General features: G+C 52.9%; 1 protein-coding gene across 1 annotated transcript; it reads left to right on the forward strand.

The window, feature by feature from the left end:
- The first annotated feature begins 42,745 nt into the window (after nucleotides 1-42,745).
- On the forward strand, nucleotides 42,746-97,186 carry HS3ST4 (heparan sulfate-glucosamine 3-sulfotransferase 4). Its single transcript, XM_053957950.1, has 2 exons — nucleotides 42,746-43,419; nucleotides 93,645-97,186. The coding sequence occupies exons 1-2, from the start codon at nucleotides 42,776-42,778 to the stop codon at nucleotides 94,279-94,281; spliced, it is 1,281 nt and encodes a 426-aa protein (XP_053813925.1). The 5' UTR covers nucleotides 42,746-42,775; the 3' UTR covers nucleotides 94,282-97,186.
- Nucleotides 97,187-142,212: the final 45,026 nt, after the last annotated feature.

Below are 142,212 nucleotides of genomic sequence, written 5' to 3' on the forward strand. Positions count from 1 at the left end.
AAATGCATATAATGCTGTGTCTGGATCAGATATGATGCTTAACAGAGAGGTAACAGTGGCCTATGGGGCACGGCGGCGTGGCCAGGCCAGCCTGCAGCTCCCTGCCGGCTGTAGCTGGGCAGAGCCTGTGCTGGTTCCTGGGGCTGGTGGCCCTGCCTGGGCCACAGGGGCCAGGTCCCACCGTGGCTGCCTCTGCCAACCTCTGCAGGGTGGACCATTGGCTCTAAAGACCTTCACGAGTGTCGAGCAGTGAACTGGCAGGTACAAGTGCCAAGGAGTGGGTTCTCTGCCACAACCCATGCTGTTCTGTGCTGTGCTGATGCCTGGAGGGTCCTACCGGCTCCCTCGGGCTCCCAGCACAGGAGCACCCACGGCTGGGACAGCGCCTGGCAACAGCCGGGGCCAAGCGCGGTGTCCCAGCTGGCAGCAGTTTGCCCTGGACCCTCCCAGCACCCGTGGGACCCACTGTGGCCACCCCAGTGGCAGATGCCAGCGCAGGGACTGGCCCCTGCTCCCCAGGAGGCACAGTCAGGTCTGCAGGGTTTGGGGGATGTATGGTGGAGGAGACACCGGCAGTCATGGCTTTTACTGGCAGCTACACATCCGATTATTCATCTTTTTTTCCCCTCCCTCCAGAAACTTGCAGCTGAAATTAATTCATAAATTACAGCCCAGAGTGAGGTATTATAAATAACAGCAGAAGGGCTTTGATTATTTACATTTTTATGGAATCTGAACTGATCAAATACACAGAAGTCACCAGGCACATGGGAGAATTATAACGTGTTCAGACATGATTTAAGGCTGTGCAGGAGGGACCCTTCCAGAAGAAGTGATCAGGCAGGGCCGGTCACTCTGCATCATCTGAGTGATGTACAGACACCACTAAATAAACCTCAGCCCTCTGGAACTTCAGGGAGAGAAGAGAAAGCCAGGACTTGCCTATGGCATCAGCCCTACAGACACCCCTGTGTCTCCCAGTCTCCCGCTGTTTGTTGGGTACAATAATGAATGTTTTGGCAATAGCCTTGCTCAAAATCTAATAAAATTATTCAGGATTCTGTGAGAAGCCTTGGAAATGGAGGCTGTCCTACAGCAGCCCCGCGTGGCTCTGGCAGCAGAGCTCTGCGTTTGGGCTTGATTTAAAACCTCATTCGTTTTTCATTAGCTCAGAATTGCTGCAGACGAAGGTTCATTTTTACTACGTGCGTGGAACACGAACGAAAATCGGGATTTTGTTTCTTCCATTTACCTCGTGTATGAAGTCATCCGGTTTTAGGATGAAAGGAGTTATTTACTTCCAATTACCTAAACATGACTGAGAGCAGAAATATCTTTCCCTTGCTATCAAATGACTTCCATATTCCTCATCCCAGCAGGCTGCTCTCCCCTGCAGCAGCTGGAGCTCACCCTGTCATCCCTCTGCCTGCACCCTGGCTCTGGGCACAGGCACGCCAGCCCCTGGCTGCCCCCTCCCCGCTGGGACCCTGTGGCACGGCTCAGCACTGCCGGGGAAAGGCAGCGGTTCTACCCCAGAGGGATGTGATCCGCCTGCTTCGGGGGATGTAATCCGCCTGTCTCAGAGGGGGCGTGATCTGCCTGCCCCAGGGGCACGGGATTCATCAGTGCTTGGGGAATGTGACCCACTCGAGTGCAGCCAGCATCCACCCAGGGCACCCACGTGGCAGCTCAGGGATAACGGGCCTGCAGTGCATCGTGCCTATTGCACAGGTCCTGCAGTGAGGAGTGGGCGCAGTGCCCCGCTGCCCTGCCAGCACCCCCCGCCCACGGGAGAGGTGTACATGCCACCAGCCTCCAGGGACAGCAGCAGGCAGAGCTGCCCACACCAAGTGGCAGAGCTGGCAGACCTCCCTGAAAAGGAGGTGGGGGCCAATGCCCACCTGCCAGCCCAGCAACTGGCCAGCACCAGTGCACTGTCCCCACTGCAACCCCAGCCTCCTCCTCTCTCCTGCCCCCCCTTCCCTCCCCAGAGCCTGGAGCCTCTTTCAGCTGGGCTGCTCCTCTCCCGACTTTGTAATTTACACCACAAGCAAACTCCGTTCTTATTTCCAATTACTTCACTGTTCAGGGCATAATAAACTATTCCACTGATTAAAATGGCAATAATTAAAATCGAGGCTTTGTGTTGCTTCTGCCTTTTAAACACTTCACAAACTCTCCCTAAATTCCCTATTTCAAAGCTCCCATCATGTCCCGATTTCCTGGCTAATTTGTAGAGCCACTGTGAGTGCTGGGCAGGCAGGGGCTAGCAGTCACTTGGCCAGGCATTCCCACTCCTTGCCTCCTCCCAGTATATGTTTATTTACTTTTACAGTATCATTCTGCAAGTTCTGGGTGTTTGTCTACACGATATGTGGGAAGAGGGGGGTTAAGGGCCCTCCTCACCTGCAATCCACCTGCTCCCAGACAGACAAACCTCCTGTTCCTCCTGTCCCATGATCACAGCCCTGCCTGTTCCCTGCCATGCATCCTGCACGGTCTTCTCTTCCTCCCCTCACCTCTGGCTGAGCCCATCCCTGCCTGGCAGGCACCTGGGGCTGCTCTTAATTCCTGATCTGTTGCAAATCGGTTGAGTTGTGACCACAGAAGGCTCCTTTCCAGCTACCTCCCTAAGGCTGTAATGCATCTTTATTCTGATTTCCCTTCCCAGTCTGGCATTGCTCACCTATTTCTCCCCAGAAAGTGGGGTGCACCCTGGGCCTGGACATGCTGTTGGCTTCTCATGGGAAGAGAGGAGTGGAAAGGCAGTATGTATTTTGCATGCAGGAATAAATCAGAATGGATTTTAATTCCTTCTAATTGAGTCTCCAAAACTCAGACAACTTCCCAATTAACACTAATTAACATGGTATACTTGACATCCCATAACATTCCATTAAATTTCCTAAAACAAGACATGTAAGACTTCACAGAGATGATCCCATCAAATGCTGCACCTCAAAGGTATTTAAATAAACCCTTGCACCAGCTGCAGAGTCGAAGCCCTCTGTGGAGAGGCGCACCTGCCCAGCAGCAGTATCTGCGGGTGCCACTGGTACCCAACTGGGCCAGTGGCTCAGCACATGGCCAAGGCTGTCGGCTGCTCCTGGGCAGGACGTGAGCACCCAGGCCCAGATAAACATCCCCTCCAGCTACTCATTTATTCTATGGCACGGCTTGAACACTTTCCATCCTCATGCCATGAGCTGATTATGCAAGACCAACAAACAAGACACAGCTTTGGAAGTAAACATCTGGTTGGGAGTCAGCTGAATAACTCCTAAAAATTGGTATTTTTCTGCTTGTTGCCATCACGGATCACAGCCCTTATAATTTGCTACCCACAGCTCTCTGCTGGATGTGCATTTCTTGTCCCTAACCTGCATCTAAGACAGAATCCAGCTGTGCAAAACCATATTTCACTTTATTGAGTGTCATGGAAACCTTTGCCTAGACAACAGAGGCACAATGCCAGCTGGCACAAGGAACTCAGCCCTGGAGCGGGCTCGAGCTGCGAAAAGAGTGAGGTGAGTCACTGCCCGTGGCCCCCGCATCACCCTCAGCACCTTGCCAAGCCCCTGGCCACACCACGATCCCCACCCTGCCCCTGGCCACAGCACGATCCCACCACCCAGGGGCTGCTGGCTGAGACCAGGGTGCCTCCAGCTGCAGGGACGCATCCCCCTGGGTACTAAGTTGTCACTGGGGGGTTCTTAAAGTGCTGCATCACTCTTGCTCCCAGGTCTTCCCCCACATTCCCTAGCCTCCATCTCCCCCTGGGTCTCCCTTCTCCTCGCCTCAGCATCTGTTCAGGAGGTTTGTGGGGTCCCAGCCCCCTCAGGTGGGTCCCATCAGTGAGCCTGCCAAACCCAGGGTACTGGGGAGGGGAGGGAAAGAGAAGCCTATAAATAACACGTAAGGGAAGAAGCCAAGAGTTCTGGGAAAGGCCTGGTGACGCATCCATAACAAATAAATCATAAAAACCTGATGAACTAATACACAGCCTCCCCCCACTGCTGACCTCCAGCTTTCAACTGCGGCAAAGTGCCAGGAGACCAAAATAGCAAAAAAACACCAATTAAATATTAAAACTCACAAATGTAACACAGAGCAGGAGAGGGGAGGGGGCCTGTGCCAGCCCCAAAAGCCCTGTGAGATCAGGTTCCCACCTTCTGCAAGCAAAAAGGACAATTTGTATTGGAGACTAGACTTTCCAAGCTCATTTCTACAGAAAACATTCAATGCTGATGACACGTTAGGAGTGTGATGGAAGCCCGTCCACGGCTGGGACTTCTGGCACACTTATCCCTGACATTTGGCTGTTTTGCAGTTACTCTATGCCTGAATTTGCTCCTTGCTGGGCTCTGCCTGCCTGATACTGCTCTGGAGCCCTGGCAGGAGCATTCCTGGGGGTCTGGGCCTGGAGCTGTGACTGTGGCTAGGGCCTGTCCCCTCCTGTCCAGCCCCCCCAGAGGCCAGGGATATCAGGAAGGTCAGACAGGGCAAAGAGAGGTTCTCCATGCTAAACGGTGGGCAAGTGCAATGCAAACCACAGGCAGATCAGTTTTGCACAGCCTTTAAAGTGTTATCACACCTCAGGAATAGGCATAAAGGTCAAAATCATTAGTGTTTGAGTTCTGAATTAAATCCCCTGCAATTAGCCCTGAGAAGCCAACTGGAGATGCTGTTGAGATAACAGAGCAGGTATCTCAGTAATTGATAATTACGAGGTGTAAAGACGTGCGCTTGCTTTGAAAAACATAATTGTTTCTCATCTGAAAAGATAACTTTATTGTAATGGCCTGCAATTATTTTTATTTTAGACAGACTGGTGCAAACATCTGTAGCCTCAAAACAGGCCATTTCACGGAAAATTGCTGCAATTTGCCCATTTCCCCCATATAAGAGGATGTTTGTTGTTCAAAGGGACATAACTAGGGCTGTTCTCTAAACCTCACAAGGAATTCTATGATTCTGTGAAATCACAAACTGCAAGCACCTCTTGGGGCATTTTTATCCTGTTCCAGTTCTGCATAAGCTCCAAGCATGCCCAAGGTATTTGCTGCTCCTGCATTTGCTGATGCCAGCGGAGAACCAGGAGGGCAGGAGGGAGCAGGGCTGGTGCCTGGGGAGGGGGCAGAGGCAGTGCCAGGTCCTGCCCCTGTGTGCACAGTGCTGGGCTCAGCTGCCCCTCGAGCCTCCCTCGGGAGGCAGGCCCTGGGGCTGCCAGCTGCCCAAAGCCATGCCAGAGGTCTGCACTAGAGCCTGACCCACCTCGAGTAGCCGAGGTGTCCAAGTGGAGAATCCCTATGTTCTTCAAAGCAAAGATACTCCTTTTAAGTGATCTCCCAAATGACTCCTGCTCCTCTGCACACCTCTGGCCGGGAGGGAGCGTGGCCCCACTCAGGCAGCAGCCACGGGGGGCAGCAGGGCATGGCACAGCCCGGAAGGTCCCTTCATCAGGGCTGCACAGGTGACTTCTCTTACCTCTGCTTCACACTGCGGCTGCCAGAGACGGCGGCTCTCTGACACGGACCTTCACCAGCAGCGTCCTGGAACTGTGGCCTTGAACAGGCAGTGCACATGGACCAGGTCATTGGGAACAGCCTGCTCAGGGAGCGAGCTGCACCTGCCCCAGCCCTGCATTTCCCACAGGCAGGAGCTTCCCCCCTCCATGAGGGCAGAGCACAGGTGATGAGCACTGTCCTTGCACCGGGGTCTGTAGACCTGCCCTGGGAGCCCCAGCAGGAATAGAAGCAGGAGCACGGAGGGTTTAGATCAGCCTGTGGGCTGCACCAAGTCCCGTGGGGCAGGACTCCAGGGTGTGGGGACAGCCCCACATGGGCCCTGGGCAGCTCCCTGGAGAGCAGCTGAAATGCTGTTAAACAGGAAAATGGCAATTTGCCCAAAGTGGACACGCTTCATCAGTGGTAAGAGGAGCTCAGTATAATTTCATAACCTTTCACGCTGCCTGATGACAGCACACACGTCTGTGTTCATTACTGCAGGACCACCAGGCGTGCGTGCCCGGCGCTCTGCCCCCAGAGAGCAGGGCAAACTGGGGCAAAGGGGCTCCAGCTTGTGGCCAGTCCCTGCTGACCCCTGAGCACCAGTGGCTGCTGGACTGTGCTGCCAGCTGTGGGAGGGTGATCGCGGGGTGGGGGCTGCCCCAGTCCCCAGCCCAGGTCCAGGCCGGGCAGAGGGCCTCCCCTCCACCCAGGAGCCACCCACACGGCTGAACCAACCCCCTTGACAGCAGGGCACAGGAGGGCAGCTGCGGGGGCAGGCTCACGTGCCGTGTGTGCCACAGCAGCCGTGGGGCTCCCAGAAATGCCAGTGCACAGACAGGCTTTGCCAGAGGTGCCATCGTGTGCAGAGCTGCCCTGTCTGTTTGCAATGCACAGCAGTCAGGGTTGATTTAAATATTTGCTCTGCTTATGCCAAATAGTTGTTCAAAATCTTCAGGGACATTAATATTTATGCATGAGTTTTGAATAAATCTGTTATGATCAAAAGGTCTTGCATAATTGTGCCTCGTTGCTGCTGCCCAGGACCCTTCAGAGCCCACACAAAGTGGCAGGATGGAGCGGTGCCACCACCAGCCCAAGTGCTGACCTTTATGAGAGTATGTGCAGGGCTGCCCTCATGTCCTGCTGTCTGTCCTGCTGTTCTGCTGTCCTCCTGCATCTTTGAAAGCTCTGTCACTGCACCAGTGCTCCCAGGTTCTCCCTGCCAGTGCCCTGCACAGAGCCCTGCTGGTCTGTTCCACCCCGTCCCTGCCCTGTGGGGTGACACAGCACTCACAGGCCACAGGGTGACACAACACTCACTCAGCAGCAGCTCTCAGGCTGGCCAGGCCCAGCGTTTGGCAGTCTCTGCTGTACGCCCCTCACACGGCACAGGGGAGCCCATCACCCATCCCGTGGCTGGCAGCGGGTCCTGTGTGCCAGGCACTGCCAGAGCTGCCTGCACGCCTGGCCTGTCACCTGTCCCACCATCCCCTGTTCAGGGCCTGTCACCTGTCCCACCATCCCCTCCATGTTCAGGGGCTCTGCCATCCAGGGGGATGCTCGGGGGCTGCCAAGGGACCGTGGTGGGACGCAGGGGTCCCTCCAACTCAGCACTGCAGCACCGAAATCCCCCGGGCTCCTGGCCTGGTGCAACCTTGGCTCCGTGCTCTTTAGCCCAGGGCGGCTGTGATTGAAGAGTGATTCATGCCCGGCACAGAGGGTCCTTGCAGCAATCCCTCTCCCAGACAAGCTCCCCCGAGCAGAGGCAGGTAAATCAGAGCAGCTGGCAGTGGGCCCGGCCGGACAGTGTCACCTGGGGCTGCCCTGCTGTGATGGAGGGCTGTGATCGCCACGGCGGGGGGCTGCTGCTGCTGCCAGGGATTTATCACCCCCGTGCTGCCAACACAAACTCAGTGTGGGGAAGCAGTGCCACTGTAATTATTCCACAAATATAATTAGGTACAAATGTAGCGAATAATACTAAAATATATTTATTTCCCACTATTCTCCCAACTCTTGCAGCCCGTTAAAATGTGTTATTATGATAATTTGTCATGGAAATGACAACATTTATTAATGCATTAAACTAAATTCCTAGTAAATTAGTAATTGGCTAAACAATGCCACTGAGATCACTGGGCTGGGGCCTTTAGCAACAGAGAGAAATGCAGGAGGAAAACCATTTGTTTTTGTAGTTTCACCCACTCTCCTCAGTGGCAGCTAGGGGTTAAGCCATGGGAGAGTGTGGCCAGTGAGGCCAGGGCCACCTGGCCCCTGCAGGGAGGCAAGCCCGCTGCCGGGCACGTGCCAGGGCCCAGGGTCAGTGCCTCAGAAGGATGGGAGCCCCAGCACGCAGGACAGGGACGAGGTGGGAGCTCCCTTCAGCTCCTGACAGGAGGCCACAGCAGCCTCCAGGGAGTCAGGCTCTGCTCCCAGGCAACCAGGACAAGAGGAGCAGAAATGGCCTCAAGCTGTGACAGGGGACGCTCTGCTGGGACTTCAGGAAGAACTTCATGGAAAAGGCGGTCAGGCACTGAGGGGGCTGCCCAGGGAAGGGTTGGAGTTTCCATCCCTGGAGGTGTCCAAGAAACAACTGGATGTGGAACTCGGTGCTCTGGTTTGGTTGACAAAGTGATGATCAGCCAAAGGTTGGACTCAATAGTCTTGGAGGTCTTTTCCAAACAAAATGATTCTGGGACTCGGATCGCACTGGGGTATCTGTGTCTGAACCTTCAGGGATGTGTTTTAAAACTCCCTCTGGCTGTGCAGCAGCCCTGGGGAAGCTGAAACCAGACTCAGTTGCAGTCTGGCAGCAGCTGCCATTGCCCCTCGGGATCAGTCATTGCTGGGGATGTGTCCGACCTTCCTGCCTCTCCATTAAACACCAGGCACAAGCCCATGCAGCTCCTCTGCTCTCAATCTTGTTTATTATACAGAAAATAACGGAGTGAGGTACGAGTCAAGCTGAGTTCGAGGCGCCCCCAGAAGCGTCTCCGCCCGCCCCTCAGGCCGCCATTTTGTGCCGGGGAGGAGGCGCCGCCCGGCGCCTCACGGCTCCGCGGCCGGCAGCGACCCCTGGCGGGCGGAGCGCGGGGCGGCGGGAGCGGGGACGGGAACGGGGAAAACACAAACAACCGGGACAGCGACGGGGAAAACAACAAACCAACAACCGGGACAGCGACGGGGAAAACAAACCAACAACCGGGACAGCGACGGGGAAAACAAACCAACAACCGGGACAGCGACGGGGAAAACAACGGGGAAAACAAACCAACAACCGGGACAGCGACGGGGAAAACACAAACAACCGGGACAGCGACGGGGAAAACAAACCAACAACCGGGACAGCGACGGGGAAAACAAACCAACAACCGGGACAGCGACGGGGACAGCGACGGGGAAAACAACAAACCAACAACCGGGACAGCGACGGGGAAAACAAACCAACAACCGGGACAGCGACGGGGAAAACAACGGGGAAACAACCGGGACAGCGACGGGGAAAACAAACCAACAACCGGGACAGCGACGGGGAAAACAAACCAACAACCGGGACAGCGACGGGGAAAACAAACCAACAACCGGGACAGCGACGGGGAAAACAACGGGGAAAACAAACCAACAACCGGCACAGCGACGGGGAAAACACAAACAACCGGGACAGCGACGGGGAAAACAAACCAACAACCGGGACAGCGACGGGGAAAACAAACCAACAACCGGGACAGCGACGGGGAAAACACAAACAACCGGGACAGCGACGGGGAAAACAAACCAACAATCGGGACAGCGACGGGGAAAACAAACCAACAACCGGGACAGCGACGGGGAAAACAACGGGGAAAACAAACCAACAACCGGGACAGCGACGGGGAAAACAAACCAACAACCGGGACAGCGACGGGGACAGCGATGGGGAAAACAACCGGGACAGCGACGGGGATAACGGGGACAGTGACGGGGACAGCGACGGGGACAGCGACGGGATAACGGGGACAGCGACGGGGATAACACTGGGGAAAACAACCGGGACAGCGACGGGGACAGCGACGGGGAAAACAACCGGGACAGCGACGGGGAAAGCGACGGGGAAAACGGGGACAGCGACGGGGACAGCGACGGGGACAGCGACGGGGATAACGGGGACAGCGACGGGGACAGCGACGGGGAAAACAACCGGGACAGCGACGGGGACAGCGACGGGGACAGCGACGGGGACAGCGACGGGGACAGCGACGGGGATAACGGGGACAGCGACGCGGATAGCGGGGATAAGGAGGATGCCAAGGGCGGTGGCCGCGGGGCGCGCTGTGGTGGTCACGGCCCGAGCCCCTCGCCCGGTGCCGTCCCGCGGTGCCTCAGCAGAGGGCGCTGTCTCCCCGGGCTGAGCCGCTCCTGCCTCAGGCGGGGCCGGCCCTGACCCGCCCTGGAGGAATTTCCCAAAATATCCCATCTAACCCTCATTCCGACAAAATTTCAGGCTGCTGCTTCTGGTCCTATTGCTTGTGACCTGTGAGAAGGGACTGACGCCCCTGGACGTGCAAACACATGCTGGCACCAGCTGAGGCAGGTGCGAACAGGTGCTGCCCCGATCTGCCGCACGGCGGAGGGCACCGCTCCTGCTGCCCGCTCCAGCGCCGGCTCTGCAAACTTCTGAGCCGTTCTGGGCCCGAGGGGGCCCCAGAGACCCTGGAGGGGTGCCCGTTGTTGTGCCTCTGTACCCTGTGGTCCTGTGCTGGCCCCTGTGCTGTGCTGCCACGTGGCCTCCGGCTGGAGGCTTGGTGCCATGGGGGAGCCTGGTCCAGCCGCGGCAGTGTCTCAGCCTCTCCCCAGCGGGCAGGAGCTGCCTGTCCCCGAGGAAAACGACATGCTGCATAGTCCCGTACGAGCAGAAACTACCTTGACACGCTTGCTGGGTGAGAACTGGAGCCATTCCCTGGGCTGGCTGTGCTGCTGGCGTGGTTGAGCACGGTGCAGTGCAGCTGCCTGGTACATGGGCACAGTGTGCTCCTGTGGAGCAAGGCTGGGTTACAACAACTTCTCCTTTTACCCCTTCTGCCCGAAGGAACACAAAGAAAGGCAATTCTCTGGGCTCTTTAATTTTGTGTGGCACTTTACTGCCAAGGGGAAGGTGCTGTAAAAGCCCCAGGCAGGGTGGCAGCAGTGTCAAACAACGGGAGGGAGCTGCTGTGCAGCTGAACAGCCCAGCTCAGCTGAGGCTCCAGTTCCCACTCGGCTGTTCCGAGCAGCAGCAGGAACACTGCAGCTGGATCTGCTTGCTCAGGAGGCTTTGCCTGGGCAATGCTTCTGTCCAAGGGCCTGACTGACTCCAGGGCTGACTGAACTTTCTGTCTGCTGGGGCTGCGGGAGGCTCCTGTCCTGTCTGGTGCTCAAGGCAGAGAAGCAAAGGCTGGTCCTGGGTCAGAGGCAGCTCCCCCTCTCTGGGATACCCCTGTTGGCTGCTAGGGAGCAGCTGCCTGTGTTTAGGATCAGCTGCTTGCCTGCTTGATTCCCGAGCAGCAGGCAGCACTGCACCTGCTGTGAGAGTTCAAGTGAGTTGTGTTTGTTTCTGCATTTCTTCCAGCTGAGAAATTCACTCTGTGAACTTTTTATCCTGTTTTCCTGAGCCAGGAGAGGCCACTGTGGGTAAGGTGGGCAGTGGTGAGCAGCTGTGTTTGCTGCCTGCTCTTGAAGAGCTTTCCCAGCTGAATTACCCTGCAAACTCCAGTCCACATCTGTCACACACAGGTTGGCAGTGCAGTGATTTCGGGGATCCACTCTGCTCTTAATGGTGCTGGAGGCTGCTCAGACTTGTATCAGACTGCACAGTCACCCTGGGAATGGCAGTGGAGGGAACTTGGGGGCTTGGAAGAGGAGGATTTGCTGCATTCCCTGTGGGACAGCCAGGCTGCCTCTGTGTGGAAGATCCTCGTGTGGGCACAAACAAGACCAGAGCAGGATCAGGAGGAGGAGATGTGTCCATCCAGCCCTCCCCAGTGCCTGGCTTTGTTCAGGTGTCTGGAGAAGACAGAGGGGAGTGGGTGCCAGGGGCCTGCTCAGCAGGTCGGAGCAGCTGCACGAGCCCGTGGGGAGCCAGCCTGTGTGCTGACCCGGGGAGCTGCAGCCCACAGCACGGCAGGGAGCAGGGCAGGAGGATCAGCATTCACCTGCCCTCCTCGCTAGAGCTGGGACTCCGAAAGCGGCGCCTGCCACTTCATTCCACTCTGTTAAGCACCTGTAACCGTGACCGACAGCATGGCCCCAGGCAGCTGCTGCTCTCTGCAGTTCCCCTGGATTTCTGCTGTGCTGGCAGCACAGAGCCAAGCAAAGGATGAGTGTAGCTGCGTAGAGACACTCAGGTTCCTGAGGTGATGTTGAGGAAACTGCAGCAAGGAAAACAACAGCTTTGCAGGGAAATCCGGAGGCGGGGAAAACAGCTGTGACAAAGCCATTGTGGCACAGCTTTCTGAGCACCTAATGAAAGCTGGCACTAGGCTTGGGCACCTGGCCCTGCTGGCGGACTCTTGCTCACTTCATGCCCTACTTGCCAAGCTGACCTTCTGGCCCGGTGCCTTCCCTACACCAGTCACCAGATGCATCTCCACGGATGCACAGCTCCTCCCTGTAACAGCCAGGACCATGCTGTGCCCCAGGTACGCTGTGAAGCCAGCTCCTGCCACAGTACATCCATGCTGTCCCCTGCCTGGGGAGCAAGGACCTTGGGAACATTCCCATCCATCCCCAAACTGCCAGAGCAAGTCCTGTGCCATCAGCTGGCATAGAGGGGAGCCACTGGAATGGGACACAGAGCTGCACTTGTGCTTTTAAGCATGCTGGATGTGGGCAGAACTACCACTGACACCTGATTAAATGGGGATGGATGTCTGGTGTCTTGTGGACAGTCATTAAATGGACAGACTGTAAAGGATGTGCTGCCCTGATTGTCTTGGGGACTTTTCCATCTCAGTGAAGACAGACAGAGCAGCACCTGCTAACTCTTTGCATGCCAAGACTTGTGGGACAAGAGGAAACAGATGGTGCTTTGTATTCACACAAGATGAGAGCAGAGAAGTCTGTTCTGGCACTTCAAGTGTGAGCTAGGCGAAGAGCAGAGTTCTCTATCTTCAGATAAAATATTCCCCTGAATATGTTCATGTTCTGGCAAAAAACTTTGATTTTTTAATCAAACCTTGGCTGTCCTTCCTGCTGCATCAGCCCTTGTCCCCATGCAACAGAGCTGCAACTGGGAAGAAAGATCATTTGATGTCATGGAGTAGTTAAATGTTTTGCGGCCCCCTCCAAGCACCCCCTGGGCCTCCCCAAGGATATCCCCACCCCAGCAGGGTAGGAGTGTGCCCAGTGCTCACTCAGCCCCTGCTTACCCCGAGCTGAACGTGCTGGGTGCGTGTCCCAAAGAGCTGCTTCCCAGCAGCACGGGGGACGCAGGTGTCCAGGCCAGTGGCTCTGTGCCAGTGGTTGCCAGCAGGGTAGAAGTGACTCCCTGGCCATGCAGGGCTCAGTGGCTTCTGCAGTGTCAAAGGGAACTTTGGAGCATGTGGCTGTTTTATTTGCTCAGGAGCAACCTGGAGCCCCAGGATGAGATCAGGAACCTGTGAGAATTTTCAAATCCTCCCTTTGCAATAAATCAACATCTCATTGCATATGTTACTTATCAGCTTAATGCCATCCTTATCCAAAAAGACTAATCCAATTCCTCTAGAGAGATGTGTCTGATTAGATTAATTAATCTATTTGCACTGGAGATTTTCCTAATGCTTGAACATCCTTGGGGCAAATTCCTCTCTGAACCCTGAGTGTTCTGTCTTAGTTGGGGAAGAAAGGGGAGAAGGGCAAAGGCATTGTCGAGGTGGAAAAAAAGGTCCTGATGCTGTGGCTTCTTCAGTCAGATCAGAATGGGGAAGGGGTTTTGGAAAGCTGGGCGCTCCCCAGGGATGCTGTGAGCCCTGCAGCTGGGTGCCAGCTCTGTGCCCCACATTCCCAAACCCCACATTGGACACCAGCAGCACCAGCCTCCTTCCACTGTGGCACATCTGACCAGGTAGTTCTGCAGGAGCTGCTTCTGGCATTTTTCTGAGTGTCCACCCTTTTAATACATATTTTGAATAGAAAGTTTGCCATATCAAGCGAATCTAACTCTCAGCAGAGCTCTCTGTGGACAAAACCCAGATGGAATCAAAATTATGATTTTCTAATTGCCAGTTGGTGTGGGCACACGTATTTGTAGCCATTATCTTCTTATAGCCATTATTGTAGCTGCCAAGATAAAAGCTTTGGAAAATTAGTTGGTTTTGCTCAGGAATTTGCTTAATTGCACCAAGAGTATTGTGTTGGTCAGCAGTGTGTAGGTGAGGAGCTGGGGGGTGGGAAGGGCAGCAGGGCCCCCTCCTAGGCAGAGCTGGCAGAGCTGGGGCTGGCAGCTGTGCTCTAGAGCCCTGCTGTGGCAGGAGGATCAGAGCTGGGGGCACAGCGCCGAACACCATCCCCACCACTACTCCCACTCTCTGGCAAGGTCTAAAAAATATCATTAACATTTGTATTCATATGTGCTCTCCCTACCCCTTCTCGCATACAGCAAAAGAGGTGATTTAAAATTTATCAGCAAGTGTCAAGATAACCTGTGCAATTCAGCATCAAAGTGTAAAGACCAGTGCGAGATGACAGCTGCAGCATCCATGGAGTCACATGTTTTATCCCAGTAAGTACATGAAAATTGCAATGTGCTTTTCTGCTATTCAGGCTGAAGGGCTCCTTTAGTACCGACCAGCTCCTGATATCAAAGTGAATGATTTCTTTCATTATTCTTGGTTATGAAGCCTATTTTCCTGTTATTTGTCATTTGTGAAGCAATTTGGTTTAAAGATGGCTCAAAGCTTTTGTATTGAGCAATCAGGAAGAAAGTAGGGAAGGAATAACTAAGGGCGAGATTGGGATTCTTCATCTCATCCTGCATAACGAAACAGGAGCTGTCACATGTGGAGCAAGACCCATTCCTAGGAGCCGGATTGCATGAGCTCTGTGAGGGTCAGGCGATTTCCAGGCTGGTGGGGGTGCAGGAGAGGAGTTCAGCTCAATGATTTCAGCTACTTGAGAACTAACAGCTCCTCTGGGACATGCTGGGAATTTAAGTGACTTTGGAACCAGCAACTTTCTGCAACTCACAAATTTGGGCTTAAGAGCCAATCAATTGTGCAGTTGTTTTTGCACCACCAGAAATGGAGTATGGATCTGCTGGAGGAATTTTAGAGGGACTTTTTATCCTCCCGTCTGCAGCTGGACTGCTATTCCTCATGCTGAAAAGCCAGCCATAAGAGTGTCCTGAAAACCAGCCCTGTGCTGCTGCAGGGCTTATATATCGCTCGCCGAGGAGCAATACCGTGGCAGCAGCTAGGAGGGAAACAAGAGGCAGAATCAATTCTCCAGCAAGTGTTGTTTGATTTTGTCATAAACCCCTAATATTCCATGTTTAAAAATGTAGCTACTCAGCCTGGAGACGAAAAGCTGTGTCATTCAAATGCCACGGAGGGCAGCTGCAGGTGGCGAGAGCCTGCCAATTCCCACTGCAGGAGATGGGCACGTGGCTGGCTGGGGCTGCTGGGCTGAGCCAGCCCGGCCCTGCGCAGCTGAGCCCAGCCCGGCCCGGCCCAGCCTGGCCCAGCGCAGCCGAGCCCGGCCCAGCCCGGCCCAGCCCAGCCCAGCCCAGCCCAGCCCACCCCAGCGCAGCCCAGCCCGGCCCGGCCCAGCCCAGCCCGGCCCGGCCCAGCACAGCCCAGCCCAGCCCACCCCAGCGCAGCCCAGCCCGGCCCGGCCCAGCCCAGCCCGGCCCGGCTCAGCACAGCCCAGCCCGGCCCAGCCCAGCCCAGCCCAGCCCAGCCCAGCCCGGCCCGGCCCAGCCCAGCCCGGCCCAGCCCAGCCCGGCCCTGCGCAGCCGAGCCCAGCCCGGCCCAGCCCAGCCCAGCGCAGCCCAGCCCAGCCCAGCCCGGCCCGGCCCGGCCCAGCGCAGCCCAGCCCAGCCCAGCCCAGCCCAGCCCAGCCCAGCCCGGCCCTGCGCAGCCGAGCCCAGCCCGGCCCAGCCCGGCCCTGCGCAGCCGAGCCCAGCCCGGCCCAGCCCAGCCCAGCGCAGCCCAGCCCAGCCCAGCCCAGCCCAGCCCGGCCCTGCGCAGCCGAGCCCAGCCCGGCCCAGCCCAGCCCAGCCCGGCCCAGCCCAGCCCAGCCCAGCGCAGCCCAGCCCAGCCCAGCCCAGCCCAGCCCAGCCCAGCCCAGCCCAGCCCGGCCCAGCCCAGCCCAGCCCAGCCCAGCCCGGCCCAGCCCAGCCCAGCCCAGCCCAGCCCAGCCCGGCCCGGCGCAGCCCCCGCACACCCCGACCCACACCCCGTGTGCAGCGCTGCGTCTCTGCCGGTCCGTGCGGGACCGTGTGTCCCAGCGCTCCCGGAGCCCGCAGCACGCGCTGTCCCAAAGCCGCCCCTGCCCGCAGGACACGCGTCCCTCCCCGCGGGGCTCTCCCGGTTCCTGCGCTCGGCTGGAGCCCTGCGTCCTGCGGCTGGGGGTGTTCCCCGGGGGCTGGGACAGCACTCAGCGCGGCTGGGCAGCGTCTGCGGGGGTGCCGCGCGTGTCCTCAGCACCAAGGGCTTGTCCTCAGCACCAGGGGCTTGTCCTCAGCGCCAAGGGCTTGTCCTCAGCACCAAGGGCTTGTCCTCAGCACCAGGGGCTTGTCCTGTGACTGTAGGAGATGCTGCTTGCCACGAAGAGCTGCTGGCGCTTTGCACTCCAGATGAGCAGCTCTGCTCCGAGTGCAGAGGTAGGAATACCAGTGCTTTCCACAGGATATTTTTACTGGCTGCTCATGGAGAAGTGTCACTGCAAGTCTAAAATAGCTAGCGATGTAAAAGCAGATATAGGAAATGTGCCTGCAGAGGCCCCTCCCGGAGGAGACAGATTCCATCTGCTCTGGTACCAAGCACATTTCAAAGGAGTTTTAGTCCAGTTTCAGGAATTTGGTTCCCTCTCTGCACTCTGTATTTTAAGACTGAAGTGAAACAGGGTGACGTGAGCAGGTTTTAGCATGCACACAACATCCCTCCCCTCTCGGAGCCTGTCACAGGGCAGCCCGGAGCAGCCCCAGCTATGTCTGCAGTGGGTCCCTCGGGGTGGTCAGGGACCTTCTTGGGGCTTCCTGCCTTTGGGACTCTTAAGCAAGACCTACATGTTCCTAATTCAATGAAGATATATGCTTTTCAACGATTTTTAAAAAATAAAATACTTCTTTTCACCACTGAACACCTGCCCCTGGAATGCTGTTCCCAGCCAGAACAGCTCCATGGTTTCCTGTGTGGTGGAGCCAAGCTCCTGAGACAGTGCCCAGGCTGTCACCCCTTGGTGCTGTCTCTGTGCAGAAGGGGATGTGGAGGAGCTGGGAGGGCCCAGAGTGGCTGGGGTAGGGGCTGGGGCTAGCACCACCTCTCCCCTCCTTGCCTACACCAAGGCACAGCTTGGGGGGTCCTTCTGCTCCCTGTCCTTTGTCTCCCCACGTTACTATCCCACCTCCCAGCCCTGTAACATCTCTCCTGGTCCCTACATGAGACGTCTGCTGAGAGGAACGTAAATACCATGATCCCCTTATCCAGCTTGCCTTTCTCCCAGGAAACCTGCAATTAGCTCTGTGCTGATTAGAAGTCCCTGCTAATGAAGGGAGCTGGTGAAGGTGGGCTGGGGCACAGCAGGTAATAGTCATGTTGGAGCAATGAAAATTAATTCTAAAGGCAGCAAAAATGTAAAAGCCTGTGGTAAGTGTAATGCATGATCAAAGCAGAGCGCCAGCTCCTGTGCTGCCCTCCAGCCTTGCTGTGCATCCCAGCCCCTCAGTTTGCCAGGACTCACTGCTGGGCATTGAGCGCCCAGACAAGGGAGGATGTTACACCCAGCTCAGCAAAGGGCTCTGCTGCCTGCTGGCTCTGGGCACGGCAGCCTGGTCTCAGCCCAGTGTCCCCACCCACGGGGGCACGCTGCTCCATCGCTGGCCATTGGATGGGGTTACTTCACGGACTGGGCAGAGCAGCCTCTGCCTACCCAGGGCTGCAGCCAGCACCGTTGGGAGCCCAGGAGCCCTCCCCTGCCTGGGCCTGACAGAGGGACACGCAGGCTCTGCAGCTTCTCCTGCAAGACACACACATGTAGTGGCTCTGTTCAAGTCTGCATTCTTAAAATTACAACAGTCTGGAGGCAGAAAGAAAGCCTCTTCTATGACTGAAAATTAAAGATACTGCTTCCTGATCATTGTAAAATTGACTTCTAAAATAAGATACTTAATTAAATGTATCCATTCTTCTGATACTACTCAAAAGATTTAAGTCCAGAAATGATGCAGAGATACTGAAGGATAATGTATTCATGGGGATGGTTATCTGCTTCATAAAGGCATTATGAAAGTAGCAAAAGTAATTGCATTATATTTATGTCGATTCTCTTATTTAACTTGGCTGCAAATGAAGTATTCTGTATTGAACTGCAACCCATTTTAATTTACAAAACCAGCCCTGCTTTGCTCAGTTGTATTGCAACTAATGAAAAATGACTCAAAGGAGTAGATCTTTTCCATATGAATGCTCGTATAGACCTCAAGCAGGCACTCGATGGATGGAGCAGCTGCCGAGGCTGAGGAGCTGTGGGCTGGCGGGGAGAATGAGCTCTAGCTTGCTCTGAAACTTGCAGGAGTGGAGGGCTCATCTCCTGGGAGATGCAGCTGGAGGAGCTCCTCATCTCCCCTGGGGCCTTTTGGGAGCACTGCCTTCAGCTGTGTCCCTGTGAGCAGGTCCTGCTGCAGCCCTCTCTGTCCCTCGGCGCCCAGCTCTGCTCCCTTGGGCTGGGATGTTCCTGAGCTGAGGTGCTGTCTGTCTTGGGCACTTTAGGGAGGAGCGGGGCTGTATGGTGCTGCCCATCAGGTGACAGTGACACCTCAGCCACAGCAGAGCTGCTGGAGTGGCAGGACGTGCCCTTCGCCGCAGGCAGACAGGCAGCAGTGGCAGCACCCTCCTGTCCCCATGTCACTGCTGTGCACTAATGCAGCCTGATGTTTCTGCAGGCAGAGGCATTCCTGAGTGTGCTCAAACATGGTAATTTATTATTATTTATTTACAAGTGACAGAATGTCTTCTGACCTTTCTGTCCTGCTGGGCTGACTCTGAAGCTCTGGCTCTAACAGTGTCTTGTACATCTAAAGAATGCCAAAAGCGATGCTGTCCTGGCCTGAATCCTGGCAGCACGAGGCTGGTGTGGCCACGGGAGGCCGTGTTTGCTCCGGCTGAGAGGAGCAGTGGGAGGCAGCAGTGCTGGCATGGTGGGCTCAGGCCTCTGGCTCTGTACCAGTGGGCAGGGAGGGCTCCAGGCCAGGCAGCCTCCCTGATGATCAGCTCCTCCTCTCTGTCATGCTCCAAAGTGCTTTATCTCCCTCTGCATCCTCCAAACCCAGCCTCAGCCACCTCCATCAGCAGATCCCATCAATCTCCCAGCCCAACACTTTGCATAACATCTGAGGGAAGGCAGAGGCCCTGCTGCCCTGGGGCCTCTCCTGCGCTCTCTGCTCCATCTCCAGCTGGCAATGCCTCAGCGCTGTGGCCATCAGCCCAGTTCTCCTCACTGGAGCCAGGAGTGCAAGTCCCTGTCAGTTCTCTGCAGGCGTTGTGCCCTCTCCTCCCCCTCCTGCCTCTGCTACTCTGCAGATTCTGGACATCTTGAGGATGCACTGCCCTGCTCTGAATTTTGGCTGAGCAAAACCCTCCCTGTGTTGTGGGCAGGGCTGGGAGCCCAGAGCAGAGCTGGGGCTGGAGGACCTGTGATGGGTATAAAGGCTTCTGCCCTTCCAGGTTTGTCAGAGAAGGCTGTGTTTGCACAATGCCGGGGGTCACTGCTCATCCTCCAGGTCTCTGGCAGCGCGGGGTGGCTCTGCTGGGTGAGCTCCCCGAACCCTGCCCACGGGCACCCTGCACAGCCCTGACATGCTGCCCGAGGCAGAGCCTGGCAGAGGCACTGCAGCCCCAGCCTGCTCCGTGTCCCTCAGCCCTCTGTCGTGGATGCAGGAGCGTGGGTGCTTATGAAGCACATCTGAAGGCCACCGCTGGCGGGCAGACGTGGCAATACAGAGATTTTCATTGCCAGTGACAATATTAATGTTGCGTGATTTACAGTCTCTGGCGTGCTTGCTCTGCACAGCAGCTGCTTCGGGCCCATTTGGGTGGTTTAGATCTGTCCTTGAGGGTGTAATAGAGTTATTGAGAGGGCGCAAACATTGATTGATTTGTATTGACTTGCTCGACAGACAACCTCATGTGGTTGTGTGGGAGTAAAGGTTTGGGACAGGGGATCATGGATAAGGGACAGGGACTCACTGGCTACTTACTGGGCACCCCAGAGCCAACCCCACTGACCTGTCCTGGAAGTGCAGCTGCAACGTGCTGGGCCACATCCCTGCCACTGGCATTTGGTTGCTGGCTCTGAGCAGCAGCAGAGCCCAGTGTGGCCCTGTCCTGGTGGCACTAGCAGCTACTCGTTGTCAGGTCTGTGTGGGCTCTGCCTGGTGCCACTGGTGCTCAGCGATCCCTGAGGCAGATGCATGTGCCTACTGCAGCTAACCCACACCAGATGGTGGCCTGCTCTCTTCATTCCAGCCATCCAAGGCGATCACAGAGCTGCTGCCAGTGTGTGGGCTAAAGGGGCAGTGCTGGAGGGAAACTTGTGAACATATTTCTTGCCAGCATGACTGATGGCAGGACTAGTGCCCTGCACATCTCTGCTCCCACCACACAGCAGTAATGAGGTGGATGCAGAACTGGGATCACTGTCAGCAGGGCCAGAGGACAGGAGCTGTGGGAGCAGCCAGCCCAGCTGCCACAGCAGCAGCCAGCGAGGGAAATGCCTCCTCAGCTGGCAGTTAGGGGCACGGGGTACCGGTACAGGCTGGGCTCCAGCAGCCCATCGCCACCTCCTTCCCAGCAAGGGCCAGTCAAGAGCCCGTGAGAGAGGGCGAGGGGTTGAGTGGGTTCAGGGGACCCTGCCCACCACACCTGGCTGCACAGGGCCATGCAGAGCTGCAGCTCTGCCTTGCCCTGTCCACATGCCAACACCTGCAGTGGCAGCCTGCTCGGATGGGGACACCCCCTGAGGGCAGTGGGAAGCTCCTGGGCTGGCGGGTGGGCTGCCCCCGCTCCTCTGGTGCTCCAGCATGTGCTGTGGCAGCTCCCACTGAGTGGCACCCCATGACATAATTGAATTCATACTTGGGTTTAACTCATTATCCTGTCAAGATTTTGGCATTTCAAATGATTCACACTTGCTTCAGTTGTAAGAATTGGGGTGTTTAGACAATTCTACCCACCCTGCCTTCCACCCATCCCCTGCCTGGTGTTCCTGGCTGCCAGGTGTGTAACCCATCCCTGCTCCAGCCCCCCGGTCCGAGGAGGGTCTCCCCTGGGATTCAGCCCTCCCTCTTGTCCCCCTCGCCTGCCTGGGCATACTGAGTGTGGCCCCTCGTGAGGGCCCCATGGCTGTGGTGCAAGGTGCTGCTGGGGACCTGAGTGGTGCAGGCACTCCCCTTCCATCCAGAAATGAGCAGCATTCACTGAAGGCAGCATCCGTCCTGGAAGTGCCCTGTAGACTTGCCAGGAAATTAATAGCTCTGTTTCCTCCTTCTGTGGTGCAGAATTGTAATTCTTCTGGCACAACGAAGAGCTCTGCCCAGTGGTGCAGGAGGGACGGATCGGAGCAGGCTCTGCAAAAGGACATTTAGAACTGAACTCTGGAAAACATTTATCAGCAGGAATAATGAATAGCTCCCTGTGCACATATGGGACAGGCAGGAGATGAAAGCTGTGGACAGCCCCTGCACAGTACTGGGAGGTGCTGCTGGAGCCCACGGGCAGCTCTCGTGACCCCCTGGGATGGAGAGCAGTGCAGGGTGTTGGAGGGAGGGAGGGCATCTCCGTGCAGGAGCTCCCTCATTCTCCTTTAGCCACCTCACATCAATCTCCCAAATCCTCCCCACAGATCCCACACCTCTGGGGCCTTCTGAGGGCACAAGATCCTACCTTGGTCTGTGATTATTTTATCCAAATCACCAGGTTGAAACTTGAGGCTTATAAGTACCCAGGACCAACTTTGGAGTGTTTAAATGAGGAATCAAAAAACAATTGCTAGTTAAGAAACAGTTACAGCATTTGCTGCTTCCTTGATGTTTTGATTAAATTCCTTGAAAAGAGCCTGAACATTTCCTGCCTGAATATCACAATTTGTGGCCTGGGCAGTCATTGGTCCCTGCTCCACAACCTCTCCCTTCCTGTAGGAGCCCAACTTTGGGTCTGATCAGCCCCAAGCCAGGAATCTTCCTCCAGTCCCCCTGAAATCACTGCAGGGGGGTGCAACCAGCCCCAGCAGCTTCCATGCCCTGGGCCAGGAGCTTTGGTGAGCTCCAACACACACAGGGACATGCCCCAGGCAGGCAGGAATACAGGCTCTGGGGCAGTTTAATGCCAAGCTCATTTTTGGGTTTTATTCCTTCTTGCCCATGTTGCCCCTCCCTTTCCGTGCTCTGACAATATAAACCCGCATCACAACTCTACACTGGGCTCTGAAAGTCATCAGTCAAAGGCGTGTAAAATATGTATTTGTAACAGGAACACAAATTCATCATCTTTGTAACAAGTAAATACTTTCTATTTTGAGTTCCATGACAAAGTGTGCATCAAGACATATTACGTGAAATGGACAAGTTAAATTCAATTGGGCCTGAGTTAACATCAGCATTAGAAACTCGACTTCTGCAATTCCAAGATTTTGAAATTTCCAGTCCATAATTTCACTGGTGAGGTCACATGGAAGAGATGGCTGGTCTCGCACCTCTGGCAAATCGAGGAGCAGTTTCATGCAGCATGTCCTGCTTCTCTGGGAACAACAGAGACAGCTTTCTGTAATCATAAAGGAATGCATTCTCCTGCAGACTGTTAGCTCAGACCCCATGGTGAAAGTGTGCTCGTTGAAATGCATCTCAACTCTTTAACAGAAAAGGTAGAAATTCCTCTGCTGTTCATCTTCAATGTTTATATAACAAACTGCTGAGCTCCAAGCACTGATCTCAAACAAATACTTATTCAATACTCAAGATTTCAGCATTACTTTTGAAAGCATAATTGTTATTTTCCTTTTTATACTTTAGAGAGGCAGAGAGAGGCAGGGTGGCTTTTCTGGCCTATACCTAGCTTCACTGTGGGCTGTGCTCCCACAGGGCTCATCCTGTGCCCAGCCAGGACCAGGGCTGTGCTGACTTTCCCCTCCTCAGTCCCTGATCCACTGCCAGCATGTGGGGTCACTTCTCACTGGGCAGGCCAGCCCTTGCCTGAAGCTGAGAGAGGGTCCAGACGAGAAGTTTTGCTGCTGCTGATTTCAGAGCAGAGCTGGGGATGAGGTGAGGGCTGGGACCTGCTCAGAAGTGAAAAGGCTTCAGCATGGTGGATGCTCTAACTCATGGTGGGGATTTTGGAAGCAAGTTGTGACATGCAGTTGGTCTCAGCTCTTCCAGCTGGCAGACACTGAGTGGCACCTGAGGATAGTCCATAAATGTCCGGGGTTTCTGTGTTGGCTTCTGAGGCATGCACAGAACTGTGTGAAGTTCCACAGCCTCTGGAGCTCAGTGCGGAGCTCTCGCAGCCCTGTGATGCTGGCAGTGGGGCAATGGGGGGTTCCCTGTGAAGCTGTGCCCTTGCACAGCCTGGAGTGCTGTCCCCAGTGTGCAGCCTGGCCCCAGCTCCACCACTGCTGCCATGGGGTCTGGGGCTGCCACTGGCACCCTCCCTGCAAGCACCCTCACAAAGCAGCGGGCAGCGGAGCAGCTGAGATTCATTTGGCCTTAAATCCTAGCAGAGCGCAGACAGGAGCGCAGCGTGTTTGTTTTTGAGCAGGGCACATGTCACAGTAAATGCCAGCGGCCTTGGTGCTCAGAATAATAAATGTGCAAACAGCAATTAACAGTTGCGTCTTCTGCGCACATGCAAAGGACATAATTAGCCAGTTCCATCTGTTAATTATACCTGCCGTGGTGCAGATATTCATATCCCAGCCAGAACTCAGAGGAGGAAGGTGAGCTTGTGCAAGCAAAGCTCCTCTCATCCAAACATTGGATCCTTTGAGCCTCTCTTGTGTGTTGCTCAAAGCAGGAGGGCAGCAGCTCCCATTCCCTGCTCCAGCCCCTCGCTGGGGCTCTCCCTAGTGGCATTTCTCCACTTTGTGAGGCTCCAGCAATAGCTTCTCACTGGAAGTACCTGCAGAGCCCTCTGCAAGCGTTTTCCAGAGATAACTTTGCTCAAAGCCCATCCAGGGTGGCTTTGAACTGGGAGGATCCTGTACTGCAGCAGAAGGTCTGGGTCAGAGCCTGGGGACTGATGAGGCTGTGCCCGGCTCAGGCAGAGCAGGAGCATTACATGGTGCCCTGGCAGTGCCCCGTGTGAGCTTTTAGCTCCAAGGAGGTGGAGGATGCCTGTGGCCGTCCTGCCACACGCCAGCTGTGGGTGAGGGTGGAGGCAGCGCTGGGGGAAGGAGCTGGAGACCGTGCCAAGGAGCCAAGCTTCAGGGATGCTGCTTGGGGGCCATTGCTCCAGCTCCCACCCCTGCCAGCTCTACCATTAAGAGTAACTCCACTTTCCAGTGGGGAGGGCAAAGACCGAGCCCTGGCTCACAGCCCCATTTCTGTGTGCTAATTTCAAACAGACTTGCAGGATGTGCTCTCATGGATCTAAGCAAGCAGCAGAATCTTAACTATCAGAGCTCCTTGCTGGCTGATAAAATATGGATAAAGGAGCCATCACTTCAGAGCAGCAGGAAGAAAAATAATTGCCAAGGTTGGCTCTCATTTGAATATTGTTAAAACCCTTGTAGCGTGGTGATGGCTGCTGCAGGTTCATTCTGCTTCTGGGAATAATTTTGCCAGACAAGATTTCACTTGGCACAGAGCAGTGGTAACAAGGGGTGCCTGCTAATTGTCCCAGCAGCCCCAAGTGGTCTGCCTGCTCCAGTCAGGTCCCCTCCACGCTGGCACAGGGGAGCCTCGGGTATCACAGCCCCACACACCAATTGGGAGGCAGCCCTGGCACGGGGCAGCAGCAGGAAACAGTGTGAGCCATGGAGGAATGAGCCACAGAGAGAGGAGCCGAGTTTTGGTATAATTTGGTTTGGTTTGAACAGGCTTTTTAGGGCGGGTTTTTTGTTGCTTTTTTCCCCTGAGCTGGTGCAGAGGCTGACAAGGACGGTAAAGTGACACTGACTAATTGAATTCTGAACTAGCAGGAGCAATGCAAATATCTGACAAATTGATTTAATTGCGTTCACGTACAATAAAGTTGAGATCTAAAAGGTCAGCTAGAAAATGGAAAGGGTCCCTGGAGTACTAACAGGAGGAAGCTGACTTTAATACACATTCATCACATTTTATCATCTAATTAGTTCACACAATGCCAGACTGATAGACAGAGGCCTAAACAAAAGTATCGATTGATTATTAGCCACATATCTATCATATTGCCTGGAGCTGGCTGTCAGCACGGCCGGCAACTCCTGCCCAGTGTATCAGCAGAGGGGGGCATTTGATATATAGTTTTTCTATAGCAGAATTTAGACTCTGGAAAGTGTTTTACACAGACACTGAATGATAAAGATCCTTGCAAAAGCTCTCTAGCAAAACCACCATCAAAACCCAGCCAGTCTTGCCTGCATTGAGAATATTTATGAGTGTGTGGGCAGCCAGCCCTGCTCGGTGAGGAGTGTCCAGCCCCAGCATTGCTCAGCACCTGCTCTGCGGTGCTGGTACACTGCTCTGCCCCCTCTAATTCCCCACGGTGCCAGCAAACCCCCGGGACACCCGAGCTCCTTTCCCGTGCTGGTCCAGAGCCAGCGCTTCACCTTTCGTGGCTGGGAGCCTCCCTGCAGAGCCGGGCAGGAGCGAGGGCAGCTCCGGGGCCAGCTCGGCATCCGCAGGTGCTGCGGGGCTGAGCCCAGCACGCGTCCGTGTGCTGCCGGCAGAGCCCCTGCTCTGCTCTCCCGGCCCCTCAGCCGCGCTCCCCGGGACTGTATTCACTCCTGATTAGTAAAACGGCAAACTTGTAATTCCGTCAGGAGCGGGAGTGGCTCCAGGGTGGCCGGAACCGGTCCCTGTCAGCCGGGGGGAGCTCTGGCATCGCCGGCAGCTCCGGCCTTTAATAACCCACCCTGGGGCTCGGGCAGAGGCGAGGGGATGACTGCCGACAGCGGCTCCTCACTCCCCGCTCCATCCGCCACCCACAGCTGGCTCTGGAGCCACCAGAAACCGGTTCTGCCGCAGCCCAGAAGCCGCTTTGGAGGTGTGAGGGGACCCCTCCAAAAACATCGCGCAGAGCACGGGCAAACCAAGCATTGAACCGAGTCTGCAGAGTCACGCTCCAGTCCTGCCGCACACCTAAACCTGCCTTTATTTGCATTATTTTTGTCAGAACATATGGGATGGGACCTCGCTACAGCGGCTCGTTTTCCCTTTTCCTTTTTCTCGGGCTTTATTAATTTGTATTCAGGATTATCTAATCATTTGGGCTTTAAATATCTACAGTTAGAAAAAAGAGATTTGACTATGGCCTGATTCAGAAGAATTAGCTTCTGCAAAGATTGACGTGTTCAACAGCTGCCAAAATAACATCAGACTTGCAAAGAAAATGTCTTCACTTTTTATTGTTAAAAAGTGAGTGGAGTTAATAATGGGGATGGGGGCATTGGATCTGCGCACAGACTGTGCTGGATCCAGTTGTTAATTAGGCTGAGATCAGACCCCAGAAGCAAAGCAGCTCTCAGTGTGAACGTTCAGCCGGAGTGGGGTGCAGGCTGGAGCCCTGCGGGGAGCCCTGGTCACACCTGGCTCACCTGCGGGGCAGCACCTGCAGCACAGCAGCCACGTCTCGCTCCCGAGCCGGCCTCAATGCGGGGAAAACCTTCCCTCGGAGCCCTCCTCTGCAGCAAGGCAAGGCTGGCCAGGGAGCATCCCAGAGGCTTTGGGATGTGCTGTGCCCGTCCCCCTGCCCGCAGGCTGGACTCCCGTTTGCCAGCGGTGGAAGGAGCCCGTTCCTGGCAGCCCTCCAGCCGTGCTGGAGCAGCAGCACGCACCAGCCTGCACCAGCATTTCATCGGCATTCCCAGTGGCTCTAGGGAGGGAGCAGAAGAGCCTGGGCACAGTGTGATGAGCCCTAGTGTGGCTCTGGCCTGGAGAATGCTCCCTGCATTCCCCTGTTTAGCCTGACCCTCATTATCTCTCTGAACAGACTACAGCTAATTTATTTTGAACAAAGCTAGAAATAAAAGGATAATCAGGTTATCCCAAATGACAGCTGCAACATCTGATCTAATCTAATACAGCTGCAGCATCTGTATTTTCTGATACACTAGCACATTTGTTTTACAGAATATTGTAATGAAGCTGAAAAACTTGTCAATGATATTTCTTTTGTCCCTTCCTTCAAGGAGCAATAGTTGGCTTTCCAAAAGAATATAAATTGATGCCAAATGTGGGAAACAGGGTTTTCTGCAATAGCTGTCATTTATTCCTGACTTTGTGCAGAAGCCCCCTCCCTGCAGCAGTGAGCACTTGTGGCCCCAGCCTTTCCCTGGCTGGTGGGCAGCATCTGGAGCTGCCTTCTGGAACCTTCACATCCCCAACAAGTTGAGCTTCCAGCCAGAGCCTCTTACTGAGCTGCCCCCAGTCCCAGAGCTCAGCACTCGCTGGCCCAGCCCTTCGGGGGGGTCTCATGCCCAGACCCCCTGATGGAGCAGTGGATGTCACAGTGCCACAGCAGCCACAGCCACCCACTGGCTGCCCACAGTGCTGGCTCCAGCACCGGGCACACATTGCACCACCAAGGCTCTTTGTTTAACTGCAGGAAAACGGAAAGCTCTGTCAGCTGGGGCGAGGTGCCACCGCCACGCTGTCCCCTGCTCAGCCCTGCCTCTGCCTGCGAGGGTGCATCAGGGCCTCTGGCTCTCCTGGGGGCCCCTACAGGACCCCCTTCTGTCCTCTGCTCTCCTGGCCACGTGGATCATTTCTCTGCACACACAACTCCCTTGTGGCACCTTGTGAGGCCACCCAGAGCTCCTCATCACCCAGAGCATCCCTGACAGGCATGGGCAGAGCCCCTTGGCCCCTGTGCCCGAGGTTCTGGGTGCAGGATCTGGCCCCCAGCCAGGGTCTCTGTGCGGGTGCTGGAACAGCTCCCAGCAAGTAAAGCTGCACAACAATTGCAGATTTTCTATTTATGCTCTTTTTTGCTTTCAGCTCTTTAGCTCTGCTTATTCTGCAGGGATTACGTGCTACTCACTGCTGGCCTATTGCTTCAGTATTTTAATTCCCTTTTTTAGCTGTAAACCCATTTTCAACACTCTTTCAAGGAAAGCAGCAGCTACCACCGATTGCTGCTACTGGATTGAGGCCAAAGGCAGGGCAGTGTGTTCCCAGCTCCAGGGCAGGAACTGTGCAGGGGCCCTGGCGCCAGGCGGTGCTGGCTTTGCCAGCTGTGACAGTGGAGACTCTTCCTGAAGTCGTGATGAAACTTAGGGCAGCTCGTGTTACAGGTTTTACTTTCCCAGGCATGTTACTTTTATCCCAGTCAGGGGCTGTGGCTCCCTGTGTGCCTGGCTGTGGTTGTGCCAAAGGGGACCCTGCCAGTACAGCAGGAGGTGCTGGCTTGGGTGACAATCCATAATTCCCCAATTTTCATTTAAATCGAGCTTTGTGCTGCCTTGATGAGGGAATGTATTAAAGCCAGGATGGCTGATGGTTTTTAAATAAATTCCAAGATGAATTCCACACATATCCTGCATTTAATGTAGAAGGTGGAGATAGAGGCTGGGGTGAGCTGAAGCAGAAAGTATACTGTAAATTGAGGCTTGGCACCGAATATAAATGGCAAAGGTTGCTGACTGCCAAGAGCAGTGAATCAGCCTGAGCAGCACAGCAATAAGCAGCGAGGTGGGTTGCCTCCTGCCCTGGCGGGCCGAGGGGACAGCCCTGGCACTCAGGAGCACTGGGCACACGGTCTGTGCTGGCCCTGGGGGGACACAGCAGTGCCACACGGTGCCGAGGTGGGGGTGCCCAGCCACACCTCCCCTGGAGCTCGGGAGAGGCTGAGGCCCTGCAGGTGCCTGCCGGGGCAGAAACGCAGCGGTGAGCGCAGCGAGGCTGAGCTCAGAGCTGCTGGCACGGGAGGGCACACCCAGAGGGGCTGGGGGGCACCGGGCCCAGGGCGCTGCCAGCTGCTGCCAGCTGTGGTCCCACACAGGGCTCTCCGTGCCAGGGAGACGCTGCTCTGCGGCAAACACCACCTTGGTGCCTCGGCAGGAATTTTAAGTGTCTCTCCTGAGGACACACCATGTGCCATGTGCACAGGGAGGACTTCCCTGTGCCTCTCCCATGGGAAGGTGCAGGGGGATTAAGGAGTTTCTGAGGCTTTTGCTCTCCCAGACAGCCCAGGTAAGGAAAGGTGATTGTATCAGCAGCAGGAGAGGAGAGGGGAGAAAAGGAAAATCACCACAGAAAGACAATTCTGAGAAATGAAAAGACAAATCAGAATGTTTTTATAATGAAAAAGGAACCTATACAAAATTGGTTTTGATTAATTGTCAGTTAACTGAACTTATTAAATTCAAATTATTTTTCAGAGGGCCACATGAGAGCTGGGCTGGAGAGCAGGGAGGTGTCAAACCCACATTGCTGGCAAAGTTTAGTGTCAGGTCCACCCAAGCAGGGAAAGCAAGAGAGAATTCTGCCCAGCCTTTGCTCAGCCACTTCCCAGGGGGCTGTTGGCAGATAACAGCAGTGTTGGAGTGGGGTACTCCAGTAGAATCTTGTGGTAAATTACCTGCACACCTACCCACCTCTTCACACAGGAATGCTGTGCCACTGGACCCCGTGTAATCACACCTGTGCTCACCTGGCACCAGGCTCCCCATCTTCCAGTGGCAGAGTGAGCTGCCCAGGTACAGGGAGGCTGCCTCAGGCGATCGCCTGCTCAGGATCACCCAGCACAGTTCTGCAGCCCTGGGAGAGGCCTGGATTGATGTTAGCAAGGTGGGACAGCAGCTCTTGACTGCCAGGACTGAGGCTCTGAACTGGCTCCAAGCTCCTCCAGGAGCCCCAGCTGGAGTGGGGTGCTGCCAGTGATGCTGGGCTGCAGCATTTCCTTCTCAAAGGCAGAGAAGCTCCAAGGTCACACACAGAGGAATCTTCAGGACTTAGCGCCGGCACTAATCCCAGGTCTGAGACTCAGGAACAAGTCCTGGTTTGTAAAAACATCCCCCAAATCATCCATGTCAGCACACTCTTCCCAGGCTGTGTTTTGCCATGACAGCAGCCTGATTCCTCTGACCTGGAGGATTATTCCAGATTTATGCTGGGATGTGAGAAAACCAAGGACTGATCAGGCCTGATGGGAACAACAGAAGGCAAATCCCAGCTGTCTTCCTAACATGTCCCTAATAATTAAAACCTTTTAACATAATAATTTTGCAAACAGATTTATCACAAATGGTCTGACAGCCAGTCTGCTCCTGGAAATCAACCCTCCCATCCCCAGCTGGGAGAAATCCACAATACAGGGCTTTCGTGATGGCCAGTCCCAGTCCCCTTGGCCTGCTGGTGCCTCTCCCAAGGACGGTGAAGTCAAACAGATTCAGGCACTTCAGATCCTTGGGGCAGGAATGGCCCCAGACTCCCCAAGATTGGTGGGCAACTTTCAACCTGCAGAAGCTGTTTTCCAGGAAATGATGAGTACTCACTGAAACTCCATGGGAGTGCCACTGCCTCAGGTCCTTGAAGATCAATTTCCCTGTGGATCGCTCCAGCTGTGCTCTTGGCAAGGTGATGTGATTCTCTTCTGTGTAAACAGCCATAACTTCAGAATTACCCAGGAAAGACAAGAGACCCCAAGAGATGTGTAAATGACCAACTGTCTCATTAATCAGACACAAATGCAAGCCCAGCAATGGCTCTGGTTGCTGAGCTGGAAAAATGCTTAAATGTATTTATTGAGACAGCGGGAATACTGGATCCCTGCCCAGGACTATGAGGTCCAAGGGCTGGGATGTGGCCATGCTGGCAAGTGGGTCTGGAGTGCTGCTGGCCTGGGCACCCATGTCCTGCACTTGAGTTTGTGCCTGCCTCACCTGAGCCACAGCTCTTCCACCAGTGGGAGTCAGAGCCCAGGAGCTGGACCCCGCATTTGCCACAGAGCTGCTCTGTTTGGGATTGTGGCACCGTCTGCCTTGCACAGGCACGGAGGAGCCGGGATGTGTCTGCATCACTGAGAGCTACAGCAAGGCTGTGCCATCCATCCTCCCGGGTTGCCATGCCAACGAAGAGGAGACAAGAACCGATGTAATTTGCAGAATCACCCTCTTGACACAAAATCCAAGCAGCTTGTGAGAAGTAGGGTGAAAGATGTCAAGGGATCAGGGAGAGACTCTCAGTGCCTCTCTGCATCCTGCACGTGGCTGCGTTCCATTTCCCAGAAAGGATTCTGACACCTCTGCTGCAGAGCTGGCAGTACAGGACCCAGACACCAGCCCATGGGAAGGTCACCTGGCAGTGGGATCCCATGGGAGATCTCAGCACAATGTACCTCAGCATGTGGTGCTGTGATGACCTGGCTGGGTCGCTGACCCAATGCTTGGAACTGCCTCAGGAACTTCAGTCTCCTTCCCCATTGCAAGGGGAGGCGGGAGAGAAATGGTGAAAACTGCAAAGCCATTTCTGCTCGTCATCCTCTTATTGTCATGCTTGAAGCCAGCTGGGACTGTGGATGATGAAGACTCAGCATTGTTCCTCTGACCAGCTTCTGCCCGAGGAGGTTCTTTCCCTGGAGAGATATCCCGGGGGCTGGAAGTGACTGCCTGTGCTGAAGGTCTTGCTCAATAGCTGATCACAGCCATGAAGCACAATCCATCCGGTCCAGTCATCCCTGGAGCACTCCAGGTTCGTCTTTCTGAGTGCATATCCTATTTGTATCCTACACAATGACACTGGAAACACTGGTGCTCCACGCTGTGCTGCCAGGAGCGGGGCCTGCCCAGCTTTGTTCCACAGGCCAAACAACCCATGCAGTGGGGAACAGGGCACGGGGCTACCTGTGCCATTTCCTTGTGCCCAGTTGCGGGTGTCCCCCGGCCAGGGAGGTCACAGAGGTAAAAAAGAAAAAAAAAAAAATTTCTTCAAACATCCTGTGGTGATGCTCCATCTTCCTCTGCAGCAGCCTCAGCTCCTCAGTTTCTTTTCACCCCTGTGCAGTTGCCACCCTGTGCCCCTTGCTCCAGCCTGGGTCACACTCACTGCAGACACCTTGTCACCTGCCATGCGTGCTCTGTGCCATGGCTGGGGCTCTGCTCCCACCTGGGGTCTTTCCTGCCAGTGTGATGGACGTGGCAAACGAGTCATGGGGCCTCAGTGTCCTGAACAGCTGCACAACATTTAATTCCATGTTCCTGCTTCAGCCTCTGATCTGAAATATGAAAAAATACAGATTGCTTTTGGAAGGGGTTTTGGGGTTTTCATGGCTCTCTGGAGCATCTGGGATTCCAGGATCAGGTCAGAGCATCTCAGCACTGGGCTGCCATCATCACCAATCAATATCCCAAATTACCTCTTCACACCAAAGGTGCTGTGCTGATTTTCATGGATCCCCTGCATTTCATGCCCTTGGTGTCCTGTCATGCACTGGTAGTTTTAGCCCACAAGCTGGAGTGCAATATGCTTATGAGTAATAGCATCTTATTGGAGTGTAAAGATGTTCCTATTTCACTGATTTATCCTGCACTTAAACTAATTCAGAATTCACTTACTTCAGAAGTACTGGAAGCAAAATGCTCTCTGTAAATAGCCTTGCTTTTCTAAACTGATATCGCTGAATGGGAAGATGGAATAACTCGCACTATCTATTTTCCCTCAGAGGGAGCATTGCTGTATTATTTTGACTGTTTTCCATAATGAGAGCTATAGTTGATTCTTCTCTAAGAAAGGCTCATGGTCTGGGAAGGACTATTTGACCTTTATGGCAGAGTTTTTAGAAGCTCTACTCAGGTGAAGCTGAAGTTTGTTTCAGGAGCATCAGGCATCCACTCTGCTCCCAGCCCCCCTGCACCGTGGGCTGCGTCACACAGCGCCCGACTGCAAGCCCTGAGCCCCTTGCTTTTGGCATCATGAGGGCTTTTAGCTTTTCCTTTCCTTAAACATTCCCAAGACTCTCTCAAGTTTATGGGCTACCCCTTCTCACATCATGGAAGAAGATCTGCACCTGGCCAAGAGTGGTTGCATTGCTCAGCTGCGGGAGAAAGTGGCACAGCTGGAAAGGGGGAAGCAAGGAAGGGGCAGGGGATGTTCCCAGCACAGAGCTGGCCATTCATGGGACAGGGACAAGGAGAGCAGGTGGGGAAGGGCCCAATGATCCCTGCACAGGTATTTCCACCTCCATCACACTGTCCTTTGCCCGCCCTGTCCTGAACTCTGGGCAGATACATCTACCTTTCCTTCTGGGTCACTGCTCCAGTTTGGAGCCAGTCCAGGAGCTCCCCAAAATCCATGCTGGGGATTGGAGAGGTCTGAGAGCTGAGTACCACAGCAAGGACAAACCTGCCCATGCTGGCCAACCTGCTAGAGTTGTTGGAAGAGGGACCAGACCCACAGAGGGGTGTTGAGGGCTGGGGGCTGCTGTCTGGTCCTGCTGCCACAGCCCTGGTGGTGGCCAGCTGCCAGCGAGGCCAAGCCCTGCTGTTCCCAGCCAGTGGAACAGAGGAAGAGAAAGGTACAGGGAAACACAGCAGGGCAGGGGGGCAAGTGCAGCCCAGTTGTGGCCCTGACAGCCCTGAGAGGAGGTGGTGCGAGGACACGGGGGCTGTTCCCTGAGATCTGTGGGCTGGAACTGCAAGTAACACCCTGGCCCAACATGCACTGACACCAGCTTGCCCAGTCAGTCCCTTGGCACACAGCAAGGGTTTTCTGCTCCCAGATGAAGCCAAATGTTTTTTACATGAGTTGATTCTACCTGGAACTCACTCCTGTAGCTGGACTGGATCACAAACTGAATACATTTGCTGTGTTCTCACAGCAGGAGATAAGCTCAGGTTGCAGGATTCATCATACATGTGGCAAACACCCATTTTGTTTCCTGGTCCTTCTCATCATCCCTCAATGTTCTGTCCTCCAGAGCAGGACTGCTCCGTCTCTGGCAGCTATGGGATGGGAAATATCATCTCCAGGGAATGCTTTCAGACTCAATCCCAAGTGAAATAATTCAAAATCCTGAAAGAATCCCTCAGGAGCCAAGAGAGCAGACCCCTGCCAAGGAGGTGGCATGGGTGTTTCTGAAGAATAAATCTTAGTGGTAGCACACTGGGTACCTTGTTACCAGGCAGAGTGATAAATTAGGCAGCTCACAGAAGAGCTACAGAAATTATGAGGTAGGTGGAGGATCTATCTAATAAGCAGGGATTACATTACTGAAATCAGCAGGGCTTGGCTGAGTGGCAGGTGAGGAGGGAGAAGGAACCATACAGGGAAGGGGAGGGATGGGAGAGAACAGATGATTTACAGGGACTCACGCTGGGCATTGCTGTTTCCAGCAAAGGGCAGTAGTGACTGTCTTTTCTCCATGGCCCAAGAAGGCCATGCATGAGAGAAGGAAAGGGAGAAGAAAAGCACCTTGGCTGGCGCCCAGGGGGAGCTGAATCCCTTGGACACATGGCTGCAGAGGCCGGACTGGCCGTTCCCTCTCGGAAGGCCACAACAGTGCACGAGGGGCACCCCAGAGCATGGCGTGAGCCAGCTGCCCGCCGTGGGGCTGGGAGGCTGCACGCCTGCAATGGCATCTGGGCACACACACTCCCGGCTGGCCCGTGAGGAAGCACAGGAGGTGTCCTGCAGCAGGGGATGGACTGGCCGGGCTGCAGCATGTGGCCCATCTCCTTGGGCAGCCAGGCAGTTCTGCAGTGGCCCATGCAGCTGCTGAAGGGGGCATTTTAGAAAGCACAGAGTATGTTGGTGAAACATTTCTAATCCAGCCTCCTGATACTAATGTGGCCATGCAGCAGATGAGCTGTGTCCAAGGTCCTCAGCTCTGCACTGTTTGGTAGGTACATCCCACTTCTTCCCATTTCAGGATTTCCCCCAGTGCTTTAGGGATTCTTCCAGCACTGAGTGAGCAGGGCACTAACAGTGGGAGTCACAGAGGTCAGGTGGCAGGGAGTAGGGAGGCAGGTGGTCTCCTGGCTGTCCTGTTAGAGGTTTGTCCTTGGCTGACTGGCTGCATGGTGTCTGATGGCTCAGAATGAGCTCCCTGCAGCCAGCACTGTGCAGTCCATGCCAGCAGCAGGACAGGGCCACAGCTGCCCTGGAGGCAGCCCTGGCTGTGAAGCTGAAGCCACACAGCTGGGGCTGATCTCTGTGTGATGCAGCTTCTGCAGCCTCTGCCACCCTCTACCAGCCTTTGTCAGCCTTTGCCAGTCTCTGCCAGCCTCTACTCCCCTTGGCCAGTCTTTTTCAGCCTCTGCTACCTCTGCCAGCCTCCATCAGCCTCTGCAGTCTCTGCAGCCTCCACAGCCTTCAGCCCTGGGTGTCATACCCTCATCAGGGCTGGGATTGGACAGTGTGACTTCTGAAACTGGGATCAGAGTCACTCTGTGACCACAGGTGACCTCTGCCTCCCTCTCTGCCTCAGTTTCCCTCCCTGTAGCCAAGCGATGATACGCTCAGATACTCTGCAAATCGGAGACAGCTTCTCTGTGGATGCTCTCCTCCCTTTCTGACTATCATCACTGCTTATCCCAGGATGGAGACAGCCAGCTACCACCGTGTTGAGCACAGACTTGGTATGTCATCCTGTCGTGCAGTCAGCAAAGGGCTGCCTGTGCAAGCCCTGGTCTTCGTTCTGTAAGAACCGAGATTAGAGTGGGAGATTATCTCCTGATCCTGTGCAGATAGAGCCACTCACCCATTTACACCGCTGAGTGCATGACAGATGGGGCCATGGAACGGGTGCTGCAGCGCCCTTCCCATGGGGAGAGCAGCCAGGCCCCTGCTGAGAGAGATGCAGGGCATCTGGGAGGGCACCGGGGGCTTGGACCTGAGCTTGCAGGGAGGGAGCAAGGCTGCTCGGGGGCTCTGACCTTGAGCTGCAGCCCCCTCAGGGGGGCACTGGTGGGGTTGAGCCCCGTGCAGCCCTCCTGCCAGGGCTGTGTCCCTGGGGGTGCTGCCTGCGCCAGGCTGGGCTCAGGGTGAGCAGGGTGCCACAGCCTCTGGGTGTCTCCATCTGCATCTCCCCAGGGAAACACAAGGCTGGCTCTCCACAGCACCACAGGGATCTGAGTGGGCAGTGGCTGATTGAAGGAAAAGTGGGGAGGAGGAGGGGGAGCTCCAGAACTGCAAGGGGAGGTTTAGAGGGAACAGATCTGTAATTCAGTTGTTCAACAATGGATGGAAAAATTCCTGGTTTCAATATTTTCTTGATTTTCCTAAGGGCTTGTTTGTCCCAACAGTGACAGAAGAAACCAAAGATCCTGAAGCTCCTGCATTCCTCGTGTTTGCCATAGCCACTCTGATTGCTGGAACAATGGGAGCCAGGGGTGTTCAGCACCTTTGAGTGTGCAAAGGCAGACTTCAGGAGCTGGTGGGACCTTGAGGGACCATCTGTGTCACCTGTGAGTGCCCCTTTTCTCCCCTCTCACCTCTGCTAGCACACACCTCTCAGGCTGACTGGCTTTCCCTCTGGCTCCACTTTCAGGACTATGCACTGGATAAACCACGTTCCACACCATATTTGTGGTACGTGCGTTTTTCCAAGTCCAAGAGCTGTTCTTTTTTTCATAGCAGCTCTGAACAGCATATCAGTGAAACAGTGGGTTTGATGCCTGAGCAGCTTGCCCAGCGATGTCTTCTTCCACACTTGTAATTTTAGGTCAAAGAAATGAATGTAGGTTCCCAGACTGGGCCATTTAGATCACAGGAGCTGCTACTAACAACCATCAGAATTACCAATGATTCTAAACCTGAAGCTGTTTCTGTGAATGGGAAAATGGTTTGACAGAGTGGAATGCCACTGCAAAATATTTTGAGTGCCTTCTTTGACTGGAGTTTAGATGTCTTTGCAGTTTTACTGATTTTTTTTTTTGCTATTCAGTATATATTTACAAACTTTATTCATTCCCTGAGGGATGTAGAGCACTGTGTGCATTAATCCACTTCTTTTCAAGGTGTTTCATTGCTTCTGTTGACAAGTAAATAATGAGGAGGAATTATGGGAGGTTAACCTCTGAAGTTTCCTGAAAAATATATTCCTAGTGTTTGTAAAAGTCAGGAAATTGAGGTGATAATCTCTGGAACTTAGTCCTTAGCAGAAGCAATAATTGGGGTATTGGCATGTAGAGATTCTCAGGCCAGAGACTCTCCTGCAGGGACCACATCCTGGCTCCCAGCTGGGCCCAGTTCTTTGCAAAGAATTCCAGTTGCAGTGTAAAACCTTCCAAGAGAAGTGTCCTGTGATATTCCTTCACAAATTATTACAAAAGGAAATTACTGTCCTTGTTAAAATACACCTTTTTCATTGCACTCAAATGAGTCTAATTCCAGATTCTCTTCAATGGATCTCGTTAAGCCTTTGATAGATTAGAGAGCCCTTCCCTGTTAGAGGGTTCCTGCTCTGGTCGGTGCTTGTGAATGACAACAGGAGCATGGAACTAGAAGGGACAGCTTGGGCCATCAAATCCCATTTCCCTGCAATTGCTGGCAATGATGTTATAAAGTCCATTTCAAACTCAATCTTAAAACTAATTGCATACCTTGCCCCCAACGTTCCTCTCAGGAATCTGTTCCAGAACAACATTTCTCCCACTGTTAGAAACCATCTGATTTCCAGCCAAAAATTATTTGTGCCAACTCATACCTCTTTGTTTTTGTGCCAGTACAGACTATTATCTGAGGCCATTTTCCTCCTTTCTTGGTGCTCATCTGATTGTGCATTTAGAGAGCAGGGACATGCTCTCCAGCTCCCTTCTCACTCGGCCAAATATACCCAGGCCCCCCTCAAATGGGGTCCCCAGTCTGAAGATGTCCTCAGAGTCTGACTCTGCTCTGCTCCTCTCCCAGTTTCTGTTCCTGGAGCAAAGGTGAGAATACTGGAGCAGATAATCCCATGTCTAAGCAGTGAGCGTGCCAGCACTCAGCCATCTCAGCCTTGTTGGAGTGGAGTTCTGCTTCCCCCCATAAGCCAGGCCACTAGCCTTTGCACAGCACCAGCTGGACCAGCAGCACCTCTGAAAGGGCTTCCCAGCCTGTCATGTGTCAAACACGGCTCTAACTGGAGCCTGGTCATCAGCCTGTGCAGTCAGACCCTGCAGCTGGTGCAGGGAAGGGCTCTCAGCTGCCAACCATGACGTACTGTCACATGTCCTCATAACCAAGGTTCTGGGGTAAATCTCAGCACTGCTGTCCCTGTGGAGACGAGAGCATCACAGGCATATTGCCCAGGTGGGCAGCCACAAGTCACTCCAAGTGATGGGAACTTAGAAAAAACTGCATGCAAGGGGTAGCTGCTCCAAGGCTGCCCAGATTCCTTTCCCTTTGTCAAAATCAACTGATCTTGATCCCTGCCAAAATGTGGGGCATGAACTAGGTGATCTACCCAACCAAACCACCCAGGCAATTCCCAGCTGGCCTTGCTAGACTGGCTACTGCTGCCTGCCTGGGAAGTGCTCCCATTGCTAATTGATGTGCCTTGGAGAGGCAGGTATGCAGGGTAAATACAGAAGCCTTTAAGAGCAGAACTGTCAAATAAAGTGTTACACTCCATCAGCTCCTATTGCATCCATGGCTGAACAGCACTAGCCAGCATTGGATAACACTCACATCTGCCCATGGATGCGTTTGACATCCACGCAGGAGAAATACACACTCTGTGATGAATCAGGAGCTGGAGCCCAGCAGCAGGCATTTAAGGATGAACCATTTGTTTTAGAGGGCTTCACATTCCGGTTATAAAATTTCCTCTGGGCTGGAAGCTGGTGCCCGAGAAGAAATTGTCTCTCCATTCTGTGTGGTTTGATGTAAATCCTGTCAGTCTCCCGTGCAGCACGTCACGGGAGCCGGAGCCACGGGGATGTCAAGCTGGGGCATTCTGCTAAGCACTGCAGTTTGGGTGTGTTCTCAGTGTCAGAAAGACCAAAGCACTGTGAATTCATTAAATATAGTCTAGTTTGAGGTTTATTTTATTTTGGAAACTGAAAACTATTTGGGTTTTGGCTTGGGTTGGGCTAGGGTTTTTTGATATTGGGGAATTCAAGAGCAGGCTTTTACCTGCCAGAAGGCTCTCTGTGGGTTCTCCAGTTTGGAATAAACGTATCTCCGTGTATGAGAAGGATTCATCTCTCTCAAGGTAAATCCATACGTACCAGAACAATTACACGAGGGGCCATGTGTGTGTGCTATGCAGAGCAGCCAAGCAAAGCTGCTCTGCAGGGCCTCCTGGGAGTGTCCGTCTGTCCCCAGCCCTGCCGTGTGACCCACACTGCACCTACTGGGATTCTCATCTAGGCTTCAAGCCTGATTTCCGAATTTGTAGCAGCCTTGCTTTGGGCTCGGCCAGTCCAGACAGGAACTGTGTTCGTCCTGGTCAGCGCCTGAGGGACGCCCGAGGCCAAGTGGTGCTGCCTCTGCAGCTGTGCTGCTCCTGCAGCTGTGCTGCTCCTGCAGCTGTGCCGCCCCTGCAGCTGTGCCGCTCCTGCAGCTGTGCCACTCCTGCAGCTGTGCTGCCCCTGCAGCTGTGCTGCTCCTGCAGCTGTGCTGCCCCTGCAGCTGTGCCACCCCTGCAGCTGCACTGCTCCTGCAGCTGTGCCACTCCTGCAGCTGTGCCACCCCTGCAGCTGTGCTGCCCCTGCAGCTGTGCCACTCCTGCAGCTGTGCCACTCCTGCAGCTGTGCTGCCCCTGCAGCTGTGCCACTCCTGCAGCTGTGCTGCCCCTGCAGCTGTGCCACTCCTGTAGCTGTGCTGCCCCTGCAGCTGTGCTGCTCCTGCAACTGTGCTGCCCCTGCAGCTGTGCCACTCCTGCAGCTGTGCTGCTCCTGCAGCTGTGCCACTCCTGCAGCTGTGCCACCCCTGCAGCTGTGCTGCTCCTGCAGCTGTGCCACTCCTGCAGCTGTGCCACTCCTGCAGCTGTGCTGCTCCTGCAGCTGTGCCACTCCTGCAGCTGTGCCACTCCTGCAGCTGTGCTGCTTCTGCAGCACTGGGCTGGGGCACAGCCAGAGGCAGCGCCATGCGTGGGGGACATGAGGCTGCGCTTCTGTCAGCTCCAGTTAGTCCCCAAACATTCACATTACTGTAATGCAGTTGAAAAGGAATCCACAGGTTACAGAAAATGATTTACAGGACACAAGACACTGCATTTCAGAGGTCTCATGTGTGCCATAAAAAAAAATATTATGAAGGAATTATCTCCATTGGAACTGGAGCTGCACAGAGAGAATACATGTCCAGCTGAGAGCAGCATTGAGCTTTTGTTCATTATGGGAAACATTGGTGCTTTTCCTCTTTTTTTATGAATACATTTCTCAGCTCTGGGTAGCTACCTAATATTGGCACTTAATTTTCGTTTCCAAATGTTGCTTTTGCAATGCGACCAAGCGTAGCTGGGACTCCAAAGGTGCATCGCTCTGTGGAGCTGGCAGTCCTGAGGGATTTAGGTCAGGCGAAGAGTAAAGTCAGGGCTCTGAATTTTAGGAATGCAAACTGCCAGCTCTTCAAGGAGTTAGTCAATGAGACCCCTGGGAAATCGCCCTCAGGGACAAGGAGCAGAGCAGAGCTGGAAGGTCTTTAAGGGCACTTTCCATAGAGCACAAGAGCTCGTGATCCCCAGGTACAAGAAATCGGGCAACGAAGGCAGAAGTCTGACATGGCCGAGGTGGAACCTGCTGGTCAAACTTGAGGGGAGGTAGGAAATGCACAGGCAGTGGAAACAGGAAGAGGTATAATGGGAAAAGTATAGGGAAACTGCCTGGTTGTGTAGGGATGGAAGCAGGAAGGCCAAGGCTGGAGCTGAGCTTGGCAAGGGACATACAGAATAACAAGAAGGGCCTCTGCAGATATGTCAGCTGAAAAGGGAGGTCAAAGAAAGCAGTGACAGGACAAGAGGAAATGGCTTCACACTTACAGAGAACAAGGTTAGATTGGATATTGGGAAGAAATTCTTCCCTGTGAGGGCGGGCAGGCCCTGGCACAGGGTGCCCAGAACAGCTTTAGCTGCCCCTGGATCCCTGGAAGTGTTCCAGGCCAGGCTGGACAGGGCTTGGAGCAGCCTGGGATGGTGGAAAGTGTCCCTGACCATGGCAAGGGTTGGACTCTATGACCTTGAAGAATCTCTTACAATTCAAAACATTCCATGATTCTATGTTCCCTATGCAACAGCAAGGTTTGGAGATGCAAAACCTGGGCCATGGCTCATCAGCTGGGGGAGCAAGAGGAAGCTCTGCCAGCTCCCTCCCATCCAGCCTCACCCAGAACATCTCTGTACAATCCAGTAGCTCCCCAGACTGGTGAGTGGAGAAGTGTCTCTGCCTCCAAATTCTCGTCCTGCTCACAGGCAGAAAGAGTTACACAGCATTCACAGATGCACAAGGTTGGGGACACAGTCTGCATTCTCCCAGTGCTGGCTCAGAAGTGCAGCTGTGGCCCTCGTATGTGTGAACAAAGAGCTGCTCTGCAGCTTTTGCCACTGGGGTCGGGTGCTGGCTCTTTCTGGGATCTGCTGCCCCCAGGTAGTGCTGGCAGTGCAGGTGCACAAGGTTAGATTGCTGCTCGTTCACCTGTGAGGGTTTTAGCACATGGCTGTGTTCCTCAACTCCTCTCTGTACATGGCACAGCCAGCGTTGTTCTGCTGTTGGGCAGGAGGCCAAGGGCTGTGACATGCCCCGATACCCCAGGGCAATACCCATGATGGAGAGACTCCTGGAGACCCCAGACAAGGTGTAGGAGAAAGCCGAGAGACAATAATGCATTCCTTCCCCTCACAAAATACATCCCAATGCCAAACCTGAGAACTGCAGGTGGGAAGTGACAAAACGTGGAGCTGGAAAGAGGTGATGGCTGCTCCAGAAAACTGTGAGGAGGGAGGCTGTCAGCCCCAACCTGCTCTACCAAGGCTGGGGACAGAGTTCCTGGAAGAGCATCGTGCAAGGGTGTGATTGGCCTCATCTACCAGTGCAGCTCCTGGCACCTAAACTATGAACCCTCCATGCTCCGAGTTAAGCTCCTGCCCACGGTCTGCCACCTCTCCTCAGGATCCCAGGAGAAAGAAGGCTGCCCTAAGAAACTGTCCCAGATGCCCGAAAGGCCAGAACCAGGGGACCTGGGCCGTGCTGCGTGGGGCTGTCCCAGAGGCGCCGTCTCAGCAGCCGCAGGCTCTGTGCAAGAGCCACGGGCTGGGGACAGAATAGGCTTCGGGGGAGGCGGAGGGGAGCAGGGCAGAATGAGGGGCCAAGGAGCTGTGGCGCGGTGATTTTTGCAGGGGAAAGGAGGAGGATTTGTAGGGTACAGCTGACACTGGCCCTGTTTCTGGGGCCCTGCGCCGAGTGCTGGCACGAGCGGCTGCGGCACGGCGGGTGGCTCTGGGCAGCACATGGGGCAGGGGGGCTGTGGGGCAGCCGGGGGCTGTGCGCGGCGAGCCGGGCGGGCCAGCTGGAGGGACTGCGGCAGCTGGCCCGCCCGGGCCCGGGGGAATCCGGGCTCCCCGGCCGCTGTCCGCGGTGCTGTCCGCGGTGCTGTCCGCGGTGCTGCCCCGCGCTGCCGCCGCCGCTCGGCCCGGCCCGGCCCGGCCCGGCCCGGCGCGCTCCCCGCGCTCCCCGCGCTCTCGGCGGCGGCGGCGGGGGCGGCGGCGGGGGCGGGCCGGGCCCTCCCCGCGCCGGGAACGCGCTCCCGCCTCCCACCCGGCACAAAGTTTCGCGGCAGGAACTCGGGCGGCAACAGTGCGGAGCCGGTGGCACCGGAGCGCGGCCGCGCGGAGCCCCAGCGCCCCGGTACCCGGCGGGGGCCGGCGGCGACCGTGCCATGCGGGGCCCCCCCCCACCGGCGGCGGCGGGGCGGGCGGGCAGCGGCGCCCCATGCGGCTGGGGCGGCCGGGCGGCGGCTGACACCATGTGCGCCCGGTGCCCGGGGCGAGGAGCGGGGAGCAGCCATGTCCCCCCCCGCCCAGCCGGGGGTGCCGGGCGGGCGCGGCTCTAAGGGGCCCCCGGCGCGGAAGCTCCTCTGCATGTGCAGCCTCTCCCTGTGCCTCACCTACCTGTGCTACAGCCTGATGGGGGGCACCGGCCCGGCCGCCCTGCGCTCCCCGGCCGCGCTCCCCGGCTCGGCGGCCCCCGGGGCCCCGCGCTCCCCCACCGCTCTCCCCGTCACGGTGGCCCCGCGCTCCCCCGCCAGCCCTCCGGGCAGCCCCGGCGCCCCGGCCCCCTCCGCCGCTCCGCCGCGGGCCTCCAACGGCAGCCGGGAAGGGGCGGAGGGCACCTGGCTGCGGACGCGGCTGGCCCCCGGGGAGGTGATCACGGCGCAGAGCGGAGCCTTCGAGAGGGACCCGCAGGAGTCGAGCACCACGGACGAGGAGCTGAGCCGGGCCGGCAGCCCGGGCAGCCGCGGCGGCGGCGGCAGCAGCACCACGCCGGACTACGGGGAGAAGCGGCTGCCGCAAGCCCTCATCATCGGGGTGAAGAAGGGGGGGACGCGGGCGCTGCTGGAGGCCATCCGGGCGCACCCCGACGTGCGGGCCGTGGGCACCGAGCCCCACTTTTTCGACAGGAACTACGAGAAGGGGCTGGAGTGGTACAGGTGAGGGCGGAGGGCTGCGGGCGCGATCCGCGGCGCTGGCGGGGAGGGAGGAATGCGTGTCCGTGCGGGGCGGGGGAAGCTCCTGCGTGGTCCCGGGGGTCCCCCGTTGGCCCCCGGTGGGAGCCGGGGCGAAGGCGCGAGCCCCGGGACCGCCGCGGGGCCGAGCTGCGGGGCCGGGGCTGGCGGGTCGCCGGGGGCCGCGCCTGGCCGCCGTGGCGATGGAAAACGCGCTGTTCTGGTGGGAAAGCAGGAAATCTCTGCTAACATCCTTCTCGGATGCTCGCAGTGTGTGAGCATACCGTAGCAGTTCAGCTGCGGTTGGTGTAAAATACACCGAAATAGGTCGGTAATTAATAATTACTGAAATAGACAAGATCGCAAGTTATTCCAGGTGCTGCTAGGGCTGAAGGATGCTGCCTTCCTGGGAGCACAGGCTATGCTTCAAAAATAAGGTTTTACTCTTCATTCAACAAGTTCCATGTTAGGAAGTTTTTTTTTTTTTTTTTTCCATTGACATGATCTAATTCTGTTCGTGAAGAAGTCTCTAAATACTGTTGTCTGGTGTTGGGTAACATTTTAAAGGGATTTTATGCTAAAAGTCCTGGTTATTAGAAAACACTGGACTGCAGTAAGGAAGTGTTAAATGTCTTGACAGGTTTAGGAAATCAATGGCTTGTGATAGCTCGGTGTTCTTCTCTCTCTTTAAAAATTTCTGAGGAGAATGCAGCACATCAGTAGAACTTAAAAACTCCCAGTTGCTCTGTAGTTCATGGTTCAAAGCAAACCATACTGGTTCTTGACAAAAGGTGGTCTGTGGCTGAGCTGGTGAATTCTTGTTGTGGTTAGCATGGCAGCTGCTTACTTGCTCTGCAAATGAAGCTAAAAATGAGAGGCAGCAGGCAAGTTACTGCCTGGATTAACTGGTCCCTCATTATTAAAATAAAGTACTTGGTCTGCATATCAGGGGTATTTAAAGGTGAGAAACTCCAGGCAGTCTTCTGTGGGGATTGTGGAAGGAAAGTCTTCGCAACACTTGGTGTGGCATTCGCTTGGCTCTGGTGAAATGCTGTGGGATTTTCTGGAGGGATTTCAAGGAAGTGGACATTAGCACTGAGAAAGTGAGGTTGTCCCTGAGAGGGTTTTTGCTGTGCTGCTCTGATGGGGGGAAGCACTAAAGGACTGGATATGGTTATTGTGTTTATAGATATAACTTCAGACACAGTATTTTGTTATACTGAATTTTCTTGGAGGAAAGGCTTACCTTGAAAAGTAAGTTTAGAAAACTAGCTAGAAGATGATAGAAAGTGGCACATAAAAAGTTTGGCTTTATTTAAAACAGGCAGAAGAAGATCAAGCACTGAGTATGATGAGCAGCTGCTTTTTCATCTTTAAACTTCTGCTACTAGAAAAGGGCTAGTGAGTGGGTGTAACTCCTCTTGTGGAGTAAGAGGCACACACAGGTTTTCATTTGCAGAATGCAGTTTGGTATTTTCTATCCCTGCAGCAGCTCTCTGGTGTGTGCTGCTCATTTCAAGCCCTGGAGCTTTGCTGCCTGGGCAGGAGAGGTGGGAGAACAGATTGGGACACCCTTGGTGTGCGAGGGTCTGGGCAGAGCAGGCTGTGGGATGGGTAAAGAAATGACTGGTGCTCTGTGCCATTGCAGCCCTGGCTGCCTGACCTGCAGCCATCTTCACATCTGCCCAACCCAAACACATGCTTCTCCCCCCCTCCTTCAAGCGTGTTCAGCCTTGCAGGGGCAGGACACTGCTGGTGGTCTGTGCCTCAGCAGCAGCCACAACTTCCCTGGTGCTGTACTGGTGCCAGGCTGTCGTCATGGGCTGGCTTTTAGTGCCATACAAACACAAACCAAAAGCAGAATGGGGAAAGCTCACCATCCATCCCAGCAGCTGCTTCTTCCTGACCTTCTCTGAGATTACCTGATTGAGTGCACTGGGGAGGCTGACAGCTCACAGCTGTGTCCCAGGTACAGTAATTGGAGATTTTTTTTCCTGTCCACAGAAATGTAATTTTTTTTTTAACAAAGAAGCAACTATTAACAAAGAAGCAACTATTGAAGTCATCTCCTTGTGGTGACTTCTGCATTCCACACTGTGAGCTTTTAACACGGTCAGGTTTTTTCTTACATAGTGAAATAAGGGAATGGCAGGCCTTCCAGGTTCCTTGTTCAGTTGTTCAGTCACAAGATTATCTCCCAGTCTCGAGGAGCTGGAGGAAAGGGAAATGCCTTCTTCACCTTGGTTTCTCCTGTAAAATGGAGATGGCACCAGGGCATTGCCATTTCTTTGTGTGCACTCCGTACTGCATTACCTGTGTCTTTGCTGCCTTGAGATTGAAAAGCCCTAAGTGCTCTGGATGTCTGGTCCAGGATCTCTCTCAGTGGCTGGAGTTGATGCAAGCACTGGGCCAGGGGATGCCAGCTCTGTGCTGCTGGGGACAGGGTGGCATGTCAGGACAGCAGTTCCACACTGCCTGCTCTGTTTTTTCCTGGGAACCTGTAGGGAAAGCTGAAGGTTTGTGTGCTGTCTCTGATCTCTTCAGCTCAGTTCATTTGGCAATTGCAAACAGAGGTCTTTCCACACACAAACTGGTGCAAACTAGGCCAAGATTAGTTTTGGTTAGTTTCTATTATGCTGCCAGGATTGTATTTGTGGTTGCAGTTTATGATTCTGTCTGTCCTAGTGCTGGGCTGTCTGAAGGACAAGTTCCATGGTACAGCTTTCCTTAAACGACATCCAATCTTCCTCTGCTGTTCCTTCGCAAGCCGTTGTCTTTAACTTGCTCCTTCCTTCCCCAGGATATGCCAGCTTTCCTGCAGGAGCTGCTGCTGATTTTTAGCCAGTGTCCAAGTGTCCCCCTGCTCTCTCACGTGCCCAGGCACAGTGATCTCCGCATGTCCCCCACGGCCAGGCTGGACTGCAGGCATTTGCTCTCTCCAGTGTGATGCTCATGCCTCAGTGGGAATGTCCCATGCCATGAGCTCTGCCCTGAACTTCCTGCATTTGGAAAAGCACTGAGAGCCTTTCTCAGAGCACAGAAAGGGTGGCAGAATGACAGAGAGGCCTCTGAGGCCAGGGAATGGAGATAACATCCATAAATGCTCGTTACAAGCACAAGCACAGCATTTGGGACATGTCTGAGTTCCCTGCCTTGGCGTGGATCAAGGGCACACAGTTGTGTAGGGATATTGTGGATAATGGGAACAGCAAACTGCCTGCAGTGTCCCACACCTGGACAGGTTTGTCTCCTTGTGGTGCTAGGGGCCCTGGTTTGGTCTCAGAGAGGAGAGAGCCCAGGGAGGTGGGCAGGGGTCTGCAGGGGAACCCTGCAGTGGCTTTGTGTGACTGGAGAAGGAGGGGAGGTGATCCTGTTTGAGCTGTGCAGTGGCCACGCTGCCCTGCACCGGCACTGTGGGCAGTGCACCAGGCTCACCTGTGCCACATCTCGGGATGCTCAGATGCTGCTGGTGACTGCTCTGGGGACTTTGGAAGGGAAATGCTGCAGGTGGCTGTGTGAAGGGAGTGGGAGCTCCCAGCCCTGGCATGGGGGGGGCTTTAGTTGTGTCTTTCTTCACTTGGGCACCCTTGAGGTTTTCTGAGCTGAGTGGAACAGCCCAGTGCTCCCAGCCACTGTCCCCAGCTGCCTGCAGGCTCAGCACAGTGAGAGGATTCAGTTCTGTCATGTTATGCTTTCAAGGCTATCTTGACATCCTGCCTTTAGCAGAAAAATTGGGGATTTGTAACAATATTTTGAAAACAAACTTGCGGTTTTAACACAAATATGATTTCCATAACACAAAAAGAACACCTGATAGTGGTGAGTTGAAACTGAGTTTTAAGGTTTACTGACTTGGAAGAGTTAAATTCTGTGTGTACATGCATATTGCTTTACTCCTTGCTTCCTCCTCAGTGGAGCCCTGATGGAGAGGCTGCAGCAATATCTGTGGTTAGATCGCATTCCCCTCTCTGCCCTGGGCCCCCAGTGCTGAGCACTTGGACAGGGTGCAGCTGTGTGTGTGGAGTGGCCCCGCTGCAGGAGCAGTCACCATGACAGGCAGTGGAGTGGCTTGCATGTCTAATGCTATTTGCACTGCTTGTCTGGGTTTTTTGGAGTGTTCTCCCGAGCAGTCAGGCCTGCGTGTTATTTGGTGAGCTGCTGGCCTCATACAAATAATGAATAATGCCATGACAGGGAGCTCTTCTCTCAGTAATAAACACATGCTCACGAGTGAGCGGTTCCGTGGAGCCGCTGGCTGTGGCTCCGGAGCTGGCACTCCCATCGCATCCCTGTGGACACTGAGTTCATCTGTATGGGGCAGGTGGCCGTTGTGTGTTGTTATTTCTGCCACGGGCTCTGCTCCCCGTGGGGCTGTCTCACTTTCCTTCCTGTGCTGACCTGGTGGCCGGGGCAGTGGGGCCAGCCCTGCGTGCCCAGGCACGATCCAGCCTTGGAGCACCCGGCTTTTGCTGCCGTGGCTGCTGGCAGGAATTGTGTCCAGGGATGTGTGCGGGGACCCTTCTTCAACATCCCCTAACAGCTGTTGGGCAGTGATAGCCTGGGGCTGTTTCAGCCTTATCCCACACAGTGTCACCTCGCTGTGAGCTGTAATTGTGTTGCTGGCTAATGCCTGTGCTGTTCTGATCAGCTCAGGGCATTCAGGCAATCAAACCCTTTCCATCAGCACTGTGAGCCTGTGCTGACAGCACTGTGGGAACACCTACAATGGAAGGATGGATTGGGGTCTGCTGTTGCCCACAGGCACAGCTGCAGAGCCTGGGAACTGCTGTGTTTCTCTGCAAAAGGCCTTCCCAGAGTGTTGTACCCACTGCACTTCTGGTAACTTAGGGAAAGTGTATTGATTTTGTTTCTGGGCCCTGCTGTGAGTTGGATTTTGCTGAAATGTAGTGACTCAGCTGCCTCTCTCCTCTGTGGATCCAGTGTATTGGACTTTGCTGACACCTGGGTCAGCTCTGAGCTGGGGACTGCAAGAAAGGGTCAGGCTTTGTGCTGGTTGGCCCCCATGTTTCACCCACCTGGGGACTGAGAGGCCATTCCAGCAGTAGGCATGGATTTTCTTCTGCATCCTGCAGCTACTGCAGTGAATCTGCTGTGTGCCAGAGCTCAGGGTCTCCTGGCTCTGCCCCTGCCTTGTGTGCTGGGCCAGAGGACCCTTCCTGGGCAGCAGTTTTCTCCCTCCTTTCTGCTCTGTTTTAGCTCAAGGAATGGGATGAAGGAATGCTTTGTGTCTATTTGCAGTGTTTTATCACCTGATGGTGGTTATCCACATGCTGCTCAGTTGTAGCCATGGGAATGGCAGCTGCTCTCAGCACCTGCAGCCCCTGTGTGCTGCTCTGGCTCTTCCTGCAAAGAGAGTGAGAGAAGTGCCAGGGCCAACACACTGGCAGGAGGCTCTGGCGCACCCGTTCCCACAGGGCTTGTCACTGCTTCTGCCTCCGTGTGGAATGTATTTGTGGTTGACTGTGAGCACAAAGTGCTGAGAGAAAGGTGGCAAGAGGGGGAGGCAGCAGGGTGCTCTCTGTGCCCCTTGGCAGCCCCCAGGCAGCCCCAGGCCCCCTGGCAGGGAGGTGTCCGGCCCTGTTCCCCCAGATGGGTGGGGTGCAGTGACCAGGGCGACGTCCCACCACCGAGCCCAGGGGTTCTGCCCTGTTCCCACTCTGATCCTGGTGTGTGTGAGGAGCCTGGGAACAGGGGCAGCCACACAGCTCTCTTGGGAGGGCTATGGGCACAGGGCTCAGCACAGCAGCCACCCACGCTGGGGATGCCTCTTCCAATGACTGTTGGAACATCCCTCGGAGCATGTAGGAAACCGGCACATGTCACCAGCCCTGAAATCACTGAACTGTTGCACTGTAGTCTCAAGAACATCCTTTCTCTAGGATTTTGCTCAATAACCCACTTTGTAAACATGCTGGTGCTTTGCTGCTAATGGTTTAAGTGTTGTTTGTGATGTCAAAGTTTGTGAGCATTGCTCTCTTTGTGAGTGCAGTACTGCTCGTGCATGTAGAGTTACAGAGAACTCAAAAACAGGCCTGGGGAAAAATAGCCCCTGGGAGAAGCAAAAGGGGAAGTGTTGGGTGGTCGCATTCTCTGGTTTAAATGATACACCCGAGCCCTGCTTGCTCCCTGGCTAGCAAGGCTCACTCTGCTCTGTGCCAAGCCCGGACTGGCGGAGAAGGAACAACAGCTTCTCAAAGAAAGTTATGGGCAAAGGCTTTAGATTTTCAAAGTCAAAATTCCAGCACAAATTTGTGACACCTTGTATTGACAAAGGTCAGAGTCTTCTTCTTTTCATGGGTTTCTTTTACCTCTTTTCATGGTGACTCCTTTTCTCTGAGTCATTATTTCATGCACTTCAGCAGAAATTTTATTGCTTTGGGGGCTGGGCTGATTCATGTGGGACATTTCTCACTGCTCAGAGTGTGATACACAGAGATAATTTCTTTAAAATTATTTTTGCTTGAAGTGGTTTCAATGAATTGCGAAGGGTATGAGGGTATGAGCGTGAATGAATGACTGAAACATTTGTATGGAGTCCAGGTGAGGAACCTGCATGATCAAACTTTCCAGGGCATCCAGTGTGGGTATTGTAATTTCACCGCTGTGTGCATGTGAGCAGCAGTTCATTTTAGGCTTTTAATCCACTTTAAAATAAGTATTATTTAGGGCTGTATGAGGTTTGAATTGGTTTCCCCTATATTTGAAAAAGTTTAAAGGAAACCCCAGAATTACAAGAGTCTGTTCAATCACAGTAAGAAATTCCTGTTTAGATCGAAGGTACCTGTCGGGGGCATGGGGCAGTGGCTGGGCAGGGCTGGCCCTGACCCTGCCAAGAGCAGCTCCTCTCCCCGGGCATGGCCAAGCTGTTGCCCAGACTCTGCTCCACGATGGCACATGGGCACTGCTACCCCCATTTGTTATTTAGGTAGCTGCAGTTTCCAACTGAAGGAGAGTGTTGAAAGCTGACTGTAGAAGGCTGGGGAAAAAAATCATACTTATGAAAAGGAAGAAGAAAAAAGCCAAAAAACAGCCCTCAGAAAAACCCTCCAACCTTTTTTTTTCAAAGTCTCCCATTTCCCTCCCCAGTGTCAACACACCAATTTAGTAAATGTTGCAAGGCACAGTATTTCCCCCCTTGTCATATTATACATCCAGGCATCAAGGATGGATCATAAACTTGCTCTTTATGGCTTTAACATTTCAATTGCTAGTCACATTTTATGTAAATTAAGGTATTTACCTTGACAAGCTCTCTTGTGAAGTACAGTACTTCTTTACAGAATATATTTGGCAATATAAACAGGCCAAATGCTGGGGGTGGATGCAAAATTCACAATTGATTTTTACAGCTAAGTAGGATCCTCCCAAAATATACTGGAGTTGTCTGCTCTAATCTTGTCAGTGCCTGGAGAAACTGAGGCAGGGGGACCTGGGGGAAGAGGAAATAGCAAAGGGACATCACTTATAGCCACCGACCTACTAAACAGAACTAGCTTTGGATAAAAATAACTCCATCTGCCAGACTTTATTTTGTATTACAGAGATTGCTATAACACATTTCAAGCCAAAATCTGATTTCCATTCCCTTCAGAGCCAGGCTGGACTGGACTTGGCCCCCTCCTTTATTAGCAGTAATCATTTTGGATCCGGGCAGAGCAGTGCTGCTGTGATAGCCCAGATCTGCGGTTCCCCTTTGTTTTAGAGTGAATTTCCTTTCATCTTGCATTGAGATGGGTACAGTAATATATTTAGTATTAGTGTTCATCCACATCTGCAAATAACTTTATTTCAGCCCCAGCTCTGCCCTCTCTGTATTTGTTCTTGATGGACTCTCACATAATTAAGCCGAGCCGTGAGCACACTCGTGGGAAGCCAACGTCAGCATCAGGCCTGGCTGTTAAAGCCTGGCTGGATTGTGCAGCCCCCAGCAGGAGCTGCCACCATCCAGCCAGGGTGAGCAAACCCACCCAGCCTGTGTGGAGCCAACACGGGGCCGTGCACCAGCCCCAGAGGCTTTGAGGCTCCTCCAGGTGCTTCTGTGCCCTGGGAGGCTCAGCTGCTGCCCAGCCCTGAGCCCCAGACATGTGGGAAGGGGTCACCTCCCAACTCAACCCTGGGTGGAAGGTGCTGCATCACCTGTGCAGGTGACAGGCTGTCAATTACTCGGCTCTGGTCCTGCTCGTTCAACAACAAACTGACCATTTTCCATCCAAAGTGCTGATTCAAGAAATGCGGGTGGCAGACCTATGGATCCTAAAGTCGTTGCTGCTGGAGGTCTTTAACTGGCTGTTGGTTCATCCCTCCTTGGTCTGTTCTCTGGGGAGCGCCACCATCGATCCCGCAGTGCCCCTCCCTGCACTGTCAGCACTCACAGCCTTCAAGCTCATTTTAGGGCTCTTTATTTGTACCCTTTTAATTCCTGAATTGCCAGTCACCACCTCTGCTTCATGCTCTGTGGCACTGGAGCCTGCAGAGCTAGAGGGTGCACTGAGGGACACTGGTACATCAGGAAAGCGCTCTGGGTACCCTAGGAAAGGGCTCTGCCTCCTCTACGTGAGCTGTTCACCCTGCACAGAAAGGCAAATCCACAGTCAGGCATGATCTAGAGGGGCTCTGGGGCACCAGGCCATGTGGTGGGGATGGTGATTTTGCAGCATGAGGGAGGATGTTGGAGCCGTGGGGGGTGTTGGTGCTGAGTTGTGCCACAGAAAAGAGGACGTTACATCTGCCAGGGGCCCGGCCCTGGAGGGATGGCACTCAGCAGTGTTCCTGCTCTTGGTCTTTGTTAATGGCTCCCCCAGAGAAATGGGTATCTGGCCAAATGAGCACAATCCAGGGCACCAGGCACCCAGCAATCGCTGTTGTAATGTGCATGACCCCCCAGGAGCTGGGTCTCACAGGGCAAACCCCGAGGGGCTGGTGCAGTGTGGGGGGCCGGAGACTCCAGGGCTGCACAGCCCCTGGGATGGGGCAGCCGTTGTTTGGGCTGCTCGTCCTGTGCTGCCAATGTGGGGAAGAGGCTGCACAGCTCTGTTGCTGGGTCTGCTGCACACGCTGGGATCTGGAATGATAAGGGCTCCTTACTCAACTCAAAATCATCTAGACCCTCCCCAAAAAATTCACACACTGGAAAAACGCCTGAGGCAACATCTTCATTGGTAAACTAAAGCATCTTGCTGAGGATTTCATAGACCCATCAAATCATAATGCAATTTCCTATGCAAAAGGGTTTATCTCTATCTAAATATTATTCCGCACTGTTACTCATTGCAGGGAAGTTATTGCTCTCCTAGGTTAACTGATTGAACTTTGGAAATAGAGCTGCAAGCTTATTGTACAGACAGGAACTTGACTTTTATTGTTCCTAAATTGTAGTGATACTATTAGATGTAAGTAAAACATACACTCCATTAGAAAATATTTAAGTTTGGTACCACTTTAAAATTAAAAAAGATTAAAAGAAGCATCTCTGCAGTCTAGCCCACCATGAAATTGGAGTCTATTTGGTATGTGAAATGTGTGATACAAATAGCCTAACAATTAATGACAAAGGAATACCTGGGATGGATTTATGGCTTAAACTACCCTGGATTTCACAAGGCTGGAGTGGTAGCAAGGGAGATGTGTTATTAGATCATTACAGGCTTTTCTGCTAGAGCCACTGCTGCTAAAGTTACGGCAAGGTGTTTTATTATTACTCTGTTCCCACATTATACTCTGAAGCACTCTCGTCTCGGGATAGGGTCGTCTCAGTGGGCGGCGAGCCACGTCTCTGCTGCAGATGGGTTCCTTTGGAAAACCTTAACAGCAACTCCTCAGCCATTTTTTTGCAGTAGGCAGTGGTGAAGAAGTGCTTTCCCATGGCCAGGCCGTGTAAAGAGCTTGTTCATTAGTGTGTCAGTTCAGAGCTGCTGGCTGTCAGCGGGGTGATGGGGCTGGACTCTGGCTGGTGAGGGCTCCATGGCAGCGTGGCAGGTCCGTCTCTGCTGCCCAGCTCAGGGTCCTTCCCCCAGGTGCTCTGGCATGGCTTTGCCCAGTGCAGCTCCCCTCGTGACCCCTATTAACTTTTTCTAATGCTTGGGGTGTGTTGCAGGCAGAGGTGAGCCTGAAGCTCTTTGCTGAGAGGGTAAGGATTTGGGATGCTGGTGTAGGGAGGAAGGAAGGGCTTTGCAGAGAGGTGGATTTCACCGGTGCCTCTGTCTTCCAGCGAGCCTGGGGAGAGCTGAGCCCCCAGTTACCCCAAGGCTGGGGAGACACCCTCACCCTGCAGCGCTGCTGCTGTTGTTGGGGAGGGTCTCAGTCCACATGTGGCTGTTGGCATCCAGGAGGGACCGAGGCACTCTATGCCCCCACCAGCACACCCAGCAGCCGCGCTGTGCCTTGGGCTTTCTCTCGGGGTGGGAAAATAGATTGAGGTAGAACTGGTGTTTTGTGTGCCTTGGGGTTGCAGATTCAGGGCCTGTGGTGCCAGATGAACATTGTATGGCCCTTGGGAGTATAAACTGCGTTTCTAATCCAGCTTTCTCACCTTGCACTTCATATGAGAGTCATCTCCTACTGGTGCCTCTGTGCTGGAGCATGCAGTGCAGTTATGTATCTCCTTCTTCATTAATGGGATTTATATTCTTGGTGTTCCTTGCTGGATGACTTAGTATTGTGATGAAGAACATGAGTGCTGCCTTAATTAAAATGTAACCCCCATGTTAATATATATGTTGCCACTGAAAATTGAAACTCACTGAAAACTGAATTTAAAAGCTTGTGGCAGGTGTAGCTGGCAGCATGTGAACAGGGAGGTGATTTGGGGTGAAGTGCCCCAGCTCGGCAGCCCAGCCATGCAGTACCGTGCTCAGCCATGGCAGGGGCTGAGGTCAGAGCTGCCTCCATAGCCCCCACAGCAGGCAGGCAGCTGCCTGCCCCAGCACCGGCTCTGGGGACACCACAGCTGTCCCAGGGCTGTGCGCTGCCACCCGCCCTGCGCTCAGCGTTGGTGGGAACCTGTGCCAGTCCTGGTGCTCACTCCCAGGATGTTCTCTTTTACCAGGGAGGTGCAAAGCAGCTTAATGAACCAGAGAATTTGTTCCACAATATTACTTAAAAAAAATCTTGTAAATGCAAACATTCCAAGCCTGTCTCCGAGCTGTGCATGCATTGCCATTGGCATATGATCAGTTATGAAGATATTTTGCATTCAAGGGTTTGCGGTTTCTAGGTCCATGAATATTCAGGCTCCAGCTCGCCCTTTTTGTCTGTGTTCCACACCTACCCTTTCCATTCCTTTGCGCCTTTTTTTTTTTTTTTCCAGTGGATTCAATTAGTTCTATTTGCTGCTTTAGCAATAAAACAATTCCCTCTGTGGCATTAAAATGAGTTTCTTTCATTATTTCATTTGGCTTCTTGTTATATGTGGAAGGAAGGTAGGGAGCTGTGCTCTGTGCCCCAGCTCACAGGGGCTGCCAAACCCTGGAGGACATGAGATGTACTTGGGGCAGCATTAGGAATTAATGAAGGGCATTGCTGGTGCAGAGCCGCAGGAGCTGCGCTGACAGAGCCACAGTCAGAGCCACCAGGAAAACCTGACCAGCCACAGAGACTTTCGGTAGGACTTTGGTGCCCGAGTCACTGCAGTCTTCAGTGTGCTGTGCTCCTGACCGTGCTTGAGTTGTTGGCTCTGGTCAGTTCTCACGTGGCCCTTGCATTACCTGTTGGTAATGAAACGCAGGGACTGAGCCCCTGTTTGGCTTGGATGAGGCACAAGTCAGTGTGAGCTGAAAGATCAGTTAAACCAGCAGATGGGTTTGTGGAAGCGGTGTGGCTGGTGTGTGGCAGAGGGGCTGAAGCCGGTCAAGGGTCTTGGTCCCATTTCCTCCATAAGCAGAGCCAAGTGCAGTGTGAGGAAAGCACAGAGGCACTGTGGGAGCCAGGATAGCAGGGATCATGTGGGCAGTGTGTACAGAGAATTACACTTAGTGCCAGAACACTCTCGTCTGGCTGCTCCTGGAGTGCCCTTTCAGGGGCTGCAATGGCTTTGGGAGTGTGTAGTGCGGACAGAGCCATAAATCATTCGTTTCGCACTGTGCTAAACACAAATCCTATTAGTGCACTGAGGAGTATCTAAGTAGAGAAAAGAAAAAGGCAAGATAGAAAGAGGAAACGAGATTTAAATCTAATTGTTTTTCTGCCTGTGTTTCACCATTGTTTGGCTGGGACATGATGAAACGCAGAGGAGAGCCACACAGGTGGGAGTGGGAGCCAGTGGTGGTCCTGCTCTGCTGCCCTGGACAGCTGACACAGGTGTTGAAGGTCAGCGAGAGGAGATGTGCTTCTGTCTGTTCAAAATTATTTTTTTAATTACTTTTCCTCCTCTTTCTGTGACTGGGGAAGGTTAAAGTGGTTGTGCTGATTCCAGTTGCTTTTTCATTCTGAAGTTAAATTTAGAACCAAATGAGAATTTCCAGGCTGGCGGAGGGGCTGCAGACCTTAGGGTCTGACAAGCACCCAAATTTTTGGAAAAAGTGGTTTGTGCCTTTCCTCTCCCCACAGAAAGGCCCACACCCTTTTGGAAAGTGAGCAGCCACTGGTGCTGGCTGCCTCCAGATGGAACTGCAGATTCAGGCGGGATAGGTGGCTGCCAGTGCGATGGGTTAGTGACAGCAGGTTTCAGAGGGACAAAGTAAAAGAGCTGAACAAGGAAAGGTATCTATTAGGGATGGAAGACCATTTTAAAAGGGAGCAAAATTAGAGCATACAGTAGGGTAAGTAGGACTGCAAAGTTCCATAATTAATCACACTGTTGGAACTTGGAAAGGAAATAAATGTGATAAAACGATTTGTCTGAATAGGCTACAGGAAAATTAGGGGGGGAAAAAAAAGGTGGGGTCATCATAGCCATGGAAATTGTGCTCTTCAGAAATCTTCAATCATCCTCACAATCAATTCTGCGTTTCTTTAATAGCACTGTCTTGGATTAACCACTACCTGCATCCACACATTAAATGAAATATCAAGTATTTGTCTCTCAACAATACGCTTGGAAATTGTTTATTTCCCTACTTGTCTTTTGCAGTGTATTCAGTCCTGTGACCCAAGCTGAAATCCAACCTGCCCAAGGTGCCCAACACTTGGTCCTGCTGGCTCCCGCCCCAAGGATCGGCAGCAAGGGAGGGTTTTCTCATAAACCACTTGTTTGTTTGTGCAGACGATTACACTGGCTTTGCTATACAACAGTGTGTTTCTCTGCAGCAAACAATCTGCTTTATGGGTTTTCCTAGGAAAATATCAGCTCGCTATGCTCACTAATATGATTCAATTGTGTTGTGTTATCTGACCTTTAAGGAACTTGCAATCTATAATGACATGGTTCTACAGCAGAGCCACTAGTAAAAAGCCCTGGCTCCTGGGGAATTCCGGCTGCAAATAAGCGAAGCCCGGCTACAGACGCAGTAACAAGGCACTTTAACCCCTTGGCTGCTGGCCTGCGGGGGTGGGTCGCCATCCCGCTGGCGAGGGATGTGTGTGTGGGCAGCGGGAGGTGGGAGCGCAGCTCCGTCTGTCCCATCCAGGAGCACCCAGAGCTGGTGCCTCTCACCCCTTTCCCCAGAGGGCACGGTGGGAAACAGGGGACAGGGAGGGGACCTACTCTTGGCCACCAGAGCCGCCGGGGTTGGCTGTGCTGAGCAGGCAGGAGAGGGTCACCCGTGCCCCGTTCCCTGTGCAGCCCTTGGCAGGGGCGGCGCAGGCTTTGCCTGCCACAGGCTTTGCCTGCCACAGGCTTTGCCTGCCGCCTTCGCGCGGTGCCACGGAAATGATTAACGCTGCTGTCACTGCCACCCACCCACCATCCCGTCTGTCCACTTCACTCTGGGCACCCTGCCACTTGTGGAGGCACCAGCACGCTCTGCTGCAGACGGGGGACCCCACATGTGTCCTCTTGGCCTCCTGGTGGCATGGGGGTCACATCACTGCCAGCGCTGGCTCTGCGCTGCTGCTGGACACTGTTGGACTGTCCTGATCTGGCATAACATCCTGATCTGGCTTCTGGCCCCCACTGCTCCCTTCTGGTCTGCCGAGGTCCCAGGGGAACACAGCACTGCAACCTTCTGGCCTCATGGCCCAGTGGAAGCTCAGGAGGCAAACTGTTAGGTGCCCACATCATCCTTTAGCTCTGGCTGTTCTTTTCCCACTTGCAATTTATCCACAAGGTGCAATGTGGAGGTCTGTAGGTCTTGGTCTCAACCAAGACTGGAGTGACCCCCGAAGTGACCCCCAGATCGTAGATCAAACAGCCTGGTTTTCTCAGGAAGGGATGTGCCAGCCACCAGCTCATGCTGCTGGTCCCTCCCTGCATCTCTCCCAGCATGGCTGGGAGGACCTCAGGCTGGAGCAGGACATGGTGCTGTTGGGGAGGCCTTGGGAAGCCTTGGGGTGTCTGTCCACTGTGCTCTGGCTGTATTTTCAGCCCACTAATCACTGTCTGATCCCTCTGATTGCTTCTGTCTGACCTCCCTCCATGGCTGGAATGCTTTACCTAAGAGGCATTTCAGGGATTTTATTCAGCTGAGTGAAAGATGGGGGATTGTCAGGAATCTGTCAGACCCAGGAAACTGGCAAGAGATAGGGAACTTGAGCAGAGAAACAAACACTCTGGAGATTCACAGAATGATCTGGGTTGGAAAGGACATTGAAGATCATCCAGTTCCAACCCTCCTTCCACCCAGGTGCAGGGTGGTGTGGCTGGAGCACTTGCTAGCGAAGACTGAGACCAAAAGATTTTGAAGGATTGGTTTATCAGAAGCTAAGGACAGCCTGTGCCAGCTTCTAGGTGCTGGGTTTTAAGAAAGTTTCCTCAGTCTGCTGCACCAGCTTTTGGCAGAAATCTTTGTGAAACGACTTTTCCACTGAGGAACAGGAGATCAGAGAACTGTTCCCTTTAACACTTGAGTGTGCGTGAACTTGCAGGGATATTGTTTGAAGCTCTGCTACCCTTGTTAAAGGTCACTTTTTGATCCCATCAAATACCCTCTTTACCTGGAGATAAGATTTAAAAATGGAAGACGAAAGAGAAAGGGCTTAAGGAAGAAGGAGAAGTGGGAAGCTGGCTGAGCAGCCTGCGCCTGGCTGGCAGCAGGGGGGAGATTAAAGTGCCCACAGCCGGGAAAAGGGCTCTGCAGGGTGGGGACGGAGAAGAAACAGAGGGGCTGGGGCATCTCCAGGGCTGTGGGGCAGCCCCTCGGCACGTCTGGTGCCAGGAGAGCTGCCCACCCTGTGCTGCTGGTGCTCCCTTGTCCTGCCAGAGCCTGCTGCTGCCATCGCCACAGCGCAGAGAAAGGAAACCGCGCTGGGCCAAGGTCGTGGCTGAGGTCAATAAATTATACATGACAATTAATCTTAGAAACCTGTGATTCGAGGGAGAAAGGCGAGGACACTGCGGATCCTGAGCTGGGCTGGCAGGCGGGTGCCTTGGCTCCATGTCAGCCCGGGGAAGTCAGTGAAAAACAAGTCTGTGCTGGGATGCTGGGAGTCGGTGTGAGTCACCCAGCGCGGCTGGCACACTCTGCGTGCCCTTCCCGGCTGGCAGGGGGTGCTGGCTGTCACTGCCCGGGTCGGGGGCTTGTTCCCACTTCCCTGTGGAGTGGCTGGGCTGTGGAGCCAGGGTGCTTGCCCGTGGGAGCTACTCAGCCATCACACAGGCCATGAGCCCTCCATGCTGGGGGTTCAGCAATTGTTTGCCCGGCACAATCAATTCCCATTTGAGATGTTTTAAAATGTATAACTGTCTCCTTGAGACTACAGCATTCAGCAGGTGGTAACACTCAAAGCTTTTTTTTTAATCTGTAGTAAGGATTTACAAAGGAAACCTTGACTTTTAGATTGATTTTTAAATAAGCATATATTTAGCTGTTAGTGCTTGAAGTACATATTGGATTATATTCTTCTGCAAACAGAATATTCTAATTGATCTTGCTAATAAATAATGAAAGCCAGCCCTGCTACATATAATTCAAGGTTACAATGCATTTTGCATCAGCAGCACTGGGGAGTTTTTTAACACTTAAAAGATTATTTCTTTTGAATAAGGAAAAAAAAAATGGGGGTGGGGGGTGAGACTAAATGCTGAGTTTTTCTCTAGAATTTCCTTTTGCTGTTTTCTGAACTGTAGTTAGCAAGTGTCACTCTTTGAGACCCTCCTTTACATATAAAGCTAAACCTAAAAGCTTGTCCCCCTCCCCTGTGGCTGTCCCTCAGCAGTGGCAGCAGCCAAGGATGTGCAGCTCAGCCCTGGCTGCCTGCAGCTAGCCCTGTGGCTGCCTGCAGTGGCCCTGTGGCTGCCTGGTGGGTGAGGTGGGGCCATGCCCCTTCCCACGCTGTGTGGTGGGTACAGGTGACAATGGCGAGTGCACAGGAAGCCCTGGGAGGAGCGCGGTGCTGGCACTGGCACCTGAGAGCAGCTGAGGACCGTGTCATGTTCAGCCCGGCGCTGATCCGAGCTGTGATGGGTCGCTTGGCTGAGCCAGAGCAGCTTCAGGGAGCCTCTGGGCTGGGCCAGGCGCGGGCCCTGCCAGCCTGGGCACACAGAGCTGCCTCTGGGGCTGGGCTGTGAGCTGGGCAGAGCCACGGCTCCTGGCAAGGGTACAGCGCTGCCCAGGGACAGAACGGCTGCCTGGAGCTGGGGCACGCAGGGTGAGGGTTATTGTGGTTTGCAGATGTGCTGCAGGCTCTCGGAGTGCAGAGCAGGCATTAATCACCCAGTGACATCACAATTACCATAGCGGACAGGCATTTATTTGGCATTTAAGTTGTAATTAGGGGAAATAACTATTTCTTCCCCATTCACAGAAGTTGCAAGTTGCAGCTGGCCAGCTTTGCCCTGGTGAGTTTGTGCAGCTCAACTGCATTGGCTTTGCCACGGGGCACAGAGCTCTCTTGCCCAGTGGAGGTGACACCTGCTGTTACAGGGACATTCACAGCAGCTGTCCCCACTCCATAGCACAGCCTCTGCCTCTGGGGTGGCAGCGGTGACTGGAGCAGTGGAGAAGGCAGGGCACTAGTCCAGGGCTATGCCATCCCACAGGCACCACAGCTCACGGACACAGGACAGTATTGCTCCCTAATTCCTACAGTATTTCTCCCATCTCAAATGCCCTCAGCCTGAGGACCAGGACAGAGGCCAGGCAGGCACCCAGTGGGGACTGGCAAAGGATAAAGCTGTATGGCTTTGCATGCCACTGGCTGCTGGAGGGACAGCAAGATCTCCAGGGCTAGGGCAGTGGCCCAGCTGGCCGGTGGGTCAGGGCTGAGTGGATGCAAAAGGCTCCATTCTGTCCCACACCTGTGAGACCAGCTCCTCATTCCTGAGAAGAATGTTGTGTACCTCGTGCAGGAATTTGCCACTCCATTGCCCACTGGGGACAGGCAGGGATCCATGGTGGCACATGTGTCTGCTCACCCTCTTGCTGCCTCTCTGCTCCTGCTGCAAGAAGCCATTTGTTTGTGGAGTCAAGAGTGGTGCAGAAGGATGAGCCAGTGCAGGTCTCCCAGGCAAGAGGAGACATTCCTGTCATCCTTTTCCCACAGGCAGCTGGCAATCACTCTGCCACCAGCTGGAGTGACAATATGATCGGCCAGGAAAAGCAGCACAATATTAAAGAGCTGCTGACACCTCATGGGAAATTCACTTTAAAATATTTTATTTAGGTGTGTGTCTGTGGATTTTTCTGCTTCTGCTCTCCTTGCTCCACACCTCAGGGAGCATTCTCTGGAGTGCAGGCACTGTACTGAATGGGGTCTCGCAGATCTCAGCGAGGAGAGGACAGGGACACAGAGCCAAGCCCGTAGAGTGTCTGGAAGCCTTATGCCATGTCCCATGCCCCCAGGGCTGCCCCATGCCCAGCACAGCCAGGTGTGGCAGCAGACTGACATGGAGCTGCAGAGCCCCATGGGCTGCCCAGGCTGGGTGTGTTGAGTGGGAGCAGAGAAATGGAGGGTCATGGGATGAGGGCAGATGGACTCTTCTGGGTCTGGCAGGACTCTTCTGCTGCTTTTTTTGTTTATTAGCAAAGCTTCTCATGGTTTTGCCTTTCATCTGTTCTAGGAAATCATGATAAATATGGATTTGAGTGCACAGGGAGATGGGATGGTTAATTAGAGTGGAGTCCTGGGAGTGGGATCTCCTGGGCTGTAATTGCACCCTGGGGAGGGAGCCCATCCTGTAGGGACCCCCTGCACACTGCCAGGCTGTGGGACCTGGGGCTGTGGACTTCCCTCTCCATGGATCTAATTGTAGCTGCCTCACAGGCTTGTTTTGTGAGTCTGAGTTAATTAATGCTCATAAAGCCACTCAGCATCTTTGGAGAAGAGCAAAGGTATTGTAGCTGCTGTTGGGATTTACTAGGCAATGAAATTAGTTTAATTTCAGAGAGTTATCAGCCAGCCAGCCCTTTCCACAGCCACTGTGCTGTCCCTGTTTACCCACTGCCACAGACAGGTTCACAGAGAGCCAGCTCGTGCTGTCTGCCAGGGAGGAGACAGCAGCACTCTTTGTCTGCTCCTCCTGAGCACCTCTTCCCCCCGGCCCCATCCCTGCTTCTTGCATGATCCCAGTTGTCACTCTTTGTCCTATTAATGGCCTGATGTCATTGTGACCTGTGGCTCTGGTCACAGCAGCCACCATTGCTGTCGTGAACATATGAAGAACAAAAGTCATCCCATTTATCCTCGGCTGTTTACCTCACCATGAGCTCTGATGATGTCAGTCCCTCTCCTCCAGCTGCAAAGGTCTCTGGTGACAGCCCCGCCCAACAGCCCAAACTACTGGGAGCCCAGATAAAGGATGTGAATCCAAACTAGCCTTTGCTCTGGTGTCAGTCTCCTTTTTTCGTGCTGCTTCTGGCCAGCAGATGTGTGGGACAAGCTCCCTCTCAGGCTAGGTCCAACCTCTTTTAGTGTTGGAATGTTGCTGTGTCCCAGAGACTTGGAAAAAGCAGAGCATTAAATATTTCTGTCATGGGAGGAGAACAGGGTGAACATGGCTGGGCAGGCGTGGCTCAGCCCAGCCTTGCATGTCTGCAGGATGAGGTGGGGTAGAGGGTGTATTTATATATACCTATATGTATGTACACGTGTCTCTGTGTGTCTGTATACATTTATTGGGTTAAGAACATGAGGACCATCTGTTCCAGCTTTTGGGGGAAGCTAAAGCCATTTCTGGCATATGCTGAGGCTGTAGGTGATTAATCACAGAGGGCTCGGTGGTTTGCTGCCTTAGAGTGGGGTTTGCTCTGCAAACCCCAGAGACTGGCTCCACCACCCTGTGACCTGAAGCCAGGGTGACCTTGGGCCCCATCACCCTCCCTGGCCATGGGCAGTAAGGGCTGTGGTGGGTGGCAATGTCCCCTCCATGTGTTCCATCACGGGGCCACACAGCTCCCAGCCCTCATGGAGGGGAGACCTGCAGCCTCTGAGTTCAGCCTGAAGCAGTTAGACTGGTCACTTCTTTCCAGGCTGCCTCAGGGACAATGTCTAGCATCAACTTTTCTGCCCCACTCTTCACAAACCATTCTTTGTCACCAGCTCTTTTTTCCTGCCAAGACATGAAAACTGAGACCTGTCGCCTTTCTCTTTGCCTTTGCAGCAGATGAAGATGTCAGAAGCCTGACTGGCTGTTCAAGACATCTGCCATTACCTTTTTCCTCCTCCAATTTTTGAAATCATTTCATAGGAATCCAATTTTCTCTTTCATATTCACTTCTGCAAACAGATTTAAAAAACTCTTTGTTAGTCAGAATCATCTCTGAAATGTACTGCTGTATTTCTTTTTGCTATTCTAATTAGCCTTTTAACTCAGCACTGCTTGTATTTATAGCTGGCTAATCCTCCCTCTCCAGGCCCCATCCTCCTCCATAGCGGAACATTTCCACTGTTAGAAGCCATTTCCTCTTTCCTGTTTTCTGTTTCCCAGTTCCTTTGCTGTCTCTGTTTCAATGCTCCAGCTCTTGACTGAGCTCCCTGATCAGATGCAGGGTCTCCTTTGCTGCAGCACCTTTCCTGGAGCGAGATTCAGCTCCAGGCTGGCACAAGCCTTTGAGCAGCTGCCTTGATTCTCTACTTCAAGATTATTTCAAGACCGTCTATTTTAGCTCCTCAGCTCCCACCATCCGCTCCTGCAAAATGGGCAGCCCAGGGTGGGCACGGATGTAGATGTGGTTGTCTTGCCCATGCCGGTGTGGGCAAAGAACCTCTGGCCCGTTTTTGGTGGCCACGGTCGTGTCCTGTCATTCTTTGCAGTGCACGAGTGTGACCCCTGTGTTCTGACCTCCCAGGGGTCCTCCACTCAGACCAGTTCCTGCATCTGTGCAAAGGAGGCAGTGGAACCACATTTTTGTCCTCATCCATCATCCTAATTAATCACCATAGTGTAGAATACATTTTTACTTTTTGATGCTTTTATGTACTTAGGAGCAGGGAGGAATAATTTTGCTGGAGTATTTTAGTAAAACCCTTCAGCTTAGCACTGGGAAGCATCACAGTTTGCCCAGGGTGGGGGGTGTGGTGGTGTGGTGGTAAATACAGACTCATCCCCCAAAGCCAGGGGGAGAGCACCCCCTAAAAACCCATTTTGCTGTGCGCCTCTAACCCTTGACTTAGGAGCAATTCCCTTGCTAATGCTTTAGCTCTGCTTTTATGAAGCTTAAGATAACTCAGAGCTCTTCTGGAGCAGTGCCAAATGCTGGCATAAAATATCAAAATGTCTTGTATGGTGCAGAGCTTTATCTGTGGGCTGGAGCTGTGGGGCTTTCCCTTTATGTGGCCCTCCTGCCAGAACTCCTCAGAGTGGGCTTTCAAAGAGCAAATACGCAGGAGATCTGCTGGCTTAGCACAATTCTAAATGCAGATAAGGCTTAGAGCCTCACACCAGGTAGGAAGATTCCAGCATCAGTTAAATGGGCTTGATTGTGCAAATCTCTGGCTGTGGCAGGGAGAGATGGGGAGCACTGACAGATGGTCTGGCACGGGCAGCACAGGGAGCTGCCAAGGCGCCCTGGATAAAAGACCAGGGTCTGTGGAAGACCCTGGCAGAGTCTGGGATGACCTGGGGCTCCCAATTCCCCATCCCTCTGGGGCTGGACCCACCATCGTGGCCACTGTTTTCACACTCCCTTAGCATGTCATCTTCCCCTGGGGTGGTCTCAAACTGTCTCCACGAACAGCAACCACAGAAGTGTAAATCACTAAGGCTGAGGAGGATCCTGTGCCGAGAGAACAGCCCCTGGCACAGGGAGTGGGGCTCAGGGCAGGCCCTGGTGTGATGGGACTGGGGCATGTGGGGTGGGCTCTTCTGCATCCAAAGTCCACCCACGGCCTTGCCCATCAAACTCTGGGAGAAGGTGCCCCCTCTCCACATTGGAGAACTGGAGCCCCAGGCCCATTCCAGCATGGCAGCTCCTGTGGGGAGGAAGGAGAAGGTCAAGGAAGAGGAGGGTGTTGGAATACGAGGCAGCACTGAGGGCAGGGTGAGGGGATTGTGTATGTCAGGGACTTGGATGAGAAGTAGGGGAAATCAGAACTTTCTTCCACATTTTTAAATGTGGAAAACCACATTTTTAAATGTGCAAAACTGTTACTACTGAATTATTTGCTCTACATAAAATATTAGTTCTTGTCAAGATATATCTTTCCTGTGCATAAACTGTGTAGTTTGATGCCATGGTTTTTCTTATTCAATCTCTCTGCTCCTGAAAATCCATCTACATTTTATCATTTGCTCAATTTTCACATTTGTGTGGCATTTCTGAGATAGTCGTGGCATCAATCCTCTGCTTCGGGAGTCTCAAAGCCCTGGTGGGGAAGAGTGGCCCGGAGTGCCCCCAGTCACAGATCTGCCCCTGGCATCAAGATCCACATAGCAGGGTCTGGCACTGATGGATGGGGCAGGGAGGGCAGATGTTCGTGGGTGACAGCTTCCCAGGGACCCAGGGATTTGTTCCATGAGTGGTGCTGAGAGGCTTAAATGTGGACTGTGGCCAGAGGCACAGAGCCTGGCTCACTGCAGCTCACTGGGCACCAGGGCACAGTCCTCAGCAGCCCCGGGCTGAGGACAAAGCAGCATTTCCAGGTTGAAAATTTGTTTTATTGCATGTAGCACTGGGTCACAGCATAGGAAAATATTAATAGAGGTAAAGCAAGAAATCCCCCTAGGAGCATATTTACCCAGCAGGATTGGACATGGCTGCCTCAATGTTTCACCTATCACAGCCATCTTCAATTCCAGCTTCTTGGTGTGGATGGGATGCCCCAGTCTCCCTCATCCAGCCTCCATCAGATCTGGAATCTCAGTGCCCTGCTTCTGCCTTTGGGATATGACATTGAGCTGGAAGAGATGGCTCAGGCCACTCCTGACCCTTCCCCAGCCTCCCCAGATTTGCCTCTCAATTCTTCCCCCAAGCTGGCATCCCCTCAGCTGGTGTTCCAGGCTCACAGCCTCCTCAAGACCTTGCAGTAAAACTTCACACATCATTTATCATGAGATGTATTAATGGTACAAACAATCTCTTAGCTTCCTTTTATCTCAGCAGGCCCACCATGTGCTTTGCCCATGACTATTAGCAGCACAGATGACAGTTTAGGCAGTGAATGGATGTTTTCTAGTTTCTTTTCCTTACCCCACTGTATTAGTGGGGGTTCTACCACCAGGCTAATGTGAGAGTAGATGAGGAAGTTTATAGCATGCAGGGGGTTAAAGTCCTCTGTGTCATTGGGGTTAAAGTCTTGTGTGTCATTATGCACAGACCAAGATTTCTGTCTCCCAGTCCAGTTGGTGCTTTTTAAGCATCATAAATCTGTCTTCTTGCTGCTGGAGCCAGCAAGAAATCACACCTCACAGTGTCAGTCTCCAGTTGGTCTCTTGTCCTGATTTAAGCAAAACCATGCAACTGGTGTTACTGTATGGGAATGCAAACGTTAACGCCTCATCTGCGATGCTGCTGGTGGTTCTGCAATCATTAATCTAATGAAACTGGTAATAACTCTTGGGAATGTGGTTCTGGGTGAAATCTCAGCTCAACTAGAGACACGCTGTGCAGCCTGTCCGTTCAGGCAGTGATTTGTCATCTGCAGGATGGAGGCACCTGGAATGAGATGACTCCTGGAAAAACTCGATGCTGCCTCTTGCTGGGGAGCAGGCTGGGAAAGGTTTGGTGATGGAGCTGCAGCACTGCACCAGCAGCCCCGGGCCGCCCCAGGGCAGGGATGGGCAGGTGTGGCCTTTGCAAGAGAACCTGCAAAGCCTGAAGTCTCCTCGTCAAACCTGACTGGGCACCTTGGAGCTAGGTGTGGCAGCACCTTTCCAGCAGCGTGAGATGTTCCTCCCGGTGGTTTCACCGTTAGAGGCCATGGGGAAATGCAAGTGCTCATTCTCACTCTCGTCAAGGAGCTGAGAAAGCACAGCCAGCAGAGAGGCAGGAGGTTTCTGCTGCCAGGAAAGGGGCTTCCAGTAATTTGCCCCCCTTTGCAAGCAAGCCTTGGAAAGGTTTACTCCTGTCTGGGGGTGACGCACCCTGATGTCCATGGTGGCACCCTCCCACTGCTCCGCCAGGGATGTACCCCACGCTGGGAGGGGGGGTCATCGGGGGCCAGCAAGGGCCTGAGCTGCAAAACCCCAGGGACACAGAGCCACAGCCGTGCTCTGTTAAACAACACACCATTCTGTTGTCTTTATGGCTGGAGGCTTTCATGAGAACATGCAGTTTTTGTCTGCACTCCAGCAAGAGGAAGAAGGATGCTTATAATCTGGTGCTGGAGAAATTGGCTGAGAATCAGAGCTCTGTGCCAGCCCCCTTTGCTCTCCCAGAATCTGCAGCAGAGATGCCTGGGAGCATTTCTTAACCGTTCTTTTTGCCACAAAAAAAAAAAAAAAAAAAAAAAAAAAAAAAAAAAAAAAAAAAAAAAGCAAGCTGCTAAATCAAAACTTAAACAGTTTGCAAACTAAACTTGATTTTGATGAACCTTTGGATTTTAAAGTGTTTGGGGGAAAGCTTCCATTGTTGATAGAACACCTTCTCTCAGCTGTGTTGATGAACAGGCTGGAAAATGAGTCAGAATGTGAAGGCTTAATTACTTCAGGCCTAGCATGTAAAAAACCCCAAAACTAATAGGGCTGAATTCTTGGAAGGCTACATTTCCATAGACCCCAAATAATTTACTGAGAGATGATAAGATGTTGGTCTTTCATCTACACAGGAAGAGCATTTCATATTTTAAAATCTCTTCAGGGAAAGAGAACCATTCCTGGCTTGTCTGTAAGCAGGAATTCCTTCCAGACAGGCCCCAAGAGGTGCTCGTGTGAGCCGGGCAGGCTCTGGGAGGGACCAGGAGCTGATTTCAGGCTGGCAGCCCTTTGTGCCCAGAGGTCCCACTCCCCAGCACACCCTGGCCAGGATCCTTGCCCAGGGACCTCTTCCCAGGCAGCCACTGTGGATGTGGAGAGACTCTTAATGTGCAGAGATGCAGCTCCCTTGCTCTGTGCTTGCCCTTTCCTCTCTGCCCAGGCTGGCACGGGGTGAGTGACCGTGGCAGCTCTGGGAGCTCCCCATGAGATCTGCCCAGCTACCGAGCCCTGTTTTAGCTGTTGCCTCCTCAGAGGCCTCTCAGGATGATGCTGGTTATCCCGCTGGTTTTATGCACTTCCGAGGGGGCAGAGGGAGGAAAGTTTATGGCTGCATTTATGAGGAGCTTGAGATTATCTGCATACGCTAGAAAAATCACAGAGGCTATATAAAAAAGGGAAAGTGCCATCCCTCGGCAAGCGGAGTGAATTGGTATTAGCCTGCAGTCAAAGAGGATCTTAAATTATTGTTGTCTTTTTGTATTGCTGTACAGTAGTTTAAAGATAAAAGCCATCTGGGAAGAGTTGAGATAAGTTGTGGGGGGAGCCAGGCGAGCTCAGAGCTCAGACACTGGCTGCACTGTGCTGGAATGAACCCGCTGCCTGCGAGGGTTTGTGCTTCACCTCCCTGGGCTCAGGACGACAAAGCTGGAACACCCAGGGGTAAATCCTACCTGGGTGCTTCAGCCTTCCACACAGCTGCCTCTGCAGATCCTGCTAACTGCACCTGCCTGTTGCAGACACCTGCTCATGAAGCAGCTCTGGCTACAAATAGACTTGCTGTCCTTGCTGTCTATTATCACTGCTCTTTCCCCAAAACAGAAGCTGCACACCCTGGGCTGGCTTGCCCCCATGTCCCTGTTGCCTGTGACATCTTCTCCATCACTGGCACAGATTAGATGAGGTGTTTGTTCCTTCTCTCCAGCACTGAGGCATGTGGCTGGGCTGTGGCGAGTCTCTCTGGCTGTCCTTGTGTGCAGGGGACACAGCTGAGGTCTCACCCAATAGAGGAAGGGGGGCTGCAGGGCCCCATCCCAGCTGATTGTGGGGATGCAGGTGAGGCCTTTGCCTGTCCCAGTGCTGACTGCAGTAAGGCTGTCGGAGTGAGAAGCCCTCAAATCAGCTGGCCCCTGCCTGGGTTGGTAATTTAAACATGGATTTATCAGAAATAATTAATTTGGCCTGCAGCAGAATGGCGCAGGTAGAGCAGCAGGAGCTGGCATGTGGTGGGAAGGGGAGATGGTGGCACTCGTGCTGAGGAGCCAGCCAGTCTCATGGCAGCCCTGCTCCTCTCTCCCCTTCTGCTGCCACCCATGGCTCAGTCCCACAGGATGGTCTGGGAGCATTGCTCTGGGCTGTGGTCACTGCCTGAACATACAAGTGGCATTTTGGACTTTTCCTGGGAGGAGGGAGGAGGAGGTTTCTGGCAGCTTTACCCCATGCAGGGAGTGTGTTGGGCCCCACGAATGCCAAAGCAGCAGCCAGGTGTGATGGCAGCCTGCAGAGAGTGGCGAGCAGGGACAGCACACTGCTGGAGGAGTCGCCGTGCTGGGGCTGTTGGGAAGGCAGCAGTGGAACACCCGGGGCTCGTGTGCCAGGGGCAAAGCCTGGGTGGCAGCAGTGGTGGCTGCTCAGCCCCTCTTAGCTGGGGCAGTGGGGGCATGGGGAGCACAGACTGGGCTGAGCGCTTGGTCATGTTGGCAACCCAGAGCACTCTGCTTTCCAGACCTGTCCAGGAGGGACACCCACCGGGAACAGCCCCAGGCAAGGTGCTGGGCTGGTGGTGGGCACAGTGGGCATGATCTGTGCTGCCTGTGGGGCTGAGGGCTGGTAATCAGCCCTCCTGGCAAGCAGCGAGGCATTACTGTAATCTAGTCTGCAGGAGATAAAAGCTCAACGAGCTTTGTGGAGTCAGACAAGGATAAGCACTGACAAAGTCTGGAATGTTTTTGCAAATGATAATGGCTCTCCTTAATAAAATGCCAATCACAACAATGGGCAGGGCTGAAAGCAGTGGCAGCAGAGGCTTCATGGCCATCCCAAGCATGGCCACCCCAGCCTGGGAGCCAGCCACAGGCTGGCTGGTGGCAGGGGCTTGTAGCTGGCCATAACACTGATCTGGCAGCCCGGAGGCTTGCCCAGCTCCACCTCAGGCAGCAGCACTCACCGACTCCAACACCTCACCAAGGCCCACTCCCAGCCTAGGGCCCACTCCCACCCTGCAGCAGCTGGGAGCAGCAGCCCTCTCCAGGGGCAGTGCCAGGACTGACCCTGCTGCTGCCATGTGATGGACAGTGCTGACAGGGACTTCTGGCCTGTGCCAGCCTTGCTGGGACTGAGTCACTGCCTGGGCACCAGCGGGGCTGGAACACAGCTCAAATCCAACAGGACAGGCACAGAGCAAGGGAATCTGAGAAACTACTGCTGATTCCCCAACGGCCTCAAAATATGTCTTTGTGTGGTGCTGCTTTTTGAATTGCTGCACTCACACAGCAGCTTGAGGAGAGTGATAAGGCTCATGAATATGGAAATTTTTCTCAGATGGGGGAAGGGGGTTTGCTGGGACCTGGGGTGCTTTCCTGAATCGCTCCTATCCTGCCTTTCTTGGAGCACATGGAGGTGATGTCTGAAGCAGTCCCCAGTGCTCACATCCACCCTGGCTCTTGGAGCCAGCACAGTGCTGGACCAGGGGCCCAGGGAAGGGTGTGGGGGAGCTTTGTGAGGGTAACAAGACATTACCTGTGCCTGTGTATAGACACCCAGTTTTCCAGCAGCCACTGTGGGACTGGGCTGCACGCCGTGCTCTGCAGAAACAGGCTCATTCAATTCAGCACACACTGGCCCCCCAGCAGCACAGCCCAGCCTCGTGCTCTTTTTGGCTTTCCAGTTTCCTGGCTTTGAGCACTCCCCACCTTGCTAATCTGCCTGCCAGCTTGAAGCTAAACTTCCCCTTGCTCCCTGCAGCCATCTGCACGCAGCCAGAGCCTGTGGCTCAGAACAGACAGGCAGGAGCCCTGCTGCTGGCGGGGCTCTGTGTGCCCCCAGCCACAGTCTGTGGCAGCATGACTTGGTGTGTCCTGGGAACCCCCACCAATGCTGGCCTGGTTTAGTTCTGCCCAACTCCTCAGTGGCTCCAGGGCTCAGTGTCAAGAGCCCCCAGTGCCACGGGGCTCAGCTTCCCAGTCCCTGGAGCCCTTCAGCACCACGGTGCTCTCAGTCCCGAGCTCTGGGGGACAAGTCACCACCGCTGGGCATGGGGCTCAGCGTGGCTGCTTGTGGCACTGGTGCTGTCCCCACTGCTCCAGCCTGCTCTGCACACTTCCACTGCCTATTGATCGCTCTAAAAATCTTTAAAGATTAACTTCTGGGAACAAATATGACATCTTTATGGAGAGCCAGAACAAGCTGCTTTAGCATTCGGGTGGCTGCTTTGCTGCACGGAGACATCTGTTTGCACCAGGACGCGCAGAGCAAATGATCTGTCAGCATTCAGGGGGCGCGTCCTGCGAGCAGCTGCTCCCCTTGATGGCAGGTACAGGTAACCTTGCCATCCGTGCAGCTGCACGAGTTGTGCTTGTCACGCTTGTTACTACACCAAGTTCCTGGCATGTGCTGTGAAACCAGCCAGTGTTTTCAGTGTGTTCAGCCTCCAGCGTGAAGCCGGGTAGGGCATGGCCTTCCAGAAGCTTGGAGGGAGCAGCTGGCAGCAGCTGAATACATCCCAATCCTTTGGATTGACCTCTTTGCCGCAGCTAGAAAGAGCTTTTCTTGTGGCCACGACGGCAGAGCACACCTGGAAGCAGGGGACTCTGGCTCCCCAGGGGTACAGGCACCACGGTGCGGGACAGTGGAGTCCCCACAGTTGTTCTGCTGCAAGAGGATAACCTGCTGCAAAGAAATAACTCCCCTGGTGCAAAGCCTAGCCTGTGGCAGGGCAGCAGACTGTGTGAATGAAGGCACCTTTACCCACAGCAGTGAATCATCATTAGAAATCACTCAATGATTTATGTCAGGAAGAGCAAGTCACATATTGGGTCATCCTGCTCATCTCACTAGCCAGCATTTGTGCATTCCCTCTGGGATATTTGCCAGGGATCTCTGATCCATCTCATGCTGTGGAGTTTTCCTCCTTTCCCTGGGATGGCAATTCCCTGATTAACATGGTTTGCTTCCAGAAAACTTTCTCCAGTATTCAGTCTGTGTTTTCCTTATGTTAATTTCTTGCCTTTATAGTACCTGATTAATAACTCTGTTTATGCTACTAGAATATTTGCAGGCCATTGCCATTGATGTGGAGACACTTAATAGATGTCCGTAAGCCTAATTGCTTAATGAAGGGATGAGGAACACCCTCTGTTCCCCTGGCTTCTGTAGGACAAGCAGATGCTTCTGTGGTCTGACCATGTCACAGCTGATGATCCCCTGGGCTGGCCCCAGCTTTCTGGTCACCTTTGTGTCCCCTTCTGCAGGCTCCTTGTCCCAGGGAATGCTGCTTCCACAATGCAATCCAAAAACAGGACAGGGTTTCTGTATGGGTTCTTACTGTCTTGCAAATTAGGGTAAAAACCCACAAGGAAGATGCCCAACAGTGAGTGCCTGGGGAGACCAGGTTCCTTGGCCCCACTGTCCAGGTGTGTGTGCATTTGGCACTCCCTACCTGTCAGTTCTCTCTCTGTTTCCCCAGCTCTGGCTGTTGTTTTTGCTCCCCAGCCTGTGGCAGTTCCTCCTCCACAGACACGTAACACTGTGCATCCCCAAGCAGGAGCTGAAATCCAGCCCAGTGTGCATTTCCCAGTTATCCCAGTCTTCCTGTGGCACTGCTGAGGCCAAACTCCCTGTGCAGCCCAGGGTGCCAGCTGGGCAATGCTGGCACCTGAGCCTGCAGATCACTGTGGCTCCCTGCTGCTGCCCAGGCATCTCCTCCTCAGCTTGCAGGAGCTCAGTTCCCCTCCTCACCTGAGACTTTGGCAGCCTCAAAGTAAAAAGAAGCTCCAAAAGGTCTTCTGACCCCCTGCAAGGCTCCCCAGCCTTCTTGAGTGGAAGGAAAGGATCCATTAATGCTTAACTTCATTTCTGTTTATCAAAGAAAAAAAAGCTTTTGTCAAGCATCAAAGCGGCGATTCGGGACACAAAGCAACTGCTTTGCTCTGGGCTCCTGAGGAGCCTGAGGAAGGAAAACACTTGTTCAAAATTCCCCACTAAAATGGTGAACCTGAAAACCCCAATTTGTTAAAAGAAGAGGCTCAAGAAATTCCCTGTCTGCTGTAAGCCTCTCGGGAAGTCTGGAGCTCTATCCAGGTCTGAAATCCTGGGCAAAAAGGATGCTGGCATTGCACCCTCTGGGGATTTGGGACTCCAGGCTGGGCTGAGGCTGGATCTGGAGCCAGCTGTGCACAGAGCCCTCAGACAGACCTGAAAGCCCCAAACAGGCTGAGGCAGCTGCAAGGGAAATGTAAAATAAACATGTGGCCTGAAGTCCGGATGTGCAGTTTATTTTAAAACCTAATAACTCCAGATAATTGATAGTGGAGTGCAGTATTTTCCATGCGTTGGATTACGAGCGTCTGTCGCTCACCAGAAGCTGTAACCTTGAGCTATGAGACATTATTGGCAGTATTTAACACAAATCTGTTTTCCATCATTGTCAAATCCCACTTCAATATGCACCACAGGAAGAAAGCCGAATACTAAATTGATTTCTCTAATGGGAAGTGTTCTTCAGGAGATACCGACCTGTGTGGAGATGCATTAATAGGATTACAATGGAACCTTTTTATTTTGCTTTATTTTTAATGGAGATTTCCCATTCTGACACACCTGTGAGATTCTGCTTGGCCACAGACATGGTGAGTCAAAGGCAAGGCAAGGCAGCGTACCATGAGGGGAGTGCCTGTCTCTGGAGATGTGGCTCCTGAACGTGGGACTGTTCTGCCAAGCTGTGGCTGCAGGGAGCAGCCTGGAAACAGCAGCATTTGCCACAGAGCAAAGGAGAGCTCACCAGGTACTGGTGACTGGGATAAGGTGCTGCATCCTGCTGGCACCTGAAAGCACACAGGACAACCCTCTCCTGACACAGCAGCCCTTGGGAGGGCCTGGAGAAGCATCTGGAGAGAAGCAGAGGAAAAGAGAGCCCAGACTCAGCATGGAGCTGGGTGTGGAAGCCAGGGGCTCAGCACCAGCCTGTCCCAGTGCTGGTGCTGTGCCCGGGCAGCCAGTGGCCAGAGCAGTGGAATTGGCAGCACTGGCCACCGTCCCCACAAGCACCAGGTGATCAATCTGGGGATTGTTGGTGCCAAGCAGGCAGGAGGAAGGCTTGCCTTCTCCAGGAGAGTGGGAATTCTGTCAGCAACAAGGTAATTACCTTACTTCAGCATAAGCTGATTGACAGGAAGCTAATTGAGGTTGAGAAGTTACTGTTTGTTCTGCCCTGGCTGGAGAGAGCCCCGTGAACTTCTCTCACTCCCTCCTGCTGACGCTGCCTGAGCTGAGGCTTGGCTGGGAGTCCCAAGCTCGAGCAATTGAAACCCTGCAGCTCTTCGGGGGTCTGTCCAGTGGGATGAGGAGTCGGGAGCTACACCCACCCCGCAGGGCTGGTGGTCGAGCCAAGCCCTTGAACAGCAGGTTCAGCTGGTAGCTGCTGACTCAGACATAGCTGGGCGCATGACAGCGCCACATTAAAACATCTGTGTCAGAGTTGTGGGCTTCTGCAAGGTTGTTTACAGGTCTGACTGGCAAAGCTGAACCTTTCCTTGTGATATGCTGAGGATTTATGTCTGTAAATATTGAGGGGAGGCGTAGGAGGTGTGATGAGTAACGGGGCTGTGCAGGGCAGACCCTCCGCAGGCAGAAGGTTCGCTCCTCGCAGCTGCCCTGCAGGGCTGGATGCTGCTGCCCAGCTGAGGGTCTCAGTGGCACACAGGGGCTGGGCTGCACTGAAGGATGCTGTTCAGGCAGGGAAGAGCCACCAGCCATTTGACAAACAAGGCTTTATAGATTGACAGGAGCACATTACATGTTTCCAAAGGCAGTATGGTATGCTCTGGAGCTAATTTGAAGGAAGGTTTTGGATTCAGAGACCATGCTGCTCTGGCATACCCTGACATAAGTGATGCTGTTGCCGTGGCAACACCCCAAATCTTCTCTTCCGCTCTCAAAATCCACCTGGGTCTCCAGCTGCCCTGGGAATGAACAGGGCTAGTGCTGCACACCCTCTCCCTGGGCACCTGCCCTTGGCTTTGGTCAGCAGGACTCATCCTGCTGTCCTGCAGCTCCAGCCCATCAGGCACTTGCACTGCTTTGCTGCAGCTGCCCCACTTCTCCTCTGTTGCTTGAGCAGCACTGGGCCCTGGGTGGGTATAAACAAGCTGCCACTGTGATGGATAAGCAAATCACAGCGTCAGTTAGAGCAGATTATACCTTTTTTCTCCCCTGACAGGAAGGAGATGTCTCTCCATACGAGCCTGAGGTTGCTCAGGGCAGCCACAACCTTCATCCATCACTGCTGGTCCCCAAGCACTCCTCAGCCAGAGATGCATTTGGTGGGAAATGCATCCACGTGGGCTGAGGCTCTTAAGGTGATCAGAGCTGATGGAGACCATGCTGCCCTGAGCTCTGTCTCAGGCAGGAAACTTGTCCTGCTGCCTCCAAAGAGGCATGGCCTGTCCCTTCAAGCTGCAAAAGGCACGGTAAATATGGAGAGTCTGGAAAAGTCCCAGGTGACAGTGGGAAAAGTGACTTGGCCCCAGCCAGCATGTGTGTCCAGACTGGCTGCAGCTCTCGGCCCCTCTCCCTGCTCTTGAGCCCATGCAGCTGCGATGCAGTGTGAGCACCTGCCTGTGGGCAATGGTGATAGATTCAGACTGAGCATCACCAGCTGGAGCCAGAGGAGCTGGGTCTGCCTTAAAGCAAAGTGTTCATGACCAGTCAGATATCACAGAAACATCTAATGGGATTACTTGTGATGCTGAGAGTGTTGGGTCTGCATCAGCTTCGTCCTGTGCTCAGCACAACCATGAAAGGCAGGGCTGCCAAGTGTCCTGTGTGGTAGAGCCCCTCGAGGGCAAGGGGGTCACACAGGAGCAGCAGCTGAGACGAGGCTGTTAGGGGGTTGTTGTTCCTGGCAATGTGAGCAGGTTTCCCGGGGAGGCTGGTGCCCTGGTGGCAGAAGCTGTGCAGGGAGAGCGGCGCAGATATGCAGCATTGGTGCGGCAGCACACGCCCATGCCAGAGACATCCCTCCTCACAGTGCGCCGGCGACACCGGGGCCACTGGGCCCCGGGAGGATGCCCTCCTCGTTGGGTGTGAGCACTCTGAGGGGCACAGGCCATGCAGCATTTGCTGGGAGTGCGTCGGAGTGCATCGCCTGTCAAGCAGCATTGATCCGGGTCTGTCCTACCTGAACGAGCCGCGGCCCCGAGCAAGTGCCAGGAAGACATTCCACTTAACAAGCACAATTAGGGCTGTGACACAATGGCAGGAAAGGAGCTCAGCAGCGGTGGTTAATGTTCTCACACCTCTGTGTGCTGCAGTGGGGCTGCACGGCTGCCTCTGGTACAGGATGGCTGACCCCAGCCCTGCTTACCTGCAATATGTTTGCTGGAAACTTCCAAGAAACTTCCAAATACAGAGGAGAAACATTTCCTCTAGGAAAGTCTGTGGAAATGCAGTGCTTGCTGTTGGAACTGGACCTGTCGGTGTTGTCCCTGGCAGCCAGGAACCAGGGCAGGCAGGAGCTCGGGCCGGGGCAGGCATGACATGGTGCTGCCCTGCAATGACAGTGCGGGGTGGCACTGGGATGGGGTGTGCCACAGTGGCAACCTGTAGCAGACGGGGCACAGGCTGGCAGGCTGGTGGCACCTGGCGCCACTGTCAGCTGGAATGGAGCCACTCACGTCACAGAACTGTTTCCTGCTGAGGCTGTGCCCATTTTCCTTCCATGTAATCTGAGGCTTCTTCAGCTCCTTCCCAGCCATGCTGTCCCAGTACCACCAGCCCAGTGTCTCTGCAGGTCATGCTTGTGGTCCCAGTGCCAGGTCCCTGCTGCTGGTGAGTGCCAGAGAGTTCATTGTCTGTTTGCTAATGGATGTGGGCATTAACATTATTATTTTGCATAGTAATTGGTGGCATGTGTAGCAAGGAGATCATCATGTGAGGAATGAGAAGTGAAGAGGTTTAGGGAAGCGGGATACTTGGGAGTTGAGACAGGGTGTTTGAGTGCCATGAATCGGTGCTCTGTGGCCAGGAACCCACCCGGTGTGGGCAATCTGCTTCCAGTGCTGCCCTGGCTGGGGGTTGTGGCTGCCCTGAGCAGCCGGCGCAGTTCAGGGTGCCAGCCCGCGTGACGGCAGGTGCCCAGCGCGCCGCTTGGCATCCGCCACAGGCAACGGCGGGCGGAAGCTTTCCCTCCCACGGTACCATACGGGAAGGCTTCTGTCACTGTGCCACTGCAGAGAGAGGAATTTAAAAGTGTGGCAAGGCAGGTTCCTCTGAACTGCCTCCAAATACCCGCCTAAGAATAGTGTCTCCCTCCAGAAGGGTGGCTGGCTCCAGGCTCTCGTCTCCGCGCGCTCTCAGCGCTCCATCCCTCCTCCTGTCAACCTGCGGGCTGTGACCAGCTGCTGGCATCGATGTGTGAGGGGCGGGGTGGGATTTAGGAGTCACACAGACGGCACGGATCTTCTGCAATGTAAATCTGCACTCCACCTGCACAAAAGCAGAAGTCATGGATTTATTCCCCAGCTTCTTCCCCTGCTAATAGCAGGCCCTCTGCTCTGCCTGTGATGTCTGGGCACAGCAGCTTTACCAGGTGATAAACCTGGCTCGGTGAAGCCTGACTTTGTGTCAAACACGGTGATGTTCCCCAAGCACAGCCTAATGCCAGCCATGCAGCTCATGGGGTTAGGCAGTAGAGCCCCCGTGTCCTGTCAGCTGAGATACAGCAAATCTGGTGTATGTGGCGTGGGAGAGGGGGAAAGAAACTGGCCGGGGCTTCCTCCCTGTGTGCCTACCACTGCAGACTTTTACCTTCGAAGCAATGTGCTGGAAGGTTTCCTTGCTGATTAAAGCCCAGCATTAGTATGCAGATGAAAATGCGAATCAGCCTAGATGAGGCTTCCTGGGCAGTAGTGGAAGTCAAGGATTTAATCTAGCCTGATCTTCAACATGGTTTAAACTCCTCAAGACAAGAGCACATAACCTGCTGCAGAGGTTTCATTTCAATAAACCTCCCTGTCAACAAGCTCCAGCAGCCTCTGTTTGCCTTCGCAGTGGTGGTTGGCAGAGGTGAAGGGCCTGGCATTGGTCCCTGCACCCCGTGCTGCTGCAGCAGTAACCAGCTGCTGCCAGGACACATCCTGGCATCCCTCCATGCCCCTGGGCTGTGCTGCTTCACTCCAGCACCTGGCCGGACCTGTTCATCTGAAATGCAGTGGTCTGAGCCTTAGCCAGCTCCAGCCGAGCCGCTGTTGGTGGCTGGACCCTCTCCCAGGACTGTGGTGATGAGCAAGTGAGCTTACTGCTGCTGTTCAGGGACCTTGAGACCTCTCTTCTGTCCACCTTCTATTGCTTGTGGGAAAGCCCTGCTTCATGCTCTCCCTGTACTTTTGCAGGACCCCCACAGCTGTTTCTGGGACCAGGACAGCTCCAGCCATGCTGGAGTTCTGCACCTCATCCTTTCAAGTTGTAGTATTTATTCACAAGAAACTAATTGTCATCTCTGTGCCAGGTTCTGGAATTTCTCCTGCCAAATCCCGCATACATCCCTTTGATACAGAGGCCAAAGCTGTGGAAGCGCCAGCTAAGTCCCAAGTTTTGATGAGAATTTGCAGAAGCTGAGATTGCCTTGAGAGTCTCCAAATCCAAAGAGAATTCATGGGCTGCAAAGTCAATGAACTGCCCCTCCTGAGGGTACCTGGGGCAGGGCAGAGCTGATAACGTGTTTGGTGGCCACAGCTCACAGGAGGGCTCACAGCCATGGTGGGCCAGAGAGAGGGGCCCCTCCTCCCGGCCCATGGCTCAGGAGGTTCCTTGGCCAGGCTTCGGTGTGGCAGTGGTGCTACCTTGTTCCAGGGGAGCTGTGGGGAAGCAGGGGAGGATGCTCTCACCAGCACTCAGGGATGGCACGCGGGCACAGCGGACCCCAGGCCCCAGTGCAGGCAGGCTGTTTAGGGCAGCAGGATCAGGGCAGGCAGAGAGGGAATATCTCTGGACAGAAGACCAGCTGACTTGATCAGCGAGCACTTAATTAGTCTCTGTGTTAAAGCCTCCATCCATAGCAGCTGTACACGGGCGCTGTGAGGACAGGAAGAATTCTTCAGCAAGAACAAGCAGTGAGACTGTGGGTTCCCAGACCTTCCTTCCAGAGTTGGAAAGCCTTCACACCAGGAGCACGGCCAAGAACTGCTGGCAATGCCAGGCAGCCGAGCACAGCCCTCACTGCTCCATCCTTGTGCATAAATTACCTCCAGGCTCTGAGCTAAACAAAGAGCCCTGAAATAATTCTGCATTTTAATAAAGTCAGCATTCATGCCACTGTCGTCCTTACAGAAAGAGAATTTGCATTTCCTTCTGCCAGCTCGCCCCACACAGCCCGCTGGCACTGAGGCCGGTGCACTCGCCTGTGTTCACACCAAGGATGACGTTAGATTTTGTTTCTTAATCACTGTGACACCAGAAACAGGGTAGAGCTGCCCAAAGCCCCAGACTAGAGAGCACACCAGTATCTCCAAAGCCCTCCAATGTTCAAGGGTGTCTGGAAAGCAGCGCTCTCCAAAACACTTGTGCTGGTGGCAGTGCATCTCCGTGTGTCCCCCTGGATCCCTCTGGCAGCAGCCTCTGGGCAGGCTCATGCCCCATGGCTCTGAGGGCTGGGGAGGAAGAGCTGGTGCTTGCACCGGTGGTCTGTATTCCTGTGAAAGCTGGAAGGAAACAAACTGCAGTTTCTCCCTCCCAAAGGGAAGGGATCCCCTGGGCTTAGAGTCTGCCACCAGCTGTGCCTCCAGCAGGCAGCATGCAGCGAGCAGATGAGCAGCATCAGAATTCTGTGCAGGTGCTGATGGGTGCTGGGCAGGTGCTTCCCTGGGCAGGCAGAGCAGAGCCATGTCTTCCTTCTCTTTGATGGGCCTGTCACTCTCATTTCCCTTCTCAGCCCCCTGTGCTGGACACACAGGCCAGGGGTCTTGTCTGCCTTTCCAGCTGGAGCTGAGACTGGGGCCAAAGCACCAAGTGTGTCCTGCTGAGGGTGCGGGGCTGCTGCAGCAAAGGGGCTCCTGCCTGCTCCAGGGTTTCCCCTCGTTCTGTGCGGGTCCCCAGCCCACACAGCTCTGTCCCACCAGTGCTGGGTTTCTACGGGCTGAGCAAACCTCTGGCTGCAGCAGTGCATGTGCATCCCTGCAGGGCCCACTGTGGGTCCCTCTCCCACCTCTTGCCTCTATCCCAGTCCCCTCTGCTGGCGCCTGTGCCAAACCCTGCCGTGGGGGATAGCAGCGATCACAGCTTTCAGCGTGTTCAATTACTGCCAGTTAATGATGATTAATTTACAATTAAGGGCCTCTAAAGGGTACTGTGTCTGTTAAATAAATATTGATCTTTCATTTGTGGCCACAGATATATTGCCCCAGTTATGGGAAGCGCTGCAGCAGCAAAGCCAGGCTCTCCCAGAGAGAGACTCCCTGCAGAACCCGAGCTCACAGGACTCTTGGGAGACTGGGGGCTGCCCAGTGCAGGGGACTGGGCTTGCCTCATCTCAGGAGCCTGGGCTCTCAGGGCTGGACGAGGATCATGATATCTGGGGTGTTTCAGTGCTGACTGGAAGTGCTCAGTCCAAGTGCTGTTGGTCCTGTTCCCATTTGCAGAAGGGGTGTGGGAATGGGGATGCTGGAGCTGGTGCTTCCCTATTGCATGACCCTTAATTGGCCTTGTAAAGTAAACAAATCGTCCAGAGGCTCCACTAGCAGCCTGACAACAAACTCCTCACTGAATATAGAATGTGTTTTCCACCCCCATTTCAGCCATGCTCTGGAGTCTCTGGCCAGCGTGGCTGTGCCACTGCCCACACGTGCATGCCACACTGTGGGCTACCTGACTTCTGTCTGTCTGAGCCCATTCTCCAAGAGGTATTTTTCTAAAAATCCCTTATCAATTACTTTTTAGCCATATGGCTCTTGCCCTTTTCCGAGGCATTGACCTCAAATAAACAAAGGCCATTTCAACCATTTGCCAGAGCCATCCAGTCCTGAATGCTGGAGCTCAGCAGGGATTTCTGCAGGAGTGTAACACTCTTCTTTCTCACCTGTGATTCTTTTCCACATGCAGATGATACGGAAACACCATCCCACCCTACCTCCAGCCTGTCTCAGGCAGTCCCTGAGTGTGCCCTGCTCCTTCTCCCTAGCACAATCCCAATCACTGTTCCCTCGTCTCCCTTCCCCTCTGCAATGCATTCCTTGGAAGCAGACTCACCAGGAGAACACTCTCTGGCTTTCTCTTTTATTTGAGGCATGTGTTTGGAACAGTGCTTTTGTTCCAAACGAGCACGTTGATTCATTCAGAAGTGCAGTTTCTGTTTTTGAATCAGCAGAGCTGTTTATGCTCATAGTGTCCATAAAACTGTTATTTTAGTCCTGACACTGATGCTTATGAATAAAATTTAGATCTCATTCAGAAGAACATTAGCTGTAGCTATTTGGCTTCTCGTTAAAGCATTAATTTTTATTGAGACCACATTGCCAAGCAGCTCCTTCTGCGTCTTGCAGCAACCAAGTACCTTGAAGTGGAGACTTGGGTAGGACCAGATTGCAGCACGTATCCCCCAGACCCTTGGCTCCAACCACTCCCTCTGCAGTTGCTGGATGATGGTGGGAACCTCCCAGTTCCCCCAGGTGAGCAGGGCACATGGGAGCAGGGGGACCATTCTCAGGGGCGATGCTGGGGTCTGCTGGAGGCGTCAGGAGCTGACACAGTAGTGCTTGCTCGTGCTGGGTGGATCTTGGATGTTCTGGTGCCAATTAGCTCTCCTATGTATTTATTGCACCTTTTTGCTTGAAGCAAGCTGTTAAATGTCAGAAACACTTTAGCATTTTAGCAGAAAGATAATTTTTAATAGATTCCACCTACAAAAAGGAGCTGACTGGCAGAATATTAAACTCAGGGAGATTTATTTTTACTCCGTGCCTCCAAACAGCTTGAGATAACCATTTTTGCATGGCTCCTTGCTGATTAATGCTGCTGTCTCTTGCCTGTCCTCCTCACTTGGTGCTGTGGCAGCTGTGGTCTCTCACATCCCATTAACCTTGTCTGCAGAAGGGATACCTGGCCAAAGCAAAGAATTAGCCCCTGTAATTAGGAATGTAAACATCTCACACTGCCTGCTAACATCCACACATCCTTCCCTCTGTCTGCTACCAGTGCTTGTTAGGGCAGGATACCCCCAGACAGGCTATTCCTATCATCAGCTTCCCACATACCAGCTTTCAATAATTTCTAGTTGAGGAAAAGCCTAAATAAAGCCCAAATCAAACCCAAAGTAGTTTTGATTCTTTGGGGACTAAGGTGGATGTTCTGTCAGTGCTGCTTTTGCTCTCGAAAAGTGCACTGGCAGGTGGTGGGGTTTGCTGGGACTGTAGAGAGGTTTTCTCTTCCTTAGCAGAGCTGATGGGTGCCTGGGATTCATGGCTGGCACTGGCCAAGCAATTGTTGTTAGTGATGGTGATGTCTGTACCCGGGCACTGTAGCTGGTGGCACAGCACCAGGCCAGCCCCAAGCGCTTCCACAGCAGCGCTGCCTGAGGTGTTGCAGGGATGTCACCTGTCACCTCTGCCTGTGGCCCAGGTTTGATTTTTGGGTGAAGCTGTATCCGTCTGTTCTCAGCATGAGCAGTGACTCCCTAGTGCAGGATGGAGCAATTGAATCATTGTTCATAATACAGCAGCTTCTGAAAATTCAGGTGACTTTATTTGTTTCTCGGTGATATAATGAGCTGTTTTGAGTGATGCTAGATTTAATGGCTAAATCAATGTGTGTATTTAGTGTTAGCCTTTATTTTAGCACTAAGTGACATGAGATAAGCAGACTTAGAGAGTGTTAATTGGTTTGTGTTTAGCATTTACACTAATCAGACTGTGCAGTGCTGCCCAGAGCTCTTCAACACTAGTAATTCTGTTTATCCAAACCAGGAATTGTTTACTCTATTGACTGGAGAGGCATCAGGCTGTTTTGTCACTCACTTGGATGTTACACTACATGTGTGAATTAACAGAGAGCCCTGGCTAACCCTGAGTGGTGCTGCACACAGCATGTGGGGAAAGGTGGCTGAGCAAACCCTGCTGAGACAGAGCGGCGCAGGGCCCCTGTGCAGGCAGCAGGAGCAGGAGTGCCCTCGGCACAGCCCTCCTGCCTCCGTGCTCCTGCCCTCGCTGCGAGCAGGGCGGGAGGCAAGAGGAGCCTGCACCCCTGTGCCAGCCCTCTGCCAGGTGGAGCTCCCACCGCCCCACTCCTGCACGGAGCCACTGCCGAGCTCTGGGCAGCGGCGTCGCAGCACACTCTTCCCCTGGACCACACGCTGGAGGGCTGTGCCACGGGGCTGTGGGCTGGGATTCTGGGGCTGTGCTGCCCAGAGAGGGGAACTCCCGGCTCTGCCGGGCAGTGTGGATGTGCCAGGACCCTCCTCCACAGTTGTGGCTGGACTGCCTGGCTGGGCTCACATCCATCCTGTACTGATGGGAGCAGATGTCTGGGCAGGAGCCCACCAGAGCATCCCAGCGACAGCACACTCTGGCCAGCCAGCAGCACACAGCACGGCTGCCTTCAAAATGGCTTGAAAATTGCCTCACCATTGCTCTGTTCCATCACCTGGCTGGTTTTATTAGAGTTGGTTTTGGATCATTTAATTTTTATCTAAACATTCACTTCCCAGCTGAGCTCTTGGAGAGCTCTGGCTCCCTGGCTGCTGCTGAGCCCCTGGAAATGGAACTGCCTGTAGGATGTGCTGATGGCCCTTGCTGCTGCTGGGAGCTGCCTCCTGAGCTATTCCTGGCCCTTCCCTGTGCAGCTCCAGTGCTCACTTTGCTCCTGGGCCCCTGACTCTTGCAGGGCTAGGTGTGATTCACCTGTGAGAACCCACAGTGTACTTCCCCAGCAGGGATGCTCCAGGTAAGAGAGGTCAGACATGCCACAGGCTGCTCGTGCTCCAGGCTGCTCTAGGCTGTGCTGGGAGGCACAGCAAGACGAATTCCCTTTTATTTTGCAAAGTGCTGTTTCACTGATTTCTGCCAACCAGCCCCAAACTGGGTTGCGGTGCCCCTCAAGTGCCGCCCCTGGGGACAGTGCAGAGAACCCAGAGTCACCATTATCTGGAGCTGCAGCAGCATCCTGACAGTCCCTGGGATGGACGTTAAATCACTGTGTGAGGGCAAGCAGAGGGATGTCACTGGGGCTCAGGGAGGAAGCTCTGCGGTACCGTTTGCACTGACTGTATGATCCGAGTCAGAATGAGAATCATAAATCTTGATTATTCTCTGTCTCAGCTGATTTGAACCAAATGCCTTGGACAGGGATATAGTTCACATCTTGCTGAAAACTGCAAAAAAACTGATTAAATGTACAAACTGATATCAATAGCACTCTATCTCTGTTAATGCCCAAACTGTCAGAGTTTGGGGAGAGCATCCTGTGTGGGCAGGCTCTGTCCCAGCCCAGATCAGCTTCCTGAGGGGTTTCAGAGCTTTCTCCCCACTGTTACTTATTTTGGTACTTTGCTCCTGCAATCCTGGCTGTTATTATGACACTGTCAATTACAGATGGCATCTCTGATTCTGATTGCACTTTGCTTACAATTAAGCATCCTATAGAAAAATGGAAATGCTGGGTCATTAACATAGTGTAATAATAAGGTAAACCATTCAATTATGGAGGAAAAAACACTTTGAATAATAAGGATATTGTATGCCTAAAAGACACTCAGATGCCAGTATATTACCATTCTTGCATACATAATAAATGAACTTAAAACCAAAAATAATCAACAGAAGCAAATAAAAAATAGCTGTGCCCTGGCAGCAGCCTGGCTGGTATCACTCCCTCCAGGGGCAGGGGAGAAGCTCTGGGGTGGGAATGGATAAGTCTTGGATCTGTGTAGGCCTTGGCAGTTGTGTTGGGAGATGCCTTGGCCACTGCAGGACTTTTCTGATGCTGGAACTGACGTGGTTCCTGCTTGCATGGGGAGGAGGCAGTGAAGGGGCTGGGGCACTGGTGGGCATTGCTGCCTGCAATAGCAAGGGGAGCACTGGGGCTCTGCCCAGGGCATCTGCTGGGCCCCAGAGGCTGGATGCAAACACTGGTCCTGTGTAGATTAAACAATAGGAAATGGTGCAGTTGAGAAGCTAATGCAGTTGGGAAGATCTCGCCACTCAGTGTCTCTGTGGAGGGATTTGGAGCTGGCTTTGCTAGCTCCAACAACTGCTGAGAGCCCGTGACCTCCCCACCTGCCCTTCAGCTGCTCTGCCCTGCAGCACTGATGGCTTGCATGGATCCATCTCACTGACAGCTAGAAAAGGAACAGGAAACTGCAGAGGGTCATGCCCCTGGCCACCACCTCTGACCAGCCTGGGGCTCCTGTGGCAGCCTTGATGGTGGTTTTGTGTCCAGCCTTTCTATGCTGGTCCCTCTGGCAGGAGGGCAGGAGTCCCTCTCCCATCCCGGCTGCCAGCGGTGCTGGAGCTCCGCACAGGATGTGAACGATTACTGCTGTTTTCAGCCTATTTGGCAGTATCGCTCCTCCATAACAATTCCCAGCCTTTTAGCTGTTGATGGCTTACCTATTACTCTGGCACTGCGTTAGGATAACATCCAGATACATCTGAAGAATAGAATTTATTTACTCTTTTCCCTGAAAAGCTTTTAGTATGATACAGCTGTGGTGCTTTCACTTAGGCAGCCATTATTGCCAGGGTGTTTTTCCTGGTAGAATTAAATTTTCCAGAAGATTAAAAAGGACTCCTCCTCAGGATATGCAGCTCCAAACCACTATATTTTAATATTTTATTTCCCTGGCCTTCTTTGGGAAGAGCCCGTCCCGTCTTTGGGAAACTGGAGAGATTTGAACCAGCCGGTTGAGTCTGATCAGTGTTAGGTGCGAGCTGCACGGTGTGCACAGAGCTCTCTCCCCATGAGTTGTAGCTTTCCCACATCCAACTGGCTGTTCCAGGTACTGCAGCCTGCAATTCCAACAGCGCCTGTAATTGACAGTCTTGAAACTTCCACAGGCATCGCTTAGCAACCGTCAGGGCTGAGCTGGGTGGGAGCACTCCTGGGTGGGAGCACTCCTGGGTGGGAGCACTCCTGCACGGCTGTCCCTGTGGGCTCCTGTTGCTCTGCTCGAGGCAGGAAGGGGCTGGGGGCTCATCTTGCTGCATGTTGGTGTTGAACTCCCAGACTGGGAATCCCGAGGGGGTGGGAAGGGAGCGCGTGTGATGGCTGCTGCCAACAAGGTGCAATGGATTGCACGCTCCAGAGAGTCTTCTGTCCTGCAGAGATTGCATGTGCACGTGCATTTCATGTAGCTCTGCCCCGTAGCTGAGCACTGGCATGGGGCAAGCAAAAAACAGCGGCAAGTGAGTGAACTGGCACCGAGGGGGCTTGAACTCCTGTGTTGAAGGGAAATCTGGACTGGGAGCAGACTAGCTTGACTTGAACATCCTCAGTGAGGGGAGACAGGCCTCAGCCCTGCCTGCCCGTGAGTCCTCATTCCAGTGCTCTGCTGTAACTGTGACTAACACAGTAATTAAATCCAGTAGACAACGCTAAGAGATTCCAGGGAGTAGAATCATGGTGCTTCTGTAGGGAATGGTAGTGAGACTTCGTCAAAATCATTTTGGCAGCAGAGGGGACAGAAATACACATTTCCAGCCTTTTTCACAACCTGTTCCACGGCTGACCGCTGACCAACAATAAATCTTGCACTAAAATTGGAGAGATTGGGCCAAATTTATCCCTGGTCAAACAATGTCACACTGAATACACATCTCCATCCACAGGGCTGAGGCTCCTTTGCACAGCCAAAGCCAAGTGGTGCTGAGAGCTGTTTGTGACACCTGAGGAGGTGTGTGCCGAGTGCTCCCAGCCTTGCCAGGAGCTGCCCAGGTGGAGGAGCCAGCACAGCCCTGTACCTCCCACAGCTGCTGTGAGGAGGGCGCTGGGGAAGGGCAGTCCCCATCAGGAAGCACATCGGGCACTTCCCCATCAGGAACCCCACAGCACTAACTTGAGCCTATCCAATTTGTGTGAGAGCTGTGCAGGCAAGGGATTTGGGCACAAGGCAGCAGCCATGTCCCAGAGGAGATCCACTTTGAGGAAAGAACAGAAGAAAGCAAGATTTAGCATTAGGATCATAATTTCAGATTACATTGTGCATGTATCAACAGCCTATACTCATGAGAGCCTTGGGGAACACAATGCTGCAGCAGCTCTCCCAGCTAGCCTGATCAGTGAGGGCTGGTTTTAATTGCAGCTGAATGGATCTAACCTTGTGATGTCTGTTCACAAAGCATTGCCAGATTAATATAGGTTCCATAGATGCTTCTGCTAAAAGACTTTAATGGATCAGCTTAGTACTCTGCTCCATGATTATAGCATTCCTACCCACCTATCATGCCTGAGCCAGATGGTCCCAGTGAAATCAGAGCATATTTATATTTTTGTCTGCTACTCAGCCACCTGCCCACTGATTTTGTTGCATAGTGGTAGGAGGAGAGGAGACTTCCTGGGTGCAATTTGCCCCCCCCCCCCTTTCCCTAGCCGCTGTATCTGCCCCACCTCCTAAAAGGCCCCGGAGGAGCCACAGGCTCTCCCGAGCTCGGGGTGCCAAGGAGGCTTGCCCGGCTGTCTGGAGGGCAGCCACACTCCTGGCCAGCATCTGGCACAGAGGCAGCTGCTTCCCCGGGTGCTGGGGGATGTTTCCAGTTCCATTGGTGATGAGAGCCATTAAGAAGTTACAAGTACTAAAGAGGTCTTGAGCGATGCCTATAAAACCTTTGAATCCTTGACAGAATCAATAGCAGGTTCTCAGGAGTAACTTCTTATCCAGACCAACTTAAGCACATGCCAATGAGCCGTTAAAGATTTTGCATTTTGTGGAGACACAGAAGCCCTTTCATTGGGATTTCTGGACTCTAGACTAGGCGATATTGTGAAAAATCACATTAGAAATAGACTGTGCTCCGAAGGACTTTCCTCAGTGTGTCTGGGGGTGTGGCTGCAGTAGTGCTCCTGGGTGGCATCCTCGCTCCAGGCACCGAGGGGTGGGAGCCTGGGCTGCGGAGCCGCGTCCGGGATTTGCGGATTGCTGCGGTGGGCAGCACCGACCCCTGCCGGGGCAGCAGGCCAGGGGGACTGCCAGGGAGGGAGCAGGGGAGCTGTGCCCCATGAAATGGAGGTCCTGGGGTGGCAGCTGAGGTGCAGCCGAGCTGCCGTGGGGTCCCTGAGCCGTGCCAGCAGCCCAGGAGCAGGAGCCAGGGCAGGCTGTGGAGGTGGATCCGCAGCCGGGTGCCCGCAGCCCCGCCAGGCGCTGCCCCCTTGCCGCCTCTCGGATACCTCTGCTTTTGACACGGATTCCAATTTGGCATCTCGGTTGCCATGGCAACTCCAAGCTGCCATTCTCTGATCGGCTCAGCTCTCAGTTAGTCAACACGCGTTAGCACCTGCGTTGGTATGGCAACCTGGGACCGCGCTCCATCGGCCGCGCTGCCGAAGGACGGACGGACGGACGGACGGACGGACGGACGGCTCCAGGCAGCCCTGGACGCGCTGGGAGAAGGGCTGGCCCTGCTGAGGGACACTCGCAAGCCCCAGCTGCTTCTTGTTCCCTGGCTGCACTGGGGTCCGGGGCTGCCCCCACCCCGGCTGTAGCGTCCTGGGCTCCCACGTCCTGCACGGCCTGGGGGGAAACTCAGCAGGGACGTGGCACACAGAGCAAGGATGTGTCCTTGCAGCTCCAAACTGCCCCTCACAAGGGTGTGTTCTGCATAGACACAGAACGGCTTTGGAAACACTGGGAAGAGGGAAAGCTCCTTGTTTTGAAGAGGGAAACCAACGGTAGAGGCAACCACTAATCTGGGGTTGCAAGCCCTGCAAAAGCAAGTCACAGAGAGGGGTGGTTCACCCCCTTCTCCCAGCCACCACATTGCTAACCATTAAACTCTTCCAGTGAGTCTCCTGGGGATAGTTTGTGTTCCTTTGGCCCCCAATCTGAAATGGCACCCGCTTTTCTGAAAGGGCTTCATAATTTGCCTTTGGTGTTTTTTAACAGACATATGTGAGCTGTTTGAATTAGAGCAATGTGAATCTATTAGGCAGCGACAGATGCAAGTTTTGTGTCTCTTATTAGAAGGGATTGGCTTCTGAGGTTTAGTGATGTGCAAAGGATTGGACTTTGGAGAGATTAAAATTATTTTCAGCGTTAAGCACAATATTTCTGAGCTAATGCACTCACTCTTGAATATAGATTCACAGACTGAAAAGATTATAAAACATTAAACCTATGTAAATTCAGCTGTAAATTTATGTTTGAACAAATTCAACAAGAGATTTGACTCGGGGGCTTATAGCAAATGGGTTCTGCTTTTAATGCGTACTGCAGGCTCAGTTGCAATGCCGCTCTCCCCTTGAAAGTCCCACGCCTGCTGAATTACTGGCAGGTCACAGCTGACAGCTCAAGCAATTATACCGGAATGTGTTAATAATAAAAAGAAAAAGGATTCATGTTTGTCTTTTCAGAAGACAAAAGCAGCTGTTTGCTCCACCCCAAGGAGCAGCAGAGAGGAGTTCTGTGGGCAGGGACACTTGCAGCACCTGGCCATTTCCTCTTCTCATGGCAGCTGTGCAAATCCTTGTCCTCCTCTGTGATTCCCCAAGCCCTGGGAGTTGCTGTGAAGTTTTTTCTCTTGTTGAGAATATGAAAATACAGTTAACAAAGACTCCTTTTGAGTGGGATTGCAGGAAACCTGCAACATGGTGAACAAGCTGCCTACACAGAGATAAATGACAGCTGTGACTGAAGGAATAAACAAGATAATCTGGATTTAAATAAACCACAAGGGGATTTTGGCAACATGCAAATTCGCAAATTTATAAAATGTATCCTTTGAAAATAAAGAGCTTGTTTGAAGCCAGCAGTTAAGAGCAATTACTACAGCACATTTTCCCAATGAGGGCCTCTGCTCCAAGCCAGGGCAGGCAGGAGCCACCTGCCCTGCCTGCCGCCCACAGTGCCTGGGGGCCTTCTATGCACAGAGCAGAAACCTGAAGGAGTGAGAGCAGCAAGCCCCTGTGCAGCTCAGGGGTGCTGGGGGTGCACAGAGCAGTCTGCCCCTCCTCAGCCTCTGGGCACAGCACAGGGGAGCGAACAGGAAAGGAGAGAAATATCAAAAGCCCAAGCAAGTACTCAGTAATATACATTGGATCATCTGCTTGGAGGACGAGGTAATTCCTGGGTCCAAGGCCACCGTGACAGTTTAGTTTTGGCATTGCACAGTGCAATGATGCTGCACCAACAAGCACAAGGGGATGAGACCCGTCCCGTAAGGGAGCAGAGGGTTTGCTCATGCTGTGTCAGCAGAGCTCCTGCCAGCGGATTGTTGTCACTGTTCCCCCTTTTCAGGTGAGCAGTAATGAAGAGAGAAGAGGTGGCAGGTGGGGAGACACCAGTGGCAGAGCCATGAGTAGACATGTCCCATTCCAGCACTTCACCTGCTGCGCTGCCCTGTGGAGGTGTGTCAGACGCAGTCACTCCCTGGCCATGCATCTTCGGCAACCAGACTGGCCTTGAAAGGGACACAAACACTGCAGGGAAAGCCAAAATGTGTTCCAGAGGGAGCACAGCCCTAGCCCCATGCTGCAAACTGCTCTGCATCAGCCGCTGCAGGAGAGCGATGCGGAGCGTTGCTGTGCCTGCACACACAGAGCTGGTTAGAATTCCGCCGGCACACAGGCAATTAGGGCAGAGCACATGGCAGCAGCTCTGTGAAGGTTAACTGCTCTGAGGAGCATTCCTGCCGTGCCAGAGGCTCGGTTGCTCCAGCTTTAACACCCTTGTTATTCCCAGCAGCAGGAGCCGGCCGTGCTGTGTGCCGCTCTCTTTGGCAGCAGTTATTGCATGCCACTGGCTGCATGCAAGGCACCCGACCCTAGGGCTGCAGGCTCCAGCCTCCTTCACCTGCACAGTGCAGCTCGGCTCCTGCCCCACTAGAGCAGCACATGGGGAGGGATTCTGAAACACAGCAGAGTTTGGGGTAAAGCCTTTCTGTATGTATGTCCCAGAGCCACAGTCATTCCGGGCTCTGCAGGGCCAGGGTGTCTTGAGGACACACTGTGGCTTCCAGCTTTATGCTTAAAACTGTACAGCAAATGCTGAATCTGCTTCTCCTCCTCTTTTCCTTGATCACTGCTTCCCCATTTTCTCTCCTCAGGGCCAACCCATCCATCTATTTGTCTTTATTGTGCATGGAGTTAAACACAGCCCTTAAATGTGGCAACACTTCCAGATTATTAGCTCTGCAATTTCTTGGCTCCCATTTATTATGGTAACATCATGTGAAGGGGCAGTTGTAATTAACACGTTTGTTCATACTTCTTTTAAAAACCCCCAGTGTGTTTGTTTTATACAAACCAAACCAAATGCCCTGGGGCATCTGGTGCTGCTGTGAGGAAGGAACACCGTTGTGGCTGTTGTCCTTGCTGCAGGTGGGTCGCTCCCCATCCTCCCCTAGCAGCTGATAGCCATGGGCTGTGAGAGTGGGCATGGAGCAGCGCTGCTGGTGGCAGCACCTCCCACTCCTCCACCCCCCACAGTACAGCAGTGAGCACCCAAGGGCTCATCTCTGATCATATGGTGGGTCTTGCTGGGTATGCATAGCCATAAAAGCAACTTCCTTCCCACAGGGCTGTTAAATCTGGGTACTGCATTCCCCAGGGAAGCTGGTCTGTAATTCTGCAGCATCTGCAGTCCCCAAGTGCTCCTATCCCTCTTAATTTTCTTCTTAATTTTTTTTCTTAAAGGAATAAATACCTCAAGGTACATAATTCTGACCAAACCTTGCTCTCTTCGTGTCACTGCTGCTCAAGTGGCTGATGCAAGGCATGCATGAAGCACCAGAGTGCTCTGGACAGAAGACAGGCTTGCAGGCCCCTTGCCATTGGGAAGGCAGCTCCAGCAGGACCTGATGCCACAGGGATGGGCTTCCCTATAGAGCCTGGCCACCAGCATGCTGGCCCTGAGACACGGAGTCCTGCAGCCCTGCGGCTGCATTGCTGGTACTCAGACAGACACTGTTCAACAGGAAAGGTTCTGCAACAGGACAGGGGCAGCCACAGGAGCACCAGCCTCTTCACCCACAATGCCGAGGACACTGGCAGGCCTGTGGCAGCACCAAACCCACCCTCACTCTTGCCTTGGCAGAAGACCCCTCATCACCCCTGTTCTCAGCAGAACAAGCATGGTGGGCTGGATGGCGCCAGCAGTGAATACACAAATTACAGAGGCATTAAAGCCAGTTGAAGCCTTTAGCAGTCAAATATGAGGTGACACTGACAGGCACATCTAGCAAGCTGTGCCTATCATCTGCTTCTGCTCCAGGCTTCAGCTGCATTATTCCTGAAATGGGTCTTCCTGGGGCCCAGCAGTTTGACGTCAGCATTACTGTGGCTGTCGCTGCCCAAGGTGCTCTCACAGAGCCATTTCAAGCCTATTCACGTTATTTCCTCACCATATGTTTGTACTAAAAATAGTTGCAGTACGAAGGGATAATCCTGCAAGGCCATGGGCATTGCCATCCTCCGTGTCTGACACAGGAGATCTGCCCAGTGCCATGAGTGCTTCCCCAGGGCAGCGACCCCATTCCTGTCCTTGGCACTGGGGCAGGGCTGGGGCTGCCCACGGCCAGGGCCACAGTGTGGCTGTGCCACAGCCTCCAGCCCCGGTGACATCTGGCAGCACAACAGGTGTGAACGAGGCTGTGACACTCCTGCAGGGGACAGCTTGTGGGTCCCTTCCAATTCAGCTTATTCTGTGATTCTGTGATCACTTAAAACCCTCTGGCTGGCTATGATAATCCTTAACTGGTGGCACTGGGACAAGAATTTACCTCTTCATTTTCTTAGACATAACTGCTATCTCACTGCAGTTTCATTTTACAATATGGTAATATGCTATCCAGGAAAATCTTGCTACATGCTAATTTATCCAGTAGGCAAATTCCTTTTGGCTAATAGAAGTGCTTGCACAGGAAGCTCAAAACCCAGCAGCAATTAATTATTGACAGAGCATGTGAATTAGAGATAAAAGAAAAGTCATTCTTTCTCACATACAAGGTAGTAAATAAATTTAATTATTGTACTAGAAGCAAGGGATCTTATTCTGTATTAAGTTTTATTAGCTGAGACATTTAAAAGCATGTCATCATAACAAAAAGGTCCTGTGTAATCCGAACTGCGCCGCTCCGTACACGGCTCTGGAGTGAATAGGCTTAATTGAGCAAATGGGAGCAGATGGCTCCTGAGCAGGCAGGTATTGTGCAGGTTTAGTGCCAATTAGCTTTGGTCTACACACGCCTATGGCAAAATGTCTGCATCGTGTGTCACCAAGGCTGACTTTACATTTTGGGTGCCCACCGTGGCCAGGGGCTGAGCAGAAACAAAGCCAGAAAGACTTGGGTCTGGGGTCACACAGGAGTGACAGCATCTCTCCTCCTGCATGTCCCTGCACCTGCACAAGGCGCCCACCCTGCCTGGCTCCTCGCTAACCACCTCCTCTGCTTGTGCACAGGAACGTGATGCCCAAGACGCTGGAGGGACAGATCACCATGGAGAAGACCCCCAGCTACTTCGTGACCAACGAGGCCCCGCGGCGCATCCACTCCATGGCCAAGGACACGAAGCTGATCGTGGTGGTGCGCAACCCCGTCACCCGCGCCATCTCGGACTACACACAGACCCTCTCCAAAAAGCCAGAGATCCCCACCTTCGAGGTGCTGGCCTTCAAGAACCGGACTCTGGGGCTGATTGATGCCTCCTGGAGTGCTATCCGCATTGGGATTTATGCCCTGCACTTGGAAAACTGGCTCCAGTACTTCCCCCTCTCCCAGATCCTGTTTGTCAGTGGTGAGAGGCTCATTACTGACCCAGCTGGAGAAATGGCCAAAGTCCAGGACTTCTTAGGCCTCAAGAGGATTGTGACAGAGAAGCATTTTTATTTTAATAAAACGAAGGGGTTTCCCTGCCTAAAGAAGCCAGAGGATAGCAGTGCTCCCCGGTGTTTGGGCAAGTCCAAGGGTCGAACTCACCCCAAAATAGACCCAGACGTCATCCACAGACTGCGGAAGTTTTACAAACCCTTCAATGTCATGTTTTACCAAATGACAGGCCAAGATTTTCAGTGGGAGCAGGAAGAAAGTGATAAGTAGAACCACAAAATCAGGAAAAAAAAAATTTTTTGTTTTTGGGATGTGAATCATCATTTGAGACCCAAAACTCTCTGGGGGCCTGAGGCTCAGCCCTGTGTGTAACAGGCTCTTGTGTTGTCAGGGCTGCAGCAGAAGTCGCCCCACATGTGCAGTTCTGGAACTGTAGTGGCCTGTCACCTCGGGCTGCACTCGGGCTCTCCCAGTGCTGCGCTGGGGGCCAGGGCAGGTGGGAGGAGGAGGGGGCAGGGGGAGCACGGCTCCTCAGGGTGATGGGGCACTTTGTGTCGACATTTCGCTGCTGGTGTCTCCCTTGCAGCCAGGCAGGCAGGTCCAGACCTCCTGCCACGGCAAGCTGGGCGAGAGGGTGGCTCCCAAAACCCAGCACTGGGACAAACCCATCGATTTGATTTCTCCTGCCCTGCACTTTAGTTTTGCCCAAACAGCAGCATCAGATCTGGTCAATTCAGGCCTTGTGCACTCACATGCACACTGGTCTTTGTGTGTGGAAGGAATAAAGCCAGTTATGCTGCAAAGGAACTATGTACAGGAACTTCATTTGCACCAAACGTTTCAATTACTACTTGCACTAAAACTAGAATTTACCAAGTGCCACAGACACCTGGTCTCAGTTCTCCTCTGACTGATGGGTGCAATTCCACTGCTGGAAGAGAGTTGTTCCTTCCTTGCTGAGATGCTCAGTGAGATCAGAACTGGGGTCCCCACAGGTCTCCACCCTCCTGGAAGCTGAAAGCACACTCCAGGCTCCCCAGGAGTGAGCCAGGCTCCCACCGCCAGCCCGGCTGCCAAGGCACAGTGTGGTGCCACATGTGTCCACACAGCACCTCGTGGCCAGGCTGTGCCATGCCCTGCTCCATGGTTTGGAGCCAGTATTGCAGTGGGGACCGAGGGGGTGGCTGCAGGTGGAGGCCTGGCACAGCCCTGGCACGGGGTCTGACAGTCAGGACCCCGGGCACTGCCACTCGTTTGCACCTTGGAAATGCAATCCCTGCTGCTTGCTGTGGACAGCTGGGGTCGCAGAACAGGGAAGCAGCCTTCATCTTACTTCAGAAGTACAAAAGAGCAATTAATTCCCAGGGCAAGCACTGCTCAGCGCACAAAACCTGTGCTTTCTAGTGGAAATTACCAACTTACCCAAATTTGCAAATCCTGGTAGAAACTATTGAACAAACCTGTGTCCCCACTCGATCCCTCAGTGTCATGAGAGCTGTTTGCTGGGCCCAGCAGACAAGAGCAGAGCTTTCACACAATTCCACCTCCACTGCTGCGGGAAACCAGGCAGAGGGGGAGCAAAGGTGAAATGCAGAGCTGCTGAAACGGTCCCTCGCATGGTGATTTCTCAGGGCACTCAGATATGCTGGCAGCTCTCTTTGCTCTGATGAGGGCTAAGACTACCTCCAGCTTGGGGTGTAGCCACACGAGAGCCCCCTCGCATTGGGCAGGTCCCCAGCAGAGGTGCAGGAAGGGGTTGCTGCAGGAGGACCAGGACTCAGTTCTGGTTGAGGTGAAAGAGCTCCCTACAGCTCCAGCTAACCAGATGAAATCTGGTTGCATTCCTTGGGTGACAAGCTGGCCCTGCTCAGGGTTTAAGGGCCTGTTGTGTGGCTCACTGCGCCATGAAATGAGCAGTGCCTTGGATTGGATGAGAAGAGCTGAAGCCATTTGGACCATTTACTACGTGGCCCATGCTGGAGGGACACTGCGAGGTCCCTGCTGACATCACGCCAGTTCCCATCAGCCTGGTCAGATTTAAAAACAGCTCCTGACATAGCACAGTTTTCACAAACTCACAAACTTCCAAATTACTACAGGAAAATTGGAAGTATATAATAAGAATAATCTTATGGTGTTTCACATGCTATTAAAATATCAGAACAGGTCCTACATGAAACCTGTTGTTGCATAATTTGGTGCAAGATGCTGAGTGGAGGACAAGGGGCTCCAGGCCCAGTGTCCCCCTCAGCAGAGGGATGTCTGGGAGTCTCTGCCTGTCCCTGGAGAGCTGCACCCGCAGCGTGGTGCAGGGCTGAGTGCTGGGACTGGCCCTGGCTGCCAGCTGGAGGGGCTCAGCTCGGGGGATGGAGGCTCCTGGCTGGGCTGGGGACACGCTGCGCCCGTGGGCCCCTCCGCCTGCCCCCCACACTCACTCCCATCATTTCTGCCATATATTCAGAGGTTTATTTTTTATACCAGATGCCATCTCCAGCTCGGCAGGAGCTGATGGGTGCCCACTGGGAGAGGAGACCCTGCTCCTCTGCCCTGAGTGCCTGCTCCGTGGACACCAACCCCTCAGCATGGTGGGACAGGATGCTCCAGCCCCACAACCCTCTCCCCAGGTGCAGCTGTGGTGCCACCAGCACTGCAGTGCTGGGAGGGAGCAGGGGCATGCCAGTCACCCTGGGCTGGGGGCATGGGGACTGGGGTGGGCTGGGGGGTACTGCTATTTTGTTTTGTTCTTTGGAAATGCACCTCATGTATGCCCTACTGCAGCTGGGGTTGGATGGGGGGATTATTTTCTATCTGGCCAGAGAGAGGCCTGCCAAATGAGAGTCAGGTTAATAACACTTTTTTTAAAAAAAACTATTCAAATGTCAGCATTAGAATGCACAGGAAATTGAATTTTGTATTTGGTTTCAATTAGCAAAGCATAAATTATATTTAATTTTCTACACAGACTGAGTGATTCATTGTTCTGGAAAAGCTGGTACTTTCTGGTTCAGAGACTGGAAATGGAGAGTGGGTCTGTTCTGAATTTTACTTGCTGTGCTGTCACTGCCTCCCCAGTGCGTCTCTGTCCGTCAGTGTCTCTGTACCTGAACGATGTGACTGTCCTGAACTGAACCCTGGAACCCCCAGCACTAAACAATAAATCATTGTAGCAGCTGCATTTCTTGGCTCCATTTCTCTTGGCCCCCCCAGCAGCACCAATACCCCATGAGCAGGAGCCACAACAGGACAGTGCTGGCCGTGAGCTGCCAGCCCAGCTGGCTGCTGTGACTCGCCCACAGCCCACAGGCAAAAGGGCCGGGCAAGGCACAGGCTCAGAATGAGGACCAGGACCAGAACCACCTGGGCCAGCCTGCAAGTCCTGGTGTGGGGGAGAGCATTCCCCACTGACCTCTCAGTTTGGGGCACACCTCCCAAGGCCACAAAGAACAAATCCCCGAGCAATACCTGGAAGATTTCACTTGCTGCTGATTAAGGATAAATCAGTGAAATAAAAGAGAGGGATGAGAGAGGGCTGGCTGCCAGGGTAAGAAATTTGGAGGAAAATTTTTTAATCTTATTTTGTGTGCACAGCTTCCTGCTTGTTTGAAAAAAGGTTATTTCACAGCATGACCCTATTGTGTCATCTGATAAAAACCACAGAAAAACTTTTATCGACAAAATTAGGAAGTAGTGAACTATAAAATTGCTAATTATTTTCTAGTAAATTTACTTTTAAATAACTTTAGACACCAATTACAGGCACCATTAAGCACCATTAACACTGGGTATATTTACCAAACAAGGATGGAATACTTATTCAAATCAAGATCATTTTGGTGTAGATTCTGCTGTTTGGAAAGCAACCCCCTATCACCAGATATTTAAAAAGCCATCAGAAGATCAATTACACCTCAGGTTCCCGAACTTTGAGTGTTGGTGTGATGCAATTCAACCCTTGAAGGAAACACCTGTGAACAGGAGCTAATGTCCTAAGGAGCCGCGCCGGTGCCGCGGTGCAGCACCGGGCCGGTGTCCCCCTCTCCCGGGAAGCCACTCTCACATCCAGCGGATCCAGCTGGTTCCGTCCCTGCTCCGAGCAGGGTTAACCCCCTCGGCACGCCCTGCCCCAGACCGGCGAGCCCCGTGTGCTCCTGTGCTGCGGCGGTGCGTCCCGCTGCGGCCTGGGCTGGGGTCCCCGGCTCTGGGCTCGCCCCCGCTCTGGGCTCATGCCGGCTCTGGGCTCAGCCCCGGCTCTGGGTTTGCTCCGGCTCTGGGCTCACCCCGGCTCTGGGCTCGCCCCCGCTCTGGGCTCAGCCCGGCTCTGGGTTCGCCCCGGCTCTGGGCTCATCCCGGCTCTGGGCTCATCCCGGCTCTGGGTTCACCCCGGCTCTGGGCTCGCTCCGGCTCTGGGCTCACCCCGGCTCTGGGTTCACCCCGGCTCTGGGTCCGCTCCGGCTCTGGGCTCATCCCGGCTCTGGGCTCAGCCCGGCTCTGGGCTCACCCCGGCTCTGGGCTCAGCCCGGCTCTGGGCTCACCCCGGCTCTGGGTTCATCCCGGCTCTGGGTTCGCCCCGGCTCTGGGCTCGCCCCCGCTCTGGGCTCACCCCGGCTCTGGGTTCGCCCCGGCTCTGGGCTCAGCCCGGCTCTGGGCTCATCCCGGCTCTGGGCTCAGCCCGGCTCTGGGCTCATCCCGGCTCTGGGTTCGCCCCCGCTCTGGGCTCACCCCGGCTCTGGGCTCATCCCGGCTCTGGGCTCATCCCGGCTCTGGGTTCGCCCCCGCTCTGGGCTCAGCCCGGCTCTGGGTTCGCCCCCGCTCTGGGCTCAGCCCGGCTCTGGGCTCACCCCGGCTCTGGGCTCACCCCGGCTCTGGGCTCACCCCGGCTCTGGGTTCGCCCCGGCTCTGGGCTCATCCCGGCTCTGGGCTCATGCCGGCTCTGGGCTCACCCCGGCTCTGGGTTCGCCCCGGCTCTGGGCTCGCTCCGGCTCTGGGCTCACCCCGGTTCTGGGCTCACCCCGGTTCTGGGCTCACCCCGGCTCTGGGCTCATGCCGGCTCTGGGCTCACCCCGGTTCTGGGTTCGCTCCGGCTCTGGGCTCACCCCGGCTCTGGGTTCGCCCCCGCTCTGGGCTCAGCCCGGCTCTGGGTTCGCCCCCGCTCTGGGCTCACCCCGGCTCTGGGTTCGCCCCGGCTCTGGGCTCATGCCGGCTCTGGGCTCACCCCGGCTCTGGGCTCGCCCCCGCTCTGGGCTCACCCCGGCTCTGGGCTCACCCCGGTTCTGGGCTCGCCCCCGCTCTGGGCTCACCCCGGCTCTGGGTTCGCCCCGGCTCTGGGCTCAGCCCGGCTCTGGGCTCATCCCGGCTCTGGGTTCGCCCCCGCTCTGGGCTCAGCCCGGCTCTGGGTTCGCCCCCGCTCTGGGCTCAGCCCGGCTCTGGGCTCATCCCGGCTCTGGGCTCAGCCCGGCTCTGGGCTCATCCCGGCTCTGGGTTCGCCCCCGCTCTGGGCTCACCCCGGCTCTGGTCTCACCCCGGCTCTGGGTTCGCCCCCGCTCTGGGCTCACCCCGGCTCTGGTCTCACCCCGGCTCTGGGTTCGCCCCCGCTCTGGGCTCACCCCGGCTCTGGGTTCGCTGCCGCTCTCCGACACGCCGCAGCCCGGGCCCTCGGCAGCTGCCCGGCCACACCGCCGCTCCCCGTGCCGGACACTGCCCGGGATGAAGATGAACAACGGCGCTCGGCTCGTAATTGGAGGTTGCCAAGCGGCTGTCAGAGAGCTGGCTGCAAAGCTGCTACCTGCTCCCACTTTCCTGCTGTCATCTTTGACATCCTCATTATTTATTAACTGCCCGGTACCCAACAGGCTGCCACTGGTGCAGAGATGCTCAGATTATGCAGGTTCGATATGCTGCCTGCCTCCAAGGTCACGTCCTCCAGGATGTCTTGCAAACCAGATTGAAGAGGTACCAGCAAAGATGCAACATGTTCTGTATTGCTGATGCCAGATTTCAAACAGAGCCCTTTGAGTAAGGATGACTTACTACATAGCATCATAGAATCATGGAATTGTTTAAGTTGGAAAAGGTCTCTAAGACCATTAAATCTAACCATTCCCCCGGCACTGCAGAGACCACTGCTAAGCAATATCCCCAAGTGTCACATCTCCATGGCTTTTAAATCCCTCCAGGAACAGTGATTTCATCACTTTGCTGTGCAGCCTGTGCCAGGGCTGGACAGCCCTTTCCATGCAGAAGTTTTTTCCTAATTTCCAATCTAAACTGAGCCTGATCCTTTAGTTGTCTCACACATGCTGTGTGATGGTACTGAAGGCAATCTTGTTCTTAGGCTTCCTCAACACCAAGTCAGACTGACAGGCCTGTAGTTCCCTGGAGGAATTCTGTGCCTTCAAGACTCCCAAGGAAATCTGTCAGCCAGGCTCCTCAACAGCCCAGCCTGCCCTCTGGCCATGCAAGGAGGCAGTTCTGCTGGCCCCTCCTTACTCCTCCAAGAACCCAAATATTATCATTTTGGGTTCTCTGTGCCCAAGATGGGCTCTGACCAGATGGTGATATCAGGCCCTGCTGCTTGCTGCTGTCCCAATTCCTGCATGCAGCTCGGAGCATTCTCTGCACCAGCACCAGCAAACACAGGGCTCAGAATGTTAGGTGAGAGCTCCTCCACCAGCTTTCATACGTGGGACCGTGGCTTTGTCTTTACAGCCGAGCCCAGGAGCACGGCAGGGTAATTCAGATGGGCAGTGCAGTGACCTGTTGCAGCTTGGTCGGCAGGAATCACCCTGACCTTGGCCACTGCCTCCCTGGCACCATGCCACTGCTCGTGACCCTGCACCCGGCAGTGCCATGGCATTGGCACCCTGGGCCAACAGACTGTGACATCCTAGGCAGAAACAGCTAAACATCTTACATCCCAGATTTCCTGGGGCCCTGTGCTTGGGGGTTTTTTGGTTTTGCTAACCTCAGAAACTCTCCCTCTATGAGTCACTTGCTGGGAAAAATTTATGATTAGAATTTTTTTGATGCCTTTTAAGATGCTTTTCTAACTTCTGGTACAGGAAGAAATACTTGAGGGTCACTTCACAATTACTTTATGCCACTAACAGGGATGTTTTGAAGTTTTAGCTGCAATATAAGGACTAATACCAAATCTCAGCACTTGCCCATAAGTACTTTGTGCAAGGACAGAGGCTGACAGATGTACTACAGATTAACAGATCTCTGCTCTCACTTCCTCTGGGGCCCAGAGGGAGGGTCACTGTGTGCACAGTCTTCAAGGAAATGGGAATGGAGGGAACTGGATTTGATGCAGCACCTCATTTGTGACTGAAGTCATTATGTGCAGAGAGACGTATGGGTAGCTGAAAGACAGAATTAATATAGTAAGTAATCCTCTCCCTTTAGCATATCTTTCTGCATGAAATGATGGTTTAATGTCTAACTTTTCTAGGCACATGCTTTTCCTCATAACAAACACTTATACAAGATGCAGCTATTTATGTTTCAAGGCAAAAAGTGTGGAGTGTAATGGACTCTACTCTGACTATCTGGCCATGAAGAAATTTCTTCTATCATGGGAAATGAGGAAAAACATTTTATTTGGAGGCAATTTCTTTCTTTTTAAGCCATTCTTATCTTTCTGCCTTGTTCCTTGTTGGAAAGGATATTTGCTGGCTCTGAGCCGCCCCTCCTCATCCCCAGCAGGGATGCCCTCGCTGCTCCTGAGCACTCCTCACAGCAGGCACACGGCCTCGGGGGTTTTCCTGATGCCTCCAAGGCAGCGGCACTGGTCTCACAGCTGCGGTGCCTGGCCACGGCAGCCCTGGCTGCTCGGACCTCAGTGAGGAGCTCCCGGCTCCAGGGCTCCTTTTACTTCCCACAGGCTAAATCCAGAGCAGTGTGGGACAGACTGCCCCACACTGGAGCAGTGTGGGGGCAGTGAGGTTTTCCCTGGCAGTGAGGTTTTCCCTGGCACTGACACCGCTTAGCGCACTCATCCAGATGATGCAGGAGATGTCTGTGTAAAGAAGGCAAACGGTACATCTGGCAATTTTCCACCCAACTGACAGAGATAAACAGGTATAAATATACCCCATTAATAGTGTAAGCATCCTTCAAAGCTTTTGTGGAGAGGCTGTGGGGCCAGCGTGTGGCAAGGGCTGGTGCTGCAGCTGGGGACCTGAGGAGCAGGTATGGCAGAGCCACCAGGCCTGGAGGCCCTCACTGGCAGAGGCAAAACAAAGGCTGGCAGTGGCAAAGGCAGACACTTCCCGGGAACAGCAGAACCTGGGAAGCCATGAGTGCACCTCACAGCACTGCCAGGGCAGCAGCAGCATCTTGTTGGGTGCCAGCTGAGCCATGCTCTCCCAGCCACTGTGGTCACTGCCAGCTCAGCCCTGGCAGGTCAACAGGTGCTCAAGTGTCCCCCTCCCAGGGACTGACATCGATCCCTCTCCCAGGGGACTCTCTGTAGCAACCAGCAGTGATGAGCAGGTAGAACTGGCTGGGTTTCAGCCCTAGCTCAGCAAGGGAAAGCTAATGGCAGGGTTTTGCCTTGATCTAAGAAAGCTACTGCAGGATAAATTGCAGTTAATGAAAAGAGTGAGGAATAGGGAGGTCATGGGGGTGACCTCACTCACCTCTTGAAGGATTTTTTTTCTGAGAGAATAAACAACTGAGAGCAAGTCCTTTGTCAAATTCAGCTTTTTCCAGGGAATCTTTGCTTTCACATGACATGTGAAGCTGGAGGGCTGGATGCTGTGCCTGCGTCGGAAACCTCTCCCTGTCCAGTGCTGTGGCAGAGGATGGAGAAGTGCTTCATTTCCTCAGTGTTCCAAACTTATCTGTGAAGGACTGAATCATCACAGTTAATTCATGCTAATTTAATCTAATTTCTCAGCACTGTGGCAGCCTGCTCCCCCTGTTCCATGTTTTGGAGGCACGGTGGGTGCTGCTGGAGCAGCCAGACTCCAGACCCGGCCAATGACAGGAGCCACTCACAGCAGATATCTCCTTGGAGCAGGGCAAGTGATTTACCGTGCTTTGCCCAAGTGCTGATGGTTTTGACTGCCCTGTGGGCTGGCCTGTTTGTCCAGCAGGTATTTACTGCCTAGCAGAGGTTTGCTGCTCAGAAGTTTGCTTTGTCTTAAAAGACCACTGCATCCCCTGAGACAATCGTGCCATTTCTTAGTCCAAGCACTGGCACCAGCATGGCCCTGCCTGACATGAGACCAGGCTGCCCAGACACTCCATGAGTGACTGTGCAAAGAGCCTGCAGCTGGAGCCTTTTCCAGTTCACACAATCTGCCAGAGTTCACAGCAGAGGAGAGTCCTGCTGAGAGGGGCTTCGCAGCTCCTGGAAAACTGCAGCTCCCAGGCTGGAGAGCAGGCACAGCAGCAAGCACTTGGCTCATCCATTTGGTCCAGGGCCATCTCTGCATCTCTGTAATGTAGAAAAACAGTTTAGCTAATATTTTTTTCTACCAAGATTTGATAATAAAATCATAAGTCCGGCGTTTTCCTTCCAGATACGACAACTTATGTGGAAAAGTTGATTTGTAAGATTTCCAGTATAAGAATTACTCTCAGAAAGGAAAAACCAAACAAACCCAAGGCAGTGCTCCCAGAGACATATGCTAGAAATCTTCTAATGCCCCTGAGAACTGCAAGTTTTAACCCCATTCTAATATGGAAAATGTATTTCCATGTAACTTAGAGGGAATGGCATCTGCCACTGGCTTGTCCATCTGTTTTGCTCTCTTTGCAGCAGCAGAACTCTCAGACCAGTCAGTCAGCTCTTGGTACTGTCAAAACTGCAACATCCAGTTATTATTTTAAGCAGAGAAAAGAGCTCACATCAGTGTGAGCTGCAGCCCTGACCATGCACACAGGCATTCCTGAGGGGGCTACACACACCAGCACTCTGCAACAGACAGGCAACCAAGCCCTGTGGCACAGGAGCCTCTTCCTCCTGCAGCAGGGAGTGAGCAAGCTGAGCTTCACCTTCCTGTGGGAGGTTACCTGTGGAGACAGATCGGTGGCACCGGCCATGTGGCTGCTGGCCCGGTGGGGTGCAGCCTGATTGGAGATGGTGCTCATGGCCTGATAGCCCGGTCAGGCCAGGCTGGGGGCCATTTACACCATGGGCTACAAATAAAGTGCTGTTGCCACCTTTCACCATCACCAGGCACACACCAGCTGCTGAAGCCTTCCCCATACCTCTAGGGAATGCCACCAGGGAATCTGGCTCTCTCCGTGGGCACAGCTGCTGGGACTCAGTCCACACAGCACCTACAGTTTCTCTGCTATTCACATCTTGTTTTATGTTTAATGAGTTCATGTAACTTTTTGTTAAGCAGCAAGGAAATGTTTTCCAAGGAAGCCACTTCCAGCACATCCTCTGTGTGTAGGTTGGATGTTATGGAACAGTGGCTCTGTTGAATTCATTAACATACAGCACTTCACTTACTCACCTAATCTACATATTTTTCTCCAAGGGTGAGGAAACCTCCAGGTGCTGATAAGAAGCTCAGGTGCCTGGGGCTCCAGCCCCAAGGCAGGTGGGCATGGGCAGGTGTGGGGCAGAGTGCTGTGGCTGCCCCATGCCGTGGGTCTGGCAGTGGCCGAGGGCCCTGACTGACCGTGTTCTCCAGCCAAAGCACAGTAAATAGGACCTGCATGAGGCAGTGCTACCTCCTGCCAAAACTCTCACCTTCACCTCCTGCCTCTGCCCAGGGCTTGTGCTGCCCCATCAAGGGGACCATGCCAGCAGTGTCCCACCACCCTGGCCCCCGAGAGGAGGATGAGCAGAGCTGCCCCACAGCTCCCTCCTGGGCTGTGCTGACAGAAAGACACACACATGCTTCTGGACCCAGGCATTTTTTTCATCTTGGCACAGAATTCTTCCAGAGATGATTATTTGAAAGATGAGTCACCAAATACAATAGCAAAGACACATCCTTGACTTACTGGCAGAGAAGGGATGTGACCAGCATTAAGTCTCCATGCAACGTCTCCATCACACAGTGTCTGGCGTTTATTCTAAATAGCTCTCAGTCTTGAGCAGAATTGTTTTTTCACATCAGAAATCCAGCTACTTTTTCATAAGAAATGTTCCTTAATGAAAGGAAAACCAGACAGTGTTCACGGATGTAAAAATCATTATAGCACAGCTATGTACTCTCTGCAGCTGCTGCCTGTTACAGCCTGTTTGTAGAACACAGGCATACATGGAGATGCACATCAGTATCCCTGCACTGGGGGTAGCAAGGCTGCGTCCCTCAAATGGGGCATAACCAAAAGGACACCTTGGTACACGGAGTCACACGGAAAAACCAAGAGGAAATTGGTTCCAGTTCCTCCCAGGGTGAGTCCGTCTGGACACAAGAGGAAAATTTTTCACAATGAGGACACAGACACAGAAAAATCTCCCCAGGGAAGCAGCCCCTGCTCGGCCCCTCCCGTGCGGGAGCAGCGGGCAGAGCCGCAGCAGAAGCCCCTTCCCTTGGCCAAGAGGGAGCAGGGGCTGGGTTTCACTGCCCCTCTCCTGAGCAGGGGCTGCTGTCTCGTAGCCTCCTCCAACTCAGCAGAGTGTCCTGACCTTGATGATGTTGGTTTAACTAGGATATGAAATGCAAATATAGCCTAAGCTCAGTAATTCTGGCACCCAGCAGAGAGCCTGAAGGGTGGAACTCTTCCCAGAAGGGTCAGCAAGAGCAGAAAAAATTATATAGAGCAAATAAACAGAATAAAAGGCTTCTCACTTATCCTGGTGCAGAGGGCTGCAGCTCCAGAGGACTGCAGGAGATTGTGCTGCTCTGAGGCTTATCCTCAGGGACAAACTGCTGATCGGGAGACAGAGGAAAGGCGAAGGGCAAGGAGTCAATTTGTTTTAAAAAACTGCAAGCCAGGAGGAAGTCACCCCCCCTTCTGCTTCTTGGCCGATTCTCTGTCACCCATCACCTCGCCCCACAGCCAAGGCAGTCCCCCCAGGGATTTTCCAGGACCTGGGGCCAGACCTTTGGAGAGGGGATAATGTGTGACCAGCCTGGGGAAGGGAGGGCAGCCCTGTCAAACCTACCTCCCCCTGCTTAGAGGAGCTGCCACCACCAGCCTTGTGAGGACCTGAATATACCCCAAACTACTGCTACCAGACACAAAAAACCTCTTGAATTGTACAGATTAAAATACCTATTTTCAGATGGAGGTGGGGCTTGCACGTTGCCAGTAATCTTCAGCAAAACCATTCAGAATGCTGATCCTGACTCTACATCTCCCAAGAAGAGCAGCTCACGCACTGTAAGGTGTAAGGGCCACAGCCCGGGGTGTTTTGGCCCCATGGCCATGGGGGGACACTGTGCTGCCGGCTCCGACACGGAGCAGAGACAGCAGACAGCAGCCCTTCCAGCTGGCTGTGCTGGACACACCTCCCAGGTGTGCAGCTCGGAGCAACCCACGAGCAGCAGACCCAGGGACGCACACCTGAGACACCCTCGCTGCCAGCCGGCCCCTGGCACTCCCTGGGTGAAGCCCGGAGGGGACACGTCTGGATTTGGGCAGGCTGAGCTGAAATGAAGGGCATGTCGGGGCCACGGGGGGAAGAGCCAGAGCAGGGAGGGAACTGGCCAAGGTGCAGCCCTGGGCTGGTGCTCCTGGCTGCTGCGGGGCGGCCCCAAAAGGCACCGGGCAGGGGGAGCCCAGCGGGGCTGGAGGCTCAAGCCGGGAGGAGCAGCCTCATTTAGGCATCATGACTTTATTAAACATTTAAAACACAAAGTACAACATTTATTGGGAAGAATCACTTTCCTACCAATTACAGTTAATAGGGTAAAATTAATGTACCAATTAATATGGCTGCTTCTAAACTTGGTCTAATATGTTAAATACTGTTCCTATCTCTGTAAATGCAGCAAAATAAAGTGATGATCAGGATAGGAGCTAATAAAGTTTTGCTTCTCTGTACTTAAACTATTTGGCATCACTGAGTTAAGGCACAGGAAAAAGGAGATTATTTAACATTTTAAGGTTTGTAAGACCCATAAATCATTTCATACATGCCATATTTGTTGAAAAGGATAGAATACATTCAATTTTACAGTATATTAAACTTCATCTAATTTGAACGTAAGAACAGACCAGCAAAATAAATGACCAATTTCTGAAGCAGAAATTACCATTTGGCTGCTGCCATTATGAAGCTGCTGGTATTTTATCATGTTCTTAACATAATATTGCTTGTCTATTGATGCATAGTTATAGTGCTAGTCCAAATTGGAAGGCGGTGAAAGAGGACAGTGCAGAGGGTTTTTTTAATAGGCATCATTTGTCAGATGTTATTTCAGAGGTCTTTGCACTGATGATAATATGCAGATTAAACCAGAAGTAAATAGAAAAAAAAAATTTAAAAAAAAAAAAGAAGAGAGAGAGAGAAAGGAAGGCAGAAAAGGAATGAGAATTTCAGCCCATTTTGGCTGCAGCAGGTGGACCAGCCCCTGTGGGACCAGATAGCAGTAATTAATCTGGGTTTTAGGGTTTCTTCTGAAACCTCACAGTACTTGACAAAAAGAGATTTTCTTCCTTGCATCCCAATGCTGTGGGAGCCACAGGGAGAGTGGGAGCGCTGAGTGCCAGGGCAGGACTGGGGGTGGAGTTCCTCCCACCCAGCACTGTCCCCCCCTCCTCACTCTCCCTGCACCATCCAGAAACCTGAGCGCAAATAAAAATTATGTTTAGTTTGCAAAACAGGAGGAAGGTACCTCCATCCTCTAGAGTTCATTGTTCTGCTAGACTTGGTATTATAGTGGCAATATATTACAGAGAAGAAAAATCAGCTGGCTGCTGCCTCCAGAATGACAATAGAAACCACAAACACGCTGGAGCTGCAGCTGCCCAGAGGGGATCTGCCAGGGCTCTGCGGGCACTGGGGTACCAGGCAGGATGCTTATGGGGAAGAGGTCCCTCCCAGTGCCATGGGCACAGCGTCCCATTGGGACAAACAGACACCTCCTGTGCAGCAGGGATGGCCACGCTCCAGGACGGGGCAGGCAGGGACCCAGCAGCCCTGGTCACTCCTGCTGCTTCTCAGCCATCTCAGGCTCTTCAGGCAGCAGCTCCTCTGCCGGGGCAGAGCACCCTCCCAGGGCAGGGTAGGGCACTACCCAGAGCAGGGCACTCCACTGGCACCAGGATCAGCCACACCCACAGGTGGAGGCAATCACTGACCACTGACCACTGACCACTGACCGCTGACCACTGACCACAGTGCCTGTCCCAGTGCTGCCCAGGGGCACAGCTACCGAGCTGAAATCAGCTTTATACCAGGCCCACCCACACAAGAATGAGCAAGGGGGTCCATTTGTGTTAAGGACAATCGTCCTGACCCCTATCCTCCCACTCCCTCTCCACAGGGCTTCTGCTGCCTGCAGGCTCCAGGAGCGGGGCAGAGCAGTGGCAGCAGTGCAGACCTGCAGAGTGCTCTGCGCTGGCAGCTGCTGAGAACCCCCCGAGCCTGAGTCTGCTTAAACCAAATGAATTGCTCAGATATTAGGAGTGGAACTGGGTTCTGTGCCTGCAAATCTGCACAGGGATATACTGTGCTTTAACATAGATTTCAATTACTTCCCAACCTTCAGTGTGATGATGCGACATTATGCTCTACTGCCAGGGTTTGCCAGCATGCTCCTACTTTTATTTCTCCTGTTAAATATGGTCTTTGTTGCGCTTCATTGATCTCTGAGCATATTCTGCTGTTTACAACTTTGATAATCTTTGTGTAATCTTCAGGGGTAATTGAATTCTGACAAACATAGCTGAATTTTAAACACCACACAGATTTCAGTACGTTGAAGAGCCATGATATGCAAGTCAAAACTGGAAATGGGGAGCAGCATTTGCTTTCAGCGTCTGTCCTGAACAACAGGAGATGAGCCAGGCTCAGAGCCCAGGGACATTGAGAGCAAGTTAGGAGACATGACTGGGGGTGGGACCAGACCTAGCCCAGAGCTTAATCCCAAGTAGACAATATAATGTCATTTAATAACTTTTTAATATACACCCCCAAGACACTTCTGCACTTGCACAAAGTCCCAGAAATCCCACTGGGTCTACTCTGCTAGGATAAGATACAGTCAGCAGCTACCAATCTTCACTAAATACCTCGGGAATTGCCCATGTACAAATAAATTATTGTTTTTATGGGCATATATTGTGAATTAGACAAGAGGGAAAACGTTGCAGTTGGATTTTGATGTAGAAGGTTTTTTTGCAGAGCCCATGGGGCACATGCATAGCGCTTCCATAATCATTATTGTTATTTATTATTTGCCAGCACCAGGAACGTGCCCAGCCCAGCAGAGGCCAGACGGAACATGGCTGCTGGGCAGCACTGTCCTCCCAGTGCCCACAGACCTCGGGCACCCACCCAGCCTCCTGTTCCTCGCCAGGACACCAGTGCCACGTCCCTTGCCCCAGCCTGTCCTCCTCTCCCCCACACCGGCCCCCAGATGCTGCAGTAAGGCACAGCCTCCCTTTTGGTGTCTGGAAAAACAGCTGTCTTGCTTGAGGACATCAGATTTTTGATGCATTTTCTACAAACTTTAATTTCCCAAGCCCTCCTCACTGAGGATGCAGGGGGACTGCTCAAGCACGCTACAAATTAGTATGCCAGCAGAGCTGCTGCTGGAAGGAGGATAAGCTCAGCCAGACAAGAAGGAGCCTCCAGAAATCTCAGCGCTGGAAGGGAAAACTTGCTGCTCTCCTGCTGTTTGTGCTGGAGCTCTGTGTCTCCAGTTTATTGCAATAGCACACGACAGCCTCGGTGCAGCAAAGATTTTCTGCTGAAGGGTCTGAGCTGCACAGAGGGTCCCCACGCAATCGAAAGAAAAGGAATTAAGGGGTTGTCTGGTCTGAGAAAAGGGATATTGAATCTAATCTGAGATGGTGTAATTTGGAAATCCAATTGCAGTTGTCCATCAGCAAAGGCAGCCACTGGTGAGAGGAAGGAGGAGGCTGTGGAGCACCAGAGCAGGGAGGGCTTAGCCCCACAGGACCCCAGGAGCCCCTGGGGGAGTGCAAAGCCTCCGTCACCTGCCACAGCCCACAGCCCTTCCCAGGGCTTTCACACAGCGAAGCACTGGAGCCCCGTGCAGGGCACAGCGCTGCCAGTGGAAAGGAGCAGAAGGGAGGCGGCTCCGAGCTCTCCCCACCTTCCCTCTCCTTCCCGGGAGATGGAGCAAGGGAAACGCTGGCAGCACACCCAGCATGGCTCATCCCATCCCCATCCCACAGCACGGCTTCCCCTGCACCTCCCTGCCTTGGAGGTGTTTCAGGAGAGACCAGACACTGATCACAACTGATTTAACATTTTCTGCTAGAGTTTAACTCCTCACATTTCGCTTGCCCGGGGTCATTACACTGATATTTCACCAGAAGCCTGACAGTTTTTTAAGCTCCTGGATGGACCCAGTGACCAAAATGAGGCCAGAGTCCTCTGCCAAGTGGGCCTTGGCTAAAGGCTTCTGCAGACCACCTGCAGCTCCCTGCTTCCCTCCTCAGAGAGGATTTCAGATGCCAAAGTCCGTGACTGCGCGCAGGGCTTGGCAGTAAGGACACAGTCCCAGTCTGATTGCAAGCCCAGCTGTTCCCTGCTGTGCTGGGTGCTGCCCGTGGTGGGCAGTGGGTCAGGAGGCCCCTCACCAAGGACGGTGCTAGCTCAGCAGCCACCAGCCTGCTGGGAATTGCAAGGGGAGTGAGTGGAAAGGAGACACGTGAAGATGCATCAGGCCCGCCTATCCCCTGCCCACCAGCTAGCCCCTGCAGCTTCCACAGGTGAGGAAAGGAGGGCAGAGAAACAGACTCAGGCTCAGTTGTATCTCCTGCAGGACTTGAGGGCCCTGATGGAACCTCAGCATTGGCTCTGCCCTGATGGAGAGGTGGGGAGCAGATGAAACCTCCCTGCAGCACAGCACTGAGCATCCCCCCAGCAGGAGAGCTGGAGCAGAGCTGCTCTCAGCTATTAGCTCCCCACATGTGCTTTATTTCCTGAATTAAAGAGCAGAATTATAATGAGACTTGACGTTAAATTCCATAAAAAGTCAAGCTAATCAGTGACCAAACCTGTAATTGATTCTTTTGCTAGTTCAATACTTAATGCTACATGTTAAGCAATAGGATTTTACAATTTGCTAGCACTTCACTTACAGAGAATTAAGCAATAAAAATCTATTCAGAGTACAAGCAGCAGGAAGGGAACTACAGCTGCTAATATGTGAACAAGCCAATAAAGTGGTTCAAACACTCGCATCAGTATCTTGTTTTTCAGGGTACCTACCCCTGTTCGATAGTGAAACCTCTTTAACACATGCGAGGGAGGTGTGAAACCCCCAGGGGGGTGATGCCGAGGCGGGGCATGCCGTGGATGAGGCGCAGGTGGCAGCGGATCCCTGCCAGCCCTGGGACTGGAGAGCCACTCCAGCACGGGCAGCCCCCGCAGGGCACTCGGGGCTCAGCCCCGAGAGGAGGAGAAGTCACCGCGCTGTGGCTGCGCCCCAGGTGCACACCCAGCATGGCAGGTGCAGCTGTGCTGGAGCAGAGACTGGCACCTGTGCCAGGCACCCGCTGCCCGCACAGGGAGCAGAGCTCCTGCCAGTCGTGGGTCAGGAGGCAGCACTGGAGGGGACAGCACGGTTGAAAAATGCTGCTTTTTAGAAATTTTGTTTCAGTCCCCTTGCACTATTTGTTTGATGTTATTCAAGGCAAAATTCAGACCAAGGAGACAGCTCCCACCGCCTTTTCCATAGACAGGTATCAGAATTCAGTTTCAAACAGTTTGTGTTTTAAAATGCAAAATCACCCACATCCCTCTTCGCTCAGTTTGCCCACCAAGCTTTCCTCCTTTGGGCCTTTCTTGTGTTTCAGCACAAGTCAAATCCTTGTCTGGAGCCACATGGTGCTTCTGCTGAGTGTTTATCCCCCAGCAGTGACAGCAGAGCCAGTGACACCACATCCCTGGGAAGGGAGCACTATCACCTGCCCACCCCCCCAGCTGGAGACTGAGCAGCTGGACGTGTCCTGCCATGCCCTGCTGGTCGCAGCAGTGCTGGGGCACGGTGGGAGCGCAGCGTCCTCCCCAGCACCCCTGCCTTTGCCAGCACCTCAGCCAGGCCCCGTGCAGTGAGGCAGGAGAGATGCTCTGGAAACACAATCATTATTGTGAGGGGAAGGGCTGCGCTCCTGGTCTCCAAGGGGGTTCAGCTTCCTGCTACAAGGATTCAGAGAATATGCTGAGGCAGATTTTATGAATTCCACTGAAGCTGTGGACCTGCTGCGTTAGGCAAACACCTTGATGATTGTCAAGTCAGCCCCTCGCTGTCAGAGCTGCTCTATGCTGCCCAGGCCAGGGACAGCAGGTGCTCATCAGTAGACTGCACATCCTCCACATCTTTTAGTACTGGCCCTGCACATCTGCCCCAGAGCCCACAGCAGCACATCCTGCAGGCCCAGAGCCCCTTTCTGGACTCTCTTCCAGAGCATCTTTCAAACATATGCAGATGTCCTAATCTGAGCACCCCGTGCCCAGCCACTGGCCCCTGACTGCACCAGCTGAGCCAGCACACACTGCTGCTCCTCAGGGAAGCGAGAGCCGAGCAAGGAGAGTTGGATTAGGACCAAATCTGCCTCAGATGTGAGTGCATGGCCCTGCAGAGTGTCCTGCCAGCAGACCTGAGCCAGGAACGCCATGCTGTAGAGTTGAAATTCTAAATGGCAAGGAAAGAGATCTACAGCCTGAGAAAAAGCTTCTGAATGAAAATTTTAAGTAATAGTAAATCTCATTTTTAATAATGCAGATTAACACTGCCGAGAGATGTCACTAAAAAAAATTAAATTTCTCTGGGCTGGAGGAGAACACCGAGAAGTCAAACCCCATCACTAGGCACAGCACCGGGCTGGGGGGCTGTGGCTGCAGGGAGCCCCAAGAGGGGCAGCAGGTACAGGGTGATGGCACAACAGAGTCCCAAGGAGCTGCTGTCACCACTGTCAGACTGCAGGCAGCACTGCTGGGTTGTGGAGATTATATCTTCAAAATATACCTGGCTAAAGGATTCATGTCTGACAGCTTCAAGTGTTAGACAATTTGTACAGCACAAGAATGTGTCTGAACACTTGTCACTGCAGACTTGTACAGGGAGCTGTGGCCACACACTGGGCATGCCCTGCATCTGTTACAGGTGCATCTATCTCCGTCCACAGGCACCATATGGAAATCACCGTGTACCCAAGAGATGTGCTGCTGCCACCCCCACAGTGAGGACACCTGGTCTCCGTGCCCTGGGTGCATTCCTGCCCCTCCACAGCTCTGCTCCAGCTATGCTCTGACTGCTGGCAAGGATGAAAGCCACAACTTCGGATGCAAGATTTCAGCTGTCTCCAGGTGAAGCAGAGCAAGCAACTGGAAATGCAGGTGCCTGTGCAGATGGGAGGAAAGAATTGCTGTCTGTGCTGAGCCAGGAGCTCTCAGCAGCAGACAAAATCATGATCTCGGGTCAGTTCTGGTGGACATTTGGAGACTCAGGGCTGCTTCAGGGCTGTTCTTTTGTGCCCAGGCTGGGAGCAAGAGCAGAACCCGGGGGTGTCAGTGACAGGAGAGGTGGGCGCCCCACCTGTGCCAGCCAGGACCCAGAGAGCTGCGAGCCCCCGGAGCATTTCTCCAGATGGGATGCCTGGAGGGGCAGCAGGTCCAGCTCTACCATTACCAGAGCTCAGGACACACACTTGGTATTTGGGGCTGAGCCTCTGCTCAAATGCTTTCCACACTCCTGTGTCATTTCCCCAACAACACTGAACACCTCATCACCAGGTGTCTGCCAGAGCCTTCAACCATGAAATTATATGGCTCTACCTTGACCTCAGACTTTCCACAGTGACCATCTCCTGCAAAATACACTCTGCAGCTTGGGGGCATTTCTCTGAATCAGCCAACAAAAAATACAGCCTCAAAATGTGCATGTCTGCTAATTCACTAGGATGCCTCCCGTTTCCAGAGCAGCCCCAGCACAAGGCCAGGAGCTGGCTTGCTGCAGCAAGGGCTCCAGCAAGGGCCCTCTCCTGCCCTCAGCACCTGAGGCCACGGGGGATGCTGCAGACATTGCTGACCATGTACGTGGTCCCAGATGGCTCCAGTGAAGGCTGATCCCAAAGCTCAACTGCACTTGCTCCCAGTTCACACCAGTATCCCTCCAGCTAAATGTGTGTCTCTTCCTCCCACTGTGCCTGCAGAAACAGGCACCACCTACAAGGATCTAAACATTTTTATTTGCCCAACTTCTTCCAGAGGATTTAAGAGATATTAATCTCAAAACTAAAAAAATCCCTAACGTGGTGTGCCGCAGAGGAGGAGGCAGAGGGGACCCACAGTCCTGTGCAGGGACTGGGCTCAGGAGGGCTGGCACAGAGCTCCCAGGGCACTGTCAGCTGGGAAGCAAACTGCATCCCACAGGATGCTCCTCTGTGCCAGAAAACCGACACCCTTTCACCACCCAGGGAGAGAGAAGAGCCAAGACAGACCCCCGAGTCCCCACCCAGGCAGAGGGGCCTTAAAAGCAATGCCCTGGTTCCCTGGGGAGGAGAGAAGCCACTTCCTTTTCCCACCACTCTCAGGTTGCTCCAGCAATCAGAGGCATCTGATCTTCCAGGAGTCTGATCGAGTGAGAATGCCAGTGTCATTACCAAGTTAATTAGAAAAACTCAAATGGAGCTTTAAACATTTTTATAATACATTTGGGTCTTTTTGGCAGGATTATTGCAATCCTTTGGGTTTCCATTTCCCATTACAGCATTCTCAGTAGTACACATATAAAAAACATGCGATCTTGGCTCCTTGCTGCCTTTTTTCCTTCCCCCCCTTTTTTTTTTTTGGGGGGGGGGGTAAGATTTATGAAATATTTTAATCAGTTAAATTCTGGCAGCTTAAACATTTTCTTTAATAGCCTTGTTAAATGTGGATTAGATTTAAAATCCCTGCCTCTGAACTCTGAAGCAGCAGTATTTATATGCAATGTTAAAAAAAATTAAAAGCTTTACAAAGCAGTAATTACTCCTTTGCTGCAGGAGGAGGAGAGATTGACTTTCTAAGTTATTTTTAGGCAAGTTTTCCAGTCTCACCGTTCCCAGACAATACTACACAAGTATCATTTACTCTTCCTGAAGGATTCCCTTCAAGGAATGTCAAGGTGTGGCATGCCTTCGATGCAAAGCCCACACCAGCAGCTTTGGTTTGGTTTTGTGCCAGCAGGAGCAGCCAGCAGTTCCCTGATCCCTCTGAGCACCCCCACACAGCAGCCTCTCCCAGGGGAGGGGGTGCCCAGCACCGGCCAGGAGCAGCCCAGCAGCACGTCAGGAGGGGCTCCCCTTATCTCCCCCGTTATCAGCCGAGCCCAGCAGCCCCTCGTAGCCCCCAGCTGCTCCCATCGGGTGCAATGGGCCAAAGCTGCACTTCTAAGGCTTTTTTGTACCTGGGTGATGCGTGCCCTGACCATCACCGCAGCTCCACGCTGTGCTTGCAGAGGACACAGAGCCCTGGTTTAGTGTTACTTGAAGTCCAGAAAAAGCTTCACGTGCCATTAAGAAAAGCTAAAGCAGAAGAGAAGTTCCTTGTCCCCTGTTTTCCCTTCGTTCCCCCTCCCTGCCCCAGCGGGAATTGCACCGGGCTGGGACAGACCCTGTGCGTGCAGAAGCTCCCAGGGAAGGCAGCACACTCCGTCGGGAGTAGGGGCAGCATCCATCTGTCTCTCTCACAAAGAAATGGTGGGCTGGGGAGGGCAGGGAGGGTAAGCAGTGATTTACAAAACGTGCTACTGGCAGCAGCTCGGGCGTGCAGGAGCAGAGCAGCGCCTCAGGAAGGGCCACGGAGCAGCAGCCACTGAGCAGGACACACATGGGCACCACAAAGCAAAGCCACACAGAGGGGAGGGTGGTCTGACTGCCCCTTACATCTTCTGGAGAAGCTGCCCTGGCTCCTGAGGGTGAGCTGGTTCAGGACAGCGTGTCCTGCTGGGACCGGGGCAGGTGACAGGACAGGGCAGGGTGAGCCCCACGCACAGGACTGCGAGGTGTGTCCCAGCAGGTGTGCCCAAGGTCAAGGTGTGTCCCAGCAGGTGTGCCCAAGTCAGCAAGGCTTTTCTGGGAGAAGCTGGGACTGCCCCTCTGGATGGTCTGGAAGGCAGCTGGAGGGTTCCCAGGGGGTGCTGAGAGGAAAGATGCCAGGCTCGTAGGCAGCACTCTGAACTCTGGGGAAGCAAAACCCACACGAGGGAGGGAGAGCTCCCCGAGCAGTGCTGGACAGCCGAGCATGAGAGCACAGAGGAGCCCACACACAGCCCTGCCTGGGCAGCACTGAAAGCCCTCAGCACGTGTTGTTGGAAGGATGAGCTTTGCTGAATATTTCTGAGGAACAGTAGGTACCTTTGGGAGCCTTACCTGGGTTTTAATGAAGCTTTTTGCCATTGAATGTAAGTCAATTTTCCTGGAGTGATTGCCCTATCTCTGGAGGGTATTGTAAGAATAGGTAAGACCTAGAGAGAGACAGGAGTACTATCAAGGACTAGAACAATTCTCAAGTAAGGAGAGACAGAAAAACAAGGTAGAAACAGAATGAATAAATAATAAATGGTCTTCAAGAGACAGTCTGGGAGCTCCTCTTATCCCACTCCCATAAAACAGAGGAAATATGATGTTGAATTAAAAGGTGGAATAAAAGGTAAACCTTTTCCTCATGTGAGCTGTAAGAAGTGCATGGGGCTTGGCATGATCCCAGACACTCTCCAGGGAAATCAGCTCTGCCTCACAGGCTTCGGCCCTGGGATGCAGAGAAAGAGCCTGGGATCTACTGGTGGCTTTGGTCCAGGTGGCAAACTGGCTCCCTCCTGCAGCAGAGGCATCTCCCTGAGCTGATGAGAAACTCAGAGTTGGGGTTCTCAGCTGAGGTCCCTGCAGCTGGATGATGTGTGGGAAGGGTACTCTGCCAATGCTGCCCTCCCACCCTGGGGTGCCAGCTTCCATCCTCTGGACCCGCAGCTGGTCCTGCAGGGACTGTCATGAAGCCACAGGTAAAACAGGGGAGCAAACAGACTGAAGAAGTGCTCATGCAGGAAGAGGCCATGAGCAGACTCTGCCTGCCTCAGCCAGCCCTGTGAAGCTGGCTCCCGGGGACGGGACTTCAGGGAACAGAAACTCCTTTCAGTTCTGCACCAGAGAACGAAGACTTTCTCCTTTTAAAATTCATAAAACAACCCAGACCGTAAGCTACAAACTGCGGAGCTCCTATTTACATATATCACTGCAAGAACACAGTGCTCGTTATGAATTATTTAGCATGATGCACTCTCACAGCAGCCCTGCTTGCTCTGTGGCCTCCTCTCAATTAGGCCTTTGTGGCAGAGGGGTCAGTAATAACAGGTCACTTAAGTGTAAATAAAAGTGACACTGGGAGATATGCTGGAGTATTTATTTGTACTGTTGTATTACTGTAAAACTGTATTCATGGAGATCAGCTCCTCAGACGTTTACTTGTCATGCAAAAAATGTGTTTAGCACAATGCAGCTGACACAGCTGGCGCCCAGCAGATGTGGCTGTTCCGTGTGGCTGCTCCTGGCTGGGCACTGAGCTGCCGTGCCCCCGAGCTGGGGTAGCCTGGGGGCTGCTCACCCTGCCCAGGCCAGCTCGGCGCTGCATCCAGGCTCAGGACAGGCACCATGCAGGCATGGGAGAGCTGCCAGGAGCAGTTTCTAAAATGAAACACTTTGTGGCAAAGAAGCAAATTTGCTGACAGTGAGTTTGGTGTGTCAATTTATTTGGCTTTCAAAAGGACAGCGTTTTAAGGAATTTTGGTGCTTGTCCACCTGATGCCTTTAATGTTCTTAGAAAGAACAAATTCAGTAAGGATGTTAAGTTCTTCATTTTGGACCAAATGAAGCACTTCCCCATACAAAAAGGCTGCCCTTTGTTCTGTGTTTTATGGTACTCTCTGCTTTGTAGAAGTTTTCGAAAAGTAATTTAATGTCAAGTTAATGTTTCTGGGCTTTTTTGAGCTGCAAGCAAATAGAAAAATCAGGTTTTTACTTCCCAGGAAGTAAATCAGGTTTTTATTTGCCCAGGAAGCTCTTTCCAACCTGGCAGCCCCTCCTCCCCTCCCTGCCTGGCACCCTCCATCCCTCCCATCTGCCAATCTCCCCCAGCACAGCTGCACTGCAGCTTGCCCCTGCTACCTGACACAGGGCCATAGTGGGGACCCTGTGGCCTTCATCCAGGCAAGGGTCACACCAGCCTTGGTCTGCTACAGTCCACAAATTCACGTGCCATCAGTGGGATCAACCTGCATCAAAAATTAAACTTCTGCCTAGCGGAGCTCCATTGTCAGCAGGCGATGCTCCTGGGATCATCCTCGGTGCAAGGGGATGGAGAGGAGCATGGGATGAGGGTCCCCAGTGCCCAGCACGTCCCTGTAGAGATGTACCCCTGGTCCCGTGTCCCCAGAGGCTGCAACCAGCCCAGCCTCACTTTTCTCTGTGCCTTTGCAAAAGGCTCTTAATCCCAAATCCCATGGAGGGGCAGCAGCAGCACCTCCCTCCAGAATGCCAGGGTTGGCTGCTGCCTCCCTCCCTGGCCTGGCAGGACAGGACAGCGGGGCTGGGGGCTGCCCTACCACTGTGGAACAGGGCTGGGATCCCTCACATCCAGCAGCAGCCCCTACCCAGTGCTCAGCATGGTTTTTCCCAGGAACTGTTATTAGCTCAGTATGGGAGGTGATAATAACAAGCCATTAATGGGAATCTGTTTGAGTGCCACTGTGTGGCAAGATCGTAAATTAATGGTCGTTTCATTTATTGTCATTTTACCCATAACAAGATGCTGATTTTCCTCCTGGGACAATGAAATTGATCTGTAAGAACCATAAATCCTCCCCCGTGGTGTGGCTGGAGCAAGGTGCTGGATTAACAGGCTAATGGCAGAGACTTGAAAGCTCATGAATCACGTGGCAGCAGGAGGAGAGGGCAGCTGTGCTGGCATCACACTGGCTCCTGTGCCAGAGCTCCCTGCAGGCTGACAGCAAGGTATTTCAGGCATCAGATCAAGAAGATCCAAATATTCCTCAGTGGCTTGTATTTTCTGTTAATAGAACATTTTTAAAGGCAAACCAAAATGGTCCAGGACACCTTGTTGCCTTCACCCCATCAGGGGTGTCCCAGACAGATGCTGCCCAGCCTGCCTGCACACCAGCAGCTCAGGATCAGCCAGGAAGAGGATTGATGGCTTCTGTAGCCTTTACCTGGAGCATAAAACAAAAACACATTGAAAATTTATAGCACGCATTGAGCTGAAATGCTTCCTTTGCTTTGTGTTCCCTGCTGTTCCCAGGACCCCCAGCCAAGTGCCTTTACTCACTGGACAAGTCTGGCTGCACAATAGTGACGCCTGGGAGAAAAATTAAGAAGAGAAAGTTTCTCATAATTAAGTCTTTAAATGGGAGAAGGAATTGGAGCTGTCAGGGTGATGAGAGCCCTCCTGATCCAGCTGCAGAAGCTCCGCAGAGACGCACAGCTCGCTCTGTGCCTGTCCTGTGCTGGGCTGCTCACTGACCCACCCAGCCACTGCCCCGGGCAAACTGGTGGGACCCCCCTTCTTGCACCCCTCAGGTGCTTTAACCACCTGATGCCTGTTGGAGCCCTCACTCCTTACCCTTTCCCTTTCCTCATCTTGCTCTCCCCTTCACAAAATGAGACAGCCTTGCCCAGCTCAGGACAGGATGTGGCACCAGGGCTGGCTGGGCAGAGAGTTCCCTACCCAGAGGGATCCTTCAGCAGAGAAAGACAGTGGGGAAGACACCCCTGAGACCCTCTGCTGCTCCCAGGAGCCCTCTGCAAACCTCACCTCCTGTGGAAAGGTGTTTAGAAGGCCTTACAGCTATCTGGACTTTCTCCTTGTGTAATTCAGCAGAGATATAATTTTAAATATAGCTATTTTTCTCACTCAGATATGAGAAATATTAACTGGCCAAACTTTGCTGTGGCTGTCACCATTCTTTTAGCAGTGTGATTGCCAGCAGGGATTTATTGTCCTCCCCACACCTGGGTTATTTGAGTTTTGCTTTGCTGCAGGGCCAGGGCAACAATAAATTTCCTTTTCCCCTGGCACATGCTCTAACCTCTCATTTTCTAATAAAGTGTTAAAGCTTGGAGCAACCACACTGGCCTGGTGCTGGAGAGGAGTGGAGTTCCAGCTAAGCCAGGGAACTGCCTGTTGTGGGCAGGAGGGCACCCATGGGGGCCAGGACGCCTCTTCCCGCGGTGGCTGTCATGAATTCCCTTCCTTTTCCTGGAAGAGCCCCCTCCCCAAGCAGAGGCTGTGTCCTGCCTCTCCCTAGCAGCCACAGCCAGCAGGGGACGGTGCCTGAAGGCGCCAGGGGAGGGTGTGCAGACGAGCCCACCCAGCGAGGGCTGCCCAGGACCGTGGCAAGGGGGAGCAGCCCAGGAGATCCCCCACCCCACAAACGGTGTGTCCCCGGTGCAGCCCCTGCCCGCTCCAGCCCACGCTCCTGCAGCACACAGCAGGCTGGACCTCAGCCAGTGGTGGGGGGCAGAAAGAGCTGCTGGCAGCACGGAGCTCATCACCAGCGCAGAGTTCAGGCTGCTAAAGGGGTCCCAGCCAGCAGCCCCCACCCCCAGCATTCCAGCCCTTCCTGCTCCTACGGGGCTGCAGGAGAGGCTGACGGGGCAGGAAGGGTGATGGGTGGGTGGGTGCTGCATCTGCTGCTGGCCTGTTACAGAGGCAGAGGTGACTGCAGCCCCAGGTTCCACTGGCTGAGCTGGTTGGTGAGTTATGGCAAGGAGCTGTGGTGTGGAGACACGGCTTTTCCAATATATTCTGTTTGGATTGGCAAGTTGGTCTCACTCTTTCTCAACTGACTGATAAAGCACTACACAGGGGATTAGTCCTCTTGGAAGCTAAAGAAAGAGGTAATTTGGGTTGTTTATAGCCTGCAGGGGTAGAATCAAAATGTACAATACTGAGAGAGTCAAACTTTTACAGCGTATGGCAGAGCCATAACTCAGAGCAAGTATCACACATTACAGTCCTGTGAAATGCATTCCTGTGACAAAAGGCTGGAAAGGCAGAAAGAATGAGAGGAATTAATCTGTTCTTGGGACAAATATTGTAATGAAGACAGGAAATGCCAAGAAAACTAACCCCTGCCCGGTTCAGTGCTGGAATTAGAGTGTTTAGCCCAGAGGTCCTGGCTCTGTGCTTTGGACAGTATTGGAAACAGCCCCAGCCCCAGTGTCTCTGCAGTGTGGGCAGAGGGGAACCCTAGCCTGACCTTGGCTTTTCTGCACTAAAGGAGTAACAGCTTTCCCTCAGTTGGGTTTTGCTGGATTTCCATAGCTATTAAATCTAATTGCTGAGATAGAGTTATAAAATTATAATTTTAACCATGCAATTTAGATGGAGTAACCGGTCGCCTATTTCTGTGATTATCCCTGATTATTAAATGAACAGCTGCCTCCAAATATGTTTGCAACAAACTAATTCAATGAATGCATGTGCCTGAATATTCATGGCCCTTATTCGCAGCACAGACTTTTTCACTGTGACTTCAAAAGTTAATTTATCCTGGCAATTTAAATAAATCCACTTCCATCAGCCTTGGTTCAAGCTTCAGACTCTGACACTGAGTTTGGCAGCAAGGAAGGTGTCCCAGCCCCTGCCTCAGCACACACACCAGCCCAGTGTCAATTCCAGGCTTCTCCCGTGTCTTGTTTGTGGGTTTGACAACTCCTCTCTGCACAGAACTAACACAGTGTGACACTCCACAGTCTGTTTGGTTTTGCTTTTCCACTAAAATTTGCAACCATGCCAGGCAGTCAGGAAATAACCCGCCCTCCCCAAGCACTGAAATATGGGTACAGCTGGCTGGCACGACAGCCAGCCGCAGGCTGCCCTGGCTGCTGGGCCAGTGTCGGCTGAGGAATGGCTCCCAACAACTAGCAGTCATCCTGCTATCTGGAATTTCGTTTTTCTCCTTGCAAAGGAGGCGCCTTGCATTGCCACCAGCCAGAGTGAGGGTGCAGGGGCCAGGAGCATCCCAGGCAGCCAGAACTGTTTCTGGCCTGCAGTGTGCCAGGGGTGGCTGTGGAGCAGCCCCGGGGCAAGGCACCACAGCACCACAGCACTGGGGGGCAGAAGAAGGCAATGGGATGGGACCAGTGCCCTGCGGCACCTGGCCACTTTGGCCACCTCCTGTGACCCCAGTCAGGGGCAGACAGCACAGACTGGGGCAGAGCTGTGCCAGGGTCTGGCTCCCTGTGGGATAAATGCTACTGTCCCCAGCCTGGCCTCCGAGAACACTAAATGGATTTCTTGGCCTTAAATCTCTGTGCACTCTTCAGAGCAAGCTGCACTGTTACTGACCACAGGAGCATTTTAATAATAGCCTCAGCATGATACAGACTGCTTAGAAACCTGAAAGTACTGCCTGAGTGAGTGCCCAAGAACTGTTATTTCATCTGATGCTGTTAGTATCATGAAGCCCTGGAATTCCCCCTGGGGTCTTCCAGCCACAGTGGCAGCATGCAGCCTCTGGACCCCAGCAGAAACCTCCTGCACTTGGGAATGTGCTAAGCTTTACATACTTACTGGAGAGAAACAGCAGCTGCTGAGGAGGCAAGCTCAGCTCCCAGGACACATTTCTGAGGTGCCTATTAGGCAAATGCTGGCAGCACATGCCTGGGTTCTCCAGGCAATCCATCCATCCTGCCCCTGTGGAAGATCAGCAGCCACTCCACTGGAACAGGCATGCACCAGCCTGGAACACCAAGCCTAGTTGGGGCAGTGACTTGTGCAACCTCTGAGTGCAAAAGCTTCCTCGCATCCCCACTGACATGTCCTTTGGCAAGCAACCACCTTAAAAAAAAAGGTCTGTTTAAAGCTTTTATAAAAAATCAAAGAAAAAAAAAGAAAAGAAAAATATGTTAAAGCATTTGAAATGTAAAGTAGGGCTTTCATTTCAACAGCATCCCTGCTGCCTTTTGTCTCTTCCTGTACAGAGGTTTCACAAAAAGAGCCACAGTTTGACAGATGTTCCGATAATATTAAAGAGGGCAACATCTGATTGTGGGGGAAAAGAAACAGTTCAGCGGAGCCAGGCCAGAGCTGTTGGACTGTGACCGGCTGCTCTGCAGAACCAAACACCAACACGAAAGAGGTCTCAGAGGGGCCTGGCAGCCCCTGCTCAAGAGAGGAGAGCATTCCACAGCCTTCCCAGCTCCTCGAGCCCAGCATGTCCTCCCATGGGACATCCCTCCATCAGTGTGTCCTGGCCCCGCAGGTGCAGGGTCTGGGTCTGGCTGGGGGTCCCCCACCTCTGTAGTTCCCATGGCTCAGACAGTGCTGTCTCCCCAGTTGTTCTGAGGGTGCCTGTCCCTGGGCGCTGAGGCTGCATCCCTTGGGCTGTTTGCTGTGGCTGGGCACAGGGACAGGCACCTGCTCCAAGAGATCGCCCTGTTGCTGGGCTCTGCTTGTCCCAGGCATCACCTAAGGAAACTTCCAAAGGTCCACATGGAAACTCATCCCTGTGTACCAGTCCCTTTGGGAGAAACAAGACTTCTCCTCAGCCCCTGTGTGGCTGCTCTCAGCCCTGTGTCCCTGCTCTGTGGGGTTGTCCCCATGGGCAGGGCAGCAGCAGGCCCTGCCCTGGGACCAGGGGCTTTGAGTCTTTGCCCTGGGAGAGAGGTTCGGCAAGGATGCCACTCTCTTGCAGCTGGGGAGGCAGGAACAGGCACCAAGGAATGCTCCTGCTGTTCTAACAAGGAACAATAGATTAAAAAGCTAGTTAAAAATTCATCCAGGAGAGGCAGAGTTTCCCAAGCATATCAGAGTTAATATTTATAAAGGGGATTGTTGCTCAGTCTCAATTATCCTAAAAGCTTGGTACAACTGATGCATTGGAGAAACCACGAACACAGACTTGTCAAGGGAAAACCATTCCCTGTGACCGCTAACAAAATGCAATCAGATCTACAGCATGTGGAGCCAATTGATTTTCAACAAGACCTACAATGTAAACAAATGATTGATTCTCAGCACTTTCATTTCTGAGCAAGCAGCCAGACATGTCTCCAGCTCCCGGTGCAGGTGAGGCTGGAGGTAAACGCGACTGCAGTGGGGCGGCTGCAGCACTTTCATCACCAGAGAACAGCAGGAGCTTTGATTTTTGTTTCCCCGGCCCCTCAAGCAGCCACTAAATAATGAACAATTACTCATGTAAGCAGCCCCCGATCATGTGAAATCCTTCTGCTGCCAGTGGTCATGTCAGAGCACATTCTGCCTTCAGTGGGAGTCAGGAGTTTTTTTATTGCTTTTGCATTTTACGTCCTCTGATGTTTCCAGGTTTGCTCTGATTTACTCAAGGCAGATGAGACAGGAATATCTCCAAGAGCTTTATCACTGCTTTGTCAGTGGCTCAGCAGTGCGCTGGTGTGTGTCTGTGCCAGCCGTACAGAGGCTGCCCAGACTGCTCCCCTCTCCCTGTGAAACCAATAAGCCATACTCCACTGCACAGTGCCTGCTGAACCATGCCCCTGGGTATGTCAAATTAAACCTCAACCCAGCACGGGCAGACTGCCAATATCAGCACCTGGCCCTGGGCAGGGGTGGGCACCCGGGAGCTGGGGCTGCAGCTGCCAGTGCAGCACCCAACCCCAGCAGTGGAGCCACAGGACCCCAGGGTGTCAACCACTGGCACATCTCCTTTCCCCCTTCATTCACGCCCCTGGTTGCCCCCTCCAAACTGTTCTGGTGCACCAGTGCAGGGCCTCCAGGTGCTCCCCTGCCCTCCAAGCCCTGCGGGAATGCTGTTAGGATTACTGATGGAGTAACGCAGGGGAAAAGTCACACTTCCATGAACTGTGATAATTATTGCAGCAATAGGTATAAAACTGCATTTCCAGAGATCTATGACCTGCCTGTTTCTGCCTCGTGTGCAGAGGGATGAGCTGCCTGGTGCTTCTGCAGCACAGGGCTCCGAGGGTCCCCTGGGCGGAGGAGCCACTGCCCCATTCCCAGAGCCCTTGGGAACAAGGGCCTGGAGCTCTGCTCTCCCAAAGGTGCCAGCCACCTGATACCAGCAGCAGAGAGCTGCCCTCGGGGCTGGGGGCCTGCAGACAGCCACGTCTGGGTATGCAGTTCCTTCCCTTCAGAGTGGGAACAGTGTGGGGCTGCTGCTTTGGATGTCTGTCTTGGGCTACAGCTGCCCTCTGGCCACAGAGCCGAGTCCTTCCCAGAAACAGCCTCCTCTTTCCAGATCTCTCTGGGACTGGGCATTCATGACCCCCCCGGTGGGGGCTCCCAGAGGTGGCAGAGCTGCGGGGTTCCCCACCTGGCCACTCCAGTGGTGTATGTGGTGGGACATACACTGTGGGGAGGGTTGGTGGCACCTGTGGCATGCCAGGGCTGCCAGGCACAGTGCCTGCTCCTGGTGCCAGGGGCTGGCACCATTCCCCGTGAGTGGGTGCAAATTCTTCCTAAAACACAAACAAAGAAGGAGGCTTGCGTGGGCACTGACAGATTCCTGCGCATAGAGGGACTCCAACAGGGCCAGGAGTGTTCCTGTTTAAAATTAAAATGGTCTTCTCAAAGCAAATTAAAACTCGTGAAAGCAACCACGAACATCTGTGATCTCCTCACAAAGGCCTTCCTGGCTATTTTAGAAATTACCCTGTGCCCATTATAGTATCAGCATAATTCTGCCTCTTTATTTCAAGATTGCAAGATATTTATATTTCAAATAATTTTTACATAGTTCAAATGTGAATCACAAGCTGGTTTTTCTGCTTATGTATTAATTACATGTGTGTGTCCAGTACTAAGTCTTATTGCCATGTAATTTGTACAATGTAATTAACCATGTAGAAACCATATTATGTTGTGTTTAGAAGTGTTACATCCAGTTAATCTAATTGACTAATAACATGTTTTCATTTAGCAGCACGTACTGTATTTCCAGTGATTGAATTAATGTCATGTTAACGGCTGCTTTTTGCAACAACATTTGGCATAAATTGCATTAAAAATTGATGTTCGTACAAATGTATTTTGAATACAGCTCAGCATGTGGCCTGGGAAAACACTGCTGCTGTTTATAAAATCAGCTCCACTTACGAGCGCACTCCGAGGCACAGCACCGCTGCCCTGCCCGTGCGCTGGGACCCCCAGGGCCACTGTCCCCCCTGGGCCACTGTCCCACTTGGGCCACTGTCCCCCCTGGGCCACTGTCCCCCCGTCCCACCCCGTGTCTGAGCCACCCCAGCTGTGATACAGATTCCTTCCAGCTCCTTGGGCTGGCAGTGCCCAGGGCTACAACTTCACTGCCTGGGCTCGTGTGATGGTTTTAAAAGGACTCTCTGTTGATGAGGTTGTGGTGGGCAAGCTCCAGGCATGTGCTGGCAGAGGCAGACCCAGAGGCACCACCTGCCAAGCCCTCAGTGAGCGCCCAGGGCTGCACCTGGCCAGCCCCTGCCTCTCCCCTGGCAGCCACGAGGACAGGATGGGCACGAGCTCCACAGCCATCCTGCCCTCCCGGCCACGTTCACACGTGGTCCCCAGGGAGGTGGCTCAATGCACCTGTAGCCAGGAGACTCTTGCTCACCTGGAGTCACTGTGGGAAACAACTGGAGGCACAATGCCCAGACCACTCTCCACAGCTACCCCCTCTGCGGGGGCCAGGAGAATGGGCATGGGCAGGGCCCATTGCACACAGCCAGGCCAGTGGTGTCCAAGTCTGCGGCCACAAGCCCAATGAAGGAGCCCAAGGCTCTCCCTGCTTCTCTTTGACAGATTAAAAATCTTAATTTTTTTAATTCTTTATCCATCAGTGTATTCTGTTTCTGCTGGGATGGAGGGAGTTGGTTTAAGATACTTGTGAAAACAAAGCTAAAAAAGAACAGGAAAATTGTTGGTTGTGGTGGCACTTGTCCAAAGCCAGGAAAGCAGGAAAACAAGGCACAGATATATTTGTGCAGATGGCAGCTTGATGTCTTGTTTCCTCACAGACATTTGGCATGCCATTGCAAAACCGCATTTTCCCCACCTCTATAAGCACCACTCTGGAAAACTGGAGGGGCTGTAAAAGACACCACAAGTGGTCTGTGAGCCAGGGAGAGTTCACAGCTTTGAATGTGAAAGTTCAAAGGGGGAGGAAGTTTCCTTGCTTTGCTGTCTTCTTTGCAGGCTGTACAGGCTCCATTCTCCATCTCTCCTACAGTCGCTGCTGATCAGCTCCGCGGGTGAGCATCCTGTGGAGGGCGACTTACTGGAGCCCCACTCCTGCTGCCGATATGCAGCTGTAACCCTACGGCATCCACGTCCCGTGTGGCAGCAGCAAGGAACCACCACAGCTGCCGCGAGGGCAGCGGCGTCCTGCAGACCCTGCTAGAATGGGAGAGACGTGGTGCAGAGGGCAGCGCTGAGCGGGACAGCGCAGGGCAGCGGGGAACAGCCTTTGCCTCGCTGCGCGGGGCAGCTGTGGGATGCAGTTCAGCATTCAGCCAGGAATGCTGCTCTCAGGAGCCATTCCTGTGGGTTTCAAAGGCAAAACATGGACTCAAGCTCCACTCTAGAATCAGGACGAAGAGGAGTGACAGCCTTGACTCGTGGCAATGTACCTCACTGGACCCCAGTGTGTTATTGCATCCCACCGAAGATCTCTGAGAAACAAAACCATAACCAGAAAGAAGCTTAAATCACAGGACCTCAGAGCAATTAAAAGTCATGTTCATACAGAGCCATTAGCACTGATTCTCACACTCTTTACATAGGAGCATAACATAATAATAATTTCCAATTAAATTATGCTTCTCCAAGGTGCATTAACCACTTTTATCCATCCGATTAATTGGATGCATCTCTGCTGCATGGAGCAGCTACACCGCTCTAGAGGAAAAGCGGACAGTTAATAACACCTGCTGCTATGGTGCTAATGCAGGAACACTCTGCTGTCAAACCCACGGGCACACTCACTGCAGACTGTCCACCCAAACACAGCTCTGTGGCTCCCTGCTCCCTGCTGTCCTGTATTCTGTTCACTCCTGCAGTGTCACAAGGGGATGCACCAGTGCCTGGGCTTCACACCAGCACTTGGATCTCGTGCTGCCTTCTTCCCAGGACGTGGCACCTGGCAGTTCTGTGGAAAATACCGGCTTCTGTGAGGAAATTGCAGAGGGCCCAATTTGTGCAGGGAGAGCTAGCCTGCTGCCATGACCCAGGGATGAGAGTTTAGTTACTTGAGAGGGATGTATGTTTCCATGCAAATTCTTTGGGCACCCAATTCTTCAGACTCCTCAGTGAGAAATGAAGGCAGATTCCTTGCATGCAGCAAAAGCGATGTTTGTGCAACACAGCAGCAGCAGCAGGGCAGCACGTATCTGAAATACTGTGAATGGGACACCCAGACGTGTGGTGGCCTGAGTGTGTCTGCAGAGAACTCACAGACACGAGGGCAGCTGCACCTGGGATGGAGCCCCAAGGTGCCTTCCCACAAGAGGTAAGAAGAGATCTTTAAAAGAATTGTCTGCTGACCTTGAGGCTTTGTAAATCAGGTCAGTACGGTTCCATACCCCCTTCTCATGATTGCAGTTCCTCTGTGGGATCAACCACTTGGATATCCCTTGGGGATTTAAGTAATTCTCCTGTGATAGGAGGCAGTGCAAGCATGGAAACAGGCGGGTGCACCCAGAGCAATGCACATATGGACCCCAGGTAGTGACACTGGGGAACAGTGAAACTGGTTGGGAACTGGAACATCACCAGGGTCCCTAAACCACAGACGTGTTGAAATGAGCAGGAATGGGACAGAGGCAGCCCAGGTCTGAGAGGCAGAGGTCTTTTCCATGGAGGCCGGATGAGTCTCTCACCTGAGCTGGAGGGGAGGTGTTGGGATGGCAGAAGTGTGTGTGTGCATGCTCCCACGTGCCCGTGCCCACACTGCAGGGATAGCAGCATTCCTACTCATTCTCTCTGCAGGCACGGATAACATACCCTCAGGAGCAGGCAGTTATCAAAATGTTATAAATTGCTGCCTTTTAAATAGTGTGGTAATTTGCTAGTCCATTATAGGAGGAGTTGTAGGATACAAGGAGCATGCTATGAAAAATTAAGCCTTCTGCGTCACTGCTGACCTCCACAGCTGAGGTGCTCTCAGAACTGCTCCATTGTGTCAGCCTGCCCTGAGCAATTAGCCACCCGTCAGCACTCATCAGCGTGTCACCGTGCCTCAGAGGACAGCGGGCCTTGCAGGTCCCTTCCCCGAGTCCTTCTCCAGGTTCCAGTGGCCCTGCACCGCCCGGCAGGGAACCACAGCGGCTCCACAGCCACCTCTCCTCTGCAATTAGCGCCTTTGTATAGACACCACTGGGAGCTGCACCACCTCATTTTAGCCCAGCAGTTTCATTCTCTAAATTCCTCAGACTCGGGAGCAATCCTTTCTTGTGAGAGGCAGTGTTTTTGGGGGCAGTGCTGCTGCCCAGTGCTCCATGCAGAAGGCAGCCTGCTCCAGCATGGCAGCACTGATGCTTCCCACCTGTACGTGTTGCTCTGGGGCTCGGATAGCTGTGCTCCCCATTCAGTGTCTTGCTGGCAAATTCAGCTGGACATTCAGCTCACACCAGGAGAATTATGTTCATTATACCAATTTTGTGCAAGGCAAAGGGATATGTCTCCTAACTCATGTTTAATTTCTCAGCAAAAATCCCTCTGAAACTAAACTTCCCCTTCTTTTATGTGTTTAGATATTTTCTCACAAGCTGCAGGTGAAATCCATGTCCTGGCACACACATAAAAGCAAATGCAGGAGGGATATGTCCTGGCAATATATGCGTCATCCCTGGAGATATATGTTTTCTTGCTGGGGAGGAAATGCACAAACACCAGCTACTATTTTTTCTCAATATATATATATACACCTCTCAGGACAAAAATAAACATGTGAACACAGGACATGCTACTCCCAGGCTTTCTGCCCAGAGCCAAGGTGACAAACAGCAATTCAGAGGAAACTTGCACACAAGTTACGCTCAGCCAGCTCATTAAAAACACATCAGGGAACCTCCAGTACCCTGGGAACCCCAGCAGCAGTTTCTGATCCTATCACACAAAACACACAGGCTGCTGCCATTTTGCTCTAGCAAAACCCTTCAAAACGGGAAACTCAAGAATGGGTGGCGACAACATGGGGCCAGAGGCTGGCACAGCCCAGAAGGGACCCCTCAGGCCCACCCACCATGCCTGGGCACACAGTGCACCCGCTCTCCTCCCAAGGATGAGCCAACACTTCCACCATGGGTGGCTGTCCTGGTCCTTGTTGGTGCAGGACAGCTGTGAGCCAGGGCAGGACCTCACTGGTTTGCATCCTCCACATCACATTCCTCACAGGAGCACCATCAGGGAGCTTTGTGGGATCGTGAATATGAATTGCTTTGACCTCACTTAGTCTGATATGGTAGAGTATTAAATCTCTATTTTTCAAGCATTAAGCCTGTGTAATAGAAGGATGCTGTGAGCAATTTGCAGTAAGATGAAGGGATATTACTGTCCTGGGAGACAGACAATCCAACCACATCCACAAATTGATAACAGAGATAGTGGCTTAGGTTCATGCTAGCTATTAATTAAGGGCATGTTTTATGTGGAAGACAATAGCAGCTTACACTGGCAGGTACTCACTGGCCTCCTCTCCCCTGCAGTGAGCGGCGCTCCCGGAGCTGGAGCGCAGCCAGGTGGGTTCATACCTTGCTGAACCGCAGTTCACATGTGTACATTTGAATTTCTGACAGGCAAAATTAATTTCTCAAGCCTTTAGCATTCGCAGCTCCAAGAGCAGCTGTTCTGGCTGAGGAGTGGTGGGCAGCTGCTGGAGCTGTGCCACCAGGAGCAGCGTGCTAGCCCTCCTTCCCGGGACAGCCAAAGGCTTAGCCAGCCCAAAGAACCAGGGTGCTGAGAGCTGTCACATCTCTGGCTGCTAATGAGCACTAACCATGTCCCAGGCTCCTCCTCTGCCCTCAGAACTCACTGCCTGGTTAGCTGGCTGATCCACAGCTCTTAGCAAATAAGTCCAATACCAGGTTTCACTCCTCTTGTCTTGGCTGTGGCAGCATCCCACTCAGCTGTCACCCCTCTCCCACTTGGTGCTCTCAGCAGGCTCGTGCTTCCTAGTCCCTGTGGCAGGACTCTCATCTCACATCCACTGATTAACTTAGGATGATTACACAGCCACTAATTTTGTCCAAATCATCAACAGAATATTATCCTTTAACAATCTTTTCCTCCTTGCCCTAGAATTTAGCAGCAAGCCTGCAACATACCCTGACAGCTGACCCCCATGCTGGCACAAAAGACCTGCCGTGGCTTCAGCTTCGCTGAACAAACTCTCTCCCCAGCCTCAGACAGGTTCCCTGAGCAGGGCAAGCCCGTGCAGGGACATTTGCCCTTGGGAGTTCACAGCCATCCATGGGACAAGGAGAAACTTTAAAGAGGGCAAGAACCAAGAGACCCCAACCAGTATCCTCGGAGCCTGTCCAGCTGCTGGAGCCAAGGTACACAGCAGATCCAGAGCACCAGCAGTGCCACAGTGTCCAAGTGCTCTTCTGGAGAAGGTCTTCCCAGCAGGATGCTGCAAAGCCAAACAGTGCAGGTCAGCCATGGAAAAGAACATGGATGAACCAGGGGGCTGATGTGGGAGGACAGAAGAGGTTTATTTTTTTCAGAGGGGACTAGAGAACAGCTGGAGAATTGATGAGGTAGCAAGGACAGGAGATGGCACCAGACTCCTGCCAACACATTAGAGCCCCTGTGCTGGGCCACAGGCAGGTCACACACACCTTTCTGGAAAACTCTGTTCAGAGATGGGGGCAACTCTTGGCAGGAAGCAGCAACCCTTACAAACCATGGCAGCTCCCTTCAGGCTCTCCTGATAAAGTGTCTCCTGGCCACTGGCTCCCAGAGACATCTGTCGGATGTAGGGTATTTCCATGGGCTGGACAGAAGCAGACCAGCTCAGGCATCCCCAGCTGAGCAGAGCAAGGACAGGCAGGCAGGGACCTGCCTGCCTGGGTGGGGGCTGTTGGAGAGGGGAATGCTGGTTAGTGGTGAGAAATGGAAAAATGAACAAAAAAAAGGGAAAGAAGGACAAGAAGGCCACTGAGGATGGAAGGAACAACCCTCAAACAGTGAGAGTTCACAGCTGCAGACATATCTGGCCACAGGTTCACCCTGTCTGCAGGGTCTCCTTTAAAAGCTCAATGCAAATGTCCTTATGAAGCCAGAACATGTCCCATGCTGAAGTGACCCTCCACCCAGCAAGTGCGACACACCTGGCACCTGTAGCTACATCCCCACCCTCTCTGGAGCCAGTATCTGTACCACACCCAGCATCCCAGGCTGCCTGCTGCAACCCAGCTGCATGTCTGATCTTGGGTGAGAAATTTCTCTTTATACCAGGCTGTCTATTCAAGTCATAAAAATAGGCTTTTTTTCCTTCTGTAAGTGCAACACTTTTCATATTTTTACTTCCAGCTGTCTAGATAGTATTTCACTTTTTTCATTTCTAGTACTCGCTCTCAGTTATTTAATGTGAATTTCTAGGGCATGGTGCCCTTAGCAGACATCAGAGCAATATAACACAAGAAATCAGATATACACTGTTCTAGGAGAAGGCAGGAACAAAAAGACAAACTAGGCTCTTAATACATATGGTGCTTTTGATTCATGGAATATAGAAAATTGTATTTGATTATATCTGTAATGGATCCTCATAACTTTAGATTAGGCTTATGCTGATGGCCCAACTAATGGCCAGTTTATTGCGGGAATAGATTTCATCCTATCATATTTTTTCCTGGTATCAATTACTTGGAATGTTTAAATATCTCATTTCTGTGGATGTTTATTGCTTAATTTTCCTTTCTAAGAAAAGCCTACATGCACACAATGCCCTGGTGTTCCTCTTCTAAGGGACAAGGAGCTACAGGGCTGTGCTCCTGGAGGCCAGAAACGCCCATCACCTCTGGCTGCACAGGCCAGGAGATCCACTCGGGAGGTTCACAGCTGCTGGCACCACTGTGACACTAAGCTGTGAGGGAACACAGCCAAAGTTCCCTTAGCAGCCAGGTGCTGCTATGGGGAAAAAATAATTAAAAATTAAAATACTTATTAAATTAACCTGCCTCAAAAGCCAAAGGACTGTGTGGGATTGCTGCCACAAAGTCAACAGCAGAGCTGATGATGAGAGAGGTTGGAAGTAAAGATGGTTTGGTGGAGAGAATCTCATTTGCACTCAACTGAAATGATAATATCATTAATAACAATAACAGTAATAATAATTTCAACAACAATTATTAAATAATAATATTATGAAACCCTGAAGAGAAAAGCTTGTTTCCCAGTAAAGAGTTTAAGAGGCTGTTGAGGCACCAGAGATGTTACCTATTGATCCCAGAGCCAGAAGGCAAAGAGGCTAGTGGATTTTAATTTTGTTTTTTTTTACTTTGCCTAGCTGTAATCACACCTGAAATCCTATCAAAAAAAAAAAAAACAAAAAAAAACCAAAAAAAAAAACACCAAAAACACACTGAAACAAACAAACAAAAACCCCCAAAGAAATATAAAACCCCTCAAAACATAAAAAAACTTCTAAACAAAGAACAGCAACAGAAAGATCCCAAACTACAAAAAAACCCCAACAAACCAAATAACAACAGCAAAACCACAAACAACCCCCCCAAAAAAAACCCAAACCCCAACAAAACAACCTTGCAGAGAAACATACAAAAACAACAAAACAACCTTGCAGAGAAACATACCACCTTTGTCCCACTTCAACTACAGCTGTTTGACACCAGTGGTACCAGAATGATCCCTGCTGTTTACTTTACACAAGTGTGCCTTGCTTCACTCCGGAATTGATACCTGCCAGCCAAAGGAGGGCCATGAGGTTGATCTCCCTGAAGGGGAACAATCCCAGATCAGGAACAGACACTGAGCATCACGGGCATCTGTCAGGGCAATTGGCATTGGCAGGGAGCACAAGCTACACATCCCAAAGGGTGCCCAGCAATGGGAATTTTTACTTTTTTTAACCTTTAGCTGAACTCTTCCATTTGCCCTGCATGCTGAGAGGGTGCTGGGGCTCTTCTGTCCCAGCGGGTTTTACTGTCACAGCCCCTGTTTCTCGGGGAAGAAAGAGCCTGGCAGCAGGGACACACGATGCCCTGTCGAGGAGGGCAGGGTGGCGTGCTGGCCGCAGCAAGAGGCATTTGCTGTTGTGAGCTGGGATCACTGCTGCATGCTCCTGGAGCCTTTTCCCCCATGCTTAGTGAAGCCCCAGCCTGAGCTGCAGCCCCCACACACAGAGCCAGCCTGAGCATGCAGGCTGCTCAAGGACACGGGGAAGGGAGGGCACATTGCCTGGGGACAGTCCCCCACAGGACTGGAGCTTGCGAATGCCAAGCCACCTCAGCTTGCTCAGCTTGCTCATTCACACACAGGTGGCATGTTACTGCCACTTCAAGAAGAGAGCTGGCTCCACTTATTTTTTTTTTTCATTAAAATGCAAATTAATTTAATAAAAAGTGGAATTGTAAATTAATGAAGCGCTTTAAAATTCTACATAATACAAGGCTAATACTCTACAGTATTTCCTCCAGTTAATACCACTACTAACTCCCCTGAGTGGCACGAGCTCCACCAGTCTCACTGACTGACATGGGGTCAGAGCTTGCAGAAATGGGCACAGTGCCTTCATACACTGGCCCAGCTTCCGGGGTAGTTCCCAGGCTCCCTCGTGCTCAGGAATCTCACCTTGCAGTACCTGCCTGCACCCTCAGGGCCAAGGCACTGAGAGCAGAGATGCTGCCTTTCCTCTATAAATAGCAGTGGATCCCTGTAATTTACTGCAGCCCAGCAGTTCACATGGAGATTGAAGGGGTTGCTGCCCAAACCAGCCCTCCCAGCATGGTCAGCTGTAACAGCAACCAGGGCTGCCTCGGGTGCTGAGCACCCACAGAAAGGTTAGGCATATTTGAACTTAAGAGAGACTGTGGCTCTACATGGGTGTTTTTTTTTTTTTTTTTGTTTTGTTTTTTATTTATTTTTACCCCAATACAAAAAGCCAGGTTCAGGTATTGACTCCAAATCCAGCCCACTCTGGGGGCTGCTCTGCACACAGGGCTGCAGCCAGACAGCCCCACTGTGCTGTCGTTGCATACCACCATGAGCTGCTCACGGATCCCCCTCACATCTGGCCGGGCTCTCAGTGACCTCTCTGTCCACACAGCTGCTGCCCCTTCACTGCAGGAGGGAGCAGAGAGACAGGAGAAGGCACCCAGGCAAGGCTGGCAGGGGGCAATTACTGCTCAGGACCACCTGTCTTCAGGCCAAACCTGGCTCAAGGAAACATTACCTTGAGCCAGGTAATGCTCATTACATTGAACATACATGTGCAAGGCTTGTTCTCTACATCTTCCCTTTCTAACATCTACTTGCATGGAAACTCTGTAGGAGATCCATCCTTAGAAAATTCATCCTTAAAATAAAGTAGAATCAGGGAAGCACACTAGGAAACTATTTGGCAAAATGAATGAGATATTTCCAACAGGATCTATCCCTCCTGACTTACAGGTCCACGTCTGAGACCATCACCTTCTGCTTTTTTTAATAGCAAAAGGAAAGAAGAGGCAATTCTGATAATAATTCAATTAATCCCCGAATAAGCATCTCAAGTAGGTCGGTAAAACACCAAAAACCTGCCCTTCCCTCTCTGCTGGTGATGAAGTGTTCAGGCAGAATACTCCTGGAGATGTGGCACTGGTACATCCAGTACTGGGCAACAGGAGTCCTTCCTCTCACCTGTCCTGGTGGGACCCTGCTCACCTCCCAGCAGAGCCCACAATCTCCTTTTCCTCTGACCACACAGGCTCCGCGCCGCTGTTAATCACCCACCACACTCCTTTACTGCCGTGTGTACACCACACATTATCCCTTAAATAAAGCTCACCCACCCTATTATTGTAATGTCAACCCTGAACCTGAGATAAGCCCTACAGACAATTTATAATTACACAGCAATAGCTCTTGTACGCTGCACGGAGGGGCCATCGAGAGAGGATTTAGGTCTTTCACGGAGCCAGCGTTTGACAAGTCTCTGCTGTTATTTCATCCTGACAGCTCCTTGCCACCCGACTCCTCCTGCGACAGCACACTCGGCCTTTGTTGTGTGATCTCAGGTGAAGAGAGCACGTAATGGGCAATAATTGCGGGCGATTACTGTTTACTTGTTAACTCTGCTTGGCAGAGCAGCTGTGATGGACACAGGGACTGGAATATTCCCTTTTATCGCCTGTAGGACTGAGAGTGAACTGGTGCTTAATTCAAAGGCTGAAATCTATAAAAAATAAGACGAAACCCATCATTAAATTTCTCTTAGTGACTATGTGCATAATTCATCCAAACACCATCAAATATAAATGTCCTCGTGTCAGGCTGAGCGGTGCAGGCACAGCCCAGCCGCTGCTGCAGGAGCCAGCCCTGGCCGTGATGAGCTGGCCCTGTGCGAGCCCCGGGGCTCCTGCGGGACACGGGCACCGTGCGGGCACCGTGCGAGCCCCTGCTCCTGCCAGCCCTGCTCCCAGCTGGCCAGGCACCGTGGGCTGCATCCACAGAGCCCTGTGCCAGCAGCCCAGTCCAGGCTGCTCCTGATCCCCAATCTCTCTTGCTGGCATGCCGTTGACTAACATTTTTTCCCCCTCTACAGTTAAAAAGGCTTGCATAGATCACAATATCCAAATTCTTTATTGCTCCCTGCTAGGGTCTGAGCTCTGATTAGGAGCTGAATGCCCTCGATTTCACCAGCCACAGCCTGGTACACAGCCCTCATTCCACACCGCAGATGTCAATCTGCAGCTTTTTAGTGAAGGCTTGCAACAAGTTTTCTAGAAAGTTTTTTCCAATTATTTGAAAAACACCAAGCTGTTTAATAAATCACAGAAAGTTGCTTTGCAAAAGTATCCTTTGAACCATTAGATATTATTTTGAATGCCAATTTTTCTTCCCACCTTATGGCAGGATAAAGATACCCCACTCAATTTTCATCAAAAGCACATGAAAGCAATTAAGGCTCCTGTAGTTTCTATGGAAATAAGGGATGCAAATTTGGATTGTGTGGTGCCTTTTTTCTTGAATTTATCCATAAAAATGCAAATATTCTTCAACAGATACTGAAATATTTGCCTTGTTTTAAGGAAGCAGAATACACAGACGAGGCTCTTTTGTCCACTGGCTCTTCTGGCAGAGGTTTGACAGCCTGTGGAGCACAAACCTGCAAAAGCTGAACGAGTTCTGCCAGAGCACGGATGGCAGCAAAGCTGACTCCAAAAGATGTGAGCCCAGCCCAGAGGACTGGGGCTTCCCCTCACAGCTCCTTCAGTCACCAGCATTAGCAAATGGCTTCTCCTGCCTTTTCCCTCAAGGTACCCACCTTGAGGTACCCACCCACACCCACAGGTACTGCACTGATCCCTGCCCATAGTGCCAGGTCACCAGCCCTGTGGCACTGGATTGGGATAGTGATGTCACCTCCTTGGTGTAGAAAGCATAAGCCAAGGGACCAGCACAAACAAATCACATTTGATTTGATGCATCTGCTTTACTTTCCTGCCAGACATTTCAGAGCAGAGCATCCAGTACACAGCATCCTACTCTGTTGCTGGGACTCATCTTGTCCTGCAGCAGGGATGGATCAAAACCCTGCAGCACGAGGTTTAATTAATTCCCTTTCAGACTGGAGGGTACAGAAGAGTTAATACTAGCAAAGGTCTCTGGATTATTCCCCGAAGTGCCATCCAGCTCTCTCCTCTCTCTGCAGGCTGAATGTAGTGAGCATCACAGAGCATTCACTAATAAATAATCCAGCATCCTGAGGAGCTGCCAATCTGCAGCTGGGCACCTCATGCCTGTCAGCTCCGGGTGCTAAGTGCCTCCCATGTAGGAGGCTGGGGCTCCTCCCCAGCGTGTGCATGCTGCCTGTGGACTTACCGATGTTGAAAAGGTCAACGAATGCTATTTCAGATCACTCCTGTTTGCCAGAATTGATGACAAACCCTGGCAACTCAACTAGTAAAACTCTAAGCATGAACTAGAGCATGCTGCAACTGCACAATTATCAGCCTGCAATTAATTAATTGTGCTGTCACTATATGCACCTGAGAACAACAGTAAGATCAAAGAACTGAACAGAGATCAAAATGATTTGTAGATCACCTTACTTACAGCTGAAAGTGCCAATTAGATACAGAAAAGACAGAGTCTGGCTTAGCTGCTTAACAGCTCTGGGAAAGAAAAGTCACTCAATTGACTGTAGGAAAAACCCCGTGAAAGCTGGATTTCTTCCAGCCTGGGCAGAGGGGAGCAGTGATGGACTGTCCATTGACTTCCCCTCTGCCAGGGTACAGGATATCTCTGTGCCTGTTACACTCGACACCACCCACACCTTGGGCTGTGCTGCAGTGAGCTGGGCAGTCCCAGCTCTGCGCTTCTGAGACGCAAAGGCCTTTCCAGCAGGTCCAGGAGCCCCAGGAGAGCCAGGAAGAGGAGCCCAGCTGCTGGCACATCCTCTGCTGAGGACCCTAGTGGGTGGTTGCCTGCAACCATCACCTGCCCTCCCTCAGGACTGTGAGGCTGAGCCATGCAGGCAGGTTGTGGAAGCGGCTCTGGTGACAATGCCCAAGGTATCAGTGTGCCAGTAACATTTCCCAAGGTATCAAGGGCTGACCCACAGCACCATTCTCTCCTGCAATCTCTGCAAGCTGCTCCACACTGACTGAGCCAAACATGGCTGTAGTTATGGTGTTGATTTATAATTTTCTGTAAAATTATTTGGAAAACACATTCCAGCTGCACCTTCCTAGCCTCCAGGAGGGACTTATCCTGCCTGTAGACAGCCTCTCCCCTCTGCCAGCACACTGAGGGCAGCAGTGAGGAATCCTGCAGATTGTTATCTTTCAGCAAGCCACACTCTAGCTCACCCAAACACACGAGCTCCCTGGAGGAATTAATAATTCATTTCTGGCACATGTTAACCTGGATGCCATGTTTGTGACCACAGAGAGCAGCTCTGACTACTGGGATGGTCTGTCTCATCTCTGAGCTCCAGGCTGAGATGATGCATTAGGCTGAGTTCAAGGGATGCTGCCCTTCTGGGGCTGGCTCTGTGAGTCCTTCAAAGTCCCCACACTCCTCACCAAGCACCCAGCTCCTGAGGCCAGAAAACATCTGCCCAGGTGCCCAGAGGAAAGGGATATGCTGGACTCTGCTGCTGGCACAGGAGAGAAGGTGCCAGGAGGAGAAAACCCTTAAGAAGTGGGTTCTGAGTCTCAGGTGCCAGCCCCCCAAGAGACAGGTCCCACGCCGCAGGGAGGTGACTGCAGAGGCATGGGGAAGGCACCGCTGCACTGACACCGACAGCTGTTCGTGTGGCTGCTGTACTGGGTGTCCTTCCTTAGATGTGCCAGCTTTGTCTTCACTGTCTCCTGTTTATCACATTGTTTAATTCCTCTTTTTAATTGACTTGGACATTTTTTAATTTCTCTGTTTAATTGGTGCAGACTGAGAGGCTGCAGGCAATGTCATCTTCACATCATCTATCAGAAACCTTGCCAACATGAGGGTGACATCATTGGCCATACCCAGCAAATTGTGCAGAACCTACAGCCTTTCCCAGCTGGGGCCAAGGAGCAGGAACAGGGAGCAGATTAAAATCATGGATGTCTGCAGGACAAAGGTGATTAGCAGGGAGCTGTCCTGGGCTGAACAGGAACTGCTTTCATTTAACATACAAGTGGGATGGCAGGCAGACAAGTCAGCCTCGAACACAGATGACACAACTATGTACACAGTTCAAACCCAGAAGCTCATGGAGGGAGCTCCTGGAAGGAGCTTCTGAGGCATCTCAGAATGAGGTGAAAGCAGGTAAAGACAGTGAGCAACAAAATCCTGCCAAGACGTGGTCTTGGAGTAGAGACTGCAAGGTCTATTTAAGCCACATGTTTTTCTTAAGCAGTAGAGATTCAACAGATACCTGAAAAACTATTGAACAAATGTTCCTTTGTATTTCAAAATGCCTTGAATCTCACGTCTTGTATTTTTCCAGTCACATTAATTATTTGAAAAGATGCATTTATCTCTCTGGGTTCAACAGGGACAAGCCAACGGCTGCTTCATCTCCCTGGTTTGACAAAGCCAGGGGCTTCAGGAGGTGATTTTCCACACAGGTTTCTTTTAGTGGGTGCTGGACAGGACTAGAAGAGCTAGAGGTGAAAAATGCAAGTTCTGACTTTCCCTGGAAAGCTGTGAGTTTTTGGAGATATACAGCACTGCTCACTGAAAAGATTTTTAATAGCTTTGACCTTTGTGGGGTCTGTACAGTCTCCTTTTGTCAAAAAGTGTATGTGGAAGAATTGTGGGAAAGAGCTGAAGGTAATACACATGTTCTGCAGACTGCGAGGGGATTACAGAGCACTCCTTACTTGCTTGGATTATTGTTCCCAAGTTTAGGCCATCAGCATCAGCTGCTGCAGGTGTATGAGGATTTATCATCAGAAAGGGCAAACCATTGCTGGTCATGAAGCAATATAAATATTAGTTATTGCAGATGACTTATAAATAAATAATTTGAAATTACAAAATTAATCAGACAATTCATATGACAAATAAGTATTTGATCAGCTCTGTCTGAACCACTGTGGCCAGCCAGGCACTCTGTGAAGAATCCCTGAAATTTATGGGAAGCAATATCCCTTCACCTCAGGAGGCATAGGCACAGAGAGCAATGGCCTGAACATAAACTGTGGGACTTGGGCACTGCAGACAAGGCAGGTTCCAGAAGGTTCCGGGGGCAGGGGGGAGATCAGCCACAGGACACATCCCTGGACTCCAGCACCCACCAGGCTGGTGGGGACAGCGACCCCTGCAAGGACACATCCACACACAGGGTGTGGCCCTGAGGTTTTGGGCAGTGAGGGGACTGTTGCCAGTCAGGTGCTCACATCATTTTCTAACTGTGCCAAGCTAACTTGAGCAGGGGTTTATTTTTTTTCCAAACCCACAAAATGAGTGTGTGTCAGTGTAATAGCTCTGTGTATTCTAAGCCTCATCTGTATTCAGCACATCATCAAAATGAGAGGAAGAAAATAGCCCCTGAAAATAAAGGTGTGAGAGAGGAAGGAGACACGAGCCATTAGAAAAGCAAAAAGCTCCCTGCATGTGCTCTGCCAAAGGGGGTGCTGGACACAAGTCCTTCCTGCTTACGTTCCACATCTCCAGTGTCTTTATCAGAACCATAAGCACTGATGTTCCCTTGGGCTGGCACATTCTGAGGAGTGAGGATTCCTTGAAAAGGAAAGATTTCATGTCCCATCTGAGTATTTTAAGGGGAAGCTTCCTGTAAACTCACACACATGTAATTTTCCTACAGTCTCCAAATCCCCAGCTGCTTTCAGCTGGCATAAAGAAAACCTGTTACATATTTTACAACTCTTGCACGTCCCCAGGATGGGGCGATTATCTGAAGCCACGAGGAAGGTCAAACTTCTCCTGATATCCAACAATTTCATGGTTGATTTTTTTACAGGAGTTCTAATGTCGCAAACAAAATAGCAGCAACCTTGCCAATAGCAGTGACACCACAGTCCCCATGGCCCGTGGGACAGGGACACAGCACTGGCTCATGCTGGACAGGCCCCACAGCAATGAAGGGGGGGACCATGGCTGGTGAGACCCTGCCAGGCCAGAGCCACCCTCACCCAGGGGCTGTGTCAGCCCAGCACTAATTTGGCCAAAGCCTGGTTTGGACACGTCTGTGTTACCCTGCAGCACGCTCCTCTCCCTGGAATGCCAGGGCTGATCCAGGCTGGATGTGGCAGAATTTCCAGGACTGATGTGGATATTTTCTACTCTGTCAACCTTTTATTTAAATGACATTTGGCTGCAGTGCTAGAAGTGTGATATTGAAAATCAATAGCTGGAAAGTGTTTGAAAGCCAATCTAAATCAAATATTACAATATGGTGAAGTTAATCATCTGAAATTAACCTTATAACTGCTTGAATCGCTCTA

This window comes from Vidua chalybeata, chromosome 16, assembly GCF_026979565.1.
Source record: "Vidua chalybeata isolate OUT-0048 chromosome 16, bVidCha1 merged haplotype, whole genome shotgun sequence".
Classification (NCBI taxonomy): Eukaryota; Metazoa; Chordata; class Aves; order Passeriformes; family Viduidae; genus Vidua; species Vidua chalybeata.

Excerpts from the sequence above, each read along its gene's own strand:
- HS3ST4 (XM_053957950.1), top strand. The coding sequence starts at position 42,776 with ATGTCCCCCCCCGCCCAGCCGGGGGTGCCGGGCGGGCGCGGCTCTAAG. Across the intron at positions 43,420-93,644 it reads AAGGGGCTGGAGTGGTACAG|GAACGTGATGCCCAAGACGC; the intron begins GTGAGGGCGGAG and ends GCTTGTGCACAG.